General features: G+C 40.9%; 1 protein-coding gene across 3 annotated transcripts; it reads right to left on the reverse strand.

The window, feature by feature from the left end:
• Positions 1-6,288: 6,288 nt before the first annotated feature.
• Positions 6,289-52,127, reverse strand: CACUL1 (CDK2 associated cullin domain 1). Of its 3 annotated transcripts, XM_044439715.1 has the most exons (9): positions 51,612-52,127; positions 50,992-51,118; positions 45,662-45,764; positions 35,797-35,892; positions 26,389-26,491; positions 15,146-15,235; positions 13,190-13,328; positions 11,120-11,163; positions 6,289-10,601 (listed from the first exon to the last, which is right to left on the reverse strand). In XM_044439715.1, exons 1-9 carry the CDS (start codon positions 51,973-51,975, stop codon positions 10,561-10,563), a joined length of 1,107 nt encoding a protein of 368 aa, XP_044295650.1. In that variant the 5' UTR covers positions 51,976-52,127; the 3' UTR covers positions 6,289-10,560. The 3 variants fall into 3 exon arrangements, with proteins under 3 accessions (XP_044295650.1, XP_044295658.1, XP_044295667.1); XM_044439723.1 differs by lacking the exon at positions 15,146-15,235; XM_044439732.1 differs by lacking the exons at positions 6,289-10,601; positions 11,120-11,163 and adding an exon at positions 13,526-13,570 and having other exon boundaries at positions 13,244-13,328.
• Positions 52,128-144,179: the final 92,052 nt, after the last annotated feature.

The raw sequence follows: 144,179 nt of genomic DNA on the forward strand, positions 1-144,179 counted from the left end.
CTATTTAATATTTAGCGCTCTTCGTGTTGCATCAGCCGTTTGTCAGTCTGGCATCAAACTGTACTGATCTGTGTGGGTATAATTCACTAGGAATCTGTTCAATCTTTGAGCCAAAATGGAAGAAAACAAATTGAGCCTGCTTTTGTAATGTAATTGGTATGTTTGCTAAGGGAAGGGTAGCAAATTTACAAGATTGCTAGCTAATTTACAAGATTGTAGTATTTTCCTCCATCTAATACTGAGTTACACAATTTTGACAAGTGTATGGATATACCCTCCTCCCAAATTTTGTAATAATGAATGCTAGTACTGTACTCTTCTCTTAGAACAGCAGTAATGATTTCCACTACTGTTATTGGGGAGTTAAGCTGTTGTTTATGCTCTTCAGAAATTGGTATATCGGTAATATATTCACAAGTTCTTTAACATTTCTCTCAATGAATTCTGTTTTGTATAACTCCTCCTAATAGCAGCTCCTCTTTAAGTACCTCATGGCTGCATATGTTTTAATGTGTCTAATGTTTCCAATTCTGATTCGGTCCCCATAAGTTGTATAATGGTTTTCTTTCAACCCATTTTCTCATGTTCTTCTGTCAGTCTCTTTCTTTTAACTTCAAGTTATTACTGGACTTCGTTTCTCTCTTTGTTTTAATCTAGCCCCCGCCCCTATAAAATACCCTCTGAAGAATGCTTGTTGAATATCCCATAACAGGGCAGGCTCTATTTGCTCTTTCTCATTAGTCTCATAAAAAACATAATTTCTCTTCTACTTCTTTGAACACTTTGGGGGTTTGTAAGTGTACTTGAACGTAACTTCCAAATGTTAGGTTTATTCTCAAGAATTGTAGTAGACCATGTTATGCCAGTCTGTTTCAGTCAGTGGCAAAGGCAAGCTGACCAAATGTTGCTGAGGAGCAGAGGCACCGGGAGGGAAAGTGTCAGAGCCAGAAAACACCTGTGGGTGGCTGGCGGGCCTTTGCACAGAGGAGTTCCCAGGAACGGTTGGCAACTCAGGACTGTGACACAGCAGGAGTCGCAAAGCAGCCAAACTAGGTCTCTAGGAAGGCGGTGGGGGAGGGACAGTGACCCCGGCTTCAGGGATCCCGTGTCCCCACCGAGGGCCCCCTCCAAAATAAGTTGGGATGCTTTGAGCCCCTGAGTTCCCCCCCACCCCATGACACCTTCAGCTAATCTCATTGTTAGCAGTGGAATCCCTTTGTGGTAACTTGCAGTGGGTAAAAAAGACTAGGTAAGGTTCTACAGACATTTCATTTACTAGACTGCTACCCTATTATTTCCCAATGGACTCAAAGTGGCCTCCACCATTAATCTTATCAGCACAGCAAGACCCCTGTGAGGTAGGCTGGAGAGTCACCCAGTTGGCCCCACGGTTGAGTGGGAACTAGAACCCAGATCACCAGAGTCCCAGTCCTGCCTTGTTAAGCACTAAACCACACTGGCACTGAGTTTTGGCAAGTGAGCAGTATAACCATGTATTAAAATACCAACCAACCAAACAAGAATAAGGGTACTACAAGAATACAGAGTTTGGTATTGTTATTTAAATGAATAAGAAGGCAAATGTATTTATTTTATTGGATCAAAAAATATAATATTTTATTCTTGCTCGCAGTCTTCAGCTGTGCTGGCTGTCGGATTTGATCTGCACACTTCACCCAGATCTCGGGCCAGAATAAGGACTCTGTCTGACACCATCCTCACAGGGCTGGGGCTTCGCTTCCCCCATTGCCGCTGCCTCCTCTGCAGGTGCTTTCCTGTCTGCCAGTGAGGCTGACGGAATTCCCCAGGGCATCTCATGGAGAGCTTGTCCTCAGTGGCATCTCCTCCTGTGCGTCTCCCCTTCCACACTTTGCTCTTCGCTCACCTGCCTGGATTCCAGGCTCGGAACCAGCACTTGGCAACAATTGCCAAGCATTCACATCCACAAGAGAGCTCAGCTCATGAGAGGGCTGGATTTCAGGCTCAGGACCAGTACTTGGACTCAGAAACTCCTGGCTTTTATCAGGGGTCGGTTTATGACCCATGAGCACCGGCAGCTCTGTGAGGGCACAGAGAGCTGGTGGGAGCCAGCCTGCTCGCATTATGAAGGTCCTGATCCCCACTGGGGCAGCTGGGGGATGCCAGGCCACATCCTTTGATTGAGCATATCCATATTAGGACTGATTGGTGCCCAGAGCATTTGCCGGGAAACTTCTGTGGCTTTAAGCCTGCTTCTATGTGCTAACCTTTGTATTACTGCAAAGGGTTTTTTTGGGCTTGATTGATATTTTTACTGTGGTTTTAAGCTTCCATGTTGCACTCCATCTATTCAACTTAATGGCTTTCATTATTGTGAACAGTCTCAAGAGCTTTGGGGCAGTAGAAACTCAACAGAGTCATGGAAAAATAAATGTCTCCTTCTCTTCCACCTAAGCTCAGCTAGAGGCAGGCTGATGTCTGAATTTAAAAACTTATCAACAGCTTCTCAAACGTGCACCATCCATAGAATCCTCCCCAGTTCAGAGAAGGAGCAAATTGCACCTCAGGAGTGGGTTTTAACACTGAAACTGGAACTCCTGTAAGAAGGGTAATGACAGCTACAGAAGCAAAACTTAGGAGGGACCAGTGTGACTTTCAAGCAAAGATAGCCACAGCCCACTTGTTCTTTATAAAATGGAAAGACTACTAAAAGCCCAAAGACAGCAGCCTAACTCTTCCAAACATGCCTAGGATCCCCTATACATCTTTTTGTTCTATCATTTCCTTTTTTAAAAATTGACAATCCTTAACAATAACAAGAACATACAATCAACTTATGGCATATACATTTTTGTATAACAATAACTACATCTCCATTCCAAGTCTATTCCAGAAATTGATAGTAAAAAATACACACACACGCACTTACTAAACAGCAGACCAATATACTATAGGGTTATCCAGCATATTTATCTCAATATTTGATTCCATATTCAAGGTCAGTAAGGGGTGCCAAAGTTTAATGAAATTATCCATTTTCATGTCCCTTCTCAGGATTCCAGTCCATCTAGTCAATTTCTCCATTAGTGCAATTTCCCATACCCTTCCTAAACATCTCTGAAAGGGGAAGCCCTTCTTTCCAATTGTGCCCAATTTCTAATCTTGTTGCTCCCATAAGGATCTCACCCGCTCTTTATTATTTAAATTCTCATTCCCATCCACAAAGAGGGACAATAATAGGAGAGTTTCATTACAAATCTTCTTGGTTGTTGTTTTTTAAATGCATTAACTTTTCTAACCATTTATTTACTTATTTAAAACATTTCTATGCCGCCCCCATCGCAACAAAGCCTTGGGGCGGCTCACAACAAAAACAAACAAAAGCACATAAAAAATATACAATAAAAATATTAAAACCCGGTGCATCTCGGCTTAATTTAAAAAAAAAAAAACCTACATCCATATATGCCCAGCCGCCCCCTGAGATCGGCGGGAGAGGCCCTTCTTCCGGAGCCCTCTGTGAAAGAAATTAGGAGGGTGGTTACTCGGAGGAGGGCTTTCTCAGCGGTGGCGCCTAAGTTATGGAATGCGCTCCCCAGAGAGGTCCGCCTGGCGCCGTCGTTATTTGTTTTTCGGCGCCAGGCGAAGACCTTTTTATTTAAGCAGCATTTTAAATGTTACTATTATTGAATTTTATCTGGCCAGGGCGGCTTATTTTATATTGTATTTTTTTTTCTAATGTATATATTTTATTTATGTGGATCTAATTTATTGTTGTAAGCCGCCCCAAGGCTTCGGCGAATGGTGCGGCATAAAAATGTTTTAATAAAAAAATAAATAATAAATAATAAACTAACAATTAACATGAGTTTTAAATAAAAAGGTCTTAGCCTGGTGCCAAAAAACAAATAATGACGGCACCAGGTGGACCTCTCTGGGGAGCGCATTCCATAGGTGGGGCGCCACCGCAGAGAAGGCCCTCCTCCGGGTACTCACCCTCCTAATATCATTCACAGAGGGTTCCCGGAGAAGGTCATCTGTTGCTGATCTCTCTAATTGCTTCTTTCCTGAATAATTCCACTTTTGGACAAGATATCCACATACGTTCAAGCAAGCCTTTTACCCCACAATGTTGCCAACACATGTCTGATATTTGTTTTTTTATTTCATGAAGTTCTGTGGGGAATAAGTGCCATCTATGAATTCTCTTCCATACCATTTCCTCAGATTTTGCTGATACTGATTCGCATAGTTGATTTTCATATTCCTGTCCACAGTCTTTGTGGTATATTAATAAATTCCTTTCCCATACTGTTTTCGTTCCTTTGTAACTGGTGCTCTCATCTTTTACAATACTTTTATACAAAATTGAGACTAAAGCTTTTTTTTTACTATTAGTGTCCCCCATACAATAATTTTCTAACACTGGGGATGTTCTAATAGGTCCTGAAGTTACCTATATCTTATTTGAGTCAGTTGCAACGCATTACTTTTTGAGTAGTCTTTTCTTCTAAGTGACTAATTGAAATTGGTTTTCCATGAACAAATCCATCTCTAATTCTATAAATACTTCTTTCTTTCCAGCTTCTAAATTGTGCATATTCTTCTTGAGATTTCAATTTAGGATGCTCCAAAAAGGGACAGAATGGAGATACAGGTGGTGTCAGAGTTTTCATATATGTATGCCATATTCGTATATTTTCCTTGAAAAAAGGCTTTTGAATTGTTCTTTATGCTCGAACAATTTGGGTATGTATAAATAAGAATTAATCATGTGGTCTACCTGTACTCCCTGTGTTTGAATTCATTCGGGGATCTTGTTCACTTGTATAAGCTTACAGTTCAGGACACTTGGAAGGCTTCCTAAGATTTTATTATATGTGGGATTGCCAATCCTCCTTTCACAGCAGTGGCAGCTCTTTATCTTGCACTATTTCAAAATCTTAGATTATTTCGATATGCTGAGATTTTTTCTTTTTTTTTTTTTTTTGCCCCAGCTTTAACTTATTCATTTCCAGTTGCAACGGTAGGTTTTGGAACAAAAATAAATGCTCTTCCCCATCTCATATTGGGCTTCTGCTGCAGCCTGAGGGAGTGGAGCAAACATTTTTAAATTGTTTTTTAAGTAATTTTTTAATTATTGTAATTTTAATTAATTTGTTAATGTGCAGTGTGCATAGGAATTCATTCATATTTTTTTCAAACTATAGTCCGGCCTCCAACAGTTTGAGGGACAGTGAACTGGCCCCATTTAAAAAGTTTGAGGACCCATTTTAGCCTATGAAGACCCTACATGACTTGGGACCAGAATGCCTCTCCACAGTCCATCAGACACTCCAATCAACCTCTGTGACCTGCCACTGATCGCCATCTCTGGGAGAGGCTCAGTTGGTGTCAGTAAGCAGGACTTTTACAGTGTCCCCCCCGCCCCTTTACGGAACAAGCTCCTCACCGAGATGCGCTTGGCAGCAACCTTACTTTTTGGTGCCAAAACCTCCTTCACCCACCCATTGGTTAGGGTGTTGTTAGTTGTTTAAGCAAGATAAAACCTGATGGAACCTGATTAATCTATTCAAATTGTGTTTTAAATGTGGTTTTATTTTTTTGTATGGCAATTTTCCTGATTTTGTCCTGTTGTGCATTTTATATTGTGTTTTAATGGATTTTTGTGAACCACTCAGAGTTTCATCTTTTGGGCAGTATAGAAGTTAAATAATTTTGAGGGCTCTTATAGAGGAAGAAAAATATACAAGTCAGGATTGGCAGTACAGTGACTTAAAACTTTGTGTAATGTTTTAAGTATGATATGCTAATGTAAACTAGCATTAATCTTATCAAATAGACTAAAAAGGAGGGGGGACATCTAGAAATGCAAATCAAAAGATCATATTTGCAAAGCCCTCTTCTTGGCTGTCATTTATCCTTAAACCATAGTAGGTGATTTATGTCCCCATTGTTTTAGTAGGAGAGTCATATGCTGACAATTTGCTTACACCAGAACCATGTTTGAACAAGCTACAACTCTCACACTGACTCTACAAAAAAGGTGCAACTCAGCATAATTTTCTTTGTGTGTACAAGCACAACAGATCTGGGACTGAGGATTCAAATTAACCCAGTAAGTGCCTTAGATTATTATGGAATCATCCTCCAAAAAGGCTAGTGCCTTAAAAACCTCCGTGCCTGGTGCAGGACTCCCAGCATTTAAAATTTACCATGTGCCCTTGCAACAATACTATACTTTGTCTCTCAATCATGTGGGCTAGGATGGTCAGTGGATGCAACTTAAAGAATACTCAGAGCCAAAACTTTTGTCTAAAAATACTTTATTAGAGCAAGTTTCCCAGGAAACAAATTGGATACATAAGATGATACCCAATGCATAAACTCTGCTACTTAGATCTCATGTGGAAAAAACAAATACAGACAAGTGGCGAATCACCTGATTCACAGAAGCACCATAGCCAAGACCATGCTGCTTTGGTTAAAGTCATGGCATTAGGGGCCTGACCCACCATTTCACCAAGTTTTGAAGAAAAATGTTTACAGAGTAACCATTGTTTCATATGTTTTGTTGTGTTCTTTCATGCTCAGTTCACAAAGATAAAACCCTTTGAAGATAGGAGAACAAATGATTTCAGCATTAAATGCCAAAACATACAGAAATATTAATACTAATTTACAACATAATACAACATTGTTTAATTTTTATTGTTTACAAAAGTTCTCAGGCTTCCTATTCAGGCAGGATGCTACATAGGGCTAAAACATTTTAAAGTATGTGTAGAACATTGACCACATTAAAGGAATGCTTTTGTCCTAACTGCAAAGGACAAGAGTTTCAGAGGTTATGTCCTATGGCTCAACATTCAAAGACACCAATAAAATTGGATATAGACACTATGTGTTCAATAGATTATTTACAGACTTCAAACCAGTAAAAACAAAGTAGGAAAAAGAAGCCCAACACAATGAAAGTTGCACAAAAATAAAAATGAAAGGAACGTTTAATTTTTAATTTCCATTCTATCCCATCTGTTTGATTCTGGTAGTTCTGATTACAACGAAACATGAACTGGAATTTGATTCTAAACTGTAACAGCATAACCAGAAGCCAACCCAAATACAAATTCTTCCCAAATACAGTCAAGCTCACGAGAAGAAAACTCAATTGCTATGGGCCAGCCGCCAGGAATACTCACGCATGTTCTTGTTGCCTGGACATACCACATGGATACACTCAAGAGGGCAAAATGATTAACTATATAGTCTTTATGAGCAGACAACTATTATATCACTCAGAGACAAACTTACACAAGACCCCTGGACCTTTCAACTACAGTGAAACTTCTCTTGTGAATGCTAGCCAACTGAAGCACATTTTTTTTGCTGTTGGCCCATCTCTGAACCACAGGACAAAGGCAAGCCAAGAAGCAGAGCTCTTGGAAGCAAGGGTATCACTGGTCATCATTATCAACCTATTATTCTGTAGTCTCCAAAACAGGTTTCAGAACCCTTGCACTATGCATAGGAACATTCTGAAAGTAACCAGAGGAGGGACGATCTGATCTTTTACCGTCCAAGCAAGTGATCTGTACAAGGTAAGGGTTTCTGACCAAGTACTGGGTGCATTAACAGGGGCAAGCAGCGTAATAGGCTTCCTACTTCCAGGTCTCCCTGCCTGCAAAAGTGTTCTGGTGTCCATGAAGTGAATGAAGACATGGTGTTCCATGCACCCAAGCTGTATTCCTTCTCACTCCCAAGCAAATTCAAATATGCTGCAATAGTTGTAAGTTTAGCCATCCTGTGCCATGTACCTAAAGCTTGCAAGGGAGAAAACTGGAGAGAATGTTACTTCAGGAGTTCCATGGATGTAGCAAGTTCTAATCATTAATCTCCCCAACAAATAAATAAAAAGAAAAATACTTTAACTATCTTTTATATCAAAAGATAATCAGAGCTTTGCTTCCTTTGATTTCTTTTAATGGCCCTTACTAAACAGTGCACACATTTTTCTAACCCAGCTTCCCCTATCCAGAAGCATATACATGAATTGGTGTTAATAGCAATCATACAAATACATCCACACTAACGCAGGGATACATTGTGCATCTGTTTATGTGTCCATATGTAAAAGTTTTTGTAATGTATTTTAAAGTGTTAACCTCTATGAACTGCTCAGAATATTGCAGGTCCTGGAGGGTATAAAAATATAATAATAATGAACAGGCTGGTGATTCTTATGTCAGTGGGGCTCTTTATCCATTTATTCTGACATGGACAGCTCAAAACAAAAACTACAATGGACAGGGAACCCCATTAACACAGCAGGCACCAGCCTCCCCATCTTATCACTAATACTCAACACAGTAATTTCATGAGGATGGCTCCATGTGAACACTGACTGCAAAGGCAAATCAGGTGTTTGGATGGACTGCCTTCTAAGAGCCAGTAAATTGTGTTGATACAAATCTAATAGTCAGACTATTCCTGTTCATCACAACTGTGAACTGAGAACTCAATTTACAAATACCTATTTATGGACACTGAAAGGGATTACACCACCCACTGCTTACATTATCCATTGTCATGGGGATGAAACCATTAACTATTATACTACAAGTGGTCCTGTTTCTGAAGCAAATCAGAAGTTTCCTTAACAGAATCTACTCAAAAGTTATACTTCCCATCACATATTTTGTCATATTTTATTCAAAGCACAAATCAAGGACATTCAAAGCATTATAAAAGTTATGAAGCATCATAGTAGACTTTTCCACTTCTGCAGAGAATTGTAAACTAATTTAGTAAAGCAGAACTAGGGCTTCATTTATACTGCAATAGAGAAAAAGGACAACCTATATAAAAATAGACAGAATAGCTTTTTAGTGCCTTGCCTATATGTATCTTTTTGTTGAAGTGATTCATCAGTTTCTAACCAAACCAAAGATTCAGATCTTGACACTGCAAAGGTTTTGTATGTTTTGTTTAATCAATAGGCTTTCAAGTATACATTTTATTATTTAATATAGTGCTTTCACTTTCACACCATAGATACAACTAAGTCCTTTGCAACATTTTAAAACTGTGTACAGTTCTCTGTGGACCACATAACTAAGCAGGGCCCAGTGACCAACAGTGGGGAACACATGCAAGTGTTTCCCCTCCCCAGCATTGCTTGGTCATAAGACTTACATTAAATACTTATTCAAGCTGGGCTTCTCCTGAGTACTAACATCTCACCACAGCTGCATACAGTTTGGCTTTATTAACTCAGTGGCAAAGTTATCCACAGAAGAAAGAAAATCCCCTATATATTTTCCACATGCCTGGTGCTTCTTCACAGAGAACACATGAAAAATAGCACCTTGTGATTAGCTTCTGATCCAAGACCAGAAAGAGGAAGCTGGGATCCAGATTCATCCCTTATGAGGTACATATTGCTGGAGATAAACTGATACACACAATGCAGTGCAGACTACTGCACATTGCTAAGAACTTATATTCAAGCTATAGCAGAGTTGAGATTTCTTTAAAGAAAAGTTGAATCAAATATGCAATTCTACTTGCCTTCTGAAATGCTGTAAGCAAAAAGTGTATTAACAGTGACTTCAAGTACCTTGATGCCCAGAGGTAAGCTCCAAGTACAAAGATTCAGCCAAATTCTTAAATCTTTCATATCGGTCCAAAGTATTCCAGTAACTGATTACCTAAGATCAGAGCAAATCTCTCTCTATACTCCACAGACTCAGACAGCAGACCACAGACTGGTCTCCCATCTCTTGCCAAATCCTTCAACTGTTGCATATTAGCCTGTCAACTCTCAATAGGCATCACATGTTGGAATGGCATTCTGTTTCTCTCCAATCATGACCAGAGCCAAAAAACAGTATCAATGTTTAGACTTGTATTAATACTTCTTATATGGAAAAGGGAACAAAGTATTGTTTTCATACACTTATTTTCCTAAATGTAATTAAGAATAGTAGGAAGATCTTGTAACTTTGCAGCATGTGTAAACAAATCACAGTTTAAGAGACTTTTTGGAGTCTGTAAAGCAGAAAGAGCTTAACAGATGAACCATATCTGGAATGTACAGGGTCTGTTGTATTAAACTGACTCTTGGGAGCAAACGGCTTTTAAAAAGAAAACACTGCCATGTGATCAATATTTATTGAATGTTTTGGACAAAACCTAATGGGAACAGACTTTTAACTCAGCAATATCCACACATTTTTTTAAAAAGTGCAAAAGTTTCTTTCAGAGGAAGCTGCTCTTTTTGGCTATCAAGATTCAGTAAGTATCTTTTTTTTTCCCCAAACAGAGAAGGTATATTCCTTACAGAATTGCCAAAGAAGAACTTGTCAAGACCAATCACACTGTTCCAACTTAGCCCCAAAATAGCAGCAAACAGATATTTTATTACATGGCAAGAAATAAGTCCAAACTCCTCTTCTAGGTATAGTTTGCATCAAAGAACCTGAGTATCAGTAGAGCTGAACCAAGCCTCAGGATATTCTCCCTTCCAACACTGCTTCAGTGTCTCCTCCTATTGGGAATAAAATACTTCTAATATAGTCACTATCTGCATCCTCTTGAGCTTGCACATGATGATGAACCATCTGAAAAAGTCAAGAGAAAACTATTTAAAGCATCCTCTCCTTTGGGGTCCTATATTTCTCAAAACAAAACATCCATTACCCTACCATGTGTAAAAATGACCCAAGAAATTGAAAACATATTTCTTATAAGCTAGACAAGGTATGTTGATTGCAGCTGAATCATACATCCCGAAAGCCATATTGCATAACATATAGGAATGCTTGCATAAGCCAGAAGCATCAAAGATGGCTCATCTAGCTGCTCTGTACAATGGACCTGCAAGTTCACTTGGTCCCTTAGGCAGTCTGGGTGGACCTTGTTGGCAGGGTATCTATTCAATTGTGGTACACTGAAAACAGGTTTGTCTCTCACTAAATGGATCATTTCAACCGTCCCACACTAAGTTAACAACTCCCTGAATAATAACATGTTTGTACATTCTACTAAGGAGAGTCCTACCGCATCCTAAAGTTGAATACCTCACTGTAAAGCAGGATGTATTATTATTAAAATAACTCTAACACTTTAAGTTACTTACTGTAAGTTAATTCTTCTCCAGCTCTTTTACGTGACTGGTCACCTCTAAAACAACAAAGGTGCAGGGAAGGAATTACCAAAAGCTAACATGAAGCCTGATGTCAGCCTAGACTTTAAAATCCAAGACTTTAAAACAGCTTAGAATACCTGTTTAAGAATATCTGTACAGACCTTCAAGAGTAGCAATACAGGTGATCCAAAGGTAAAATGTATGAAATAAATGAAACCTGCAAAAAGGACAAGCCTTGTTTCTAATATTTACAGCCATTTTTTGCATTACCTGAGAGGCAGAATACCATTTCTGCATCAATATTGCCACACACTAGTAAGGTCTGAAGCAAGGAACACAGAATGGACAAGCAATATATTTACTTCCTATACTAGCTCATCTCCTCCACTTTAAGTAACACTGGGGGGTGGGGGCGCAAGGGGAATGACATAATCCATCCATTCCATGCAATGTGCTCAGTATCAATGTAGTATGAGACATAACTACAAAGTAGCAGGAATTCCACCGAAAATCTAACACGATGTTGGAAAATATGGTAGCTTCATTTCAGAGGGAGATAGCAGCTTCATCCCAGCATGGATGGAAAACATGTAATGACATAGTCCAAAATCATGCTATTAGGTACAGAAGGATAGCCTTCAACAGCAAATTTTAAGATACTGTTTAAAGGATAGCAAATGTTGTAAACCACACAGAAAGCTTGGCTACTGGACAATTCAGAAATGAAATAAATAGTAAGTATTAAAGAATGGCCATCTAGTTTATTAGCTACATTTTTGCTATCATGAGAACTCCATTTGGTATTTCTGCCTTGAACAAAAAGTAGCCTGATAACTGTCAAAACAAATGTCCTCTTCCATTCTGTGCATCATCACTGGATGGCAAAATAAAAGTTCTTTTAATAAATTTATGAATCATAGTTAAACTATTTTCTACTATAAGTGACCTATCTGTAGATAATTTATCCCCTGGAAAGTTGCCAGTGCTAAATCTTGGCTTAATTTACCAAAGGTCACCAGGGAAAAGCAATTTAGAATTCTAAACTAAAATGAAACAAAAAGCTTAATCAAATTTCAAGATTTAAGTGATTAGATGTAATTTCACATGTTTTCTACTGGCAGGCAAGAAACATACAGTCATCCTGCACAGCTGAAAGCGTTCAAATAATACCATTTATGGTGTACATTGGAAGAGAAACAGTTTGAGAACACAAAAAAGTTACGGTTTTCAATCACTCCTCCATTTCAACATTCAAAAGGAATACTGAAAACCATCCTCACTAATTTTCTCTGTACAAAAACTGTTGGTCATATTTAGATTATCTAGTAAATTGCTGTTTCCTAACTAATATAAACAGATAGCACTGTGACAGAGAAATTGGCTAGTAGTAACATGAAACAAATACCATCTCTTTGTACAAAAAGTATTTTTTAATCAGGAATTATAGACTTCTGACAAACAGGGACAATATATATATCTCAAAAATACTCGTATCTTGGATGCGCTGTGCCATGTAAAAACCCTGTAGCATAGTATCCAACTGGGTAATTATTTGATTAGCACACAAACAGAACCATAAACTTTCTTAAAGCAATTATAGACAGACACTTGCCACTTTCCTATGACGTGTGCTGTAGTAACTGCAGTGGTTCTTTGAATGCTATACCTGCTATACCTGTAGGAAAATTGTTCTGTATTTGCAATATTTTGTAATATGCTCAAGTTTGTGGTTTTAGGCACTATATAAACCAAGGTCATGAGGGTACCAAACTTCATAAAGACAATTTAACAAATGTTAGGGGAAAAACCCCTATTGCTTAATTTTTCTGCTTTGCTGAGAGTAGGCATGGTTGCGCATGCAGCCCATCAGCTTCTTCCCCTGCCCATTACCTCTCTTCTAGGAGAATGCTCTCACCCCTGGAGATAAGAGGTTTTTTCCTGCTGAGCACTTTAAGAGATTTGTGATATCGAGTGCCGAATATATAGATACCCAAAAAACAATTTGAGTAGTGAGATATAATAAGCCCTAGGCCCAAAATTTTAAGACACAAGGGCTATTACCTGGAAAATCCCTCCTGAATAAGTTCTTGTTGAAGTTTCTGGTCTTGTGCAGCATATTCCTCAAGCTGAGCTTCTACAGCAGGAGGGAGGATGTTCGGGATAAATTTGGAAAACAAAGCTGGTGCCATCTGTACCCATTCTGTGTGGAAATGGAAAGCAAATGCAATGAAATAAACTAAACTGAAGTGGTTTCGCAGATGTTACGAAGTTTGTGTGTGCCTTCCCTCCCCTCATGCACATATATATGTGCAGCTATTAGATCATATGGCAGCTCTATGAAATCCCAGTAACAAGCTTTATATTTAAATATGAGTAAAATGTAATATTGCTACATACTAAATGAGAATCTTCATAGAAGACCACCTTGAATGCTCCAGGTCACTAGATTTAATGAAATATATATTAAATATGCAAGGAAAAATGGCAGTTGGGTAGCACCCTGGTAGGTTACAAATGTTTGGAACGTAAGTGTAAAAAGTTTAATCTTTGTATCTTGAAATTAATGGACTGATCTAATGTCTGGCATCTGCCTCAAATATAGTGTGTAGAGAGACCTGAACACAAAATGAGGCACATTTACCAGCAGACTGTGTTATGGAAACATACTCCAAAGATACCACTCTAGGTATCAAATGAAAGCCCACATATTGTGGCACACATATACCCTGGATAAAGGTATACACAAGACATAAGATCATAAGAAAAGCCATGCTGGATTAGATCAAGGGTTTTTCTAGTCAAACACCCTTTCACACAGCGGCCAACCAGCAAACAAAAAAACAAACTGTACTGCCAGATTTTGCCTGGACTTTCTCATGCCACAAATTACAAAGCAACCAATGATATACCCTATGCATAAATTCAATGACCTAATTAAGGTTGTCTCAGATGCAGAACTAGACACCTGCTCAAATTATTTTCTCTCTATTTGCTTACAAATATATCAGCATTTCATATGACTCAACTGAAGATCTTTTTTATTAAAAGCCTACTCAGTGCAGGGAGAAAAATATACAAAATGGTATCATCCTGTTTGTTGTACATATGCCTTATTAAAAAAAACCACGTGCAAATCAAGTCAAGAAATTAATGCACTTAAGTCTCCCCCCCACCCCCGGCATTATAACCTCATACAATGACAGGAAACAACAGGGAAAATATATGGACTTTAACTAAAAATTCTTTATTATAAATCAACAAAACTCACTTTTACTATGGAAAAAGTTATTACATGTTCTACTTATCACATGTTCTGTCACCACTATTTCACCAGATGAAATTATTTGACAAATTGCACAAATAATATTCAAACAGTTGTATTTGCTCACTTTTTAAATTTACAGTGGGAGGCGAAGAGAGAGCAAATATAAAATTGATCATGTTGAATTTAGGAGATTTACCAGGTGGATTTTTTTTTTGCTCCAGACTGGCAAAAAAATAAAATTACCAGTTGCACATGTAAGTTTTAAGGAAGAATTAGAATAGAGTTTTACTGATTGGACAGAGTCTCGCTAAAAAACAACAAATTATATCCTCTTCAGGCAGCACAAATCCTTAATATCAAAGTCAACACACAACCTGACATGCTGAAGCCCAACGTTTAAATACTGATTTTACTCTTAAAATAATTTTAAATAAATTCCTAGTGTTCAATTGACCCTGTCACTCTCTTATAATAGCCACTGCTCAACTCCAACCTTAGAACTTAACTTAAAGAACATATCCTGGAGTTCGATCTTGAGATTTGTTGCATAAGTGTAAAACACATGGATTTGAAACCTGTATTTCACTGTTTTGAGGAATTAAGAGAAATTGAAAGGACTAGAAGACACCTTGTTACTATGTTCCACTATTTCATCACGGGGTGCACTCAAGTTCTCATACAAAGTATCAGGTTTCCAAGAATATATGGTACCACAAAATAAATGACAGACTATTCAGAAAAAGATGATTTACCTGGCCTAAGCATATACAGTCCTTTGACAATGTTTGCCATTGTGGAAGGGTTTATCCAAAAAGGCGTAGATTGGGCTTCTAAAAGTAAAGCTGAAATGAGAAGAGAAACTAATTTGCAAATTAATTTTATATCAAGTATTGATTTGTCTAGTATTTCATGTATTGTGGCATGTGTTAACATTACCAAAATCTGTTGTTTTTGTCTACCAAGTGGTTCTACACCAAGCGACTCAGTATATACTATTCTTAAAGACATGCACAACTTTTCAATGTATTTCTTCATATATTTGCCTTCCTGAATACCAGAGTGCTATTCTGATGATGCTGTTTAAGGCAGATTTTTCACATATCTGCAATTTTTACTGTTTCCAAAAAATTGTCATGCCCATTGGTCACTTGCATGTTGCTCTCCATTCAAAACAGACCTAAGCAATATAATTTTAGTCTGAATAATAGTAACTTATCACAACTTTCCTGCACCAGCAATTCATTAATACTATTAACAACCTTCCTATTTGTAACATTTAACTCCAAAAACTTTGGAGTAGGCAATAGAACAGCACTTATCCACTGTAATGTCATGGCGTATTCAGTTTCAGAGGCAAATGCCCATGTACACCAGTTGCTGGGGAACATGGGCAGGAAGGTGCTGCTATGCTTGTGTCCTGTTTGCAGGTTCCTACGGGCATCTTGTTAACTCATGGGAACCCACATTCTGTGTGAACAGAATGCTGGGCTAGATGGGCTCTTGTGGGGCAGCATGACTCTTTTTAGTTTCACCATGATAGCAAGAGAAGAAGCTGCATTTCCACTTTGAAACAATATGTGTAGCGAATATACCCCTTGCCTGAATGAAAATTTGCATTCTTCTGGGGATTCCACAACCATTAACACATGTCTTCCCCATGCTTCTTCACTTAAGAGGAGAAATAAGGCATGTGTCTCATCACTGAACTGTCACCAAAATTCAGCAGCAATGGAGGATATTGCCCCCAGTGGGTTCAAGGGATGGAAACTGGCCCCTACAAAGTTTGACACACCTGAATAAATAAATGCATCATTTTTTAATCTGTCCACAGCACTGCTACTATGCTGTGAAGATATGGTCATGTAGCTAATATAAAGAATTCCTTGGCAGGCTGCTTGTAGCAAGTTGGTTGGAGACAGTCTCTGATCTAAGCTGGGAGAAAAGATGGGCAGGGCAAGCTGCTCCCCACATGTGAAAGGGATAACATGGCGGTGATGGCCTTAAGCGGTTAGGTAGCCAACTTTCCACAAGATTGAACTGTGGAAGATTGCTTCAAAGAATCAGCTATGAATCGGACAGTGAGGAGCAGCATTACAGTAACGTGAAAGTTCCTTGGCCTATCAAAGATGTCCAGGCCCATTCCTCCAACACAGAATCAGGTGTGCAGATGCACTGAGCAAGGGAGGATAAAAACAAATGAAAAAAAAATTTGTAAAAATTTAAATTGAATTTCTAATTAATTAATTAAATGCTTTTTGCAGAAAAAAGATCTATCTAATTTTCTGTTTAAGATACATTGTAGTCCAAAGGTGACGCATCATAAAATAAGGACTGGTTTTATGTAGCTTGAGGCTGTATATTCATGCAATGTTTAAATTTTCTCGTAAATAAACTAGAGCAATTCATTCATAATGACATGCTCTTCCAGAGGTTTTTGTAACATCACTGGGCAATTTTTACAGTACTTCAAACTATGATTTTGTGTCTGCAGATATCACATGCCTGTTCTTCACAGAAAAAAAATGTTATAAAATAAACAGACTTGAGGAAAAAGACCTCAATCCTATTGTTCCTTTGCAAATCTATGTACACAGAATCAGCCCCATGCCTCTTAAGTGCCAAGTTTCAGAAAAGTTCAATGAATAGAAGAAGATTATTGGGAGCAGGATAGATCCACACAAGAAGCTAAGTGTGAGGAGGGAGGGGCAAACAGTAAAAGTGGAAAGTGAAATCTTCTGATCAGAATACTCTACAAGTCTTTGGATCTTTTTGCGTATCATATTGTTTTTTCCTGGAGAAATCCGATAATGGCAGCAGGACATGAAAAAAGACCCAATTAGGGAATATTTTCATGAAGCTTCTCTACCTCTGAGTAAGGCATACATGCATGCAAATTATATAGAAAACTATGATCTAAATCTAGTCTTATCGTCTAGTAATTTAAATCATGATTTAGATCAATTTGATTCAAATAAAATCCATCCTGGCACCGACCATGCTTGCTGGGCAGCAGAGACCCTGATCGAGCTGGTCTGATTTATTAAAGGTAGCAGTACACCTACTCCTGAGTGTAGTTTTTAATACTGTGCTAGAATGCAGTCACCAGAACCTGCAGAGCTCTCCTTGTACTCTTGAGGGGTCATAAACTACAGAAGGGCATCAGGTATCTGATTAACACTATTGCTTTGGTTTGTTGGAACAGTATCAGTAGCGGGAAAACCTTCTCCCAAGTTCTGGCTGACATTAATGGCAAATGAACAGACTAGTTTCATATGGACAAGCACCTAGGTAATTCCAATCTTTTATAAAACAACAACAAAAACATTTGTCCAAACCACAAACAAGTTCTCTCTTAACATACGCCAACTGGCCTAATTCTGGAATTCTCTTAACATACTCCAATTGGCTCTCCATGTCACAAGAACAGGAAATGCTATAATTATTAGTGCCCAGATATTACTACTGTGGCACTTCTTATTAATTTCCCTTTATTTAATCTCACAGCGTTTGTAGCTAAAATGATTGTGAGCTCAGAAAACCAACTCTGCCAACAAGTTAGTCCTGAAAATATTCACCAAATCATTTGAATTGGTGAATAAATTGTGAAATAAATGGGGTTAACTCCATAAAATTAAGAGAACTGATTCAGGCTGTGTCTTTCATATCATTTTGTTTCACTTTCATTTGATTATCATAACAAGTTTCACAAGCTATTACATTATTTCTAAATTCACATCAACATACCACTATGGGACACAGACACAAGCCTTGTTAGAATAAAAGAATATAAGAAGTTGCCTTATATTACTGAGACAGATCACTGATCCATCTTGCTGAATAATGCTTATTTTAACCGCGAACAGCTCTCCGATATCATTTACATCCCTACCCAGTAACTTTTACTACCACCTGCTACCCTGTAACTGAAAATACTGGAAATGAATCTGGATCTTCTGGTTACAATGTATGTATTCTATTGCTGAGCTTAGGCACAAGAACTAGGCAGCTTCATAGAAAACAGGTGGGAATACACTGGAAGTCAAATCTACAGTGGAATCTATGGAGACGCCTTTCAGGTCCAGATTATGTTAACCAGAGACAATACATGCTGAATTAGGTGTAATGGTGGCAAAGGCTTACATGCTTAAATTAGCCTTGGTCTTTTGACTAAAGCTTATTTTCAAATAGCACCTGAAATTACACTGGTTGCAGTCTGAGGTGGGTTTAACTTCATGAAAACAAAAGATCCTCATGAAGATGTTGAATATGGGCTTTTTAATATTCTTTCTATCCCTAAGCCATGATAAACCCAGCTGAGATACTGATGTGCAGTCTCAAATAACCAAACATTGCAAGCTACACTTCTATTAAGTTATATGTCTGTTTAACTCCTTGTCATCATGTACGAGATGTATTTCCAAAAGATTTGGTTGATTTACCAAATTCGAAAATGAGAAGAGTTGTCTCTTAGGCACATTTAAATGTTCCTCCCTTAGCAAATAGGGCATCCCTAAGAAAGGTGTGGTTTGTTTCAGAAATTATTTATCAAATAATGTTACTTATTTTGTCCTTGAATGCAATATCCTGAATAAGGTATATTGGATAGATTTAGTGAGGGAAATATCTTTCCTAGAAAAAATGTGTTTAAGTAATTGATGCCAATGCACAGGTAACATTTAGAAGAGCAAAACTCCTTGTGTTAGCCCTACAATAGACTGCAACGGCTAAAGAACAAATATGAAATACCGTATTTTTTGCTGTATAAGACACACTTTTCCCTCCTCAAAAGTAAGGGGAAATGTCTGTGTGTCTTATAGAGCAAATGTGTGTGTGCCCGACGCCCGGGACGCTGCCGGCCCGCCGGCACCACGTGGGGCCACCTGGCCGGCATGCGCTCAGCGCACGCTGCTCCACCCCCTCCCCTCCGGCATAGGTGAGAGCTCTGCCGCTCAGGGGGAGCAGTGCAGAGGAGGAGCCACGGGCTTTAACCCACTGGCCGCACGGAGAGACGGAGTGCTCACCCCCACCGCTCGGGAAGACCTGCCGCCACGCCACCCGGAAGACCACCGCCGGCATGCTGCCGGCCTGGCTGCACCACACCTGGCCGGCACGTGCTCAGCGTGCCCTGCTCCGCCCCCCTCCTCCAGTGCAGGTGAGAGCTGTTAATCACAGGTCAGTGTGTGTTTTCAAATGGCAACCCGTCCTTTAATGAAGCCCATGGGGAAGTGATGGGGAATGTGCCTGTGATTATCAGAAAGCTTTCCATGGATCCCTCCTCTAAAAACTAGGTGCGTCTTATGGTCAGGTGCAAAAAACAGAGCGATAAATACGGTATTACACTACCTTGCTCTTGCAGTATTACTGTATGTACCATGTTAGTATTAATGTCTGTTGCATACTGGCTAATTGTTACCTTACAATAAAACTATGACTTTAGAATACAATGGAAATGCAGAAAAGGATGAATACTGGCCACTACAGTGACAGGCCGGGGGAGGCGGGGAGACAATTTAACTCACCAGTCCTTTTTGGATCAGTAGGTCCATTTGAAACTACTGTGGCCACCACCACAAAATGCCTAATTATTGGGTGCTTAGGCTGTGGCTTCTATTTCATGCTACAGAAATATTCCTTTAACAAGAGACTGTCTAATTCAGTTGGTGGCACAATACAGTTAACACTTTAAAAATACATATTGCCCATGTCCATTTGGCTATTTTTTGCAGAGAGAGTATTTTATACAAATAAATTTTCTACTGGAACAGTTTTAATATTCATCACTGATGCACATGCTCTGGTAAATTATTTACAGTACCTGCTTCATGGAAATTAACAAACTGTCTGCATAAATAATCCTCTGTGCCCTTTCGGGAGCTAAAAAACTGATATAAAATTGGAAGGAAAAACACTCACCTAGTATAAGGCAACGGACTGAAGACATTATACATTAATATTTCAACAGATGGCATATAAATACAAGCTTCAAATGGATAGTTATATCGCTATTTAGTCTGCTTTTGTAATGGATTACTTTCGCAGTGGCAGCCAATCTCAGCCTTGTGAGTTAAAGCAGTTGTATGAATAAGGCCTCTTAGGAAAAACAAGTATGCATTCTTCTTTGCATTCTCCATCTTGTAAAGCAGAGGTGGGCAGAAAGTAACCGTCCAAAGAGTATGGACTACAACTTCACAACCCCCAACCAATGGCCATGCCATCAGGAGTTTCTGGGATCTGAAGTCCCAAACATCTGATATCTACTATCTTCCCACCCCTGTTAAAAAGTATATTCAGAACTGGTAACTGCTAAAGATAGTGCCTTGCTGCAACAGTCATGGGCCAAGTTCAGAAAAATAAAAGCTGCCCAGGCTTATATTAAGCAAGTTGGAGGCAAATCGGTTGGAAAAACTATTAAAACACATTGTTGGGATGAAGGTTCCTATTCACAGAGCTTATACAAGCATTATTTATATTCTCTTAATAAGTGAACATGTATGACACATATATGCCCATCTTATAATCCAGAACTAACATCGGGATTCAAAGAGCCTCACGTACAAGCAGAAAGAATCTCAGCTCATATACAGGTATGGGGGAGGCAAAGAAGGTACCAGTTACCTTTCCTGGATGTAGCTCCTCACAGTGCCTCAAATACTTGTGAGGAGTTCTGCAACACCCAGAAACAGCTTGGGGGACACCTACAAAGAGTCACAGTTGGGAGTCTAGAAAAGCATTGGAGATGTGTGTAACACTGCACATAGCATTCCTGCTGCAAGCACAACCCTTAAGCTCATTCTTTTGATACTTCTGTCCAATAAAATAGAATAAGGTTGCAGGATCCCAATGCTGACATCCCAACATTAGAGTTTATAGTATTTCAATTTCCTTGATGGGAGACACTGGGAAAATCCCAGCAAAGAAATCACTTGTTATCTTGCTTTTCTCAAATTTCATTAGTGAGGGAAATTAACACAGACCTTTCAAACAGCATTCAATGTGTGTGTTCACTGGAATCATGCCAGATGCACGCTATATCTGGGGTTTTATTAAATATGCCAACCTCAGGCAAAGAGCAATTTTATTCCTTCCTGCTCTCCATTTCTGACATGGCTAATCTCTTAAGTGGTTACTTTGGGATATCCAATCTTGGCGAAAGTAAGTTGAACTAGTTGAGTCAACTAAGGGGTTAAATTGTCATTAATATCACTGAGGAAATGCCAATATAGCTATTTCATAGTGAAAAGTAGTTTCAAATATGCATACTCCCTTCACAAGGGAATATGAAATATAAATTTAACCTCCTGACCTTCCAAATGGAGACTCCAGTGCACAAAAAAGATTAACTGAATTAGAGTTTAAAATGCAAAATAATATCCTCATATCCTGATCTACATTATGTAAGCACTGGGTAGAGCATAGATCTGGATCTATTGGCAGTTGACTGGCAACAGACCAGCAAGAATGTCTGACTCTTGACCTTTTAACAACAGCAACACAAAATTACTCCCCACACCTTCAACACCCTACTCTGAATTATATCGCAGAATCAAAGAAAGCTTAAAGTAAGAGTAGATTTTTACAAGGAAGGATGGTGAACTCCATCAAGTTCTGGCACTTAAAACAGGCATGAAATGTTTTTAATTCTAAGAATACATTTTCTGAACAATGCTTCAGCTAGATGTCAGGTTTCTAGGGGTGGGGGTGGGGGGGGAATACCTTTTATTCCAACAGATACTGGCTTGTTTTATTCACACCCATCTGCTTTAAAACTTGAAGTCTGGTGATTTGCTGAAAAAGTGTTGATATTTCAAGCTTGAAACTGCAAGTTTTAAAATGTAGATTTACACTGAAATTAAGCTACATTCCCTACGAGTTTTTCTGTGCTGTGGGTAACCTGTCAAGCATTATAAAGCTTTCTTTCTGCATCAATAGCAGATATACCTGCCATATGAACAACTTTCTTAGAAATCAGAACTGTATGAACGATGATCACTAGGTTCTGTATCGAAGAATGGTCTATTGTCCAACAACTTTCTCCAATATAACAGTAACTTGTCACCTTTAAAAGTTATTGTGTGAAGATACTACCCATGGTATAAAGGTATTGGCTCCTTCCAGTGGCTACTGACATCCTAATGTGGCATAGCAGGGTCCTTAAAGCTTGTCAAAAATTTTCCAAGATGCTAATTAAGATTAAGAAAAGATGTAAAACCTTCAAAAAAGCAAATCTGATGATAGCATAGTTGTATTGAAACTGAATTAGAGGAAAAAAGCATTTACAATGCATTCAACAAATTAAAAGTACAGTAGAAGGTCAGCCTGAAATCATATGCAGCAACTTGGTAGGCCTTTCACTTTCTGAAGTATATACTTATATCTTTTTCAATGTTTTCTTTTTATACAAATTCTGTAAGTTCTTTCCTATGCTGTGACAGAAAGAAGCAAAACTCCCCAGTCAGGTCTGTTGGATCAAACCAAGGGTCTTTGTTGAGGTTTTTACTCTGAGTAGCCAGTTGCTTACAAGAGGCAAGGCATGAAAGTAATAGCCTTCTCCTCTTTAGACTACAGAATCAGATGCTGGCAATTTCTAAATATGGAAATTTTACCTATTATTTATATACACCATTTGCCCAAAAGTTCTGCAACAGAAGCTCCCAGCATATATGAATACAGACAGTCCTGCCCTCAAGCTTACAAGAGAAAAACTACAATGCCAACATTAATAGAATTGGAGGAAGAAGGAAAAAGGGAAAAGCAGTTACCTGGTCATAATTTCAATGATTATGGGTGTTCCCAAGGGTGTTTTTTCTGGAAGGAAAGGTCTGTACTGTTCCTTCTCTAGCCAATGTATCATGGCATGGGGAAAACCAACCTACAACAGCTTGTGCAAGAGGAGCTGTAGGGAGCTCGCTTTCAGCCCTTCCCTGCTAAATAGGGCATGCAACTGACCATCCCCTAAAATGGCAGATTCTGGCCCCATCAATCAGCCAGAGTACAGGGGCCACTGTGAGGCTGCATTCCCTGTCTCCTAGGAAGACTGCGGCAAAGGCAAAAGCAACAAATGGGTTACGCATGCATTTGCTCTTCCTTAAAACAACTTCCTATTCATATGTCAGAATCATGAGTCAGTCTCACTAAAATAATACATCAGCAAAGGAGAAATAATTTAGATATGATTTTGTGTAAATGGTGAGACTATAAACCCCCAAGCAAAAGCAGAGCACACTGCCAAATCGTAATGTTGATGAAGTTGATTCAGTTACAAGTTTACAGAAGGACATTTTGAAAAGCTTGCCTTCCTTTTACTGGTGATAACCAGATTAAAATTTGTTTTTATCTTGATATAAGCACAGGCTATTATGCTATTTAAATAGTGGGGATGACTTTGATATAAATATTGGTTATTAGACTTAACAGAGCATCTTTCCTGACCAACCTAGATCTAGGATGCTCTGATTCTATAGGAGAAATACATTTCCTTCAATGGAAACAAGGCTGCAAATTCAGAAACAGCTCTTCTGAACAAGGTGAAGGAAAGCAAATGTTTAAGTCAATTCATTCAATGCAATACACATGTAGTATCATACTTTTAGACATATTCCTTATATGTAGAAACCCCACATGTAGGAAACAGCCATAGCTCTTCTTTTCGAAGTACCAGCTTACTACACAGGAGAGTACTCAAATATGGAGCACTCAGCTATGAAGCATTTGAAGAAATGCAAAGAACTGCATCACAGCATTCTTCACTCAACACAGTGTATGCAATCCAGTGCCATAAGATGTATTAAAGACTAGAATGTAATCAGAAATAGTTTGCCTGGATGAGACCTTGAAAACACCATGAAATGTCAAGGCTGACATGGAAACAGCTTTGTTAGTCTGTCAGGAAAAGGCAAGTGGGAATACCGATCACTCCCCTGTCCAGCTGCATTTTTTGGCCATCACAGGCATGAGAAGTGGCAGTCAATCAAAGAATCCCACAGGAGGGGCTAGCTTGTAGAAGTGTCACTCAGGTTAAAGACTCAACCCAGAATAGAAGGAAAACATCTGGGCTGGAAAAGAGGCTTAACTAAAACTTCCGTTACTAACTGCTTCTACTAACTGCTTCACAGCCACACCCCACTTCAAAAGCAGTTGTTCAGCCTTGGAAATGCTGGTAGCAGTATCATCTTCTTGGCCTGCTTTGTTATGTCTGAATCCATCACTGCCTACGCATAAGCTTTTTGTTTATATACTTCTTACCAATTTGGACCCTCCGTTCCTTTAGATTTTGTAAAGACCCTGCCATGAAAATCAAATCAAATCAGATAATAAATGAAAAGACTGTCATTCTTCTCATGAACTTTGATTTATGTGTTTGTCATGATGTGGACTCCTAGGCTTTGCATGGCCACAGATATCACAAAACTCAGGGCTTCGGGCATCAAAATATCTGCATGTGGGAACTTTCACAGACTTGTGACTGAACATGTTTTATCTCTTGGATTTGTTCAGTCAGATTAAATCACACGGGACTTACAACCACACAGAAGTTCCAACACAGAATGCAAGGTCTGTACTGCTTTGACTATCTTTGACTGCTTGAGACAGATAACCTCAGGAATCATTTTGGCCCTGCCATACTTCCCTGGGCCCCAAAAATTACAACTAAGAAACCACTGCCTGAGTCTCTGACTTGGCTGTAGTTACAGAATGTAAAATGTTGTTAGAATACTGTTAAAGCCTATAGCAACAGTCACCTGCTACACATAGTTAAGCTTCTGCCATAAGATCCCTTGCAATTAAAAAGCTTAGATGATTTAACATCTCTCAGATTGCCAGAACTATGGTCTGCAGGTCAAAAGATCCTGAAGGATGACTTTAAATGGGAATTAGATGTATGGTGGATAAATCTGGTCATGATGGTTTTAAGAATGTTTCAAGTTCATGAGTTCAGGAAGCCTTCCTGCCCTGATTTTGAGTGGCCCAGAAGCATCTGGTTAGCTATTCTAAGAAACAGGCTGCTATATATGACAAACCCCTCTGGTCTGATGGAATAGGACTCATCTTCAAAAGCTTTCTCAGTTTGAAAAACCAGTCTGTGCTATTCTATATGTTAGCAATCACATGGATAGTAACTACACCTTTACAAACAGAAGCATTATTTCAAGGAAATAGTTGAAGGATAGAATTTCCACTGTTAAGCCCAATTATTGAGACAAGTATTGCAGTAAAGACTTAATTCATTAAGAGAGGAAGCATGTGCATGCATTTGTGTTCTCTCTCATAAGTTCTCATGTGGATATTCTTGAATCTAGCCATCATCTTAATGTCAACATTGATATCTCTGAAGAGGACCACTGGGACTTCAAACAGAATCTGTGTAAATGAAAACAATACATTGGATGTTGTGCTAAGAACAGACAATGAAATCAGGCAGGTTTTATTAAATTCATATCCCACTTTTTCATTCAAGGAATTCAGGACAGCATACATAATTCTCTTCCTCCTTTCAATCTTATTCCCACAACAAACACCCTGCCAGGTAGATTGGGCTGGAAGTCTGTCTGGACCAAAGTCACCTAGTTAGTTCCATCAATGAGTGGAGACTAGAATCCAGAACTCGAGTCCCAGTCCCACACTCTTAACCACTACAACACACTTTTTTCCCCAATGATGCAAATTTGACAGTACTATATTAAACCTAGTACTGGCAAAAATATGATTTCATCTCTCTTCCTCAGCCAATTACTGAATTTAATGAAATATATATTCAAGTTACACTAAATCCCCCCAACCCACACACACAGACCAAGAATAACAAACAACCATCACATGGCCTTCAAACTCTACTTTGAACTTCTTTGAAAGGATATTTAGTCTTAGTATGCCTTTCTATCTGTTCAGTTTTCATCCTAACATTAGCACTATTTTAGTCTACAATACAAAAGAATCAAACCACTCTTGTATTTTGGAAAAGGTAAGTCCAACTATTTATTTAGATTTATTTACTTACGCATCAGGCTGTAAATGTGCTTTTCTGCAACATGTTCCGTAAACAGTTTTATAAGGTCATTTCTTAAGTCTCGGTTAAGCTTAGTTTCTATGTAAAACTTATTCTGAAAAAGAAAAAGACAGGTTAAGTGCTTTGAAATTACAGCAACGCAAGAAAAGACCTGTGAAAATTCTCAGAAAAACATCATTATGCGTCACTCTTATCCCTTCCTTTCTCACCACAGGAATACATGCATTCATTGTGTAAAAGCACAAGCAAATAATTAAATAAGCACAGAAAGAGAACAAAAGGTCAGAAGGGGGCAGCATTTCTAAAGAGATTGGAACTGAAGCTCAGCTAATACTCTACTCCTTAATCCAGATATGGATGGGATATACTTGAAAAGTGAGCCAAAATGCATTTTGTCATGTTCTTCATTATCCCATCACACATTACTAGATAAAGTTCTGGCATGGAAATCAGAGGCCCAACACTGCCCTCTTTTACCCTCCAACAGGGATGTACAACCTGCATGTGGCCCCTCAAGTCCTGTCAATATCCTCTGGCACAGCAAATAAAAAATAGAAAAATAAAAATGCAGCAGCTGAAAAAACTCAGCATGGATAATAGCAGCACTGGACAGAGGGATGCCTTTCCCTTCCCCATAAACCGAATGCAAGTCACTGCTTTATTCACACAAACTGTAGTGGCAAAGCAGTGATCAGAGGGGGCTTTAGCTTCCTTCCCTCCCCCAGAAACCTGGAGCACTGTCTGACCACCCTCGAGCACATGTCCATGCAGAGAACCTTAATGGGTTAACTAGGTATTCATGAATACGCTAACAGAAATACCTGTGGTTGCACTGGCATTTCATGCACACGCCTTCTTAGATTATGCAGACACTAATTTTTTTCCTATTGGATTGTATAAGCCATTTTGCCTCAATCCCCTTAAACTATATTCCCATTACTTAGGAGAGTGTCCATTCCTTCCCCTGGAGAGAAAAATAAGCCTCAGTCCTCCTCTAACACTTAGAACAGGCAAGAGGAACTATCCCTGCAGTCATGCTGTGCTTCTGAAAACTCTGAACAGTGTAGCTCCATATAACATCAAATACAGGATTGCTTCCCCTCCTTGCATTGTGGGATGGCAAGTTCTCACTATCAAACACATACCAAATTTGTCAATCTCAGGCCCCCTACACACAAACAATTCAGTGTTACTGCAATGCCTTATAGCTGTATTTTAAGCCACTGTATATAAAATATTTGATAAAGAATTTACATCTAACTTCTGGGATCCTGAGGGAACATTATTTTAAGTTGTTTACTTCAGACGGTGCAGTGCTGCTTCTGTCAACAACAGTTAAGGTTGAAACCTCTTTTGAATGTTCTACCCATTCTGGCTGACAGGAATTGCACACTGGATGATAAAATGGTTGCATTCTAATCTATGGAATTAAAGGATGCTTGAGCTCAGCCTATTAGTGTAGCAAGTGGCAGATTTTTCCTGCTGATACACATCACTGCTGTTCCCACTATCATGCATTTCATATACATTAATTGCCTTCTAGATGACTGATAACAATCAGACATCAGCATCACCTGTCTCTGCTACACAAGACCACAATGAATTACAACCAAACAGATGTTAGATGCGCCAGAGTTTCTAAGGCAATGATACGTTTCAAAAATACTAATCACAGTTCATATCTTCCAGGCAACACAAACCCTGCTAAGAAACCAACAGGGAGGCTGATATGTTTAAGTTGTTCAAAATTGAACTAGTATACGATACTTCAAAACACAGATTTTTGGATCTCTGTATGATGTAGCATAGCTTTGAATTGTGGTGATGGAGGAGACTCCTGCGAGTCCCTTGGACTGCAAGGCGATCAAACTGGTCAGTCCTAGAGGAGATCAACCCTGACTGCTCTTTAGAAGGCCAGTTCCTGAAGAAGAAACTCAAAGACTTTGGCCACCTAATGAGAAGGAAGGACTCCCTCGAGAAGAGCCTAATGCTGGAAACAATAGATGGCAAAAGAGGGGAATGGCAGAGAATGAGGTGGCTAGATAGAGTCACTGAAGCAGTCAATGTGAGCTTGAGTGGACTCCGGGGGATGGTGGAGGATAGGAAGGCCTGGAGGAAAGTTGTCCATGGGGTTGCGATGGGTCAGATACAACTTCATGACTAATAACAACAACAACATGATGTAGCATAGATGAGAAGATGTAGCATAGATGAGAAGAATAAGTAAATGATAAGTTTAAAAAAGCTTGTGTGTTCTGGAAAATACTACCCTTTGTTGCACTGTAAATTGTTTTTGCTCAGTGTTTCAGTCATTCACTCCTTTTATGTTATTCCCTTTCATTCACTTTTCTGCCCCACCCCCCCCACCCCCGCCCAAACAATTCCATAGAAGACAGCCTCTTCCCATTGGGCTGTTTTTGTCCCTCCTCTTTCATTTTTTGTATTTTGTCTAAAGGCCTTTATTGTATTTCTGAAAATATTGGAATTTCTTCAAACCTGCCAATAACCACCTTTCATGCATTGAACTGTGATGCCTGTTTTAACTAAACAATGATGCCAACTTCTGAGCTTCAGAAGAGAGGGAGCGATGGCAGGCTCCGCCATCAACTTTCTAGTAAAAGTGCCTTTGCCTCTTTTGTCACCCAAGAAGCAGCACTACTCACAGTGGACCTGTTCACATGACACTATATATAACCAAACCATATTTTTAAAATGTGTGGCTCTGTTATGGACATTTTTTGAACCTGAGCAAACTATGGATGTAGACAAGCTTCCTGGAGATTGGGGACTACAGCATGTGCTTTGGACTTTTGTCTATCAAAACACCTGAAAATCTGCCAGAGTTAGGCTGTCAGAGGTAATTAATGCTTCACCCATAAGAGGTACTTTCCAACACTTTTAAGAAGGCAACAAGGAGATTTTCTGTATAACCCAAATCTTGATAATACCAATTAAAAGTTAGTATCCCATCTTCCACTTTGAAGCAAGGTTTTAGAGCAGGTAGAGGTCTTCAAATCCAACCCGTCTTAGAAGAAAGTGATTATCTGGATCTATTCCAATCTGAATTAAAGTCTGTGTACTGGGATGGGTATACCTTGGTCACTGTAGGGAATGAATTATGCTACATAATGGAGGAAGGAAATGCAGACCTAGTAGTCGTTCTTGACCTCCCAGAGGATACTGACATCAGCTATATCAAGGTATCCTTCTGGGGTATTGGTTACACTTCTGTACAACACTGCTGTGGCTCCCTCTTTCTTAAAGGGATGGTTTCAAAAGGCAGTGCTGGGAGAGTTCTACTCAAATGTTGGCATTCATGGTATACCTAAAGAGAGTGCATCAAGCCTTACAAGCTTGCACTAAAACTACTATTATATCCAGACCAGACTAAAACAATGCACTTTTTTGTGGTGCACTTGCCTTTGCAGATAAGTTAGAAAATTCAGGGCTTATTCTGCATCACTTACACCGCTTATGCATGGATTTCTGAGCCAAATTTTTACTGCTGGTTTTGGCATTTAAAGACCTGAACAGCTTGCGGCCAGGTTAAAGGCCTACCTGCATCCATCCTGGTGTTCCAACACTGGCAGCTGAAAGCTATTTGCTGGTCTGACTTTAAGATAAGCTATACTAGGAGATACTATGACAGGTCTTCCATGGTGGTTCTAGTTCAATCCAAGAGATGTACATGGATTAGGCCTACTTCTTTCAAAATGCAGCCTTCTATATCTGGCTCAATGAGAAACTCAATTGAACAGGCATAGTCAGATATGATTGGTCCCACAGTCCAGTCGCTCAAGAGGGCAGACCAACTGAGTAGCATCCTACATGCCCACCCTCTGGTCCAAAAGCAGCAGGAACCACCTACTTGGGGTAGAACTAATTCTTTTCGGTTAGGAAAGGGGGAGGAAGATTCAGTCTGCAATCAACTACTTAGCATTATGTTCTTAGTATTTTCCTGGTAGCTAATATTCAAACTTCACTGATGTCTTTTCTTAATCACTTCTGCAATATGTTTTTTTTAAATCACAAAGCAAGCCTGGTTTGCCAGTTTAACATAACACCGACTACAATAAGAAGCTTGGAAAGTTGGAGGAGTAAGATTTGCTTGCTTGAAGAGTGGGAAGTGGTGGGGAAGACTAGCCTCTGAGTTTGACTACATAAGTTGCAGTATTTCAACAGGCTTCTAGAGTTATTTCAAGGGACTTTAATATATGCCTTATTTGGCATTTTGCTATTTTAATGAAGGAGCTCTTTTTATTTAAGATTGATTTAATTATATTTTAGCATAAAATAATAGGACAAGAAGCCCACAAGTAGGACTTGAGTGGAAAAAACATCCTCCCTGTCATGTTCCCCAACAAGCTGATTTGCACAGGTGTACAGTATCACATAGTGGCAATAATATATAGCCAATATAGCCTTCTCCATGAATCTGTCTAATCTCCATTTCTGTTGTTTAAAAGCATATTTTGGGAGATATGTTTCAACCTGAAAGCTCATGATATTATTTTATGTCATCTGTTGCCTTTGATAGACTATGCAAAAAGGTGGCAATCTATCTGCAGACTTCTGGTGCACCCACTCTGATCTCATTTCAGTACAAGGAAGGGATCCTTTTTATTTTCACTGTTAGGAGTCCTGGAACTTTTAACAGTCATAACCCCTGATGGCTGGCTTTATGCACCCTTTTTATCTGCTGCTTGTACTTTGTTTATTTGAGCATAGATTGCATTTTTGTGTTGTTGCTATTATGCAGTCCTGTGTAAGTATTTCTTATTTTGGGAACACAAATACTTAAAGTAATATAAAGTCACATAGCACAGATTACTAAATTGGGGGCTACTGGCATCAAGTACAAGAAAGGAATTATTGCCAGGAAAACTAAGTAATTCTACAATCAGTTCAAGAGTATGAGAGAACTTCATGTCCTGTTCATGTCCAGTACAAAGTTTTAAATGTGACTAGGATAAAGTTCACCTCTAATTCAAGCTAGAACCAATTATACGTCACAAGAACACGTAAACATGATTTGTGATTATTCAAATTGGGAGGAGAAAAACAACAGCCCACACAGACACCAGATAAATTAATAGACAGGAAAGACAAGGCAGGGTATTGTCTTCCAACAAATCTGCAATAATGAGCCCTTTACCTCCTTGCTCATTACTTCAGCTTTGTGGACAGACAAAAGGAATTGTCTTTTGGAAATGCTTTGAACTGAATAAATTTTTCAAAGCACTTTAAGAATTAGTCTTGTTTTTCTTCAGTATGACATGCCTTTACCTATTATTGATTTTTTTTTAACCCTCAGTACCCAATGTATGTTAACAATCAAGTATAATAGCCATGTACTTACTAACAAAATGCACTAGGACAACATGTTCCCATTTGCCTCACGTACAATAGTACTATGGTTATACTGCCATGGGCCTCTCTTCTTGGCATCACAGTTCATATCTAAAGAGTATAAATTTTTTCCTAGCTCACACAGGAAAGTCAGACAAAAATGTAACATCCATTACAGCAGTAATTTTGTAAACTGCTGCCAATAACAATTGTCAGCAACCACTTTGAAAAAAAAGGACACCAACAGTAAGCAATAAAAGCTTTAAAAAAAAACAAAAGCAAAACATATGAATAGAGCAACCAAATTACCAAGACAATGAATTCCCAAGGATGAATACCAAAACCCATCAGTCTTGGCCTCATGCCCTTGCAAATTTCAGTGCAGTAAATGACATTTGGAGAAGGGCTCAAGTTACAAGAAGCTATTAATGGGATCAGATACTCCTGAGGTTATGGGATGCCAAGCAGTTAAGGGCTTGAAGTGTCCTATACCGGCACCTACAACTGGCCCAGAAACAAATCAGAAAAGAGTGCTATGACATGCTTCCTCTAGATACAGATAGGAGTGTCTGAACAGTAATTAAAGAAAATTGGTCTCTAGGTAATATTAGGATTAGCCTGCTCACACACACTCACCCCCCACCAAGTATTAAAATGGAAGGATAAATGGGGCTGTTTTAAATATAGTGTTACAGGTGGAGGGTAAGAGAAATTAACCCCCCCCCCACAAAATTTAAAGTGTCCCACTGTCAAAACACAAGGGAAAGGGAGATAACTGGACATTTTTGGAGGTAGTTCATACTTCACGTGCCACTACCAAGAAGGCCCTTCGAGCTTACCTTTAAATAGACTTTTGAAGATGGCAAGGAGCAGAAAAGAACATCAGATATTGAGCATAGTGCATGACTCATCTTTATGGCAGTCACGTATAACAGATATCACTCAATTTTTACTAAAGGCCAACTAATGAGCTTCCCTCATGCAAATAATTGCATTCACTGCATTAGAGGTATTAACTTAGAAACCATCAGAACCATTTACATAGGCAGTTCCTTTCAGGAAAAAATAAACACTACTCCATTACTGCCTTGGCCTTTCAAATTTAAGTTTAGATAAAAGTAAACACTACTCCATTACTGCACTGGCCTTTCACATTTAGATTTAGAGCAAGTAAGAGTTAGCAAAATGAAAAAACTCATTATGTTTCTAAAAAAGGACCTACATATAAGGCTTCTATCAGTAATATCCCTATCAGCACTTAACATGTTCTAGCAAGACATTTCTGATATTTAATTGACCCCTTTCTTCCATAGCATTTTGCAAACTAAAAGCATTGTAATTCAGCTTTTCTTTTGAGGATACCAGGCAGTAGCTAATACTGGCAGTCCGTCAGAGCTAAACATGCTACACGGGGAGAAAATAAAATTAGTGCAACAGGGAAACATAACTCTGGAAATCAGCCCAAACTAATGCTTCTGGAATAGGAAAGTCAGTGGAATTCCCTTCCATAAGCATTATTGGCTTATTCCATTCCAAAAGAGTTTATTTAGGATAATGTCCAGTTGTGCTATGTCCCCTCTAGCCCTAGCATTAATTTCTGCTAGCACCACAGCAGCACTGAATAGTGCCCAATGTTTCCAAGAAAATATCCAAAAATACACTGGGTAGTTCCCACAGACTTCTGAGGAGGCAGGCATATTTTCTTCTGTCTAGATACTTTTCTTCAGTGGCTTTTGAGACCCACAGATGAGGACCATAGTAGAAGCAGCCTAACTACTGTACATGTACATCTTCCACAGGACCAGAGTACAAGCTTTCAGTCCCAAGACAAAGAAACTCTACCTAGCTTACACCATGTTTTAGCCAGTCAAGAGATAGTGTTTTCTAAACAAAAACCAAACATCAACACTCACTAGCAGAAGGGAGAAAAACCTATGATTTAAAAAATTAATATTGGATAAACAAATAATCACATTTTTATTTAAACTGGATCTTTTGATTTAAATAAAATTTTGGAAATAAAATGATTTTTGAGAGAAACCATATGTAAAGATAGTTGACTATTTAAGATCTGTTATACTCCAAAGGTGAATCATCATGAAATAGGATTCTTTTTTAATTATGTAGCATGAGACTGTGATATTCATGCAATTTTTAAATTATTTGGTAAATGAATTCCATTCACAATTTCATGCTCTTCTAGAGGTTACTGTAACATAAACATTGATTTATATTATAATTATTTTAACTTATTGTGTAAGCCGCCCCGAGGCTTCGGCGAATGGGGCGGCATAAAAATGTTTTAATAAATAAATAAAATTATTGGGCAGTTTTTCTATCTAGATGATATTATAGATGCTTGATTGTATAGTTCTCAGAACTGTGAATGTGTGTTTGCAGAGATCATATGCCTCCTATTCACAGCAAAGTTGTTATAAAACATACAGACTTGAGGGAAAATACCTTAATCCTATTGTTTCTTTGCAAATCTAAGTACACAGAATCAACCCCATGCCTCTTAAGTGCTAATTTTAAAAAATCAATGAGTAGAAGAAGCTTGTTGGGAATGGAATAGATCTGCACAAGATGCTAAGTGTAAGGAGGGGCAAGCAGTAAAAAGCCTTTTGAGAGAATACTCCACAAATCTTTGAATCTTCTTGTGTCTAGCCTGAGGCTTATCATAATATTATTTTCCTGGAGGAGAAAAACCTATAATGTCAGCAGGCCATAAAAGAAACCCAGTTTGGGAATATTTTAATGAAGTTCCTCTACCCACAGGTAAGGAAGGCATGCATTCAACTTATGTATAAAATCATAACTTAAATCAAATCCACCCTGCTTAAGAGAAACCAAGACAATAGCACCATCCTTGAAATACTTAGAAGTTTGGTACCTAGAAGACTATGACTTTTTTGCTTTGCTGACATAATTTTTCTTTGCATTAGAGAACAACCCAGTCTTATCTGATCATATTAAAAACTGTATATTGTACCAGTGGCAAAATATACATTTAATTTCAGATAAAAGTGTATATACAATTCATTATTTTTTCTGTGAACTTTCCTTCTCCTCTTTTTTTAAATGGAAGAGCTAAGTTTTTATTTCAGTTCTCCTAAACGACACCTGATACAAGAGATTTCCACATGCCCAAACATTTATCTAGATAAGTTGTAGAAAAATGGAGTACAGCGCAAACAGTCTGAACTGTTACAGCTGAAATTACTTATGAAAGCTTAGCAGTTCTCCTCTAGTTTCCAACTAGTGGTAGAGCAACACATTTAGTCTTTTCCCCTGCATAGAGGAAAGCAACAGGGTGGAACAGTGATATGGTGCAGAAATTTTTCATATATATGTATGACATGTTTCAGAGTGAAATGGAACTAAGAAAAATGGGCAGAGAAACTGAAGGTGGCGCAACGTGTTAGTGGAAGAGAGGTGTACTCTATTGAAATAGTGAGTGTTTGTCAGCATATTATGCACACGGTTCTTTGGATTGCTAAAAAATCAGTGTGTTAGCCATTTCAGTGACTAAGTTTATTTCCCCTGAACAACAGAAAGGAACTACATGCTATTTTTCATTTTTAAAATTATATTTTATAGAAATTTTCATTGAAATAACGGATCACATTGTGTGCTTTCCTTTTTTCTGTTCAGATGTTTTAGGTTAAATAACTCAATCCTATGCGAGTTTAGACAGAAAAAATGCCAATATTGGCTGGGGCATGCTGGAAGTGGAAAGTGTTTTTCCTAAATCAATTGGTATAGGGTTGTACCTTAATGAGTCAGCAGCTCTCCAGTCCTCAGCTGCCATTTAAAGCAGAAGGGCCAGAAGTACAAAGAAGGGAGGAGTTCAGGAGCAGAGCCAGCAGACTCCTGAAGGGAGCCTAGCAGATCTAGAAGCATTTGGATGTATCATGTCCTACTTCACTCATATCAGGAACTATATGAATATCCAGTTGCTAAGTCTGACCACTGCGACACCTTGTACCTAATTAGTTCCTTCCTTTCAAATTCTGCACTATTTTTAGAAAAGTTGTTCTAAGTACTTACCATATATATGAAAAGAGGCACAATGCTCTGTAACGCTCCCATATACTGCCCAAGTGCTATGTTAAACCTTTCAATGTAGAGATCTGGAGGGCTGGCCTGCAAGAGAAAAGCAGATACCTTACTTAAATGAAGAGAACTGTCTTGGAGTAACCAGGCTGGACTTGCAGATTTTAAGAAGTGGAAAAATGCAACTTAAATCGCTAAATAATGCAGAAGCCAATGTCACTTAGGATAGTGTCGTGCACACACAACAGATAGACAGCTTCTCGGGGCCACACTAGAACTCAGTGAAGTGTGGGGAAGCATCTTGTTCTGAAAGGAAAATGCATACTATGATTTGCTGCTGAAAGTCTGTGGTACAACACCAAAAGAAAGGGCCGTTTCTCCTTATTTTGCTGCTGTACCACCAACTTTTGGCAACAAATAACAAATGGATTCCATAAAACAAGGAAAAAAATCAGCCCTTCCCCTTGATCAAATTTCTGCAGCAAATTCAGTGGTCTGGGGGCTTCAAAAAAGGCCAGAGATGAACATAGCCAACACTTGATCTGTAGCATTTAGTCTGTAATTTTTCAAATTTCTCTTATCAAAGCCTTCCCAGCAAACCTAGATCAAGAGCAACTTTGCAAATACTACATAAAGATGCCAGACTTCCACAGTATCTGCTGGCATCCTAAGTACTAGTAATAGGAAACTCATTCCCTGAGTATAGGTCCTAAAGGCACCAGTATGACACCACCCATGTACAACAGGAAGGTATCAGCACGTTCGGTGTGGGCAAGGGGGTCCTGTGGGTTTGCAGTAATAAAAATCTTAAAGAAAAAATCTAACATGGAATGGCATATCCAAAGAAAGCCCATTAAAGATGGAACATGCTCAGCAATCTCAGAACACCAAGAGTCTGCTGGAAGAAAAAAAGAAAGAAAATGGGTAGGAGGAATGAAGCATTTTTAAAAAGCATATGCCTAGCTAGAACACTGAAGAGCACCTCAAACTACTTGATTTTGTTATAGAGTTTGCTTGTAACATTCAGAACAGGATATACATTTTATTAAACATTTTTTAAAATCTCAAGTACCTTAACATTTAACTGTAGCAAAAGAATCTGTAAATAACATATTGCTCTTCTGCAGAAGCTCCATTTAGAAATATGGGATTTCGTCTATATTCTATTCTACATTCACATTGCAATTCTGACCTACTTACTAGCTTAAACATGCATTTAGCAATTAGAACTTGGTCTTGCTGGATTCTTTCATGAGACAAGACATTTGGTCATAGTATTCTGACATTTGGTCAGAGTCAGCATAATGTAATTCTAAATTCTAAAGAGGTGCAGCTTTAACTTCTTCACTTGTCATTGAAATGACATCAAAATTTTCTAGTTATTCTTTTAAATAATGACAAATCTCAGGCATCAAAAAAGTCACATATACCACTCATGGAGCGAAGCTGGTCTAGAATAAGCTACTGTCAAGACCACTACAATTTGGTTTAACTGTGGCTTTGACAACATGATTTAATACTTGACACAGTAAGCCGCATCCACAAGGTAATGCAACATGAGATCACATGGTTGTTGCTGCACACAAACCACCATGATGTGGCATAAACTGTTGTCACACACACACCCAACTCCCTACCCAAGCAGCCATCTTTGTAGACTCTAGGATAGGAGTGAAAAACTTGCAGCCATACAGAAGTTGTGTCCTATCACCCCCTACCACTGGCTAAGCCAGCTTAGATTGCTAGAAGTAGTTTAACAACTGGAAGGCTACCACAAGCCCACCCCTGGAGGTAGGCAATTTGCCTACCATGCTCTCTATCTTTCCCCACAAAAGACAGGTTTGCTCCATAAGGAAGGTACCACTGGAAAGTAATGTTTCAAAACAAGCTGTACATTATCACTGGAAAGGGATTCTGAAACTTGGTGAATTCACATGACATGACAACCAGTCCTGGGAATAAGCTACAATGTGTTCAAGGAACAGCCCATGCCACCTGACAAACCACTACATTTTCTGTGCATTGTTATTCCCGATTTCCCCCACCGAGCCCTCCTGCCAGTATCCCAAGGAATCTGTCAAAGAATCCCTCTCCCACCTCTGAGAGCAACCACTTTTCAATAGTGGTATTTTCGGGGATTTGGGTTTTACCCACAGCCCCATACCCACAACAGCCACTCCAAGAATGCCCATACCATCACTGGTTCATTACTTTAAAAAAAATCGTGGCACAAATGGCAGCAATAGTGTAACTCATTTCCCTTGTTCCTGCTCTGCATTACATAAGCATGAGCCTCTCATTATGCTCATCTCCAAAGTACTGCATCCCCAGGTTTAATACATATAATGTACATTTCTATTCAGAGTGGTTTTTATTAATTTTTCTACTTTTCCAAAGATTCATTTAAAATGCTACTTTGATGATGCATATATAAGCAATACCTAGCTTTCTTGCATAAATAGATTCTTTGAATAGATTTGTATTAGTTGCTCGAAATAACAGAACAATTTCGTGACAAATCAGACTAAGAGGGTCATGTTTCCACCAGATGCTTAAACAAGCATAAATAATACCACTGGCAAGGTTTTCTGGTACAAATATTGGAACAGGTAAATATAGCTAATTTTCCAGCATGAAGAGCAACTTTGCTTAAAAAGTAGCACATCAAACATGCAGCTTGCAAGATAGATCTTTATGCAGGAGACAACATCTTTTGGATGGCCCTGGTGACCAAAAGCTTGGCACTGCCAAAAACTGACTATGTTGGAAAGGGTGCAGCCTTGATTCAAACCACATGCAAGGTCAGAAACAATAACCTGCACCTTTTCTGTTCTGACTCTGGCTTGACAAAAGAGCATAGTCAGCCATTGGTGAGGTCTGGGTTATCAGGTGCCCATTATGGACCTGTTTGTCCCCAGAATTCAACTCTATGTCAAAACCAGAAGACAGTCATGTTTGCTAGGAAGGCAGGAACAGAATGGAGCACTCAAAAGAAATGATAGCAACAGTGAATACTCTGAATGGTGCTGTGATTAGACTGCCTGTATGTTTCTCTAGTAAGCAGTGGATCATGGCTTTCTTTAGACTAGTTAGTTCCACCTTCACACAGATGGCGGCTCTCTCTCTTAAGGGGATGGGCTGCTTTGGCTGTCTCAGGCATACTATGACATGAGGATGTTCCACAGCTGGAGTCTGAAGACAGCTGGAGGAGGAGGGAAGGTCCCTGCAGTTTTCCAAGGGTATCAGGTCACGCTAAAGCCTCCTGATGACTTTCTGAAGCCCTCTGCCCCAACCACTAACACAGGAGTCTTTCCTGGTTAATGAGGGGGGAAAAAACATAACCCTCTGAAGATGGATCTTGGGATATTTGGGATCTTGTACTGTAACTGCTCCCAGTCCGGATTATGGAAGGATGATGCTATTCTACACAATAGCACAACAAGTCCCTGCCTTCCTCACCACTCCAGCTTGAAACTAAAGTGAGATCAACCCTGCCTGTCGCTTTGCACTGTACTCGCACAGTCCAGCGCCAGAACAAATCTCCCCAACTCTGGGGCTGAAGTGGGGTGCTGAGATTATCGTCATCTCCTGCACTGCACTGGTTGGGAAGAAGCCTTGGGCTCCAACTTGGCAGACACTGGCTGAGCAATTGCCATGGCAACCCAGGGTGAGCTCTGCGTTTATTTTGACAGGATTTATGTTCAGTTGGCTATATGCACATAACCAAGTGGAAGAAAATTATATTTTAATTTTGCCTTAGAGAAAATGTCCTCAAGAGGAAGCAAGAACAGTTTATACCACAGACATGTAATCAAATGCAAAATACATTCAAGCAAGTGTCATTTGTATGCTTTTTTTCCTATCAATGAAGTAGTTCCTAAGCTTAAAAAAATTGAGTAAATTGCTTTCTCTTAATGTGGGCCATTTGAGTGAAAAGTTATGCAAAGTTATTATTTATTAAGGGAGAGAAATAGATATTCTACAACAATTCTACATGAGGATAAACAACAACAAAATCAACTGCCAGTGGAAAGGTTTCACTCCAATACCTTTCTCATTAAACAGAAGGATCTACAAATATGACTGGTTCCCAAGCTGTATAGTATATTGTACCACAACGCACATATTTAGCAAGCCAATAATCTAATAATGTCCTGCTAAAATGTTTTTGAAATGCATAATACTTGTGTACAAAACCAGAAATCCAGGGAACCACAGAAATAAGATTTTCTCTACTGCTCGGCATTACAATACAATCAACCTGCCATGAGAATAAATACATTCTGTAAAGTTACCACTGAGTTGTAATGGTGACTTTATCTACCCTTTATCTACCCTTGGATTCAAACTAAAATCATACTAGCGCTTGACAAAATCCAATGCTTTTATAAAGTAAAGCTTTTTAAAAGACACTGCTTCAAATCAAAGCTCTGCAACTGTTGGAGAATTTAACTTACAAATTAAGTAATGTTACAAGCATGCTTATGAGTGTTCAACACGTTTAAGTGTGAAGTATTTCTATACAACAGCAAATAACTGAAATGCTTCAATTACTTTCAAATCTTAACAAGGCAATTCTGCCAAACTACAATTCATTTCACCTGGCTTCAAATTCATTAAGGCTAAGAATAAGACAAGAAGCTGTTTCTATACATTGTGACTTGTTAGGCTCTCCTCTACACAGTACACCCCCGTAAGCCTCTTATAATCCATTCATGAAGACCAGAGGGACTCTCCAAATGGAGTAGAGTAAGGGGTGAGCAAACCCATTCACATATGGTGGTGATTCAAGTTTCATCAATAATAAATAAATAAAATATTTTAATAAAAGCTTTTCTATCCCATCCCCTACAAACGTCTCGGGATGGCTTACAATAAATAATATGTAATCCCAATTGACTTCTATGTTACTCTTCTGAGACATGTAACTGATTGACAGCCCCATCTGAAAAACATCCTAGATCTGAAAAACATATGCCCATAATTAAACCCAATATTAGAGCTCTTAGAGGTGGCCTAAAAGTAACTCTGAACTTTAACTTTTCTTTTAAAAAAACTAGTTATAATTTGGTATATAAAAAGGTAATGTACACAAAGGCTACAGTTGTGCAGAGAATGCAGAAAAATGAGAGGAAGGAAGTAAACTATGTAACTAAGTGTCATAATGGGAATATGCCTTGGGATTGGTAAAGGCTATGAAGTCTGAGCACATCCTCCACCTCTGTCCAACAGTATGGACAGCTTGATTTTTGGAAAACATTACATTCTGTGAAAGCATTCTGCTGCCATCTACAGTACAAACAAGAAAATGCAGAACCGGAATTTTTATGAAGTGACAGAATACATAAACCACATAATGCAAGTGTTGGGCTAGGTTCAACTGGAACTCATGAGTTCTACAGATTCACAGCAGAAAACAAGTTAGTGCTTCATTGCTCAAGCCTGTAACTGCTAAAATGCTAAGTACTATTTCATATTCTGTTCATCATACGGTGGCCAACCAAAGCCTAGTGAGAAACCCACAAATAGAGCAAGAGTGCAATAGCATCTTCCTTGCATGCCTTTGCTGCTGGTATTTAAAGGTACAATGCCTCCAATACAGGATACATATAATATAATCATTCTTAATAGTAACAATGAATAGCTTTCTCCTTCATGAATTTCTCTAATACCCTTTAACAGCACTCCAGGATGTTTGTTGTCACTAAATCTTATAATAATGTTACTATATGCTTTGAGTATTACTTCCTTTTATCTGTCCTGAATCTTCTACCATTTGCCTTTACTGTGTGATCCCAGATTCCTAACATTGTGAGACAAAGGAAAAAAAACCTAAACTTCCCCCTTTCCATGTCCTCTACACCATGCATATCATTTTATGTACCTCTATCATGTCACCCTTTATATTTCTTCTAAGCTGTTTTTACTGTGTATTTTTATATATGGAAATTATGTCTTATCTAATGTGCTGCTATGGTTTTGGTCTTTGGTAAGCCATCCAGAGAGCTGTCTCAGATATAGATGGAATTAAAATGTTTTAAAGATAGTCCCAGACACTGTAGCCTTTCCTCATAAGATGCAGCAGCCTCTTGATCATTTTGGTTGCCCTTTCCTGCACCTTTTCTAGTACCATAATATCCTTTTTGAGGTGCAGCTAGGGATGAATAAGGGATTAATCTGAATCAAATTCAGATTTCTGTGAATCCCATAGGTAGATTCTAAAACACATTGCCTTTGTCCCAGTCACCTGGACTTAAGAAAACTTGCAGGGAGATCCACACTAGTGTGAAAAAAAAAATTATACACCCATAAAAGAAACTGCATTCCATCTGTGAGCATATAATGGAACAAATGGCAACTAACTATCTGCAAAACGCAAACAGAATGGATTTAATAAAATCCTTACATCCCTATGTCAGCAACCAGAACCATATTCCTTGTGATTGAAACAGACCTGTAGAAAGACAATGGGACATTGGCATTTGTTTTCTATTCCCTTCCTAATGAATCCCATTGTAACTTATTTTACCATAGAATATTTTCTGCTCTGGGCAGATTCTGAGGCAATTTATCTCACCCTAGCTTGCTTCCTTAGGTTTGCAAATTAAACAACTGATGGTGTATTTTAATCTTTATGAGGAGTTAGGAAAGCAGAGGCTGAGAGGGCAGAGAGGCAACTCAGTATCCCAATGAGATCTGCCAGAAGAACTATTTAAACTGCCATCAACTCAGTAGCAGCTGAGCTAACAACAATGGTTGACTCTTCTCATTTCTAAAGATATTTAGGGCAGCTTTAGCACTGATGATAAGCTGGGGCATCAAACCCCCATTTAAACAAGTTTGCAAGTATGCCCACAGAGTGCCAGGTTAAAAGAAAGCAGTAAGGACTCTCCCAAAGATCTCAAATTGCACAGCGATGATAGGAAAGGACATTGTTTTGCAACTCCAACAGATCCACACTTGACCCCACACTCATTCCCAGCAAATCCTTGCTACGAAGTTTCACCAGGCAATAATACATCAGTACTACAAGAACAACATCAACCCCATTTTAGATATCAAGGAGGTGGCTTCTGAAATCACTTAATACCCGCCTCTCCATCTTCAAGCAGGCCCGTGCTGATCTTTATCACAAGTTTTGGGTCTAGGTGTACAAAAAGGTAAAAGGAAGAGGAAGACCCTAAATACCAACAAGAAAGGATTAGCCATAAAAACCTTTCACTGGTTGATACCTCTGGCAATACTTTTGGAATTCTTCCCATACAGTGATTGGGTTCAAATGACATACCAAGTCACCATGGCTTCAAACCTGGGATGGTTTTGTCAGAGTGGCTTACATTTGGTTTATATGCCCCTTTTAAAGCCACGGCCTGATGTACTGATTGTTTGCCCCATCATGGCTTGCCATGTCTTCTGAACCTACTTCTCAGTCTCTTCCTGCTTCAAACTATTCCTATGCAGTTCCTGCACTGGACACCCAAGTTCAAATCGCACCTCAGTTTCACAGGTGAATGTTTGGGTGTCTTAGTTTAGCTATCATCAGTTCAAATCCATATATGTGCATGTTATGGTCAGCCTGCAGTAATCCACTCAATGAGACCATACTGATTCCATCTTGCCCAGGTGCCACAGACAGAAACCTCCCTTTTGCAATAATCTGCAGGTCTCTGCTTTAGCAAAAGGCCAGGCCCCCTGACACAGGAATGCAGATGACCTGGCTGAGATCCTCTACAGGCCAACCACTGCCACTTAACCAAAATATTCAAAAGTAAACTGTCCAGGTGCCTGAACAATAAGAATCTTCCAGCATCCATCTCAGAGCTGAGGATGAGGCATTACAGGATAATCAACAGACAAAACCCCAAGAGATTGTTCTGAAACTTCTATCCAGCTGAGGCAAAAGGCACTGTCTCACTGTAAAAGACATTTTGAACATAGAAACATGCTAAATAGTTTATTTGGTTACAGAATGTGAATTTATTATCTGCTTTAACGTTTTGGTAGGAGAACAAATTGACTATAAATGTGAAACATTCAACAAAAAGACAGTGACAGGATTTGTCTCTGTATTACTGTATTTTCCAATGCAATGAGCAGGTAGAATCCTATTGTAAAGTGATACTTTGACCTTTAAAGCCTTAGATGATTTGGGAATAAAGGACTAATTTCAGCCTGCCCACACTTTAAAAATCAGCAAACTAAATCCTTCTCATTTGCTAACTTTTGAGGTCAGTTAGATGAGTAAGACTATGGGAGAGGAACTTTTCTGCAGTGACCCCACACCTCTGGAGTAAGTGGACATCAAGAATCTATGAGGCCCCTCCATTGTCGGCCCTGAAAACTTACTATTTCGCTTTGGCCTTCCCCTGATTATGTTTTATCATACTGGATTATAGCTGTAATTGTGCTATAGCTTTTGTCTTTTGCTGCTGTTACTTTTAGAAAAGTTTGCCTTTATTACTAAATCAGTTTTTACTGCTATAAGCCATCTTGGGAGCAATTCTATCCTGAAAGGTGTCTAAGAAAATATGTGAAATAAATAAAAACAAGGGACATAGAAACAACTGGCTTTTGTCCCTATTAGTACAATTCCATGATGCAGAATTAACCCCTACCTTCCCAACGCCAGAGAGTGATGACATCTCAATTGTTAATTTAAAAAACTATAAAGCAAAGCCTTTCTTTACTGGGAAGCCTAAGCAACAATGTAGGAAATTTACCAACCACAGTTAAAACTGGAGCTCCATTAAAATGTTTTGGATCATGAAGAAAATAATATTCCATTAGTGTATCTTATATATACTAGAAAATTTTGAGTCTTATTTGAAAGTGCATAGTGTCAAGGATTTGAAAGTAAAAGTTGGATCTCTCTCTTGCCCCCTCCCTCGCTTTCCCCTCCCCCCCTCCCCCCACACACACACTGCATTGACAACTCACAAAAGCAGAACAGGACATGAAACTACATTGCCTCTGACATTCCAGGCTGAACAGGAAACTGACTAACAAGATTTCTATTACCCCTCACTTGTACACTTGTCTTAATTTACTTCCCACTTCCCTAATGTCATGTTGGCTAATATTTATCAAGGAATATCAACATCTGTACATGTAATTACTTGAAGCTCAGTGTTCAGATCAGGTTGTAAGTAAATGTTTACCCCATCACATATGGTAAGAAAACATTAAATTTAACTGAAGAGGAAAAGAAATTTCTGTGAACTAGAAGGGGGTGGTTTCTTCTTAAGCTGGTCATGTGGTCACAAACATGTTTGACCATGTAAAACTGTAATATCTAATTTGTACTGATAGCCTTGAATGCAAGCTAATTCAGAGAGTCACAATCAAAAGTTAGCAAATGGTTTTGGGGTCACTTTCAACAAAGAAAAATTGAGATGTACCCAGGCAAAATTCCAGTAACACCTGCTCCCTTTGAGAAAGTGTTGACAAAGTGACAAGAAATCATGCACTACACATTAAGCAAGGACAAGACACTCAGTGCCAGTGGATGTGTTTAAAAATATCCATGCAGAAAAACAAATCATTTTTTAAAAATTCAGACACATCAGTAATTGTCCAGGGTATTGTCCATTTTTACAGTATCCCAGGTTCATTCAGATATGCCTAGGTTTCAGAACCAGTCCTTTATATATATTAATTTTGGTTCATGACAGCATTTGAAATATATGACCTACACACACACACTTTATTTTCCTAGAATAATCCAAAAACTAATGTGCTGCACATCAAGTTTTACTATGTCCTAAATAAGTAACAGCTGTGAAAAGAGTATCAAATCAACATTGGTGTGCAACACCCAGGAAAATGCCAAATCTCAGGAAAACAAAATTGTGCAACTTACCTGCAGCTCCTTTGAGACTCTCTCTAAGTGGTTAGTTATCTTTTTTATTAGGTCACTATACATCTGTTCCGAATGCTGCTGGCACACACATTTATACACACAACTGCAGAAATAAATACAGGAACAGTGAATTGACAACAGTTTGCAGCAGGAACGGGGAACACATGAAATATTAAATTCAGCTTTAAAATCTTAAATGAAATTTCAGCAATATGTATCCTAAATAAAGATCTCATTGCGGCAGCAGATTCTCACAGATAACTCTAAAAGCCTTGAAAAATTAAGGCTGCCTTTACCTATAAGGATTTCAATTATTATAGGTTGGTTGTGAAATTGCTAAAAAGAACATAGATGACATTCCTTATTAACATAGGCCACTTTATGAATATGCACTTCAGCCATGGCCCACATCCAATTATGCAGCTCTTCCAGCTTTACTGCAATTCCAAAGGAGACTTCACATCTTTAATGACAGTCAATGCAAGGTAATGTTTACTCTACTCAACTGAAACTCAGGATTCTAGTACCCATTCAGCCATGAAGACCACTGGGTGACTTTGGGCCAAACACTGAACTTCAATCAAACCTACCTGACAAGGCTATCGTAAGGATAAGAGTACAGAAGAATCATATGCCAGGCAAAAAGTCAGGAAATAAATGTAATAAAAGAATAAAGAGACGGATATTTATGCCAAAAATGTACCATATTAACTATACAGCATTATTTTCCCCAAGGACAGGGTTATTATTAAAGACTAGATCCAAAGTCAGTCACCTGTTAGTCCCACTGAAATCACTGGGATGTTACTTATGACTATCTTAAATCCTACTGACATATGCTCAGTTACCTTAGCTAGCCAAATCTAGATCGTCTCCTATGTTTAACTAAAGGATTAACAACTAAAGGCAAACCAAAACCTAGCTGTCAGCTTTCCACTGAATGGTAGCTGCAAACCAGAAAGAAAATAGATTCCACAGAAGTATCTGTTATCACAAAGATCTGGAGACACCATCCCTGAATAACAGCTGATCATTTCCTACCTCCACCCTCTGAGATAAGCAATAACAGAAAGGATTCTATCTTGAGAACTGTACTCTGCTATATATGCATGGTGACATTTCAGTATTATGAACTGGCTGAAATTCCTTTAAAATCACAAAGCATAGGAAATATAAAACTGATCCTGTGCCCAGAACTAAAAAGTATAATGCAAACTGACTGGAATCAAACTGACCAAAACCAAAAGATAAATCTTTATTTCTAAATTAACAGTGTTAAATAAACCACAATATCTGAAGTCTTCATTACCAAATTTCAGCATTTTAATACTTTCCATAAACAAACAGCTGCAAACACTGCACAACAATGATATTTGACCAAATTATAATACATGCAAGCCTCACAACTCAACATAAAGCAATGGTAAATGGAAAACAAACTTATTTTTCCCAAATTTCTTACACGATTGTTTATTCATTTGAAAAAACTCATTTGAATGTTTAGGTATTTATGCAGAAAGACAATTATCCTAAGTCCAAGTACAAGGACACTGTCAAACACACATTTGACTGTTCAGTATAATATTCACTACAGGCAATATTATCAACATTATACATCATGTGAACAATCAGCAGGTTAGTCACCTCTAAGACCCAGTGAAAGTAATGCAATGGCCTCCAATGCTAGGCTTTCCAGTGCAACATAGGAGACTCAGATTAGTCCAGATAAAAAATGGCATGGAAATGTACAATTGCTAACCCCAGCAGATCTCCAATTCATGTCAAGGAAAGCAGAAAACAATGACAAGAATTTATTTATTTATTAAAACATTTCTATGCCGCCCCTTGCCGAGACCTCGGGGCGGCTTACAACATCAAATAAAAAACAAAAATTATAACACCGATACTGCAGCATCTGTTCCTGGAGTCCTTCAGAATCATACCATTTTACTGTGGCTTTCATCTTTTTCTATTAAAGGTTTAAGAAGTGAAAATGGAAAATTCTAAAGTACACATACTCAACCAGCCCCTGCTGGCAAAACTGCCAGCATGAAAACTGTATATGCTATTAGCACCAAAACTGAAAGGGCCAGGTAGTCAAATCCTGGCTTTTGACAAAATCACTGTGCATTCCATTAGCAGCAACTTTCCTCCTGCCTTCTCATTTCATTCGTCTTGATCCGTCATTGTTTTAACTCATGGGACTTAAGATGTTTCTCCCAGTCTTCTACAAAGAAGAACAATTCCGCAACCATCTTTTAAAAATTTGTTTGACTTGAAGATTGCTCTTGTTAAAGTAGTGTGGGTTGCAGCTTTTAAACATTCTTACCCAATTTTTAGACCATCTAAGATCACCAGGCAAGACCACTTCCAAGTTGACAGATACAGGCAGACAATCATTGTGATAAAATATCTAAAATACGTACAAATATTCCTCCTGTATAATTCCTCCTTTCTAACATGCTTCTGATTAACATCCACAAACTATACCAGATGTATCTAGGTATAGTTAACATCTATTTATGTTAAGTAGATGTTTACAGCAACACAACAGCCTTCTGCAAATTTAGTAATGCTGATTATTCCACTTGTAAATTAACTAATTCAACCACACCTTGTTAACAGAGTGTTCCTCAATCCATTATAACCTGCTTACCTGGTCCAAATCACATGATGCACCATTGTGGATTAATTAACCCTAAGGATGCCACAACACATGCTGCCCACTATTATAAGTATGCAAGTTTTAGCCAGGGTTTGCTGTGGCTTCTCATGTCAGGCAAACCCAGAGTCTACTTTAGGGTTATGCAAGTGTTGTTTAACCTGCACTGGTAAGGTTCATATAACAAAACTAGCTGTACCACACCATGAATGACATATTCATAATGATAGCTGCTGTACAGTGAGATCCTCACAGTTAAAATAACTCATAATGAGCTGTCACATCATGCAAACTAGTCCACTTTTGGGTGCAATCTAGCAGGGATTTCAATAGGCATCCAAACCCAGAGAATTACAAGCATCCATGCAAAGCAGGAAGAGCACGGAGATGATCTTTGCCTCCCTGCTTCTCCCACCCTGCAAGTACAATCAAATTTGAACATCTAGCTGTAGTGATTCCAACAGAGGAAAGGAAGCCACACCAGTGCCTGGATACATCATATTCTTCTCATCTCAGAGAAGCAGCCGACAAACAGGGATCTAGAAAAAAGATGCTGCCTAGAGGGACATTGGATCATTCTCTTAAAAGTTTAAGGATATACTAAGATTGACCTTTTACAAGTCAGGTGTCATGGGATAATGAACACAGTCAGCTTTTATTCCAACCAGCAAAACATATGAGCAAGCAGATCAAGATATAAAGGGGTCCCAACAGCCTGCCCTCAGTGCTTTCACTCTTGAGCAGCATGAGGCTGGAGTTATATCATAACCTATGCACATACCAGCAGAAAATTATGCAAAGCTCTGTAGAAAACAATCTTTGCTGGTTGACCATGCTCGGCTCTTTACTATTAACTGAGAAGCAGCTTTTGTAGATGCTCCTGAGCACATGCAGGAAGAATGCCTTGTGACCTATGCTCACCACTACTGGAAAGCTACTTCCTGTAGTTTTAAAGAAAAAGGGAAATTCAGCATTTCTAGAGTCTTTGCAACACAAGCTTTCAGTCCATAGACTGTTTTGATTACTGAGCAAATTTATCTTCAATATGGATTGATAGTACATTCCAGAAGCATGGTCTCCATGCTCAACCAATATGTTTTTATTCAATGCTTCCACTCAGACATACATATTTAGTAACAGCTAATATGTGTAGAAGTGGATGATTTTGCTCTCCTTTTTATAATTTTTTTCAAGCACAAATTCATTCAATCCAAATTCTGCATCAGTTTGTGATTTTTTTTTACATCCACATATTCATACATTTTTGAAAGCAAATTTCCCTAATGTACATATTTTTGCATAACTTTTCCCTAGTATGACCTGTTGTACACTATTTTCCTTTAAATATGAATTTCTGATACGCAACTGTCATTCATGCATGCATTTTAATGAGAGAACAAGCTGCAAAATTTGCAAAAAAAATCCAAAATAATATATGTTCAGGTTCATATATCAATTTAGAAAGTGTAAATTAAGAGTTTTTATTAAAATGTGAAACAAACAAAATTTGCTCCCATATGTAGGTGTGAGCAGCACCTTTCCCTGTATGAAGCTTACTAAAAGTGATGAAACTAACCACAAGAACATGGCTCCTCAGGTGCTGGTTACAGCAAGATGCTTGGACTATATTCCACCAATGCTATGTATAAACCACATGAGTGTTCCATAAAAACTGAAAGTGCTAGTTTTCAAAACCTAAACATTTTGGAGACAAGTTATTTGAAGGGTCACTTATGCCCATATAAATTGGACTAAAGCTTCAGAGGAACATCAAAGGCCCTGCTTCAGTGATATGCCTTTAAGACTGATTCAATTTGAAAATACTAGGTACAGGGCTTTTTCAATTGTGGCCTCTAATTTGCGGAACTCTCACCAAAGGGATACACAGCAGAAAGGCACTGCTAGTCTTGTCAGTTTCAAATAACTTGAAACTTAAGTGATTTTAGTGGGCATACTGCTGATTTATAACTGTGGTTTGTGAGAATTGTGCTAATTCATTTATTTTTAATGTAATATTAAATTAATGCATTTAAAGTTTTTTTTACTTTCTGTTCAGAGGACTTTATCTTGAAAAGCGGCCAAAATATATTAAAACCAACGGTATCAATTTGCTTTACTGTAATTCCTGGCTGGGGCATACGGAAGTTTATGGTACATTTTTCTAACTAAATATAAAAAGGCATGCACCCTAATAAAACTACAATAAGCTCTGAAAATACTTTATTTTGTTGGTGGAACTGCAGGGTTGCTTTCAACTGTATGCTCTGAAGGTGTGCAAAGAAGCCCTGTATGTTTCATGCTACAGCAGAATGAGAAGCAAGATTAGCTTAAAACATTTATGCACAATGATTGATTTGTTTGCCCAATAAGTGTGAAAACATATTAGTTCAAATTTATTGATCTTACTCTTCTGTAAATTAAGGACTTAAATCCTTCAGTGTAATGTCTTTAAAAATCCCATCTTCATTTATTATACTCATGCCCAGCCTCTCAACCTTAAATCTCCATAATCGAAGAACCAAACAATCTAATGCTTGAATTATTATGTAATACTAATAAATACTGGCTCATTAAAAACAGCCACAGACTATATTTATACAACTGTTATACAGCATGGTTTAGAAACAGAAACATCGAATGCTAAATTATAGAAAGCTTGTCAGCTTACCTGTATATTTGTTCATAGGAGATGGGGATGTAGTCACCAGGACTCTGAGTTAAAAGCTGATCTATGGCACTATCCAACTTTGGCCAGTATGTGCTCTTATAATCTTCTATAGTTATAACATTCATCACTACAAGAAAAAGCAAAAAAAATGTTCTTAGTGTACTAAGAATACAAATCAAGCTCTGGTCATCCTTCTGAAGATATGAAAAATATTGCCAAATCATTTCCTGATCCAAATAGAACTTTAGGCTGAAATTCCACGCTCACTTACATGAAAGTAAACCCCACATGCTATAGTTACTCCTAAACAAACATACACAAGGCTGTGCTGCATGTGAAGTTTTGGAGCTATGTGAGCAGGACAGAGGGCATGCGAAGTTTGCAAAGATTTCCCTTAAGACTGGCACCTCGACCCCTATTTTTTGTGGATTAAAAAAGGCTTACTGCACTTCCCTTCCGCTCAATCAAAACTTATTCCGACACACATTTTCCATTGATGACATTAGTAGCTAAAAGGATACCCTTGGAAAAAGGGGTGGATCGATGCAACAGATCTTAGCTCCCTGACCGCGGAGGAAGGGCGCATCCATGCATGCACGCGCGGATAGGATCTCACTCACAGAACTTGGAGGCCGAAGCGTTGATGTTGAGGTTGATGCTGGCCGCGGCCACCCCTTTGCTTGGTGTGTCGCAGCCCTTTCCTTGCCCGTTGGCGGCCTCGGACATCATGTGGATCTCCAGTTCCTCCTGGGCTGGCAGCGAACACGCACTGCGGAGCTCTCCGGGACAAGGGGAGGGGGGAGGCCGCGGCTGTCCGTAACTTCCCCCTCCTGCCGCCGCCGCCGCCGCCGCCTCCCAGTTGTTGTGGTTCTGGTCGTCCATTAAGGCCTCGTAGCTGCTGCTGCTGCTGCTGAGGCTTCCTCCGCCGCCTCCGCCGCCTCCGCCGCCGCCGCCCCCCTCCTCCTCCATGCTCTCCTCCTCCATCCCGACCACAGGCCTGCAGGGGCCCGCTCTGCCCGGGTAAGGGAGGAGGGGGCGGGCAGGGAGCAAGGGGAATGTCACAATCGGTTCCCTCCCATCGCAGAGCGAGAAGCGTCACGTCTCCGGGCTACAGAGAACTGCAACTGTCGACCGCTCCGGTGAGGGTTGCAGCCGGAAGCGGATGCGGCCCAGAGCCGTAAAGCGACAGCCGCGAGCACGACTTTTTAAAATGTCTTTTCGCACCGTTCTTTACGGCGTCTGCGAGGCCTGGCACCTTGGCCTTGCAGGGGGTTCTGGGAGTTGTAGTTTTATAGGCTTTCCCCAGTCGAGCAGGAGCTCTGTTGTCACGAAGCTACAGGTAGAAGTTGAGAGGGCTGCATGTGCAGCCACATGGCGGTTTCGCTTTAAATTTCTACTCAGCTTCATGTATTTTTCTTCATCTCCCTCTTGTAACGCCTAATACAGAAGCCTATAGTCATTTCAGATATACATTTTGACGGGAATTTTTCACAGTCTGTGCTGTGTCCCCACTCTTTTAAGAGAAGTGTTTCTGTTCAGGAGAAGTAGAGGACTTGTAGTGTTGTGAGGGTGGCCAATATATGCACACGCACACACATCACTTCCCCACTCAAAAAAAGGATAAAACATGCCCATTTGTAAGCAGGGATGCAAATTTAGGAATGATTAAAAGGTAAAAGTAAAGGTTTCCCCTTGACATTAAGTCCAGTCATGCCTGACTCTAGGGGGCGGTGCTCATCTCCGTTTCCTAGCCGAGGGAGCCAGCGTTTGTCCACAGACAGTCTCCGTGGTCATGTGGCCGGCATGACTAAACACCAAAGTGCACGGAATGCTGTTACCTGCCCACTGAAGTGGCACCTTTTTATCTACTTGCATTTGCACACTTTCGAGCTGCAAGGTTGGCAGGAGCTGGGACGGAGTAACGGGAACTCACTCCGTTGTGCAGTTTCAAACCGGCAAATTTTCAATCAACCAGCCCAGCAGCACAGCGGTTTAAACCACTGCGCCACCTGCATTCCCTAGGAATGATTATGATAACTTAAATAGAAATACAGAACATCTGAACAATGCACTTTTCCGAATATGACACCCTTCCCCCTTCCCCCGGTGGACATCCCTGCAGAGTGTATCGCATAAGGCAGTGAACCTGCTATGGCCATGTTAAACTTCCTGTCCTGGAGGGGAGAGGGGAGGTGGTAGTAGGGTGAACTCTGTATAACCTGTTTTTGAGAAATCAACATAATCCCAACCTAAGGGTCAAGAAAGGAGACAAGTGGCACATGGAACTGGTTTGAATCTCAGTAAAAGTAGCAAAATACATTATGAATCACAGTGGGCCCAGGAACATGGGAATGATATGAATTGATGGGAGATAATTGGCAATCTTTTGGTACTGTATGCGAGTTAAGAAGCAACAGTGAGAACTGGACATGGAACCACTGATTGGTTCAAAATTGAGAAAGAAGTTCGGCAAGGCTGTATACTGTTGCCCTGCCTATATAACTTATATGCAGAGCGCATCATGAGAAAGGCTGGCCTAGATGAATCACCAGTTGGAATTAAGATTGCTGGGAGAAATATCAACAACCTCAGATATGCAGATAAGACCACTCTCATGGCAGAAAGTGAAGAGGAACTAAAGAGCCTCTTGATGCGGGTGAAGGAGGAGAGCTAAGATCATGGCATCTGGTGCTCTCACTTCCTGGCAAATAGATGGGGAAGAAATGGAGGTAGTGAAAGATTTTATTTTCCTGGGCTCCAAGATCACTGCAGATGGGGACTGCAGCCAAGAAATTAAAAGACGCTTGCTCCTTGGGAGGAAAGCTATGGCAAATCTAGGCACCATACCAAAAAGCAGAGACATCACCCTCCTGACAAAAGTGTGTATAGTCAAGGCTATGGTTTTCCCAGTTGCAATGTAAGCCTGTGAAAGCTGGACCATAAGAAAGGCTGAGTGCCAAAGAACTGAGGCCTTTGAATTGCGGTGCTGGAGAAGACTCCTGTGAGTCCCTTGGACTGCAAGGCAATCAAACCAGTCAGTGCTAGAGGAGATCAACCCTGACTGCTCTTTAGAAGGCCAGATACTGAAGATGAAACTGAAATCCTTAATGAGTAGGAAGGACTCCCTGGAGAAGAGCCTAACGCTGGGAACAATTGATGGCAAAAGAAGACGGGGACGGCAGAGGATGCGGTGGCTGGATGGAGTCACTGAAGCAGTTGGTGAGAGCTTAAGTGGACTCTGGGGGATGGTTGGAGGGCAGGAAGGCCTGGAGGAATGTTGTCCATGGGGTTGCGATGGGTGGGACACGACTTCAGGACTAGCAACAATTGGCAATTATGAGAGGAAGAAAGTCCTTGGGGAAAATAAAGGATTATTTAAGCAACATGCCATGTGGGGAGATCTTTGCTGGATTGGTGCATCAAACATGTATTCACTGCTGTGCTAATATATCAAGATTCTAGCTTCTGGCCTAGGGTATATAATGTGTGCTTTTGAAAATGAAGACTGAGACTTTGTTTTGGGCATGCTTTAGAATAAGCTATCCCTGTTTATTCTAACGTGAACTAGAATAAAGCTTGATTTGGCCCATAGTCTCGTCTCCAGATTCTATTTGGCTTATGTCTGGGTGTGCGCTCGGACTGACCTCAGCCATTGGCCAGCTGAGTCCAGTAACAGCAGGATCAGACCAAGTGTCCAGTATTTTGTTCAAACCATGGCCAACTAGCTGCCCATGGGGAACTTACAAGCCAAAAGTGAGTGCAACAAACTCCTGCCCATGTTTCCTACCAAACGCTATACACAGGCATACTACCTCTAATACTGGAGGTAGCAAATAGCCACCAGGACTATAGGCACTGACACAGCCTTATCCTATGTAAATTTGCTAAATGCTCTTTTAAAGCCATCTAAATTGGTGGCCATCAATAGAACCCGTGGAAGTGAATTCCTCATTTCAATTTATTTATGCTGTAAGCCGTCCAGAGACATAAGTAATTGGACGGCATACAAATTTTATAAAAAAATAAAAATAAAATTTAACTGTAGGAAGAAGTACTTCATTTTTCCTGTCCACTAGCCAGCCTTATGGGATGATGCTGGATTATAGTTTTAGGAGAGAGGAAGAAAAAATGTCTCCCCATCCACTTTCTCCTCACCATGCATAAATGATCCCAGATGTTGTACTCTTTCCTCATACCAACAATGTTCTTGTTGGTTTAAGTCTTCCTTTTCTGCACTTTTCCCAGCTCTATGATATCCTGTTTTATGTGCAGTGAGCAGGACCACACATCTCACTATTGTGTGGAAATGTCGTGAGCGGAGCCGACCGGTGCCGGAGGTCAGACTAGATGGCCCGGGAGACCCCCTTCTGACTCTCTCTGTTTCTATGTTTCTATGAAATCTGTGACCTAGAAACCTGGCTGTTTGCTTGCTCGGTCTGTTGGTCAGGTGCTGTTGCCTGTTGATGGGCTGTCAAGGTTTGTGATCTTCCACCTGATGATTCTTGGACTGGACAGCCCTTCGAATGGAGGATGCCTTCAAAACGGAGGACCATCCTCCATAAAAGATGAAATAATCTCCCCACCAATGTTGCCTGGTACCAACATAGTCATCGTTCCAGTGGCAAGTTAAAACCACCCTGTGTTCTGAGGCATTTAATGGCATATAATGGGTAATTCAGATGTTTTAATTAGGTTTAGTTTTATTGAAATTGTTCTAGATATTTAAACTGTTTAACACTGTATATATTGGAATATTAGACTATTTTAAATTTGATGGAATTTTATACTGTACTTTATTCTATCTGTATTTTACTGTATGTCTTTTTATTGTACTTCAGGAAATTATTATGAGCTCCAACTCAGCTCTTGGGTGGTATAAAAGAATAAACAAAGGCATTGTCCATTCCTGCTTAATGTCTTTTCCCCCACACTCTTCCTCTATAAGCTCTACTACCACTACAAGCCTATAGTCTCGAAGAGCAAAGATTCTGATTACTCCACTTTGGGTTTGTTTTTAATGTCTTTTAATTTGTAAATGTATATTCTTCTAGTTAGCAGTGGATTCCTGCAAATATGTGGAATCCTCTACCTTGTTTTTTGTGTGGCCCATTTAGTGTCAGTATTTGAATTCTTGAAAAGTGCTTCCACCAGGTAAAGCTTTGAATATTCAATCTCTCTACCTCATTTATGGAATATTCCAAAAGCCCATCACCCACTGGCATCACCCTGCATTTTCTCACCATTTCCATCATTTTTTCTTATGCAGAAATCCATTAAAAAAGATGAAAGAGCTGCATGATGACTTCTCATAGTTAGCATGAAGACTTCTCCATTTGAAAGCACCTGGAATAATTCACAATGCTTTATGTTAGCTTACTGTTAATTTGGTTTGCAAGTCAAGCTGTATGGATCCATGTAATGGAATACACATGTAACAATAACAGAAGACAATTAAATTCAGTGCGAACTTATAAGGGCAGAGAGAGACTGTCTGATGTTTCTACTTGGGGTATTAGCTTTCTGGTCATTCAAAAGCAAAAAAAGAAAATACCTTGTTGGCTGAGATTTCATTTATCAAACCAATTTTTGAAATTCATTATTTATTTATTACACTTCTATACTGCCACATAGCTCATTGGGATCTCTAGGTGGTTTACATATTTAAACATAAAAACAATAAATAATCATATTTACATAAACAATAGAGAATAAAACCAATACAACAAAAATCAACTCACAATGACTATAATAAAATTAATATATGACATAGCAGCAACAAAACATGATTAAAACAAACTTATCTATTAAAATATCTGGAAAATAAAAAGGGTTTCACCTGGCACTGAAAAGAGAACAAAGATGGTGCCAGGCACACCTTCTTGGGAAGCATGTTCCAAAGACAGGGTGCTACTGCTGAAAAAGCTGTTCTCCTAGTCATCATCCTCCTAGCTTCTTTTGAGGAGGGGGGGGGGTGGTTCCCTGAGAAGGACCTTAGCAGATGATCTTAGGGGCTGTGTAGGAACAAACAAAGCAAGGGATAATGTGGCCCCAAGTCATTTAGGGCTTTAAATGTTAAGATCAGCACTTTGAATTGGGCTCAGACTTCAACTGGCATAATATGTGAGCCAGTCCTCATTAGGAGACACGCTGCCCTGTTCTGAATCAATTGGAGTATCCACATCATTTTCAAAGGCATCCCCACACAGAGTGCATTACAGTAATCCAAGCAAGTGGTTACCAGAGCGTGGATAACTGTGGCCAGATACGTTGGTAGTTGGTAAAGGTGCTCCTAGCCACTGAATGCACTTAAGACTCAAGCAACAATCTAGTGATAGATTCGAGACTCAGACTGCTCCATCTAGTGATAGATTTCAGTGAGTCAAATGAAATACCAAATTATCCCCATCTATGTAAAATCAACATAAACATTCTGAACTGCTAAGGGCACCATGCAGTGTGGCAGGCTGTAATCTACCTAACTCAGAAAATTACTGGCCTCCAAGCATGAGAGAAGTGTGGGAGGAGAGCAAAAGCAAAGATTGCCTTGTGCTTCTGCTTTCAGCCACCTAAGTCTTTCACCCCTGCTCTTGAGAGGCCTCACCCCCCCCCCCCCATGCTCTGGAATGTTTCTCCATGCTGTGCCAGTTCCTTTGTTACACTTGCAACTTTAGAGCCAAAGCCAACATGGAAAGAACAGTACTGTCTGCAAGGACAGACTGCAGTTCTGAAGCCAGAGATGAACCCTGACCTGTCCTATAGCTGTCTATACAGCCTATGTAAGATAGTGTCCTTACCAATGTAGAAAGGCAGTTTTAGAAACCTTTCAACATCTTGCTTCATGTGAAATCGCCCTTTAATATTCCTACTGCTCTGTGCAAGTAATGGCATGATGCAAGCAGAATTGGGAATTGCAAGAAGCAAGGACACTGGTTTCTAAGAAGTATAGGACTGTGCTGCACAAATGCTTGTATTTTATTCAGCCATGCCCAAGGAATTCTACCCCCATATACGATATGCAACCCTAAACCCCATTCTAAAAGATATTTGATTAGGCCATAAGTTTTTATTTTTAAATCTGACTTCTGAACTAGATATGACCTTGTTTGCACTGATGCAATAACATGCATGTATTATCTAATGCCAGCAGCAGTTTCTGTGTACAAATTGTTATCCAGAACATGACAGGAGAGAGGGTTAGGTCTCCCTTTCCACCAACAGGTGCCATTTAAATTACCAGGTGCTCTCAGAAGGATTAGAAGTGGTGAAACAGGGTTTACAAATAGTACAAAGTCGTTTAAAAACAAATAAATTACATTTCTCCGGTAGTGGTTTTTACAAGAATGTTAGCACAAGGATAAGACTTTTAGGAATATAATTAGAATAAGTGCAAGTGATGCCTACCAACTGCAGTTTGACATCTGCCCTATTCATGAAAATGATGGGCAAATTATGATAATTATATGCAAATCATTATATGGTTGCAGTGTGGTCCCTCAGTGTGATACCATTTGCCATCTCTATCAGCTGCAAGCCAAGAAATAAAAGGGCACATAAGCCTGAATTCCCTGTGGCCACTGCATTATCATTTTGCCATAATACCACTGATTTCAGCAGACCTATGAATACTAGTATACAATCATGGGATGGTGCAGGGAAGGCAGTAGAGTGATTAGTGCATCCATATGATCAGGAGCCCTTACAAAGTACACTATGTATGCATATTCATAAAAGCCATAACAGCACAATCTGCTTCCTCTTTTCATAGATCCACAAAGCATTTCATCAGCATGGCACATTAATTTGCTGCCTCTCCTGTGGCTAGCCTCTACTGATGTCCTGCTACCCCTGATTTGAGCAGAGGAAAAAGAAACAGAGGGTTAATTTATTGCCTTTGTCTAGAATTAGGTTCACATCACGGCTCTCTTGGTACACCAGGTGGTTTGCTGTTTTTAGCATCACTGGCGCCCATTAGGATGGATATAAAACTCCAGAACCACAACCGAGAAGCCATTTCTAACACAATTTCTAGTCCCTGCAAAGCCCCATATGTGAATCTGCACATCATCCTTGACAGCTATTGAAAAGCATTTTATGTTATTCACCTGCAGGGAAAGCAATCACACCACTATACTGCCAACCTGACTGTCAGTCTCAGTGCCTTGCTATTGTCAGGTGTTTAAAATAGGCAGACATAAAGAACACTGGGAAGCTATCTCTTCCGCCTCCTGCATCCCACTTTTTAGGAAAGTGTTTCATTTTCAGTCCTCATATCAATCTGTCAATCAGTCATCCATGAGCTTCTTAATTTCGCAAAACAGTAATATGGACATAAACCGCAAATATTTTTAACACATAATACATTGACCCTGTTTGCATGTAATAGTAGCCAACTGCATTTTTTTAATCCATTATTTGCCACAGCACATGTTAGATACATTTGGTGAGCATTTTAAATATTCTGCCACAACTGGGAATTGCTACTGGTACCTGAACTTGGACCCTACAGGTTAATTGTGGGTTAAACGACCCACAGTAAACTATTAATTGTGGGTAACCTGTGGGTTGCTAACGCTGTTAACAAACCCACAATTTCCTGCCATTATGTGCAAACTTGGTCAATTAATAGGTTAACTGTGGATTCCTTTATCCTTCTATTAACCTAAAGTGACCAGGATGAGACATCACACAGCAACCTCCAATCTGCCAGATCAGAAGCTGAATATTCAAAACACTACAGAATGCATCCTGCATTCCCTATGGCACATCTTGAATGAATGAATCCATGCTTTACTGCTGTTGCATGTAAACAGCCCTATTGTCTTTTTTAGCCAGCAATTCCAGACTTTTAGCTTGTGATCTCAGATGATGTTTTTATTCTAGAAACAGCAGATATCCATTCAACAACATTGAGAGTAAAGACCTTTTCTATGCTGGTGCCCATTCTCTTGAATATCCTGCCACTTCACAAACAAAACACATGCCCACCCTGGTATAGTCTGCATGTTGAGGCTTATAGTTACCTTGGTGTTTGAAGATTTGTGTTGCCTATCATTTTGATTTTTTGCTGATGCCCATTGTGTTTGTGTCATTGTGGTTGTGCTGCTGCTGATGATGAAATGAACAAATAAATAAAATTGCCATGCTTCAAACTCATAATTTTTAAAGTCTGTCTTCCATTTATATCTCTCTTACAACATTCTCTCTGTTTTCAGCAGCTTCTTCCAACTTTTTTTCTTGCAACTATGTAGTGCCTTTAGATTCACAGCAATAAGAGCCCTTGGTCTGGAAGCACCCTATATGTGTCATGCTTAGGACACATAGAATCACATCCTGTTATTCTTTTCTGCAAGAAAAGGAAAAGCTAGAGATTCACTGAAATAGAAATGGTACTTCTCAGGCCAATGAAACATGAAGTACTACCCAATCCTTTACTGGTTTGCTCAGAAGAAAACTCAATGTATCCAATGGGACTTATTTCCTAAATAAGTATGCCTGAAACTGTGCAAATCTGGACTGTATATTGTAGGTCTTTAAAAAGAAAAAAAGAAAACAAAAAATCCCTTTTCCACCCAGCTTCTTTATGGCAGAAGCATTTAAAATGGGGCAATTAAAGCAATACACATCAAAAAATAGCAGCAATCAAAGAAGATCAAGAATGAAATGAAGCAGATGACAGTGCCCATCAGACCAAGGCCTAAGAGCATTAATTAGCCTGTAACTGGCACTGAAATGGTAAAAACTAGAGTGTAGAGCTCTGGAAAGAGTGTTCCAAAAAGAGAGCACTACCACAGAAAGGGCCCCTTTCCCCCATAAGTTGCCACCACAGTTATTCCTGTAACCCCAGGCAAACAGTTTTCAAAAGACTGGAGGGTTGGATGAAAAAAATACAAATAACGAAAAAGGGGGGAATGGAAGCAAAGGAGCAAGGTTTGGAGGTTCTTGTCCCCTGTGTATTTAGTTCCACAATCACTCTCTCTTTCCCAGGATGGCAAGTTAAAAAAGTGGGGTGTGGAGAGAATGAGCTTGGTCAGGTCCATCCTTCAGAGCTGCCCCATTTCATTCCAACAAGTTGAGTTCTGAGTCAGTCATAGTGAAACTGGGGGGAATCAGGCTCAACCATCTTCCCAAGCACTCTGACTAAGCATCCCCTGGGATCAGAGGTGGGGGAGGCAGTTGGCTTACTTTTTGTTTTCCTGGAACTGGGATGAACTGTGCATGTGTGTGTCTGAATGCATTTAAACAGAAGATGTTAAGAACAGGCTAGGAGAAGAGAGCAGGAAAAGAGAGATGCATGTGCAACCAAGGCGGTAGGGAAGGGCTGGAGCTGGCTGAGGACAGACATGTTTTGGCACAAGGTCCTGGGCATTGAAAGAATGGACTTCATGAGAGGAAGAATAGACTCTGGCTGAAGATGGCAAGTTGGAGAGCATCACCCTGTCTGTGGTACACTGTGCACTCCACCTCATATGCACTTGCCCGCCATAAGGCCCCTTTTCCCCTCAAGTCCTCTCTTGCCTTCCCAAAGCTCACAAGTTCCTGGTTGGTCCTAGAGTAGCCTTCTCCATTCTGGTGGTCTCTAGATGTGTGCTGGACTGCATTTCCTATCATCCTCATTGCTGGCTGAGGAAGACAAGATTTGTTGTCCAACAGACCACTGCAGAGGACTGGTACTACCTCCCTCCCTCTCTTTTGCTCTCTCATAGTCTGTTTTAATTCTCTTCCCTTTCCCCTTCCCCTTCAAAGCTAAAAGCCATACCATGCACCACACCAAGGCATAAGGTATATGATCCTGTACAGTAATTATGTTATGGGTGGGAGGAGATTTGCCACCACTATGTTAATGGAATGGCCATTGCATCCTACATGCACCCAGCCTGAGATAGGAGGGAGAACCAGAAGACTTTGGAAATGGTGGTAAAAATGGCAGCCATGCTACTAGCATTCCAGAGGGGCAGAAGGAAAGAACACATAACACAGCACCTACATCAGTCATTGCCAGGATGCTTGCAAAGAGCATCCTCAGCCTTCCTGGGATAAGAGTTCAAGAGCAACCCAAGTTCCGTGTGACAATCCACAAAGGGGAAGGCTCAGACCACTCAAGAATGGCAGTCATAAACAAACAATGACCAGTGATGACCAGCAGTAACTATTACAGGGGTCAGGAAGCAGGAGATGAGGGTCTGAGGCTTACCTGGGGAATGGGCGAAGAACAAAACTGTCACTCAGATGCCTTGTCCCTCTTTTAAAAAAAGAGGTTGGTCAAAAGAGAGGAAGCAGCCAGGGCTCAAAAGCATGCTGCAAACAGAGCCACTCCCAATGGATTGATTAATTAATTGATTGTGGTATAAATGTGTGTCATGTATCTTGCAAGGGCATAGAGCAAATAGTTTAACAGCTGGGAGCATTCTGGTCATAGGATGGGCTTCCCCCATGGAATAGGATGTGGTAGAGCAGCTTGTGAAGGGACATTCAGGGGGTGGGGGGTGGATTGGCCCAAGGGCAGAATTCAGTTTTGGAGAAGCTTTCAGGGGCTACATCAGGGAATGCTGGACTAGACGGATTCCTTGCCTGAGGATTGTTCTTAATGTTACTTATCTGTGGGCTTGTCTTTCACTCCTATATCTGATTAGGAACTGACCTGATATCTGTTTGAAAACTTGTAATTAAACCTTTCAGGACACTTATCCTCATTGGTATACCCTCTATATATGTATCATAATCATACTCAGTCTAGCACTCTTGCTAATCTCTACAATAAAAACAGATTTTAAAAGATGTCATGTATATTGATATGAAAAAATGAGATATGTACATCTCCAATAAAAAGAGGTATTTATAATTGTCTGAACGTAGTAAATCTGTTCTCGCCAGGTGTGTTGGACACAATGACCACATTAGCTGGGAATGCCGTGAACTGCAATCCACTACACACAGGAGGCATCAGGAAAGCTGGAAGGCTGTCCTGCATTAGTCCTCACATATCTTCAGATAGGCCATTTTTTCTAAAGATTTGCTAACAGCTTCTTATTTCTTTTTCACCTGAAGAAGGACCAAATATCAAGTGTAAATGCACAGACTCTCTCAAGGTTGCTTTATAACCTTGTGGGCTGCTTCACATCCAAAGAGGCTTATAAATGGGTAAATGTATTCCATTTCCTGTTCTCTGCTGACAGTAGCATTCCCATTATTTTGCCCACTGTGTGGAAAACCTGACATATGATTTAGATAAAAAGCAAGCAGGGATGAAGATGAGATCGTCTATAGCCTCAAAATACATGTAGAAAATGTGAGCCATTTATGAATTTGTTAAATATAATGATTGACAAGGAAATTGTTCCTGAACACATAATAAAACTGAAAGTCTGGCTGTAAAGCAATATGAGTGATCTTGATTTGAAGTTAAGAGGATTAAAAGAGTGTAAATAATTCAAGTCCCCAGGGCTGCATTTAGAGATTATTTCTTCTTACAATTTATACATGCATCCACTCGGGGGAGTACTTTCAATTTGATATTCCTTTTCATGTGCATTTCCGCTTAGTGCTTCTTTCCCTCATCAGAATGTCAGCTTTCTATTCAGCAGAGAGAAAGAGGGAGATAAAGAATAGTCAGGGAAGGAAATGTAACCAATAAGAATTACTGAAGCAGCCCAGGGAGTGCTGATGCTGCCACAAGAATCACTATCAGCAAAAGTGTCTCTCCAGAAGCTGTGAGAAAAAATGAAACATGGTGTGAAGACGCACTAGCTGCTCAGCGCTAGATCTGAAAGTACATCATTGACGTTAAATATGTTTGCCACTTTTCTTTGCCAGTAGAACATTAGGAACCTGTACAAAAAGCAAAGCAATAAAAATAACAGTAGTGGAGGGGTAAATGCTGAACAGTAGATACGTATCTTTAGTCCTGACAGCCACAGCCACACCCACCAGAAAAGTCCAGAAATGCAGACAGCTGTATTGCTCCATATCAACAAATAGCTCTAGGAGTTTTTATCTCTTAGAAGCAGGCCTTTTGTAAAGCCAATAGGCCTTACTTTTAAATCCAAGCCACCCCCAGAAAATGTTTAATCAAAACAGGAGCATTTAAGTTTTGTTGGAAGAAATAATTCCCCTCTCCACTGTTACAATTCTTGGGTCACAACATTGCTAATAAGAAAGTGCCTAAACAGCATACCAGTGAGCCCTTGTTCCAGTATAGCACTGCATGCAACCTTACCATATAGGTATCCACATCCTAATACAATGCTCCTCATGTTTGTGAGATTCTTGGCATATTGCATAACTGCTAGCTACAGCTATAATTAAAAGAGAGAGAGATGGTGAACAGGTTTAGATGCTGAACATTGAACAGTTCCTATTTTTACTATTATTAAATGACTATATTACTGTCATTACTAATTACGTCTAGAGTGTCAGTGTGCTACATGATGGAATGAACAGAGAGCCCAGTTCAAAGCACCTCATAATGCAATTTAGACAGAAAGTGGAAAGTAACAGGAGAAACAAGAGCTGGATCAGAAGCCAGTAATCCATTATAGAACTTTCATTCCAACCTTTAGTGCCCCTTCAATTATTATGTTGTAGGTTCTATCACAGAAAAACAATTACGTTTGGGCAGGTCATAGGGGTGCTTAGTTACATCACTAAACTGGTCAGGACCCTGGACAGCTCCTGCCCCCTTGGAAACATGGAGGGCTCTCTCACATGAGGATTATCACTCCAAGAAGCTGTCTTGCAATGATTTCAAAAAGTTACAGAATGGCAGTGATTGGATTCACTTTAATAGGTATCAGTAATCAGTTGCACAATGGCATCATAGATGAGTTTCTTAGATACAAAGTTACAATTTCACTTTGAAAAGAAATTGCCATGTGCTTGTTTCTAAAGGATTCATAAGCTAAGATCTCGTTCTTGAAAGCCTATGTAACTGTGGCACAGAGTAACCACTCAGCCAAGCTGTGTTAGTCATATCCTGAAAATACAGCATTACTTTATATAAGTAAATATCAAAACAATTATCATCAGGGTCTCTTGTTCCATGCAGGGGTTCTCCGTGAACATATCTGACTGATTTCTAGTAGTTTTATGTTCCACTTACTGCTTCATCTTTGCTTCTGGCCCGTTTGCCACTTTGCTTCCTTAGTCACCTCTTTCCTGACTTTATCAATTTTCTTCCATGTTATCAAAAAACATCTAAAAGCCACAGCTGTAAACTCTACTAGTGTTCTCAATCCTCTGAGCCAATGTAAAGCATTAGAATGCAGTGTATAATTCTCTGTAGACAGGATCAGTTTATTCATTTTTTAAATGGAAGAAATATCATACCTGCATACCTAACAATGGTAAAGAATGGCACTCTTTATAAAGTACAACAGTGGCATGGAAGCCACCTTTCCATGGTTTCCATGTGCAATTGATCGAAGTGGTACGATTGTAATGTTTCAAGACCTGCAGGGCATGGCTGGGACCAATTGCAGAAGTCTTACATCAAAATATCACCCTTGATCCTGCTGGAGTAAGACCTGAAAAACCAGCCCTGCCCAAGTGGCTGTATACATTAAACAATACATTAAGGAGAAGAACCCACAGAAAAGTATCCCTAGCATTCCTTCCACAACATATGAAGCAAGATTGTAGAATTAATTTCAACTGAGAGACCAAACTCTCCCCTATAAGTCTTCCAGGAGCCTTATCTGAGAACAGAGGTAACAGTGAATGTTGTACCAGGAGGAAGAGGAACCCAAAAAGACTCTGCAGGGCAAATGTGGAACCATCCATGGGCCAGATGTGGCTGGTAGACCAGATGTTCCACTTCCTTGATATAAAGGGCACAAGAGACCACTGCAAGGGACACCATGATTTATTTGTTATATTCCTATACTGCTCAATAACCATCTTTTTCTTACCATTCTCAAAACACTTCGTTTAAAGCAGAGGTAGGAAATCCTTTTCCTGTTAGCATCACTCCAGTTGAAACTATCAAACTACATATATTGGCAAAGCCCAGGCAAAAGTTTTGTTTGTTTATTAAATTTGTACTCGCAGTAATTGTCCCATAGGACTCTCTGGGTGGATGGAGTTGGGGATGTGCAACTCTTGTCTTCTTCACTATGCAGTAGGCAGGTCGGAAGATATATTTCCATGTTTTGCCCTCAAAAAACACTTGAAGGAAAGCACTCAGAGCAGATAGCGTACCAATAGAACAATTCCAAGATACAAAAACTGAATCCATCCAAATCCTAACGTAAGTATACCCAAAAGTATGGAAAACAAAACAATGGCCAAAGATTAGAAATGTTCAAGATATAGCTAAGTCCCCAAGAAAGGAGATGCTAAGGAATGCAGCAACTACAGGACCATCGCACTAATTTCCAGGCAAGCAAAGTGATGCTCAAGGTGCAGCAGCAAAGAAGAAAGAAAGTGAAAAATGCCAGATGTTCAAAGCTGGATTCCATAAAGAAAGAGGCACTCCAGATCATATTGCAAATGTATGTTGCCCACTGGAGCACACTAAATAATTTCAAAAGAAGATAAGCCTATGCTTGATAGACTACAGCAACACCTTTTAGTCTGTGAATCATGAAAAGCTACAGGTGATTTTAGGAAGAAAAAAAAGGTCCTTCAGCACTTGATTGTCCTGGTGTATCATGGACAAGAAGCTACTGTTAGGACAGAATTTGGAGATGCAGAATGGTTTCCTAATGGCAAAGGCATCGGGCAAGGCTGTATTTTATTTCCATTATCTGTTCAATGTGTAAAGCTGAATTAAGATGAGAAGAAGCAGAAGTGAAATCTGGTGAAAAATGCATCAATAAATTAAGACATGCAGATGATGCTGTATTCCTGGCAGAAAGCAGCAGCAAATTGAATTGACTTCTGATGAAAGTGAAGAAAAAGCATTCAAAGCAGAACTACAGATAAACATGCAGAAAACAAAAATCGTGAGTACAGTAGAATTACACAACTTGAAGGTCAACAATGAAGAAACTTAAATTGTGGAAGGTTTTTGCATGCCTTGGCTTAAATATCAATGCAAAGGGAGACTGCAGCCAAGAAATTAGAAGAAGACTGAAACTTGAAAGGACAGCAATGAAGGAACCAGAAAAAAAAATCAAGTGTAAGGTCATTTCACTGGAGACCAAGTCCAAGATCATGAACACCACAAGGGTGGAGGATCAATTAGGATGATCTGTCCCCAGAGTCTGATGGATCCTGAAGGCTTCCAAAGGGCTCTGGGGGAATTATCTGGCTGATATGGTAGGCGCTCCTGCTTATGCCCAGGTTGCCCTATGGAATAGGAAAAGGGCTTGGGCAATCAACACGATCGCACCCAGGCACCCTCTCCCCTCCTGCTGAGCCCATGCAGCACCCTGGTATAGTAACAAGCTGAGGGCACTGAAGCGGGAAGGGAGATGGCTAGAGAGCAGTAGAGGAAGTCTCGTAATGAGTCTGATCGAACACGTATACGCATATGAGCTCACTGTCGGGCCTATTCTGTGGCAATAAAGTAGGCAAGGTGTGATTTCTTTGCCTCCTCTATTGCTTCTTCACAGTGCTGTCCAGCTGAGTTATTTTGGGTAGTCCGGGGCCTCCTACAAGCTGGTTCGCCAGATGAGACCCCAGAGCCCTTGATGGCTCACTGTGACAAATTTGCTCAGTACTTTGAAGGAAAAAGTACTGTTTGTGTAAATCAGTCTGTGGACATGTCCAGTGCACCATCTTATGTTTCATGATTGGATGAGTTTCAGTTGTTGTGACCCAAGGATGTGGACAAGGTGCTTGGCTCTATCCGATTAACAACATGCCTGCTTGATCTATGCCCGACTTGGTTGGTTGGAAGGTCTGTGGATATGGTTCAGCCCTGGGTCCAGGAGGCTGTCAACGCCTCATTGAGAGAGGGAGTGGTCCCTCTCCCATTGAAGGAGGCAGTAATTAGACCACTCCTAAAAAGGCCAGGCCTGGATCCAGGGATACTGGATAACTACTGTCGCATAACCAACCTTCCATTTTTGGGCAAGGTGTTGGAGTGGGTGGTGGCTCGACAGCTTCAGGCACTCTTAGAGGATCCAGATTGTTATTTATTTATTTAGAAGGCTCCTATGCCACCCCATTTGCGTAAGCCTCAAGGCGGCTCACAATAATAAATAAATAAACACAGTATAAAACAATATAATATAATTTGAGTTGACCTGGCCCGAAAAATAAAATAAATAAATAATATTAACAATTAAAATAACGTTTGCATAAAAAGGTCTTCGCCTGGCGCTGAAAAACAAATAACGACGGCACCAGGCGGACCTCTCTGGGGAGTGCATTCCATAGATTGGGCGCCACCGCAGAGAAAGCCCTCCTCCAGGTACTCACCATCCTAATTTCCTTCACGGAGGGTTCCCGGAGAAGGGCCTCTCCCGCTGATCTCAAGGGGCAGACGGGCATATATGGATGTAAGCGCTCCTTCAGATAACCAGGACCCAAGCCGTTAAGGGCTTTGTAGGTCATAAACAACACCTTGAATTGGGCCCGGACTTCAATGGGGAGCCAGTGAAGCTGACGGAGAACTGGAGTCATGTGAACATAACGCCCATTCCCCGTCAGCAGCCTGGCAGCTCTATTTTGAACCAATTGAAGTATCTGGACCATCTTCAAGGGCAGCCCCACATAGAGCACATTACAGAAATCAATTTGGGAAGTCACCAATGCATGTGTCACTGTCGCCAGGCAGTCGTACTCCAGGTAGGGACGCAGCTGATGGATCAGCTGAAGCTGAAAGAAAGCGCTCCTCGCCACCATTGTCACCTGAGCTTCCAGTGAAAGCTCTGGGTTGAGGAGCACTCCCAAGCTGTGGACCTTGTCCCTAAGAGGGAGCGCAACCCCATTTAGGACTAAGTTCAGGTCCCCTTCCCTGAAGCCCGGTCTGCCAACCAACAGGACCTCCGTCTTGTCTGAATTGAGCTTCAGTTTATTGACCCTCATCCAGCCCATTACCTCGGCCAGGCACCGGTTCAGTACAGCCACTGCCTCACCTGGATTGGTAGAGAACGAGAGGCAGAGCTGGGTATCATCAGCATACTGATGATTCCGCAGCCCACACCTCCTGATGACCTCCTCCAGCAGTTTCATGTAGATGTTAAATAGCATGGGGGACAAGATGGAACCCTACGGAACGCCATGGCATAGCTGCCATGGTGCAGAGCCATAGTCCCCCAGCACCACCTTCTGGAGTCGGCCATCGAGATAGGAGCGGAACCACTGCAAAGCAGTGCCTCCGACCCCCAATCCCACTAGTCTATCCAGAAGGATACCATGGTCGATGGTATCGAAAGCTGCTGAGAGGTCCAGGAGAACCAACAGGGATGCACTTACCCTGTCTTTCTCCCTGCACAGGTCATCATACAGGGCGACCAAGGCAGATTCAGTACCATACCCGGGTCTGAAGCCAGAATGAAATGGGTCCAGATAATCAGTTTCATCCAAGAGTGCTTGGAGTTGTTCCGCCACCACCCGCTCCAACACCTTGCCCAGAAACGGGATGTTGGCCACTGGTCTATAATTAGTGGCCATCTCTGGATCCAGGGATGCCTTCTTCAGGACTGGTCAGACTACCGCCTCCTTTAAAGAGGCAGGTACCCGGCCGTCCCTCAGAGAGGCATTAACCACTTCCAGGATCCAGGTCCCTATCCCATGCTTGGCGTTGTTAATTAGCCAAGATGGGCAAGGGTCCAATAGGCAGGTGGTGGGACATACTCATCCAAGCACCTTGTCCACATCATCAGGCCGCAGTAACTGAAACTCATCCATCAATTTTGGACCAGACGGTGACATTGGTATCACCCCAGAAGCCTCTGAATCACTAGTGCGGTCGAGCTCGTGACGAATCTGAGCGATTTTCTCGCTGAAATGCTTGGCAAAGTCATCACAGCAGGCCTTCGAGGGTGGAACCGGATCTTTCTTAGGGCCAGGACGAACTAGCCCCTGTACCACCCGAAAATGCTCCACCGGACGGCATTGTGAGGAGGCAATGGAAACGGAGAAGAATTTCTTTTTCGCCGTCCTCACCACCACAGCATAGGCCCGATAATGGCCTCTTAAGTGTGTTCAGTCAGATTCGTCCCGTGATTTCCTCCACCTACACTCTAGCCGTCTCCCAGCTTGCTTCATTGCCCACAATTTAGGTGTATACCAAGGGGAAGAGTGGGCTCTGCCCGGCGGGAGAGGATGCTTAGGAGCGATCGTGTCAATAGCCCTGGTCATTTCCCCATTCCATAGTTCAACCAGAGCCTCGACAGGAGCACCAGTCTTGTCAGCCGGAAACTCCCCCAGGGCCTTCAGGAATCCATCCGGATCCATCTGGCTCCGGGGGCGGTCCCACACAATTGGGTCCACACCCTTACAGAGGGAAAGGCCACTCTTGAGCACAAACCTCACGAGGAAGTGATCTGACCATGACAGGGGTGTCAGACATAAATTCCTCACCTTCAGACCACCCTCTTCCTGCCCTGTCAAGAAAACCGGGTCCAGAGTGTGTCCACATTCATGGGTCAGGCCTGTGACATGTTGAGACAGCCCCATGGCCGTCATGGAGGCCATGAAGTCCTGAACCGCCCCGGTCTGACCAGTCTCGGCGTGGAGATTGAAGTCCCCCAGGACCCACATCCTGGGGGTCCTCAACACCAGGTCTGAGACAATTTCCATCAGCTCAGGCAGGGAGACTGTTGGCAGAAGGGTGCACGGTACACCAACAGAATCCCCAATCTGTCTCGGTCACCCAACACTAAGTAGAGGCACTCCAGCCCTGGCCTCGAAGGGACTGGAAGCCCCGCGAGGGAGATGGAGGCTAGGTAAACCAAAGCAACACCCCCTCCCCTCCCCTCCCGGGGTGGACGGTGCTGAACCAGATACCCGGGCTGGCACATTTGACAGAGGGCAACATCCCCGCCATCTCCCGCCCAGGTCTCTGTTATGCAAGCCAGGTTGGCCCCCTCATTCACAATCAGGTCATGGATGAGGGACAATTTATTGTGGACCGACCTGGCATTAAGCAACAGTACTGTCAGGCCCGGGGGACGGTTGACAAGACTACCTGGAACCCTCTGGCTGGAGGTAGAACCAGAAGGAGGGACAAGTGTCAACCATCTGTCCCTCCTTCTTCTATGCGGACACGTTAAACCCCCACCACTGTAACATCCATTGCCCGTGACCACCCCAGTGGTGGCGCCCACACGCTCCCCAGGTAGCTCAACCGTCGATGTGACCAGGGACAACTTCATAAAAACAGGTTAAAATACAATAAAAATATTAAAACAATGTAAAACTCCCCTTCTACCCCCCACAATATAAAATTCCACCCACCGACAGAGTCCCTTACCAGCCCAGCCCCTGCACGGCCACGAACGGCCACAAACGGCGGCGGCCGCCCTTCGGCCGTTGCCCTTCGGCCGCCGGCCCCAGGCTGCATCTGGTGAGTTAAGCCGGCGCCCGCCCAGGCACCCCACCCCCCAATCCGGCATTGCTCTCACCAACACCGGTGGCGGGGGAGCAGAGACGGATGCGGAAACCCGCCAGCCGGCTGGCAAGATGGCAGCGCCCTCCTCCGTGATGTCGGTCGGCGGTCCTGGTGTCCTCCGTCCCCAGGGTCGTCCAGCGGTGGGCGCGAGAGCGGCATCTGCTGGCCCCTGGGCTCAGCGGCGTGCCTCAGGTCTAGTGTGGGCCTCGGCAGCAGCGGCAGCGCGGTGGGAGTTGTAGCTGCAGTGCGGCAGGTGTTGCAGGGAGGGAGGGGGGTCCGGTCTGGCTCCTGCCCCAGGCCGCGTCCAGCGAGTTAAGCCAGCACCCGCACGCACGCCCTGCCCCACAATCCAGCGTTGCTCTCACCAAATATTTGCAAATATCCTGGATGGACAGAAAGACAAACAAGTGAATCCTAGATCAAATCAAGCCAGAACATTCTCTGGAGGCACAAATGACAAAACTGAAGCTGTTGTCCTTTGGGCACATCCTGAAAAGGCAATGTCCACTGGAGAAGATAAGCATGTTAAGGAAAGTTCAAGGCAGAAGAGGAAGACCAACTGTAGGGACTGAGGCCATTTTATGAAGAAAGCCTCCATCTTGTCTAGCACTGCCGCAAAATCCTGGCTCAGCAGAGAAGATGCTCAAGCACGCTCCATAGCATCAACACCAATTAATGAGCAGGTGTTTGCTATCAGAGAGCATAACCCAGGCTGCATTCCAAGGCCTAACTAGCTTATGTGTCTATGAGACTCTGCCAGCCCTCCTTTTACTCCTGCTTATCCATAAGTTGCTTCACTACAACTAGATTTGCTAGAGTGAGAAACTTTCAGGTTGTTTTGATTGCAAAGCTCCATGCCATCAGCAAGAAAGAGTGCATAACATAGTTTGCAGCCCAACTCTGCCTTGTTCAGACACTGACATCTGATAGGCAACTTTTCAGACTGTCCATTCCTGCTGACTGAAGCTCACCTTGCAGTCCATGCTGTGTGTTGTAAGTAGCTTGCTGCTAAACTCTTTGAAAGCCAGCTAACTTGTATTTTGTGCACAATAAAGAACTTGTAAGTAAGTAAGTAAACCTGGATGTTGCATGTCATTTCTTGGAATCTCAAATAACTCTCTCAGCCCCCTGCAGGGGGCTAACAAGGGGCAAGACACCAACTATCAGATGGATCCATTCCATAAAGGAAGCCATGACCTTCAGTTTACTAGAAATGAGCACAACTGTCAAGGACAGGACTTTATTTTGGTGGGCGGGGGCTTCATTCATAGGGTTGCCATTAGTTGGAGATGACTTGATGGCACTTAACAACAATATTCTCCTTTCCCAACTTGAGCAAGGTTCTGCCCATAATTTTTGTACTGAGGGTAGACAGGATGGGGTAAATTATACATAGCACCTCACCAATATTGGAGCCACCAGCATCCACTGCCAGAGGAAGAAACATGGATGTCTGCATTTGGGCCACATGTTGGAGGTTCCCCATCTCTGCCATAAGCGATCAGAGCTGCAAAACAAAATCTTTGAAAGAAACACAGCTGCTGTTAATGTCGCCTTGCCTCACAAGTATCATGCCACACGATGGACCTTATCATGAGGCAATCATAGAATGCAGCTTTCAGTATATCTTAACATGCCAAAAATTATAAACATAATCAAAAAAATTTGTAATCAGAGAATTCTGATGCAGTGATACTCAAGAAGGAAAAACTCTTATGATAAATATTCCATTGTGCACCCTTGCCTCAGCACACAGTTCTGGTTTGGTTTGGTTTTTTTGCACTAGACCTTTATTTTTCAAATATTTTCATCCAGCATTAAAGCAGTCATTTTATGCTGCTTGCACTGATGCTCCATTGGAATCAGCAGCTCTAAACCCCAGCCTGCTGTAAGTTTCTCATTTAGATTTCCACTCTACCAGGCTAGCTATCTGCCTGTCAGATGCTTGGCTTAGACACACTCCTGCCTGAACAAAATGAGTTGGCTCCCTTTCCCTGCATAATGCACACCACCTGTGTTCTGGCGGAAAGGACTGGCACCCATTTGTTTTCATTGAGGCTTACCTACATATATATGTCATTTCATCCCTTCCATCACAAGTCATGAGAGCTTGGCAAGTTTGCTATGGTAATGTGCTGCTACTAAAGATGCTAATTCAAAAATCCCAAATGGTTTTGAATCATTGGAATTATATTAGACAAACATTCTTTGCTAGACCAGCAGGTAGTTGTGCAGTGACACAGAAACTAGGACTGTACTCAATATTTGCCATTTTTCCTTTTTGGCTTGGGTGGTAGCAGGCTGAATCAGAACTAGTGATTTGAATGCAGTAGGAATTTCCCCTACAATAGAATGGGTGGAAAATACACACACACACACACACACACACACACACACACTTAGAGTTGGACTCTCCAATCTGTTGCCAATGGACACATCTCTTGGCACTTATCAGGCTCTGTTTTCTTCTTAATTTTTAAAAAGGTTTTAAAATGTTGTTTTTTAAATTGAGAGGCTGGAAAGTTGTAAACATCCTCATTTTCAGAGCAGAAGATTTTTTAAAAAGTGGTTGGATGCAGCCCAGTATACACAGCCAAAAAAAAGCAAAAGCAAAATGTATGTTGGAGTGTGCAGACGGTAGGAAGTGTCCAGGAAGGGGCCACTGGGAATGGCACAGAGCATTCTGGGATTCCAGAAGGGAACAGAGAGCAAGGAGGGAGTATGTGGAGGGTGAATTTTGCCTGGAGTTTGTGTGTGTGTGATACATGCGCTCGGCATTTTACTTTGTGGAACATGGTTCAGTATTTATCCTGTGTATGTTTGTGTTTTTTCATCACCACTTCGCCTTCTATGAAATGCATAGTTTGCTGTGTTTTGTGGCAGCAAATATATGATTTGGCATTGGTGGTTTATTTCCTACTGCTTCATCATTCTCTATAATGTGACTTGCTCCATTATTTCCTGGTAGCCTTTCTCACCATTACTAATGTTGCATTTCTGAAGCCAGGTCATTGTGAGCTTTCTGGAGGTCCTCCATTTATCATTCAAGGCTTTCTTGATTACAAGCATAAAAGAAACTGAAGCCTTTTAATGGAAAGAAAAGTACCTTGCCCCTTTGTTCCTTTAAGTCCTTCATTTCTTTTTCACAGTTACTTTAAATAAAGACTATGAAAGCATGGAACTGTGCCAACCAGAAATGGTGATGCTGAAGAAATAATCTTTAATTATCTGAATACAGAATTTGGTATTTGTCATAACAATCTGCCAATGTGGCTGTTTCAAAGTACAATTGCTTTTTAGGAATAATATAGCAACTGAAATTATGTTCATATAAAGACATGAGCCTCAGCAATTTTTTAAAAGCTTCATTTATTTAATATGCATTTTAGATGCCTAGCACTGGTGACCAGGTCTAGAACAGTGAAGTCCAGTCACTGGGTTTTGTTTTGGAGACTGGCTGAAATGCTCCACTTTCAAAGTAAGCATGGAGATGACTCTGTGTATCCTGTGCCATCTGTAGGGTCTCCTCTTCCACAGACATTAACTGGGTGAACAAAGGGGTTTTCAACACAAATAGATCCTATTCTGTCAGCAATTTATTCAGAAGACACACTCACTTTTCAGATTATAGAGGAAAGATAGGTAATCGCTCTACCTTTCCCAGTTAAGAGGAAGGGGAAAGCGTGAGTAAGATGCAGAGCCCCATTCATAACTAGTGTGGTGTAATGGTTGGGCTAGAACTGGGGAGTCATCACACAGTCGTGAAGCTGGCTGGATAACTCTGAACAGTCACGCACTCATAGACTAGCCCCACATGGGTGTTCTGAGGATCAAGTAGAGAGGAGGAATATCGGGTATGCTGGTGCAGGCACTTTGGAGGAAACACAGGAAATAAAGGTAGTAAGTAAATGAACAGCTGATGTACACAATTTATACTAATGATGAAGAAGCAACAGGAGGGTCTGAAAAATACTCTGAAATGGTGATGCTGCCAAACATTTGAGTACACCTTAGAAGTTAGGTAATACAATGAGAAGGGATGCTGAAGCTTCATAGATCATTGTGGGAGGGATTAAACCTTGTAATTTCTTTCCCAATTGTGTGGGCATAATTTATTTTCTTCCTGCCTGTGCCTTTCTGAGATAACTTACAACTGAGAAATGGTTTGCTTGGCCTGGGTGTTTGTTTTGTTCTGTTTTCTTCTTGTTTTTGTTTTTAAGGGAAAAGATATTTAAAGGCACAATCCAATGTATCTTTAAACAGGAAGGAAGTCCTACAACTTCCAACATAGATTGCTGGGGAATGCTGGGAATTTCAGGACCTTTTTCTGTTTAAACATGCATAGGGGTGCACCCTAAAATGGCAAAAAAGAAAGTCATTCTGATCATACTTTGTTATTTCAGGAAAAATAAGAATATGTTGTTGTTGTTGATCTCCACTGAAACATTTTTCTCTGCCATGCTGAGCAAAACCATATTGCTAAGGATCCTGAGAGACAAGGAAATGAAATGGCCTAATCTAGTTTCATTTTCCAGGAGGAATGTAAATAAACAGCATAAATGGCATATTGCATTAAATTTGTCAAGCTGTGTGCCATTTCATTTTCCTCTGTAACTCAGTGCTGATCATAGTCATGAAATGAAGTTTTTAAAAAAATGTTCAGTGTGAGACTTCACAACTGTCTTCTGTTCTTAATCACAGGGCCATTCCCTTCAAGAGGCCTCTGTTCTCAATCACACCAACTCGATGACTTCAGCAGCAGAAATGATATTTTCTGCCAAATGCTACCAGTTCCTGAGTAGTGATGGATGGGTGAACCCTACTTGAGATGCACCGACACAGAATTGAGCTTGGGGAAATAAACTAAGTCCACCCAAATTGGGAAATAGCTTTCTAGAATAAATAAATAAATAAATAACTCCAATGCCAATCATATTATAGAGCCTGTTAAAACCACAATGTTGCCACTGGGGAAATGACAGGATCTGGTCCCAGCCACAATTCTCTACAAAGTTCCAAAACCCACCTCAATATATTGCCTGGCAAATACAGTTTATGAACTGTGCAGCATCATTATTTCAAACTCTGTTTTCCCAGCCATTCCTAACCCATCTTAACTTTCAATATTTATTTTGCTTGTTTTTCCTTCATTTTGCATGTCCAAATTCAGCCATGACTCCTAAGAGCTTTCAAGTGACTTTGAAAGCTCTGAATGGTACCTCTTTCCCTTCTTTACCTTTTCTAATGGTACAGTAGTGTCTACCCAAACCCAGACAGATTTCATCAGACTGCCATCAATAAAATTAAAAAGTGAGCTAGACATTAATATAAATATAAATAGTCATCACAAACAGAAATAATTTACTTTTCCAGCTAGCAAAAACATGTATACATTTCTTTCACACAGCCCTAACAAGACATAGCATTTAGTAAGTATGGAATATATGGGCCAAATCAATATTCTAGTGACAAGTATCTATAACAGGTTTCCTATCATTTGGGGGGCAGGGGATTCAGTGCACATATTTAGAATGCTGATAGAGTGTCATGGACATTTGCCTTGAATAGCTGTCAGAAGCGTGTTCATAAAATGCCTGCATGGCCAGTCACCAAGGATTTATTTCCCAGAAGGCAAACTGGTTAGTCTAGAAGAAAAATAATCCACCAAAGAACCTAAGTACAACACAAAGGTGGGATCTGGCCCCCAAAACACAAACTACTCTTTTAAATGCAAAAAAGATGGCAAAAATACACAGTGCCATTCATATAGACACATATACACACACAAATAACTATGTAAAACAGATTTCTAAGGAAAATGTAGAACTGCACAGTGGGGTTGTGATCTTTCCGCCAACACTGCAGTGCACCTCATTAGTTTCCTTGAGTCTGCAAAGCACTTTGTTACTTCGGGTCACATTTCGTGACATTTGGAAGCCTGCTCAGAGTGGAATAAAGTACAGACCTGGGCACATGACAAGACTTTAATGCAGAAGAGAAGCCAGTACCTTCCAGAGACTGCAGGCAGAATGTTAAACTGCACCAGAGGAAAGATCAAACCTTGCAGCACTCTGTGGAGTGCAGAGCGCAGAGGAGTGCCCCAGGAGCCCTTCAGCAGTCCATTCGGAGAGCTTCCCTCCGAAAAGTCCATGAAACACCACAAAAGGGTAGCCCTCCGTCCCACCTTGCCAAGCTGTTCCTAAGGGTTCATAGTATCAAATACTACTGATTTATCCAAGAGAAGTACCAGCAGGTTACACTCTTCCTATTGATCTTCTAGAACTAGTCATTCATCAGGGTGAACCTACTGTATAAAGTCACCATCCATTGATATATTGGCTCACATGACACAACTATCCATCATGTTGTCTGAACTCAGATAGCTTCCCACAGGGTGCTTATTTTGGGGCAAAAGCCAGCCTGACAACACATGGCTTGTTCTAGGAGTTCTTCGACCCCTGATGAGTTGGCAAATTTCATACAGACCTAGGAGACTGATTTCATTATGGGATGCAGGGAACCATGTGGCAAGAGTCACACACACACACCCTTGCTGCACTTGGCAATCTCACCTGTGTCATTTTGCAGCAACTGTCACTGGTTTGCCACTATTTAAAAAATAATAATTCAGCCCCAGAAACATGCACAAATGTCTTCATAGTTCTTTTAAAGTGTTGTGGTTGATGGTGTTGGTCTTTTGGAGGTGAACCAGTGCAGGACTGTGATTATCCTGCAGAATCCAGCTCTCTTCTGTTCACTGGACTTCTTCCTCAGTAAGCAAACCAAGCGAAACCAAGAGGAAGTCTGCAAATGCTTGGAAATGCTAGTAGAACTCCTCTTGTGCAGCCTGTGCAGCACATACAAAGCCCACAAGTCATGTACACAGAAGAGGAGCTTCACCTGAGCAGCATTCACATGGTCATGATTTCTGGTGGGCATCTATGGAAGACTTGGCTTGCTCAGTGCCAGGTTGGATTCAGAGCTGCAAGAAAGCAGGCCAGAGTTGGAAGCAAAGCTGGATTCTCAACACCAACAAAGATTCCTCACACATCCCTTTGCAAGTGTGCACTTATTGTTTTCAAAATTATATGTACCCTTGTCTAGCTTGTATCCTTGTTTCAGCTGTCAATAGGAGGGAAGTGCAATTCTTAACATGGGTGGAACTGCCAAGGTGAAACTGCTTATAGATTTGGGCACAGTTGGCAAGTTGTCCATTGAAAATCACCAATAACAGGGGAAAAGTAAGTCCACTGAATAGTGGCGGTGGTGACAAGAGCTCTGCCATAGCAATGTAATCCTCTCTGTTTTGAGTGCTGAACTGACATTTCTTAGAGTTCTCCACTTGTTTGACACTCTATGGGTCTCCAGCTACTCTAGAAAATGGGAATATTAACTCCCCACCCCCAGAGCAGTAGCTGCAGGTCTCTGCTAGCTTAAACAGCATCCCTGAAGAGGTGGCTGAATGGTATGGAATGAGTGGGGCCACATGAGAGGGCCTGTATGTCCCTTCGGTGCTGATATCCCATTTGTTCCATCCCCTTCTGCCACCTCTAAGGTGTCTGTAAAAGATGCATTTTAAAACTGGGAAATATAAGCAGATACATGCATAATGAATCAGAGAAAGGGTGCACTAGTGGGACTTACACACACAAATGCACCCATTCACTTCATTCCATCTAGCCACCTCCTCAGAGTGTTTTTAAAGATCTGTCGGGGATGCACAATGAGTACAATGAGTGCTCCGAAAAGTGGAAGGAGTTAACATCTTTATTGGAGTAGGTCTTGAAATGGTAGCAGGTAATGGAAATGTCAATTAAACTCTTAAAAACCAGAGGGGTTGCCACACATATTTGGTGTAGTAACTTTCTCCCCTTTACTTTTCAATTGACAGCTTGGCAGCTGTGTACAAATCAACCTATACACAGTTTTGCCTTGTCCATTTCGATCTGTAACAGCACTTAAATCCCTTTGACAGCTAAAACTTAAAAGACACCAAGCAGAAAAGTCGACATTTATCTGACAGCAATAAGTGTGCACTTGTGCATCCACAGACTGATTACTATGTGTGCAAATGTGTGAGAGTGTGTATGATTTTCCAGGGCTAAAATAATAAATAAAAATCACTCAAATGCTGCATTTTTGAGGCTCTTAAAAAGGTAAAATAAAAATGATGGCAAGCCAAAAGGGGTGGTGATTGCAGCAGCGATAGGAACACAAGAGGCCTTCTGCCTTGAAGGACACTGCGATACCAGAGGCCCAAGGAGGAAAGAGAGGCAGAATAACACAGTCTTCCCAGTCATCTGTTAGGCACACCGTAGGTTGTCCTGCAAACAACCAACCCATTGTGGCTTATTCACAATGCAGCTTCATGTGTCACGCAGACCAGCCCATTGTTGCATTTTAACTCTATAATTTAAGCAAAACATCTTTTAAAAGTAAGAGTGTTCCTTGACTTTAAAACTTTAATTGTCAAACATTTACAAACTAAGCGCCAAGGGGCACTTTGACATTCAAGTGTCATTTATTCTAAAAACAAGTTGCCCATTTATTTTGTGTACGATGTATGACAATCTATTCGCACAAAATCTTACACAGCAAATGAAGCAACTACAAAGATAAAACATGCCAATCAGCTACCATAGCAGCAGGAAATCTAAATCAAATCTAATTATCTTTAATATGTTTTTCTACATTGTTTTCTGCAGAGGTGAAATGTGAAGTATCATACAGTGTAAGTGAGCTTTACCTGCTGCTTTACAAGATAACTGTCACACACAAACTGCTATTATGGATTTGATTTGCATCACATAATTCAAACAAACTGTATAATTTGCCTCAACCTAAGCAAGAGAACAACTACTATCTGTTTTGTTTCTCCTTACAAAATGAGTAATACAGGCAGTTGTCGTCTGCTTTTCCTTCTTGTACACATGCACCACGTGTTCAGTTGGAAATGACGTCCGCCAAAACATATGCAAGAATGGATCCAGGTGCTCCTTGATATGAAAAACGTCAGTGAACATTATAGAGATTCCATGTGCAAAAGTGATTCTCCATTAACTCTAATAGTGGAGGTGCATTTTCTTCATCCCACAGAATGCTTGTCTTGAAACTGATGGGTGCTTTTTTCATATGAGCACTCTATGTATTCAAGAGGATGCACAAACAGAATGAAATCATGTCTGTTTTGCTTTGTGTCCACGTACAAATCCCAAGAGAGAGGAAACTAGTCCTCACCTCTTAATCCCATTTTATGAAAAAAAAAGCATTATCCTGTAACCTACAAAAAAAAATCAGTATTTATTTAATAATTACAAGGCATATGCAATCTTATCTGTATTTATATACAGGTAAGTGCATATAAAATCTAGATAATGTCTTAGTCCTCAAAATCATGGCATTTTAATATTTACAGCTGCTTCTTTAATTCATTGTTACCATCCAACTGGTTTCATTTTCCCAATTTGGTAAAAGAAAATCCTTCTTTGAAGACGTTGACTTCCAATCTGAAATGTATCAAGGCTAATCAGAAGAGCAGGAGTCAAATCAAAAGATCTGCTTCAGTGGTCAGTGGTCTACCAAGGAAAACAGGAAACTGTTCCCCTTTTCTTAGAGAAGGAGAAAAGAAAGTGTGTTTTTCCCCTGCCTGATCTAAATTTGATAAGGCATCAACCAGATCTAAAGAAGGAAAAAATGAAAAGTGGATATTCCAGAAACTAAGCCAGAGGCTAAAAATACTTCCAGTTTACTGAAAGCAAATGAAACAGAACAAAAAGTAAGAATTTGTTTTCATTCCAGTTTCTCCAAGAAGGGCCACATCATTCTATGTTCAAATATACTGGGAAGGGTGTGGAGGGTAGGGGGGATTTCTAACATAAACATTGCCAAAGTGAAAAGAAGAGATTGGACGGGAGGGGAGAAATAGGCATTTTCTACACCTCATGAAAGAAAAGAAAGGGTTTAGCAAAAGTTGACAAGCTACGAATCCTACAAACTGCTGTTAGGTATTGTAACAACATTCTGATTGTTAGAAAATTCTATGCATATCAATAATAATAAAAAGGTTATTCTATTTTCCTCAAAAGAGGAGTAGTATTTCAGAATCTACCTGATAAGGTTGCTGTGATAAAAACTAGAAGAAGCTTGGGTTCTATGCAAGAGGTCAGAATATAAAAATAATAAGAACATTTTCCAGTGCCGATTTCCATAGCAAGGGCCACAATAGGGCCCCTGCAGGGATCCTCCAATGGAGTCTGCAAGAAGGTCTCTACTGCAGGCACCTGCAAAATATATGTGCACAAACACACACACATTTTAAATATATGTACATGGATTTGTATAAATGCATACAAATTTCTGGCAGTTATAGATAAGCTACAATAAAAGCAGATGAAATATCCAAATAAATATCCATTTGAAGGTGGTATCGGCATGCCACAAATTCAAATACTGAGAGTATTGGAAATTCCCAAACCCATTGCATTATATGGGATGAATGTTTATTCATCTCTTGCTGTAATAGCAATCAACAGGGCTCAGAGAAATATTTCTGCTGAGCATTTGTTGATTTTCATGAAGCAGATAAATAATTTAAAAGACTGTGGACATCAGGAAATATAAAAGCTGTTCCAGTACAAACTGTATCTGTGTAATAGCCTCCACTCAAAAAGAAGCAACTACTGGTTAGCAAAGTACAGATTTAAAAAAAATACTAGCTGTATTGCACTGCCAGCAATTAGCTGAATTAGATAATCCCTTATTATAGAGATATTGTAAGTCCAATAGATACACAACAAAGATTTTTGTTGATCACTAACTGGAAGCCCCAAAGCCAATCCAGTCCAAGTAGGAGCATTCCCCAGAAGCAGCCCAGAGGTGAAAGGAATGGGAGGAAAAAGCCTAGCAGTGTCAGTTGAATTTGATGGCAATTCCCTTTTAAACCCCTATCAAACTTGTTGCTGAACAGGGATACAGGCATTGGCTTGGATGCAAAAACAGTGAACTTAAAGAAGTTCACAGAAGGAAATTTCCCATCCCCTCCCTCTCCCCTGCAACAAGCTGTGCTCCCCACAAATCCTGCCTGAAGGGATCTTCCCCAGATGGTGACGAACGGGATGTGGGGAATAGGCCAAAGCGGAGGGGAAGGAAAACATTCTTTCCCTGAATTTGCTTAAGGACATGATCGCAGTTCCCATGCTGGATAAGGAATGCTGCAAGGCTGGTGTGTGTGTGTGTCTGTGTGTGTCTAACCATGTATACGGTTATGCTGTAACTTCCACATTTTGGGGGGTCAGTTCCTTCCTTCCTTACCCACCATCCCCCATTCCACATTGCTGAGAAAGGCCCCCTGACTCTTGCACAGAGGTCTTTGGGGTGTTCTGGCAGGAAGCACAGGGATGGGAAACGTTGCTTTCGAGAACTTCCTTAAGTTAAACTTATCTTAAGAATCAGACCTATACAGGTGCAGGTGAGGGAAATGAGTCAGGGCTAGAAGCAGATCTTGCATGGTAGTGGCTTCCCCCATTGGCTATTTGTCACCTTTACAAACATAGCACAGAAGGGACATGAGGCACAGGTCACCTTGAAAAACCATACAGTCACCATGATGAAGAAAGATCCAGTACAATGGCATCTCCTTCCTTTTCCTCTCTGTATGTCCTCAACACATTTTGAACATAATTTCAATTAGAGTGCCTTGAGTTAGAAATTTATTTATTTATTTATTTATTAAAACATTTTTATGCCGCCCCATTCGCCGAAGCCTCGGGGCGGCTTACAACTTGAATATATGCAAGTCCAGAAAAGATCAATTGATGTTTTCTTCAAAATAGTAAATAAAAATTAGAATGTACAGACATGTGCACACACACTGAATATTTTATGAATGCACAAAAGCATTACCTGGCTGCCTGTAGGGTTCCTAGAAATTCATCATTGTTTCTATGTTTCTCATTGCTATGCATCCTCATTTCCATGGTATGCTGCAGCAACCTGTCATAGCCTTTATTTTCAGAGTCAGAGTCATTAGTCCTTTCAAAAACATCTCAGAAATCTGGAATGCTTCAGGACCTATTCACACACCCCTCATGACACACGCGGGGGTGTGCTAACTTCCAGCTGAAGTGATCACGGACTCAAAAAGCCATGTGGATGCCATCAGCACATGTTAAAATCACATGGATGAAGAACACTCAGGTTGACATGACAAGACATGAGGATGGCGGACTTCACCACATACATGACCAGCCCGGCTCAGAGCTGTGTAACCTGGCCAGAAAGCAGCACGCTTTCATGAAAAGCCTTGGTTGCCGTGTGCTCAAAGATGGTGAAAATACACTCTCATTTCCTTAAGGCAAATGTCTACAGGATTCTTCCTCCCAGCCCTCTCAGCAGTGCCACATTGGTGCCACCACTCTCCACCTCCATGTTTTCCTCAGATCCTTAGAGCAGTAAAAGGGATGGAGAGGAAAGCCTTGCGATGAGGAAAGCCACAGTGAGTTCCATGTTCCTCTGCTCCCTCACCCAAGGAAGCTGTTGCTGAGGAAAGAGGAGTAGTGGAAGCAGCGCTGGTAAGAGGAATGGGACAAGGCTATCTGGGACTCGTAGCTGATCGCTCCCGCGGCCAGCCAGGGATGTCTGTGCATGTGGGGACGGTACACCAGCTAAAGTGCTTTTCGACTTGAGTCATTTGTTGTCCACCCATCATTCCTTACTCAGAGTTGTTTACAGGCTGTTTAGAGGATGTTGTGACCCTGCACGTTCGCTTCTGTGTCTAATCAGCACTTTTAGGAAATATTTTTAGAGCAAGGAAAATGCAGTATTTAATCATGAAAGTGAATGAAAACACAAATTCTTCTTCTGCAGATGTGCTATACAATAGTACCACCTAGAAATAATGCCTTGAAAAGGTGATGCAGCTTTCCTGTTTCACTTTCTGGTTCTCAATCTCCCCTCTGAAGGATCACCTTATCCCCTCTGAAGGATAATTTGAGGGTACAGATGAGAGCAAAAACATTCACAGAAAGCTCCCTTAATTATTGCTTATTCCAAGTTTGAGAGATAAGAGGTTGTTCAATGCATTTCTCAAAGTATTTTTATGTAACATTTCTCCGAGATAAAATTATTCATTTCTCTCCAAGAATTTTGCCCAGCTTCCCCAGTGGCAGTAGCACAAGGCAGCCAACAAGGACCAGGAAACAGAATGTTCAGATATTCTCAAATTAAAATAAGGAATCTTTGCAGTGCCTTCAAATATATTTTTCTACATATAAATGTGGTAACTTTTCATCTACTTTAATAAAAGCATTATAAGTGTAAGCTGTGCTAAAATACTTGATAATTTTGACAGTTCCTGATGCTGAAAGATGAAAATATTGCTTCAGGAATAGCACCTTTAATTCAAGAACTATAGGCAAATATAGGTTTTTCTGGTACAAAAGAGGCCAACAGCTGGTAAACATTATTCGGAAATTCCACAAGTTGATAATTTCATCACTTTTAAAATTCTTGCAGCACTTCTATGCGAATGGAAGAATGTGATTGATAGAAAACATAAAGGAATAATAACTAAATATATTATGTTTAAGCCTTACAATATATTATATGTATATATACATGGGAAAATAAACTCCAAACTTTTCAAAATTTTCACAGGAGTTCATATTTAAAAAATGGAGGGGGGGGGAGGAGAGCAGGTTTCAGGCTCAACATAGCAGCAGAAGCCAAGTGTCTCTTCGTTTGGATGTGACAGTATTTGCATTAAGTAACTGAGAAATTGACAGCAACAATTAATCTTCTCACTATGTGGACCTGATTGATACCAAGCCAAATTCAAGGCTTGCAATCCATTTAGGCAGCTACAAGTATATAAAATACTACTGTGCATGATCAGTTACTCCCACACTGTACCCATTCCATCCTCAGAGCTTGAATAATAAAAACCATGCTAGCAAAACCACAGAGAGGCATTTTGTATGACATATGATTTGATTTCATTCTTCCATTCTTCCTGACAGCCACCCTTATCAAGGTGTCACCATACGCTAATACATGCTCTTGCTGAAATTGTCAGCAGGTGGGCAACTTCCTCTGGTGAGACACGTGCTGTGTTTAAACATACACACACAGTGCAAGATGTTAAATGCTCAAAAGCCACAGCTGCTGAGCATGTATAGTGAGAGTAAAATACAGGTCCAGTTAAATATGAAAAGTTGTTTCAAAGGAAAAGGGAAATTGAAATGCAAAAGAGTTTTCTAGGAGGACAATCAGCAGCCATACCAAATGGTTCTTGATCTGTGTCAGCTGCCATCACAATAGAAGTGGACTGTTAGATGAATATTTTATATTGGTGAAAAAAGGCAACGTAAAATGTCAGCAGGAACCTGGATTATACATTTCTCCTATAGGAGGCAGGCATTCTCTCTACAGTGGTTCTTGGTTCTTGTTTTTACAGCTTTAATCAAGCAGCATTATTAAAACATGTTTTGGAGAGGACCAAGTTGAGGAAGGCTGGACTACACTGACCAGTGCAGTCGCTTTTCAGCATTTCTAAGAGGAAAGTTTGGCAACTCTGTTGGTATAGCCAAAAGAATGGCCACAGACTTTGTTACTCATGTAGCCAAAAAGGACATATAGAGAAATGTGTCCACTTTTCAAGACAATGGAAAACTCCACCTCCCAAATTCATTAGGTTCCACAAATTTAGGACCTCTGCAGTTGCAGCAGATGTACCCCCTGGACTTAGAATATTCTTCTTATGCACATTGAACCTTAAAGGTTTCTCTCCAAATGCCTCAGAGGCTTGAACTCTGTGCCCCTGTACCTGTGGACAGTGGAGCAGTGGCAACTTCCATGGACCTAGATTTTGCCAAATGGTGGCTGGAATCAACCTATCCTTTCACGGTTGACTCCAACCACCAATGTCCCTCACAAGGCGCTAAATCTGTTTAAATTTTGTTTAAATCTGACCTTCTGATTTTCTACAATTGAGACCACACAGAGCAGCTTCAAATTCTACCTCATTAGTAACTTACAAAATCCACTGTTTGGGGCATGAATGGGTTGCCTAAACACAATCCTCAAATTTCCTGGGAGGATCACACTTTTTTTCCCCTCTTCTACCTTCTGTTCCCAGCATTGTATTTCTACTCCCAAGCACATGCTGGCTCACTCTGTGGAATCCAACCTTAGAATCACAGAAGAGTTGGAAGGGTCCATGAAGGCCATCGAGTCCAATCCCCTGCTGTTGCAGGACACCATGTTACACCATCCCACTCAGATGACTGTCCAGCTTCTTTTTGAATGTCTCCAGTGTGGGAGAGCCCACCATCTCTCTATGCAGTTGGTTCCACTGTTGTATTGCTCTGATTGTGAGGAAGCTTTTCCTAATGTCCAGCCTGACTCTGGGTTGCCACAACTTGAATAGATTATTCTGTGTCCTACATTCTGGCATTAACAAGAAGAAATCTTGACCTTCCTCTTTGTGACAGCCTTTGAGGTACTTATACAGGGATATCATGTCCTCCCTCAGTCTTCTCTTCTCAAGGATGAACATGCCTGGTTCCCTCAGTCTCTCCTCACAGAGCAGTGTTTCCAAACCCTGGATCATTTTTGTTGCCCGCTACTGGACCCCTTCTAATTTACCGGCATCTTTCTTAAATCTTGGTGGCCAAAACTGGACACAGTATTCCAGGTGAGATCTGACTAGTGAGGAGTATAGAGGAACTACTACTTCTCGTGATTTGGAAGTAATACTTATGATAATGCATCCCAAAATAGCATTTGCCCTTTTGCCGGCAGCATCACATTGTTGGCTCATGTTTAGCCTATTGTCCACAATTACTCCAAGATCTTTTTCTTGTTCAGTTCTGTTAAGCCACGTATTCCCCATCTTGTATCGATGCCTTTCATTTCTTTTTCCTAGGTGGAGGACTTGGCACTTGTCCTTGTTGAATTTCTTTCTGTTGGTTTCAGCCCAGTGTTCAGGTTTATCAAGATCGCCCTGGATCTTCGTTCTTATCTTCTAGGGTGTTTGCTATTCTGCCCAGTATTGTATCATCTGTGAATTTGATTATCTTTCCTTGTACTTCCTCATCTAAATCATTAACAAAGATGTTGAAGAGCACTGGGCCCAGGACTGAACCCTGTGGCACCCCACTAGTTACCTCCATCCAAATTGAGAAGGTGCCATTGATGAGCACTCTTTGTGACCGATTTAGCAGCCAATTTTGGATCCACCTAATAGTTTCTCCATCTAGTCCAGTTTTTACTAATTTGCTTATCAGAATGTCATGTGGCACTATGTTGAGCCCTGGAACCAGCTGCCTACAGAGGTGGTAGGCGCTCCCACACTGCAGACATTCCAAAAGAAACGGGACAGCCATCTGAGTGGGATGGTGTAACGTAGTGTTCTGCAACAGAAGGGGGTTGGACTCAATGGCCTTTATGGCACCTTCCAAATCTTCTATTCTATGATTCTATGAAAGCTTTGCTAAAGTCTAGGTAGATTATGTCCACAGTGTTCCCTTTGTCCATTTGGGAGGTTACCCAGTCAAAAAATGAGATTAGTCTGACAGGATTTATTTTTGATAACTTCATGCTGGCTTTTACGTATTAATCACTGTATCCTACAATTTGCTTGTAAATGAATTCTTTAATAATTTGCTCCAGAATTTTTCCAGGGGTTGATGTCAGACTAACTTGTCTTTAGTTCCCAGGTTCATCTCCCCCCCCCCCCCCCCCTTTTTAAAGATAGGGACAACATTAGCCCTTCTCCAGTCATCTGGCACTTCTCTTGTTTTCTAAGATTTATTGAAGATAATAGCCAGTGGTTCTGAGAGTTCCTCCGCTAGCTTTTTTATGACTGGAATGGAGTTCATCAGGCCCTGAAGATTTGGAAGTGTTTATTCCACCTAGGTATTCCTTGACCATTTGTCTGTCAATCTTGGGCTGCCATTTCTCACTTCCAGCTTGAACTTCCTCTTGATTGAAGATTTCCTTGTGGGAGAAGACTGAAGCAAAGTAGGAATTGAGCACCTCTGCCTTTTCTTAGTCATCTGTTATCACTCTGCCATCCATTTTAAGTAGCTGGACACCCTTCGCTTTCTCATGTCCTTTGTTCTGGATGCACCTGAAGAGGGCTTTCTTGTTGTGCCTCCCCCCTGACCTCCCCCTTCTCTTCCCCTTCCTGTCCTCCCACTTTTTGGGACATTTTTGACCCTAAAGAGGTAGACCACCTGTCTTCCCACCATTCCTGTAATTTCACCACCGATTTGTCCCCAGAGCCCCTGTCCCTGTGGGAAAGCAGTATCCTGTGTCCCTGAATTGAATTAGCAGCTTTTCACAAGTTCCCAACTTCCAACTTGAAAAAAGAATTTATTTGGCCATTTTCCTCCCCATGGCTGCCTCCCCTTTATTTGTTAAGGAAAAAAAGATAATTATTTTCACTTTGCATTAACTTTTAAAAAATAAATTCTGTTACTATTCCCAATCAACCCTCATTTCCTTTAGTCATGGAAATACTCCAGTGTCCAAGCCATATTTGCATTTTCACCATGCTGGAACTGAGGGATGCTTAAAACCTACTTCAAATAAGAGAGGCTGAATCGAAGACAGCTTTCCTCACAAGATATGGCTTCTTTGAATTTCTGGTAATGCTTTTTGGTTTGTTCAGTGGGGTGGCTGACTTTATGCATTTTTTCAATATTTTTCAGTATTTCCTGGATGAGTTTTTCAATATTTCCTGGATGAGTTCTTCATTGTTTACTTGGATGTTTTGCTGATCTAGTTGGAAGACCCTGCTTTACATGAACAGCATGTGAATAGCCTGTTTGCAATACCTGAAAAGTACACTTTTCATTTGCCTGCCTTGAACTTTTGGGGTATCAAAATTCGACTAGGGGCTTGAAGATGAATCCAGAGAAAGTCGACACTGTGTTGTCATGAGGATTTCCTCACACCAAGCCACACCTGCAGGTTTATACATTTCTAAACACAGGGCACATTGAGAAGGAAAATGAATGAAGAGAGAAGGGCCCTGGATTAGTGGCAGAGTACCTGCTTTACATGCAATAGATGCCCAGTTTAATTGCCAGCATGTCCAGGTAGGAATGGAAAAAATCCTGTCTGAAAACCTGAAGAACCACTGCCAGTCAGTGCTGACAATACTGGGCCGGATGGATCAGTGGTTTGTATAAAACAGCTTCTCGTGTACCTAAGAAAAGAAAAGCGTCACTCAAAGAAAGCTAGAGAGAAACAAGTGCATCTTGAGGATCCTGTAACAAAGGCAGTGGATGTCAGACAGGAGGATATTCCAGTAATAGTATGTGGAAGATGCTGGCAGGCAACAGAAACTGTAATCTCAGACTTAAAAGGGTGCTGTAAGTGCAGCCAAGGGCCTTGAAGAGAGCATATAAGGGAACAGTGATATAATTTAAAGGTAAGTACAAGAAGCTTATGATGAAGATAGAGTGAGAAGAGGCCAGTTGGAAGAATGAAACATGAAAGTAATGAGATATGAATGGCAAGCAAAGAATACCAGATAGCAGCATTTAAGGGAAAAAAAAGACATAAAGAGAGGGCAACTAATAGAAAAGTTACATTCTGTCCCTAGAAAAAGAAAAAAAAAAAAAAAGAATGAATCCAAGCATACAAATAAACTCAAGCCAAGAATAATTCCTAACATCATGGACTTACAGAAAAAAGGAAATGGATAAAGAGCAGTTGAGATGGGTGTGATGTTAGCAAAAGAGAAGCAGAAAATACAATCCACATTGCCAGGCAAGAATGCTATCAGATAGAGAGTTTCCATCTTTTATGAAGGGCTGGTAACTCTGACCAAGGGCTGCTGCATCAGAGTCTGCTGCACAAGCTAGCCGACACTGCTGGAGCAATTAATTCAGAGGCTGTGCTAAAATTTATTCATAGCATGTTTGTGTGGAAATGGTAGGAGTCCCTATTTGCTCTGCCAGCTGTGGCCTAAGGGACATGTTCCAACCAAACACAGGTAGTGCTCAGAATCTCACACAAGCCATTAGAATAAATGGAAACTTCAGGGAAATATCAGTACCAGAAGGAAGGAAGGGCAGACAGAGGGACACAAGCAGGCCACCCTGCCCGCCTTGTGCCTGTCAGGGCTTAACAACACTCTTCCACTTCCCAGTAATTCTTCATAGTTTAGCTGGCTGCTGAGCCACCAAATTACATGATTGGTTTTATATAAGATTGTGATGCTTTGTTTTATTTAAAAAATGGTCTGCAATCAGCATCCTTATTTTGTGAAAGCACTGGATCTTCACATAAGCCAACTCTTGACTTTTTCATGACACAAACCCAGGACAGTCTATTATCCTTGAGTCCAAGTACTATATTTATCTCAAGGATAAACTAACTCGCCTAACTCTGGTCTGGCTAAAAGGGAAACGAAATTGCTGTCATGAATAAAACACCACGAGGGAAGTCAAATTGTCCAAATGGCTTTTAAGCAAATTATATATACAGAGGCTGGTTTCGTAAAGATTCTTCAATATTGCAAAAGGGTTTCCATGCCATTGCCCTGTTCAGATATGAAGTACGAAACATTAACATGACATTAAGAATGGAGTGTAGAAAACTCAAGGGCATAGACCTTCCCCCTCAAGAGTTACACAGTTCGTTCGTTCGTTCGTCCGTTCATTCATTGCGTTTATATCAGGCGTACAGAACTATGCATGGGTGGCTGAACTGCCAGCCTCTAGGCTACTGCATGGGTGGATGATGTCGGTGGATTTTAACCTTTCTCTGTAGCAACAGGCACAGGAAAAAATGGCCACAGATCAGCCAAGTCTCGCCAACCACATTCCCTCTGTTACCACCAATGAGCAGGGATTTCAGTGCCCCCTGCTGGGACCAATGGCTCCACAGGCCATACTGGGAGCCTATAAGCCTGTATTAGGGAAGCTGGTAGACTGGGGGATCCACACCCTGATTGATACCCTGCCTTCCTAAGTTCCCTTACCTCTCATGGAACTCAAGACAGCATGCTTGCAACTCAGAGGCGGCCCCACATCCAGGCACTGACCATATATAGATCTACTTAGCTTCAGCATGTTGGCTGCATCATGCACCCCGAGACCATGCCATTTTCTATACTAGATCAGGGTTGCAATCCTGTGGGTAAACCCCATTGAACTCAATGGGATGAAAAGGATAACACAGTAAAGCTATATGGGTAAGAGGTTATACATGTGCCTAAGTCCACATGTAGCAACATGGTCAGCCATGGAAGATGGAATCCATTTGGTGAATACATACATTCAATTCCCTTCCATCAACCCAAGCAGTCTATATCTCAGGATGCCACAACATCTAACAAATACACCACAAGCAATAGCCCCAGATTAATAGCACTGAATCTGGTATATAGAACTAAGTGATACATAGCTTTGTTAAATGTGTTTTGAATTCAGCAAAGTGCCCCATGATAGTCTGATTAGCAAGCCAGTTAAAAGTGGGCTAGATGGAACAACTATCAGGAGGGTCCACAGTTGGATGCAGAATCAGAAAGTGCTCGTCAATGGTACCTTCTCAAAGTGGGGAGAGACAGCAAGTGGGGTATCACAGGGTTCAGTCCTGTGCCCAATGCTCTTCAACATTTTTATTAATAATTTTGATGAGGGAGTGCAGGGGACAATTATCACATTTGCAGATGATACAAAACTGGGTGGGATAGTTAATACCCTGGAACACAGAAATAGGATTCCAGATTATCTTGATAGGTTGCAGTGCTGGGCTGAAAACAACAGAATGAAATTCAGTAGGCACAAATGCCAAGTTCTGCACCTAGCAAAAGAAACCAAAGGCGTCATTACAAGATGGGAAATGCTTGACTCAACAAAACTGCAAGTGAGAAGGATTTTGGAATTATTGTAGAGCACAAGCTGAATATGAATCAACAAAGTCATGTGGCTGCAAAAATGGGCAAATGCTATTTTAGGTTCCATTAATAGAAACATGGAAACAGAGCAAGTCAGAAGGCCTCCCAGGCCATCTAGTCTGACCCCCAGCTCTAGCTGGCTCCACTCACGACATGCCCACCATGTGCATGTCCAGCTATCCTTGAACACCCTCACTGATGGGGCCTCATCCACCTCCCATGGAAGCCCATTCCATACCCTTGGGGTCCTAACTGTCAGGAAGTACTTACTGGCATCCAAATTGAACTTTGATTCCTTGAGCTTGGCTTCATTGGAACACGTCCTGCCTTCCTCTGCAGGGGAGAACAGGTCTCTACCAACATCCTTGTGACACCCCCTCACATACCTATATGATGCCAACAGATCCCCTCAGAGTCTCCTCTTCTCCAGGCTGAAAAGACCCAGTTCTCTCAGTCTTGCCTCACAGAAGTATCACTTCCAAATTCTGAGAAGTACTAGCTCCCCTTTACTCAGCACTGGTTAGGCCTCTTCTGGAATACTGTGTCCAGTTCTGGGCACCACAGTTTAAGAAAGATGCAAACAAGCTGGAAAGGGTTCAGAGAAAGGCAACTAGGATAATGTAGGGACTGGAAACAAAGCCCTGTGGTGCCTCATTTGCTACCTCTCCCCAGTTTGAAAAGGTGCTGTTGATGAACTCTCTGCAAGCCCAATTCTGTAGCCACCTGTGGACCCAGCTGATAGTTGTTCCATAGAGCTCACTTTTAGTTAGTTTGTTCATCGGGATACTATGAGTCACTTAGTCATTCCCACAGTCCACCAAGGAGGTTACTCAGTCAAAAAAACTGAAATCAGGTTAGTCTGGCAGGATATGTTCTTAAGAAATCCATGTTGAATTCCAGTTCTGCATTCTGCATTGTTTCCAAGGTGTTTGCAGACTATATAATCTGCTCCAGTATTTCCCTCAGGGATTGATGTCAGACTGACTGGTCTGTAGTTCCCAGGTACTACTTCTTGTCCCTTGATGATAGGGACAACATCTGCCCTTCTCCAGTCACCTGGCACTTCCCCGATCTTCCATGATTTCTCAGAGTTGGTTCTGTGAGTTCCTCCGCCAGCTCCTTTATAACTCTAGGATGGAGTTCACTGGTCCCTGGAGATTTGAACTCATTCGACCCAATTGGAGGACCCTTGACCATTTGCCTGTCAATCTTGAGCTGCCATCATGCTCCATCAGCTTGTATTTCCCATTCTTCAGGAAGCTCATGGGTCCTCATTTGAGAGAAGACTGAATCAAATTAGGAATTGAGCACTTTTACCTTTTCTCTGTTTCTGTTATCATTTTTCCATCCACATTGAATAGTTCAACCCAAATTTCTTTCCTCTGTCTTTTCTTTTAGATGTGCTTTTTTTGGGGGGGGGGATGTGTCTTTTTGTTGCTTTTAGCATCCTTCACCAGCCTCATTCCTAGTGTTAACCTTCCTGATGCCTTCCCTGCAATTCCGTGCTACCAGCTTGTATTCTTCCTTTGTAGCCTAGTCTTCCTTCCATTCCTATACATGGCCTTTTTTTGTTCTCAGATCATCTTTAAACTTTTTGTGAAGCCATGTGGACTTCTTATGTTATCTTCTAGCCTTTTCTCTTGATACAATTGTCTGTAATCAACATAATTATTAGTCTAGCAACAGTCAACATGTTTCCCCACACATCTCTTCCCTGTACCCTCAGACCTATCTTCACTTTTTTCTCCCATTCCTTCCTTATATATGCCACTTTTTACATGGCAAGCAGAATATAGTCCTGTTCAGGCATTCCCTCACTGTGTCAGGCAAACATGCAATGAAGGGGCATGTGCTAGCCCTACTACTTCCTCACATAGCCCCATCACCTTCCGCACATGAATATTTCTGGAAAAATCAGCATTCAGAACCGTGTGGAGAGCTGTCAGAAGAGGCCCTCCATTTCAGAATATGGCCCTGCACATGCAGGGGCAACAGAAATGCCTGAGAAGGGTGGCAAAGTTCACACATGCCCTCGTCACATGATTACCACACACAGCTGTGTGCACCTGAGTAGGACTTATAAGGAAGCAGCATGCCCCACTTTGCCAATTTATCTCTTAATGTAGCCCAAAATTGCCTGCTTAAGGGCTACATAAATGGGAAATACTATTTACAAAGACATGTCATTTATGTGCCAAAAAGCTTTAAAGTAACATAAATGTTTAGTAGGACAATATCCAACTGATACACGAACTCTTTCACAAAGGCATCTTTACTGTTAAAACTGCAAAAAGAAAAAAAAAAAGATTACCTCAGTTTGGACACCAGAAGATAAGTGCTGCCAGACACTTTGTCACTACAACAGATTCTTGTCAAAATATTTTAGCCTTACTGACAACTGAAGTGATTTTGATAAGAATGTGTGACCATAAAGTATTAGCAGCATATCAAAAGACTATTTATGCAGTTAAAATCATTCTCTTGCTTTTCTAAAGAGTTTGTCCCACATACTGCTGACAGGGTGTTATCCAATTGCTTATGGACCCTTTATCTCACCAAATGGATCTATGATTGGATCACTGCAACCTGAGGAAATTACACACAGTAGAACCAACACATTCAATGGGTACCTGATTGAGTCTGATCCAAAAGTGTCCACATGGGTCTGGAAGAGAATTGGTAGAAGTGGTACATGCTGCCAGTCCTATTGGCTTATCCCTCAGCAACAACAGGAAAAGCAATGGTGGTTGGAATCCTGTCCTCCATTAGGGCCCATGGAGGCAAGGTAGGTTTGGATGTAGCTATTGTATTTGTTTCATCTATTCAAACATTTATGTCTCATACCTCTGATGCAAAAGCACCACTCAGGGTGGCTTATGACATTAAAATAGCCCTCTGTTTTGTAAGAACAACAGTGCAAAACAACAAACGAAGAAGTTGGCAGGTAAAACTGAAAGATAAAACTATTATCTCAGAGAGAGAGAGAGAGAGAGAGAGAGAGAGAGAGAGGGGGGGAGAGGGAGAGAGGGAGAGAGAGAGACCCTGCTGGAATAAAAAGCCCACCAGCAACCAGTAAAAATAGTGAGGGACAGAGCTGATGGGACTTCTGGGGGCAAGACATTTCATAATCTGTGTACAGCCAGTGGGAAGGCCCTCCCTGCTGTACCACTCAAATGTGCTTCTTGCCACCCCAGATAGATGTAACTGTCCCTGTATATCACCCTGCCAGACAATCCAAACAGGCTCTCCTGAACCCTGCCTGCTACTTCTATGAAAGCCTTTCCCCATGAAAAGCCGGGGAGAACTCCACGGAAAGCCCCTTGTCCTTCCACTGGACTGAACTGCAGCTCTTCGCATGCTGACCCACTTGGGAGCCCATCCTGGAGGTCAGAGTAGTCAGAGTAGCAGAGCTGAACCAAGCCGACCTGATGTCGCTTGATGGAAAGGCAAAGATGCATGGACTAACAACACCTCGCTCTCACTACAGCTCTGGTGAGAGCATCCTTCATCACGCTGGAGGGCAGCAGACTAGCCCAGAGGACAGGGGGCCAACGTACAGCTCTGTCCTCCCTTTCCCTGCTGCTCCCTGCCCCTCAGCATCTGCTGCCTGAGACAGCTTCCTGACATTGTGTAATGGAAGGGTGACTGTGCAGCACAAGCCTTGCTCCAAACCAACTTGCTCTGTTTTCCATCCATCTCTGAAGCCTGGAAGCCAAATCCAGCCTTCCACATCCCTTTTCCTGGCTCCATCCCCTTTTCCCAAATGTTATTCATTTTCCCATCTTTTGCGCAGCCCCCCCCCCCATACTAAAAGGTTGAAATGTCTTACCTTAGGCTTAGTTCCTGGCAGTAAAGCCTGAAAATTACAATATGGTGGTATTTATTCTTACTCGTTATCATCATTAACCCTATTGCTGTTCTTTCGGTTCTGCCACCCTGTTCTTTCAGTTCTTTGGCCTCACCACCATTATAGCCCCCCTGAAAAAGGAATTCTACCTTTGGGCTGAAAGAGGTTGTCTGCCTCTGCTGGAGCTTTTTCAGGGCTCAGGGATGATGGTTTGGTTTTTAACACTAACATCTGGAAAGCCAAAGATAATAAATCTGGCCTCCTTCCTCTACCTCCTCCCTTCTCTACCCATCCTAATGGCTTTGTTAGTAAACACTCACATTACTAGCAGTGATTTTCTTGGAGTGGCACGTAGGGAAGATTATGAAAACATGCGCACAAGGGCTTATGATGAGCCAGCAATGATGGACTCTTCCATTGGATTTCCTAGCAGTGGCTACACAAAAAGCTTCTCAAGCTGACCTGAATGGCAAGGCCACTTTAAATGCCCCCCTCCCTTTGGCCACGCAGCACTCTAGTTCTCCTTTCACTGGATACATTAACATTTGAGGTGACTATGCAGAGTGCAAGGAGCCAAGCACCTCTGAGCCAGCAATCACATCTTTGCTGGGGAAAGGAAAAGGAAAGTCGCTGTGCTTCACTAACCTGTAGCTTAAGATAGCCAAACTGGCTATTCTCGTTCTGTCTGTCTGTCTGTTTAAAACCCATTTACAAACTCTTTATTTGGAACAGAGAGGGGAAGTGGGGCTGGGGTAAGGGCAAAGGATGAGGCAGAATATGTCCCCTTTTTGTTTCACCCGGCCCTGGTCTAAACCAGCATTTCCTTCTGTCTTAATGAAAGCAGCTTTATAATTTCCAAAGTTTTATCTGGAGGCTGTAATCGCAACCTCCGGTTCAATTTAAATAGCTCTTGTTTGGGCAGTGAGCTCTCTGGATCCCATCCCTTCTGCTCAATGCCAAAAAAGCAGAGATGGAAAGATTTTCACCCACTGTTAAAAGCCATCTGGTTGTGCAGCTCTGCAAAGTAAGATAGAGAAGGAGCTGTATGATACCCTTGTAAGGCAATTGCTGGCCTGTTCATCATACCTGACTCTGGGGTGCACACAGCTTTATTTCTGATTTGATCAAGAGAGGTGGGGTTGAGGGCAGGGGGAAAGAACAGCGTATGCTGCAGAAGCCTGCAGATGGGCATCAATGTAAGAAAGCCACATGGATTTGCTGTTGTGATCGTGGTTGTTGTTGTTGTTATGTTCAGCTCATTAGGTTTTATCTGCAATATGCTGCTGTATTGGCAGAAAAGCTGCCAATATCACAGCATTAGCCAAAGTTTGCCAACAGCTGTATAGAAGATTTCATTGCAGAACTGTATTTGCACAAGTGAAATTTGTTTGCATTTAAGGCCCTAAGTGCTGCTGTACCCACACCCAGTCCATTCTTCAAACTTCTGTTAAATCAGTCTCTATAACATGTTTCAAAATGGTAGCACTGACTTGCATATTAATTGGACTGCTATTCAGCCTTGACAAGTGCTGGTGCACTTTGGATTGTCAGCACACATACAAAGAAAAGGATTTTGCTCTCCAGAGAGAATGAGAGAGAGAGAGAGAGAGAGAGAGAGAGAGAGAGAGAGAGAGAGAGAGAACACATCTTGCATATCTAAGGTTACTATATGACCCTGTTTTAAAAGATTAAAAGAACATAATACCCCTCTAAAACATGGTTTTACTTCAAGGCTAGCAGAGTATTTGCATCTAAGGTCAAAAAGCTGCCTAGTTAATGATTTAGAGCTTTTCTACATGAGGCATTTATCATTCACTCATTATTCCCTACTTCTGATTGCTCACATAGCTTCTTTAAACTATTTTGTGATCCTCCAGTTTCTTGCCTGTGTCCAAAAGGCACTTTCAGTGAGTCATTTAGAAGGGGGAAATACGATATTATCAATGACTGGGGAAGAAAAAAAATCTTAATTTTGATATTTGCACTACATCCTGCTATTCCACAGTGCCACCTAGGTGTTATGTAGCAGAAAAGCAGGAAAGGAAACTGTTTCTGTCCTGCACAGATCTCAATCCTGTGAAAACACTGAAAGTAGATGCAGGGTATTAACAGGCTCATGTAGAAAAGCCCTTGGGGTGTTAAAACAGTAGGCAGGGGAAAATGCCACTTACTGGTTGCCTCAGAAAAGGATATGCCTCACCAAAGCAGAAGACAGAAGAGCACGCCTGTTTTAATACAAGTCATCCACCAGTCTTGCTCTGGGAGCCATCCACCAAAAAGTGAGGTGTAAGAAGAGAGCTTTTGTGCTGTGGAACTGTACAAGGAGCTTCCCAGAATAGCTCTGGGAGCTACAGTGTGCTCTTTTTGCTGCCAGGTGAAGACCATTTGATTTTTCCAGGCAATTTAAATCTGGCTTTGCATTTTAAATCTTTGAACGGTGGTTCAAAGTGGTTTAATGGTGGTTTAATTTTTATTTTTATTGTAATTTTAAACATTTACGCTGTATTTTCTCATCTCATATGTTAAGATTTTAATTACAGTGAATCACCCAGAGAGATTTGGCTATTGGATGTTATAGAAATGTCATAAATCATTAAATGAATAAATGCAAGCTTTTGTTTGGACCTCGCCAAACAGAAATCTAATCTAATAATGACTAGATGGTATGTTCCATCATATAAGCTTTGGATGAGAGTTGGGGGGAAAGGTACCTTTTTCACAAGTGATGGTCATTTTTTTATGAGTTACTACTGGAATTTGAAAACAGAGAATGTATTAATACTATCACACAATTAAGTATGAATATAAATCTTTCATTATCTCTACTTATATACACGTACAAAAGATATTGTAATAAAAGATAGAGAACTAATCTCATACATGGTCACTGCCATATGTGCAAAGGATTGCATATCTGTCGAAAAACATGATCATATGGCGGGTAGACGGTGTCCAACTGGCCATAGGAAGAGGCAGAGTCTTGCTGCCTTTCTTGCAAGTGAGGGCAGCTTAGAAGCAATCCTAGCCTCTGCAATTTCTGTCCTCCATTGGATGCCCATAATATTCTAAGTTAGGAGGTACAGGCAGCCACATAATATGGAATCCTAAAAATGCAAGAATTAAAGATAGTGTTGGGAGGGAATGGTCTGCCTAGGCCACAGTGGCAAAATATACATATGAACCAAAGATAGACAGCTACAAAACAGATTTATAGAAGGATGGCTTGCTTCCATTAACTGCTGGGAAATGATTTGCAACCAGCAAGGTGTATACTGCACGTTTCTAAAAGAATCTGATTTTATTCTAAATGTCTGAGTATCTATAGACAGCTGTAGGCAGGTACAATGCTGCACAAAAGAAAAACAACACTAGGGATGCCATCAATCTTAGGTGAAAATATATTTGAAACACAGACTAATGCAGAGTGGGTTCAAACTATATTTAAAGCTTTTACTTCTACCCTCATCAGTAGCTGTGGTGTTAAAACACACATGTTGCAGCTACTGATGAGGCAGAAGCAGAAATTTATAGCTCTAAATATATTTTGAAATTACTCTGTTGTTAGTCTGTTTTTCATATATATATTCAGCTCTATTAAACTATTTTTCTGTTAAGAATTTTAAATTTTTCAAGAGATATGAGCTACTGGGAATGCACCTGCTTTTGTGTACAGTCCTTCTAGCAAACTGAATTACTTGAGATCATCAATGTTTTTTAAATGCTGTGAGCTCTTTACCACTATCTTAATGAGAATAAAATGATCATATCAAACAGAAATGTCTGGAAAAGCTATGAAGCTGTATAGCTGCCTACTGGAAACTGCACTGTTCTACAAGCCAACACAGATCTATTCTCTGTATTCCTTAGCTGTGGATGAATCCACACGGGCATTTTCATTGCTTTATGCCTGCAGCATCACCTGACATTGGATAAAATATAATGCTTCTCAGTGGAAACCTCTCATTAATTCCTCACCATGTCATTAAACAATAAAGTATCACATAATATGTGAATGAGCATGAGGTGTTGTGTTATGCTGCACAAACTCAAGCAGATTTAATCAGAAATAAGACCCAGAAAGGAGTATACTGCCAGGTAACCATGGATATTGTATTTCAGGTCACTGAATCCCTACAAGCCACACATAGGAGCCTTAGTTAATTGAATGGGATTTAGACGGCAAAGTCCTCAAGAAGGTCTATGTCATGACTCTGGCCCTTGGACCTTCCCTTAGGCAGCAGAATGCTCGATGCTAGCAAAGGTACAGGATCTCTGTTTGTGGGTAGGACAGCTAGCAGTTAATTCAGGGCCCTCCTGGCTACAGCTCAGCCATCACCCCCAGCTCAGAAGTTGAATCCCCAGAAGAATCTTAATCTCCCAAGCACATGAGTCCCTTGTGAAACCTCACAGAAGTCTAAGCTGGTAAAATCAGGTGAAGAGCCTTTAACCATAAAGTTAGTTCTTCCAGGAGAGACAAAGTAGCCACATTGGAGGTCTTGTCAGTTTACATCAAGCTTTAGTTGGTTTTAGCTTCCTGCTGAGACAATATTTTCTTGTCTTAGTAAGAGATCAGTCTAGCCAGTAGTACCTGTGTGGAGCTAATCAAGGTCTTATCTTCATTTGAGCTCCACTTGAAAAGTAAGTTCAAGGTCTCTTGAGGGGAAACAAGAAACAAATCACTCACACACACACACACACCCCTCCTTGAAGCACTGCAGCAGATGATCATGTTGTAGATTTGCTCTCCTCATTCTTTGGATTTCTTGGAGGAGGGTTAAATTAGACTTCAACACCATTTCTAGATTGGAGGGGTGCTCATGCTACCAGTAAAAATATTGTGCAGCTTTCCCATTTTTTCCTCTTAAATGGATTGTCTGTCTGTCTGTCTGTCTGTCTGTCTGTCTGTCTGTCTGTCTTCAGGGAAGGGGAGAAAAGAAGGAAGCAGCAGTGGGAAATCAATGAGTGATAAGTAAGAGGATATAGTTTGGTTGCCCTACAAAATTTTATAAACAAGATAGGCTGATAGCATAATAAAAGCCTTGTCTGAAAGCATCAAGGATGAATGGAATCAGCCGCTCTGCAGACCAAATTTTGGTTTCATTGATAGAACAGTTTTCTTTTATCATTAGAGTTATCATTATGGCTATTTCAGTGTCAAAATGCCCAGACTAGATGTTTCCTAGTTAATGTCAGCCAATGCAAGGAAGATAATAAAAGAAGAGGAAAAAAAAGAAGAAAAGCCATGCTGGATCAGGCCAAGTGAGCAGACCGTCCAGTCCAGCACTCTGTTCACATGATGGCACACCAGCTGCCTATAAAATCCCTCAAGCAGGATAGGTACAAGATTTCTGCCTGCTCAAGCTCCTCAGCAACTGGTGCATGGCAGCAGACTGCCTCTGAGAACAGAGATGGCACATGGCCAGTGAGGCTAGTAGCCAATGGATAGCTACTCCTCCATGAACTTGTCCAATCTCCTTTCAAAGCCATGCAGTTTGGTGGCCATCACTACTTCCTGTGGCAGCGAATTCTATAGTTTATGTGCTGTGTGAAAGAAGCACTTTCTTTCATCTGCTGTGAAACATTTATCCCCTAGAAAATATCCCGACATTCTTTAATGTCAGTGTGGGAAAAATTAAAGCTAAAACTGTATAATAAATTACCAAGATGGCTTTCACCTATGGAAGCTTTTGTATATCCAAATGTATTGGACTTTGAAAAGAACATAAGATATGGTGATATCTTGGATAAGGATGATGGCCTGAAACTGGAGCAAGAAATACAGGAACAGGAACTTAGTATTTCCTGGTGGTATAAGGTGCAGATACAATCGAAATATGCTAAAGATTGTAAAACATGGGGGTTCTACAAAGACCTAACAGAATTTGATCAAGTAATGCTTAAAACAGATGAGAAAATTATTAAAAGATGTATGAGTTTTTACTTGACAGGAAAATGGAAGGGGAACAGGTTAAGAAAACTATGATAACATGGGCACAAAACTTTGGATTTAATGTTGAACTAGAAAAGTGGCAAAAACTAAGGGAAAGAAACATTAAAGTAACATTAGCAACTTCATATAAAGAAAATTTATATAAAATGTTCTATAGATGGTATTTGTCACCAAGTCGATTAGCTAAGATGTTTCCAAATATGTCAAATAGATGTTGGAAATGTAAACATCAAGTGGGTACATTTTATTATATGCGGTGGACTTGTGATAATGCAAAAAAGTACTGGATTAAAATACATTGATGAATGGAGGAAATATTACAAAAACCCTTTGTCTTTAAACCCGAAGTTTTCTTGTTAGGCATCATACTGGAAGACGTTAACAGACAGGAAATGTATCTGATACTGCATCTAATCACAGCGAGGCGAGGATTGCATTTGCTCAATATTGGAAAAATGAGGAGCTGCCCACCAATGGATTGATTGTAAGAAAGATCTTGGACTGTGCAGAAATGGATAGATTGTCTTTATCATTGAAGGAGAAAGAGGATACTGATTTCTATCAAACTTGGGACTCTTTCTATAATTAGCCGGAGAAATGGGACCTGGCATAAATTTAGAGATTTTTTTTAAACTATTATAAATTGATTTGAAATTTGACTTTAGAATGTTAAAAAAATATGTAGTAGGAGGTCGACCCAGTAAATCCAATGTCTGCCATGTTTTGATGTTTTTTAGTGTTAGTTTAAAATGTTAATAAAAATATATTAAAAGAAACAGAAAAAGAAAATATCCCGACATGCCCCCCACCTCCCGCACGCACACATACACACGGAAAAAACGCTTTTTGTGACTTGCACAAAACATTTCCCATTGCCCTATAAACAGACTTTTTGGTTCTGTCTCTTATCTTTTCCAGTCTGTCAGGCAACATGAAACTATATCTGGTCACACATGAAAAAAGAAGCTAAATTCCACAGTAATTGAACTTGGTGAACTTCTGCTACTGCCAACGTTCCGAAACATATAAAAACATTTCTATGAATGGTGCTGCACAGAGGCTTTCAAAGACACAGGAATTCCTCGTACAAAAGAGCATTGTATTTACAGATGCAAAACAGAAATAACAATCCTATACCATATGACATTGGTATGGGAAGGCTGGCAAGTTTTCTTCAGAAATGCCTTGGGATTCAGTATCTACTCTAGAGAAAACTCTGAAGGATCTTCTAGAATCCAACAGCCGTTGTTTTCAATAAAATTGGATGTGATTGGTGTACATCCCGGGATGGGCCTTTCTGATGGATATAATCAAAGGTCAGGTGGTACAAAATTCTGGGCAAAAGAGAGGATATTTTGGAAGAAAAATAGACTGCCATGCAGGAGAGAGAAGCAAAGAAGTGTAGGAAAATTAGGGAGAACATATTGCTGCATGCAGTGGATTTTGTACCCTAGCATTCATTCATTCATTCAATTTATATTCCACTATTCCAATCTGAAGACTCTCCAAGTGGATAAACTATGAAGCTATGTGGCAAATATGACTCTGAAAAGCCAGGCCATGACTACACAGTGAGAAAAAGGCACTTAACCTTTCATCCATCTGGTGCCTTTCTCTGCAACCCACTAGATTAAGGCTGTATTTCCCCATTTGATGTACCAAATATACACTGAAGTACCCTGCTGGGCCAGGGGGAAGAATGATGGAAGCAAATTGCAGAGGGAAATCACTATGTGAAGAAAAGGTTAACCCTACTGTTTATTGAGTGTTTTCCCCTGAAATTACCACCAGACCCTGACAGCACAGATGCAGTGGTCAAGTTTTCCAGCCTTGTATTTGCTGTTGATCATGTATATCCAGCTTATCCTAGATCCAGAGTGTTGCATTTCTTTCAGCCTGCAAATCCATTGCTCAAAAAGCTTTCTGGGGACAAATTCCAGTGCTGTGCAGTCCCAAAGGCAAAAGGGGAGGTAAAAATATAAAAAGCACTACCCTAGTTTTAACATAAATCTCTTACTGCTATTGACTAAGCTTCAGGAAAGGCATTTAAATGGAAGGATAACTGTGCAGAAGTCAAGACATGACCAAAAGATTAACAGTCAGAGGAAAGGGGATGGTAAAGAAGGGAAGGGGAAGGGTCATGGTTAGATACCCAGATGGCTAAATTTGGCTGATGGAGTTGAGTTTCAGCACTCCTGTCCTATAGGATGACTGAGCTCAGGCAAACTTGATAGCCCACATTCAAGGGTTGAGAGTGGGTTGACAATGCATTGTTAAACTGGTTTGTTACTGGAATTCAGGGAAAGTTATCTGAATACTACCTGGGTTCAGACAATATGATAGTCCATGTTGTAATAAGAATCCATCATTCAATGACAACCACATTCAACCATACACAATCCCTGAGTGTGGGTTGTCTGGACACTGCCATGGTAGGCTGAACTCCTTGTTTGGAGGAAAAATTCCCAGAGGAAACCATTTCTTGAAGCAACCACCACTAATTCTGTGGCACCTTACATTTTAATCAATGGATTCTGGCCATTTTTTTCCTGGGTAAAAATATTTCATCAGGTGCAAGAACTGGACAGTGGGAAACTGTATCTCCTTGCACAGTGGTAGAAACAAGCCATCAAAACCAATGCCACATAGCCTTTGCAGTCAAAGAATTTCTCAACAAAAAGGCATTAAGAAAAACAATAGTGCAGTGAAGTGAAAAAAGACCTGTGAGAAAGGGAGTCAGGGTGGGTGCTGCCAGTCCTGCCTGGCCTCATTCAGATTCTCAAGTTCAGCACTCATAGGGAAGGTGTACAAGAATAGTCCGGCACATCCTTATTAAGAACCAGACTAGCCACAGTTACACTATCAGGATCCTGTTAGAAATTTTAATGATGTGTCCAACTAACCTGAGAGAAGACAGATTTTCTGATCCCATCTATGAAATTCCAGCTCCTGGTAAGTGTCAAGGCCAAGAAGGGTTTGAGCTGGTATCATGAAAGTTAGTCATGAGAATACAAACCTACCACAACCATTGTCATATCATTGCAGATTGAGGCTGCTGAAACAGGCAAGGGACAAAGGCTTAGCCAGTGCAGAAGTGGGACCTACTGCTCTAAGGCCACCAAACTCTTACTTAAGGCTAACTTTTGCTCTGCTCCTTGTTGGAACAATGTGCAGACAAGCCTGTCTTTCTTAAAGTTCAGACTGAAACCTGGAGCAAATACACTGATCCACTGACAGCAGAGCCACCAGCCACTGCTGACCTTGATAAAACTAATTCTGAAAGCATTCTTCACATAACTTGAATGATGGCATGCTTGGCTGAACCAAGAATAATATATGAGTAAAAGAGGGCAGAGAGACACCTTGTGCCAGCCAATTTAATAGCTAATTTAGGATGAATGTGAGATCTCTGCCCAGAAGAATTTGTGGATGAGATTCCACTGGCATAATATGCAACATGATCAGTTCTCGTTCAGTGCACATTAAGTGTGGACTTCAACAGGGCATTTCATATCATGTCCCGCTGAAATATCAAATACAAATGTGAATGCTTCAAAATTTTCAACATCTTTAAAGTTTTGACATTCTGATTTTAAAATGTTCTAATTCAGTTCAGTATAGATATTATCCAAACTAATTCTAAAATTTCACAAATTCACAGTGTTTTGATTTCTTGTGGATCACATATTTACCAGTCTTGAATCATAGCACCACAGCATGAAATTTCACTAAAGCTACTTTTACTTTTTACTTTTACTGGAAAGTTAGGTATGTAGGTGGACTACTTATGATCAGATCTTTTAGGGGACTTGAAAGTTATGAACTAGGAAAGAAAAGGTATACATCTGAAAGTAAAGACCCAAATTAACAAAGACCAGATGGCAAAGGTTTTACCTATAGCATAAGAATTTCAACCCTTCTGGCTATCATATAATCATATAAACAAGTCAGTAATATTTACTTGAAGGACTGAAGACATATGTTTTATATACCATCTGAGTGTGATGGTATAAGCTGGTGTCCTGCAACAGCAGGGGGTTGGTCCTGATGGCTTCCATGGCTCCTTCTAACTCTACTATTCTATGATATCTTTGGGATCCAATCATATTCATATTTAGATAAGGTCCTATAGGCCCTATAGATAGATAAGGTCCTACAACTCTCAGCATTCACTGAACAGTATTGCTGGCTGGGTAATGCTGGGAACTGTAGTATTTCTTTCCTACCTAAATATGCACAGAATCACACCTTTAGCAGCTTTGTTGAGAGATGTGGTTCATAGGTAAGATACGGCTGTTCTATCCTAGTTTTTCCCAGACTGCCTCTCTCCAGATGCACTGAACTACAGCTCTCCTCTTCCATATTGCCTGAAGGGAGTTTTTGTTTAACACCTGAAGGGTGCCACTAGAAGTCTACATATTCTAATATAAATAAACCTGGACTGTTAGTCATACAGTTCAGTTGAATGTTGGCTTGGTTTCCCTTACAGTTCCAAAGTAAACACACAGAACATATCCCATTCTTACATAGATTGTATTTCAGATTTGTTACAGAAATTGTGTGTGTGTGTGTGTGTGTGTGTGTGTGTGTGTGTGTGAGAGAGAGAGAGAGAGAGAGAGAGAGAGAGAGAGAGAGAGAGAGAGAACACGAGAGAAACCATGTGAGTAACAACTACACTTTTTGCCCACTGGAGCCTCAAGCCCTTTTATTGTGCTGGCAGGTCAGTGAAAGGAATGCACAGGAAGGATTAAATGCCATTGAAATAATGATGGGAACTCAGCACCAAGCAGGAGATAGGCAAGTTCCCATCCGAATGGAACCCCTTCCATTGTTGCTTCAATAAAGGTTTCATTTGTACCACTAAGAAGTAGGTCGCAGATAACCTTTACGTATCTGCTTTTAAAAAGAACCATTCTGCAGTCGATGAGGACTAGCAGGAAGTATATTCCTTGTTTCACTGTGAAATAAAAATGATGCAAATTGTCATCCTCCTTATAATTAATTTCTTCAAGAGGAGAAAAAGGCCACATTTCTCCCTTTCCTTGTATATAATTTTCATTTGTAAATTCTCAGTGGGTTATTAACACCTCTGTGCCAAAAGCAGCATGTCAGGAAAGCATCCCTCTGTCATTAGGAAGTCAATCGACTTCCCCCACTGACACAAAATATCCTGGGAGAAAGCATTTTCTAACCTATTAAATAATTTCTGATCAGAAAAGAGCTGCCTTGTTGTCGTTGTAAAAGACTGCTACAATACATTGATAAGCTTCTCTTAGAAACTATATATTTTTAAGGGACTTTGCTTAAAGCATGGCATAAACCTTCTGAGACCCATTCTTTCTAAAGGATTATATGGGACAATATCTCCTTTTCCTGGGTTGTCTTTGTCTTTACTGTAGCATGCTTCAGATCCCACGTGGTGTACCTAGTTGCATGCACAGAGGGACTGCTGTTGGCCAAGCTCATCAAGACCAGATCAATTCCCCAGGCAGCCTTTTCTGTAGTTTAATTGACTTGTTCTGTCTCTGAGAATTTTATAGGCCAGTTTAGCTTATCTCCAAAGCAACACTACATGTGTGCAATAAGGCATTCACACTCAGCTCTGAGGACTGCTGTGCTAACTCGCACTCCTTTTTTAGGCATCTGTGGCTCTGTCATCACCATGGCGTTTTCTATGGTGGGAGGCTCCATGAGGTCTCTTGAGAGGCAAACTGCGATGTACTATTCCTTTCAACCTTTGGCTTTTATCCCAGACAAAGCTCTGTCTTCTGTTTCCTGATTCCCACAGTGTACTAAAGAAGTTATTGAGCCCCCATTGCGGTTACTCCAGCTGTCCTCTGTAAGGCCCATTTCACACATGTTCTCTGTGGCCTGATAGACATTGGCATGGAACTGAAGGGAGATGTGTCCTTGAGGTCAGTGGTATGAATCAAGCTTCCATTTCTCTTCTAAGCTCACAAACCAAACGCATCTACTTGAAAGGGCAACCCTCGATTGGGAAGTGCTCTGAAAGTAAAGGTTTGTTCAATCCAAGTCTGGTTTAAGGATAATGAACCATCAGAAGAGGGTGCAGTGACATTGTAGCTGCAAATTGACACCTGTACAGTGGAGTAAACAAGGCGCACTCGGTCAGTTCTGTCTTCTGATGCTTCTCAATCTTAATGCCAGACTCGGATTGAACAGCCCTTTAAAGGGAGGATGTGTCCAAACTGGAGGGCAGTCCTTTGGCGACCGTTCAAAGAAAGGACTGTTCTCTGTAAAAGAGGTTACCTGGCCATCCTAAAAGTGGACAAGAAGTGCCCCCTTTGCCACATGCACCCCTGACTACCTCCTGCTACCACCCTGGGCTTGGCATAGACATCTCAAACAGGACTTTTCCTAGTAGGAGGGGAGTTTACTACACATTTTAATTTAATCTGGGTTTGATTTTTTTCCTTCTGCACTTTAAAGTTTAGCCTTTTTAGTATAATTCATTTCTACATTTTAAATTTTGTTTTTAAACATTGTGACTCTGTGAATTTTATTGAAGTCTTTCTTTTAATGTTAAAGTTGTTTATATTGTTGCAAATTTGAACTGTAACTTGTTCAGGAGGCTCTGTTTAGACTGAGAGGCACTCATAAATTTACAAACAAACCTCATTAGTTATGAAAATTAGAAGAAAAGTACCCCTGGTAAGATATTTTACCTTTTAATCACCTTTTCAGATGACAATGAAGAATGCTGATTTACAACAGCATATGGTCTGACCCATCTTAACTAAAAGTCAGTATTTAACTTGTGCTTTAGAGGGCACCAGACTGACTATTACAGATGTGCATTAAAAAAGAGAGCAATAGAAAGGGTTGGAGGCTGGGCTAAGGTGAGGGGAAGCCCACCTTCCAATCCCCACAGGAGTCTCCTGCATGTACACACCACACAACCACAGTCCAAGGTTCACTGTCTCATGGTGCAAAGCCACACCAGTGTCACCATGAGGAGTGTGTGAATGAATCTTTGGGCAACTAGGTATTGTAAGAGAAATTAGTTGCAGTTCATTTGTGACCAGACTTTACCCCATTTGTGCCTCCCAAACCAGACTCAGTCTGAAGTCAAAGCTCACACATCTCTGAGCTTGCCGAGTTGCTTCTATAGGGATGGGGTGGGGAGAACAGAGATTCAGTCTAAACATGTGTAGATTAGAAGAATCCTTTTGAAAAAACATATTTTAAGTGTGCATAAACATCCTTTAACCAATGGGAGAAAATTGTGTTCATCAGAAGGTGCATCCAAGTATGGACCCAAGATTTGAACCTAGGCTGAGCTTCAGGTTGGAATTTGATGAACAGCAGTAAGATAGAACTTAGAGTAGAACTCTGAGAAGCTAAATTGGTTAAAATTCTGCAGATTTCCATATCCCTGCTTGTGACACCTTCACTTTAATAACAGCAATGAAAATAATGAGAGTAAGAGCCTGAAGTTCCCTCAAAAGGAATCTCTTTCATCAGCTCCCTCTCTTCCTCAACAGTTGACTGTCTCTCACTAGCTCCTGCCAGCACAAACAGATGAGTTCCCAAGTTTTCACAGTACTAGTTCCAGATGGCAGTGAAAAGTTGCTGATGTTTCTCCAGAGGATTTTGCTGGCCTCTGGTTTCCCCTGCTCTGCTTTGGCAAATGAAGTGCCTCCTTGAGCTTGGCAAGGCAGATGGCTCATGTGAAGGAAGAAACACCACACCTCCTTAGTCCATCTGATGTCCGTAACTGGCTCCATCTCCACCACATAAACTGCAGGGATCAAGTCAGCCCCACCACAATAACCCAGCAAGTTAATCTGTTATTGCTTGCCTTGGCAGCTTGTGTAGCACAGAGTGCCAAAGAGCCACAAAGAACAAAGCTGGGGTTCAAGGTATGACTGTGGACATCCTACCAGGCTGGGTAGCTTTTGATGAGTGGTGCCGGTTTCATTCCTCCAAAGCCAATGTTGACTTCTCCATAATTTCTCTCTATATACATCACTACCCTTATTCAGAAGAAACATCCCCATGTGAATCAACATATGAATGGAAAGCAGAGAAGACTCAAAATGTGAGTAAGAAGCAGGACCACACCAACTAGCCCAACTGTGCAGGGATCCATATTGCATGGATGTCTTTGGATGAGTAGTTCTACTCTCCACACATGCATTGATTTAATATCATTGTTTTGGTTTTGGTTTTGGTTTGGTTTGGGTTTCCTTGAATAGATCTGATGTCTGATATGCAATGGTGCTTCTTTGTACTGTTTTCTGTCTCATATCATTTTTTTTTTTTTTTTAGGAGCGTCTGAAAGATGCTAAGGAAACTGTTCTATAGCCACCTGGGCTGTAGAATAAGCATGCTCATTCTATTATAAATACATTTGTTTTTTTGTTTTCATATGCAATAAGGGAAAAGTTATTCAAAAGAAAATATTAAATAAAGGCCTCAGGGAAAATTCTTGTACGGAACATGTTTGATAGAAGCAATGTCAGAAAAAGAAGCAAATGGCTTTTCAAAAATGCTTCATACAAATTCAGAAAAAGCAAAAGTGTGCACATCCACATGTCATGCTAACCCAGCTGGAAAATAAGCCACAAAGGCTTAGTTGTCATGCAAATAACCCAAGAGTGAGTCCAACCAATGATTGAGTTTACCATGGGTTGTCCGCCCCCTGCCTCGCCTCCTCCCCACCCAGCTCTCCTAAAGATATCTCAGGAGACACCACAGGTTACCTACCCTCTCCCTGCTATGCTTGTGAGCTATTCTGGGATTTCTTTTGTGAAAGCCAGCTACCACACCAGCTTTCTGTTCCCCATTTTGACAGCTATGGTCAGCCCCTTCAAAGTGCCTCCCCACAAAAGCTCTCCAGTCAGTTTCACAAATATTACTGATGGGGAGGAGGAAATTGCACTGGTGCAGCTGTAAATGTTCATGATTGAGCAGGCACAGGAGCTGGGTGCCTTGGGTGGTCAGTGTGCCAGGTGGTGCCTGCTAGAAATGTCCTGCTGGCTGCCCTTATGTGTCCCAAGCGTTCCCCTTTTTTTTGCCCCTTTTCCCAAGATTTTGTCACCTCAAGAACATGCAAAAGAGCAAGAGACCCATTTATAAGAGTAGCTAACTTGGACAGCTATTAAAATGCAATTTGCAAAACGTAATGCTTTTGACAGGGAAACATATTGGTATGTAAATTCTATATTAGTATATGGACTCTATATAGTGTATATGTTGCTGTACATAGACTGCCCTCTCTCTCCACATGTAGGTTTATGTGTGTATGTATATGCATGTGTATAAACACACATATGTTTATATATAGAGACTCCCTCAAGCATTTAATGAAGATATTTAAAGATTTCAGTATAATCTGCTCAAGCAGGGGAAAACAAAAGGCCCTCTCTAGCTCAGGAAATATAAAGCGGTATGACATTTTGTTGTGGGTAGTTACAGCCCCTCTTTAAAACTGACAGGGATTTTAAATAGGACTAATAATGATGTCAATGAAACATCTTATATTGTTTCTAATGTGTTAATTTATAAACGAACAAGGGCCTGATCCAGCCTATGACTAGTGAGTAAGACCAGTGGCTTGCTCTGGAGCCCAGTCCAAGGTCTGGGTTGCTCTGTAGCCTGACTAGGATCCAAATAAAATCTGCCTGCCTCTCCCAATAACAGCCTTCCCCAGCCAGGGTGTCCTCCAGTAGAAGTGTTGGGCTACAGCTCCCACCATGCCCAGATTAGTATTAGTCCAACATGTATGCTAGAAGGCAGCAAGTATGTCGTTTATCAACAGAAATATCTCACAAGCTCCACCGTGTAAAATCAGCCCCTTTCCTCCTGCGAACAGGACCTCTTCAGCTGCAGCCAACAGACACTGCACCAGTTTCCTTTCTGTTCTGCCTTGCTTTCATTTCATTGTAAAAGCTCACTTTTTCCCTTGGCTTTTGGGGCTTCTCCCAAGCTGAATTATTTTTGGACTTCCTCTTGGGCATGTTTAAGTTTTGCTTTTCTATCATATCGTTTGTTTTGCTTCTCCTTCCTCCCTTTAAAGTTAAGTTAGGAAAGCAGCAGTTAAATGCAAATAATCATAAAACATGTAGGTATAGCCCTCAGGAAAGCCAGCTGCCTATGGTATGGATCAGCCATGGGGGAATCCCACTTGAGGAGGCAGAAGGGAAACTTTGTGGAAGTAGAGTCTCACCAAACATTATTTATGTGTTTATTTTGATTATAATTATACCGTACATATTTTATAGTAGATATCGTACCTCTCTAATAATATTTTTAACCTCATAAAATATAATTTTAAAAAATGTTAAAGTTAAGCATCTATCCCATATCATAAAAGGGCCAGATAAATTCCTAATGCCATGGACTGTGAATCTGTGAAATACTGATTTGCCTTTGAAGCTAGTTACATTTAAATGCGACTTACCATTCCCCCCCCCAGATTTATAAGATAATGAACAGCTTTAGTGGTTTCAATCTCTTCTTCTTTGGAGATCTAAACTGATTGCCTAAATCACAAAGATATACATTTTGCTGTGAATATGGAAGGATCGATTTATTGGGCCATTTGACTTGTTTCATTTCCTTCTCTTCACCTTTCTCATCTAAGAAACTTCAAGAGCAACATCTTACATCCAGCAAGGCAGGGGAGAGAAGGAGGAGGTGCCTTTGGAAACAATCCTTAATATTCTTCAGGTTCTGGAGAATGGATGCTAATAAGTGCAGGTACATGGACAGCATTTTGTACCTCTTTCAATAGAGTGACATGGAAATAAGAAATAAAGATCAGAGAGAGAGAAGCCTGAGAAGATCCAGCTCAGAGCTGTCATTGGGAGAAAAAATGAGTCATCCCAAATAAAAAGTTTACTTCCTTCTAACATCTATCTCTTTTTGTGAGCTTCAGTAGATGTGATTTTAGACACTGGACTTAATGGCCTATGGAGCTCTCACTCTTTGGATGATAATGTGTATTACTTCACTTAGGTCAAAATGTAATGAGGCTGCTTCATTGGGGTCTTCCTGCTTGTTCTGCTGAGTGCACCCCCAGACATCTCGCCAAAAGGCCAGACAGCACCACCATCAACGTACTGCTTAGAGCAGTCAGAGGAGTAATGAACACTTCTGAAATTAGGGGAATAAATCACATACCACCTCTGCCCATGATATTCACATGCTTTCCATTCCCTCGCATCGGTGTCTGCATTCAAACTCCAGATGTGTTGGGCTAGAACTCCCACTGGCCAGCATAGCCAGTTGCCTGGGGATAATGGGAGTTGCAAGCCAACACATCTGGAGAACACTAAGTTGGAGAAAGCTGCCTTAGACTCAGCAGAAAACATAGTTCATTGGATTCTAGCCTCTAAGTAAATATCTAGTGTGCAAATTAGTTTTTTATAGTTATTTTAACTAGGTTAGGGTTAGGGGTTTTTTCGTGCCAGGAAAAAGCAACTGTCAAGTTTAGCTTTTTGTAACATTTCAATGCAAATTTTTGGTAGCAAATTGTTGGGGCACACAAAAGGTCAGGGGGATTTTGCAGCACACAAATCACATGTTGCCCAACTCTGCCATAAATACATATTTAGAAAGGCAGCTACCCCTACCTCAAAATAAATTTGGCAGACCTTAACAAAATATTCAGCAATCAAATCCCACTGATTTAATTAGAACAGATGCCCCAATCCTGTTGTCATTTGAAATTAAACCCCATTCAGATCAGTGGGACCTGTTTTCCTTAGGGTTGCAGCTGTTATTTGAAAGTTAGTTCAATTGCTACTTACTTTCAAATCATGTGTTAGAACAGTGGTGTCTTCCTTTTTTAATGCAGATGATGAAACACTAAAGCTTTCTCAAAAAGTCTGTTCTACAGGACCATTTTGAAAGGTAAGGGCTTGCTTGTATTTGTTCCACAGTAGCTTAAGTAGGTCAAAATATTTTGTTCAGATGACAAAGCAGGCCTTTTATATTTTGTCCCTACTCTAAAATAGGTAGGCAAGACAGCTGAGCACAGTATGTAAGTACCTTCTAGAGAGGAATATAGAGTAGCTATGCTTTAACAAAACACCTGGGATTTAAACCTCTCATCTGTTGTATGCAGGCAGGAAGAAAGTGAGTGGCACCAAATATCCCCTTTTTAAAAGTTTGAACCAAAAATTCCCATGACTAATAAAGGAGTATAAACTCCTCATGCATTGTAGCAAAGTTGAACACAGACCAGGAATGTGAGGTAATCATGGAAAAAAATGCAGATGACATTTTGATATGCACTGGGGAAACTATGACCAGAAACCAAACCCTCATAAAGTAAGGATTTCATGTTCAGCAGAGGAACCTCAACTCCCACACTGGAAGCCTCAGTATGCTGCTGACAAAATCCCAAAACTCCTCGAGGAGTATTTATCTGGCTAGAATGGTAACCTGCTACTCTCTGACCCATCAGCCCCTATCAGCCTAAGTCGCCTGAGTTCCACAATGATCCAGAGACTTCCAGTTTCTAGGACATATTCCCCTGACTGCTAGAGGCATGACATGTTGGGTGCGGCTGGCTCTGATTCAAATAAAATTATTACATTCAGACTTTGCTTTAATTATTCATTTGTCATGAATTGAAAGATTTATATCCTGTCTTTCTAATGCATTCCTATCATAAGCATCTCCCAATAAAGCAACACTACAAAACCTGAACACTATCAAAAATGCTCCACAGATATGAAAGTATGACTCATCTCCTGGTGCCTCCATCACTATGTGGTTTCCTTCTTCACTCGATGATCTCCAAAAATCCCTCGCAGCAGGCTGGTGATGTCGGGGCCCAAAGAGCTCTGATGCCACAGAAGACAACCTAAAATGCTTTTCCCAACCAAGGCTCTCTTGATGTCATTGGACTATTAACCTCATCATCCCCAGCCAACATGGACAATAATCTGTGACTAAATCTGGGGCCACTTATGGAGAAAATCTGCCCTCGTGTATGTACATAATCGTGCCATGGGAATCAGGCACTGTACTTATGCAGATCTAGAATCCATTTTGAACCATCTGAAGAATATGAATCATGCAAATGCCGATGATACCAAAGTGGGCTTAAGTATGGTGCATCTGTTCACATGTTACATCATACAAAGCAAAGAGTCACACCTTCCTGTTCTCAGTTAGGTTCTGTTCCTAGCTGCCTAAACCCTCTTTCAACTTTTCCACAGGACAGAGTGTGCAACACTTTTGGTGTCAAGGGCTGCATGCAGGCATGGCCGGGAGCTGCGAGCTCGTGCGTGCACCCTTCCCCTCACATTTGTACATTCATCCACCCTGTCTGATGCATGCATGTGTGCATGAATGCGTGCCACACTTCCATGAGCAGAAATAGGGGCATTTAAATTTCCACTCCCTCCCCCTGAGATTGAAAGACGGCTGATGGACACTGGTGAGAGCTGTTTCTCACCACTGCAAGCAGTAGGAAAAGTTATTTGGAAGTGAGCTTAAGGAGGGTTGGGCTTTGCATTAGGGACTTCATCGGTTGCAGGCCAGGGCACCCATGGTGCCGCACCCCAGATCTTGGCGAGGTATCTACAACCACTAGGTTGTGAACCCATGCCATGGGGGCAAACTCTTCTGGGTTCCCTTTCTCCATGGAGGTGCCTTTCTCCTTGAGGACTATTATTGAACTCACTTTGCTTTGTCTCTCTCCTGCAATATCCCTGCTTCCACTGAACTAGCTCTAGCATCTTCATCCATCTCCCCTAACATGATGGCACTGTTCCTGCCCTGCTACCCTTTGCCCAAACTGCTCTCCAAAATGCCATTTTGATGCCACATATTTGACTTCTTCATTTCCCCACATTTACCATGAAGCCTTTGCCATTTCCTGACACACTCTGTAAATAAACCTAAATATGCAGGGCTGAAAAAAATGGAACATTCTGTGCCTCTTTATCTTGCTCCATCCCTTACTTTTATTGCCTCCCCTGTGCTTTTTTAGGAATGAATCTTCTCAGGGTACAGCTCTTGTGTGTGCGTTGTCTACTTTTACTTATTTTATTTATCTCTCAGTTGTGAGAAACATTTCTTCTGGCAGCTTAGGCTTTTAAGTATTGCCTATAAATAATGAATTGTAGTTTCATCCAGCGGTGATATGGATGATCCTCTCTAAGGAAGAGAGAAGAGTGGGTAGAATGCCTTTCTGCTTCCTTTCCATTTCTTGATCCTGAATTAAGCATGTGTATGCAAATAGTTGTGGATGCAGTGTCTTCTGAACTGATAGATTGTCCTAACTCCATAATTCTAGCTAAAACTCTGACTCAGCAGAGTACAGAACACCTCAGTGCACTACCTTCCATTTAACATTAATATGCTCAGCAGACATCTTGCTTTAAGAAGACTTGCTACAGAGCAGAGATTTTGGACACAATCTTGTAGCCTCCTGGCATTGTCTGGGAGGCCATAGGATTCCCCAGTGTCCCAGCTCCAAGATCCTATGATCCTTGGCCTTCAGCCAAGCTCCTACTCTGCCCTGCCCCATTACAACTGGAGCAGAAAGAACTGTGCTGACTGTCCTTCCACTTAAGGTCATAACTAAGCAGCAGAGAAGGAATGAATGGCTGAGCCAGAAGCACAGAAGGAAGGATTCTGGGGCCATGGAGCTATTCCAGTTCCAAACAGCACCCCAACCTCCATCCCTCCCTCTCCTCAGCATTACATCTAGAAGGCCAAAATCTAGATGGCACCAAATCTAGATGGTCGAAATGGCCGTCTAGTTCAAATGTAGGGTGTGAGATGAGCCATCCCACCTCACACCTTGTATTGGATGCTTGTAAGCTTCCACATTCTGAAGGGGGAAACCAGATCCACACACAGTTGTCCTGCTCAACCTTTAAAAAGCAGTATATGTAGTTCAACTGGAAATTATACATAACATTAAGGATCAAGGAGAGATATAGCAATTAATCATCGCGGTGAAGAGATTTTTCTTCTGTTTAGGTCAGTTGTTACATAATGCATTAGTATTAGAATACTAATTTATTATGCTCAACTTTTTGGCCTGGGTTACATGTAATGCTAACTCATGATATGGATGAACGATTCAAAAAGAAAGCCAATACTTTGTTGTTGGAGTATGAATGCTGGATCATTTAAAACATGAGTTGTCCTTACACTCAAACCTAGAGCCACAGGATATTTATCATTCTTTCACCAAATTTCATAGGTAGTGGATAAGAACAGTAAAAAGAAAGTTATTCTGCATGTCAATATTATAGCATTTCAGAGGCATTTGGAATAAAGGGGGATGCAGGCAAAGGAAGGAAGAAACAACTCAGGAGCTGAGAAAACAAACCATGGTTTATTCAATAATCTGAGACAAACCCTAGGATCAGCAACAACCCAGAAGTTAAATAAACCATGAGTTAGTTCTATGTGCAAACTAGGCCATTCTCTTGCATGTTATCCTTAGTACTGAACAAAATGTTTGACTAAAAGAATGCAACAACAGCAATAACAACAACCACAACAGTACATTGTGATAACAGAATCAAAATATGACTGCTCGGGGCACACAGATGCCTTTGGCAAGGACATCAGGCTCAAAACTGATCAAAAGCATTACAAAATTAGCAGAATACATCTTTTGAAAACAATGCATTTTCATTTTTGACCAGAGTTGGAATGGTCTTTTCCAGTTCTTCAGGAGCAAAATGAGACAGCTCATTATTCACCAGTCACATGGACCCATAGGCCGCGAACAGTTCTGAAAAGAAATCTTTAATCCATTATGCAGTCCTTTGGTTTTCCTGCAATGCTGCCGGACCATATTCCAGCATACAAAGGACAATTCATTCAACAAAGGAAGAATTATAGCTATTAGAGGATTGAACCCCAAACATACATTGAGTCTTTCTTGCTCTGCATGGGATGAGAACTATTTCCTTTTTTGTTCAGGTTTGTATTTTAAAGATAAGCTTTAACAACAGATTACATGATGAATCCTTTGTAGTCTCCCACTGTACAACACGGAGGAGTTTTTGGATATGGTACTGTGAGCCAGTTCTTGCTAGCTATGAAGATGGCTGGCTTAAGCATCATTAGCATATTTTTATTACTTGTCATTCTGATTAGCATTCTCACTGTAGCAACTTTCTCTGTTGCTAAAACAGATTTAACTGGCAAAGAGAAAAATCTGTAACAGCTGGAAAGACAAAAGGCAGTCAGGGCCATAATTATATGCACTTGGCAACATGATATACAGCCTGTAAGAGCCACCCAGTGAACCAGATGCCCCAAGAGACGCCGCATTGCCATGGGTCTCTGAAAAGCACAATAATTAAAGGGGCAGCTCACAAATATGACTAATGATGACTTGGTTCCTAGGTGGTTAGAGTCAACTTGCAGTACTAAAATGCCACAGGGGGAAAGAGAATTTAAGATGGTTAAAATGTACATTAGAATAAGATAAATTTGATGTTGACCAGGCATTGGACTGGTAGTGATGTTCATATCATGAATGGAGAGTAAATGCTACCAAGATCTGTCCTAGATGTACTCCATTTAATATGCATTTCTAATCCGGAATCTGTAGAAAGAAGTAGCAAAAGTCCTAAACCATGAGAAAAATATTGATATCAGAGGCTGAACTGCAAAGCTGAAGAAGAGAAGCACAATAGCAAGACATTGGGCAAGAAAAGACACTGGGCAAGAAAATTAGTTGCCTATATTACTGAATTCTAAAGTGGCTGTTTTTATTATTTTCACTCAACAAACTTATAGCCTACTTTTCTTAGCAGTTTTAAGCAGCACAGCACCACAAAATCTTCACACACACCACACACCACACTAGTAAAAATGAAAAGGTAAGAAACTAGTAAAAAATAAAAATAATTCAACTAATACAAGTAAAGCTTCAGGAATATCTTGTGGTCCGTTGCACCTAACTTGTCAAAAGAGTATATGTCCAAATGATATTTTGGAGTAAGATTAGGTTAGGCACTAGATACTGGGGTAAGGTAAGGTAAAGGTTTCCCCTTGACATTACGTCCAGTCATGCCTGACTCTAGGGGGCGGTGCTCATCTCTGTTTCCTAGCCGAGGGAGCCAGCGTTTTTCTGCAGACAGCTCCATGGTCATGTGGCCAGCATGACTAAACACCAAGGTGCACGGAACGCTGTTACCTTCCCACCGAAGTGGTACCTTATCTACTTGCATTTGCATGCTTTCAAACTGCAAGGTTGGCAGGAGCTGGGACAAAGCAACGGGAACTCACCCCGTTGTGCAGATTTGAACCAGCAACCTTTCGATCAACCAGCCCAGCAGCACAGCAGTTTAAATCACTGTGCCACCTGCATCCCTTAGATACTGGGGTAGATGAACAAAATAGTCAAGTGAATGTAATTGTAGAATTACAAGAAAGAGATGAGGAACTGCCAGGTCATGTTGGAGCTACTCCATTCTTCAGGGATGCCACTTGTTAGAATAAGTGATTTTACCTGCCAACATGAGGCTAGAAACTTTTTATGAGATATTTTTCTTTTATTAAAGAGGGAGAGAAAGAAAAAAATGTGGTGGCATGCTAAACTTAGATTTGAATAGCTGGTATGATACTCAAACAGCTTCTCTACTACAAACATCACAATGAAGGAAAAGAAAGAAAAGAACCAAAACTGCAGAGGAGAAAGGGCCAAATACAATCAGGTCAATTAAACTTTATGATATACACGAATATGTATTTGGAATAGGAATGGGAATGGAGGGTATAATCTCAACATCATTGTTGTTGTTGTTAGTCAGGAATCATGTTTGACCCATTGCGACTCCATGGACAACATTCCTCCAGGCCTTCCTGTCCCCCACCATCCCCCGGAGTCCACTAAAGCTCAACATCATGTCTACATATTAATAAAATAGGTTCTTCCTGTTTCTCGTTCAGAGTTGTACAAAATGCCCCAATAAATTTTTACTAAACTTAGAAGGAAAAAATAGCTTCCCTCAAGTTTTCTGCCCAGAGTTTGCTCAATGGAGACCATCAAATTTACTTGCCATTTTGCAGATGCTTCCTGAAGAAGGTCTCACGAATCCTATTAAAAATTCTTTTAACCACTCTCCAAATTTCTATATGAGCAGGACCTCTTCAAATTTGCTTCACACTTTGCTGGAGGTGAACTTATGTCTCAGTTCTCACATCATCCTTTTAGCCAGAGAGTGAGGCAAACTGCCAATCAGAACACAGATTCTGCTTGTGTCTAATAGGATGCACAACAATGATACTGGAAACAAATTCCTAGTGGCAGCAGAATCAAGGCATCTGCCACAACATCTCCTGGGCTTCTGGATTCAAACCAGGGAGATTCACACATGTAGGCAGAGTGCTACACTCTAGACTACAGACAGAGATGGTGTGACAAAGCTGTTTGTTAGGAAAGCCAATTTCTGCCTCTTCTCCCTTTGCAGACAGAGACTAGATTATGCTTCAAATATGCAAAATACTCTTCCTTATGGATAGATAGGTAGTCCACTTTTATGTTGGCTTTTATTATTCTAGCAAATGTATAATCCTTTCAAGGAACCTACTAAGCCCTGTACCATTGAAATTAATAGAGGTCGTTCCAGCTTATGTTAATCCTGAAATTATTTGTGAAGAAGGGTTTTTGAAGATCAAGGCCACCATACTCTTTAAGGCCAGTGACCTTGACAGCAGGTTCAGCTCAGAAGCAAAAAGAAGGGTGGGATTGCATGAGCTCCCATTTTCAGAATGGAAACAGAATCCAGGGAAGATTCTGCAAGTGACAGTATTCAGGGAAGTATATGGATCCCATCCAACCTGAACCCTAGAAAAACCTCTTCAGAGAAAGAGGTTTGGGATTCCATTGGGAACCCCTTTTCAGCAGAAGATGGCCATAGAAATGGAGGTGAGCACCACCCCCTGTAGCTGTTTCGGCTAGCAGAGTATTTATTTATTTAAAACGTTTGTATACAATCCACTACCAAATGGTCTCAGGATGGTCTTATAATAAAACAAAGTGAAATAAAGCACCCATTCTATACAATAAAAACCCACTTAAAATCTCAATCTAAACCTTAAAATGGGAAAATAAAAAGGTTTTGGCCTGCCACCGAAAAGAATAAAGTGTCAGCACCAGGGAAACCTCTCTGAGGAACCTATTCCACAACCAGGGCACCACCACAGAGAAGGCTCTTCTCTGAGTAGCCACCCTCCTAATAGCCTTCACAGAGGGCTCCCAGAGAAGGACCTCCACCCCAGTTCTTAAGGGGTGGGCAGACGCACAGGGAAGGAGACTCTCCTCCAGATATCCAGGTCCTAAGCCATTTAGGCCTTTATAGGTCATCACCAGCTCCTTAAACTTAATCAGGAAGTTACCAGAGAGTGGGTCACCATTGCTAGGCCCTGCTCATCCAGGTAAGGACACAGATGATGAATCAGCCAAAGCTGAAGAAAAGAGCTCCTTGCCACAGTGGCCACCTGGAACTCCAGGAACAGCTCTGGATCAAGGAGCACTCCCAAACTGCATACCCTGCCCTTTAGAGGGAATGCAATCCTGTTGAGAACAGAGCTAAAATCATTTACTTGGAAGGCTGAACCACCTACTACAGGACCTCTGTCTTGTCAGGATTAAGCCTCAATTTATTGGCCATCATCCAGCCCATCACCCCTGCCAGATACCAGTTAAGGACAGCTATTGCCTCACTTGGACTAGATGTAAAAGAAAGGTAGTGGTTCTGGTGACTTCACAGCTCCACAGACCCCTGGATGAGCTTTCCCAGTGGTTTCAGGTAGATGTTAAAGAGCATGGGGACCCTGCAGAACTCCATGGAAAAGCTGCCGTGGCAAAGCAGAGCCATAACTCCCCAGCACCACCTTCTGGAATTGGCCAGCCAAGTAGAAGTAGAACTGCAAAGCAGTTCCTCCAACCCTCAAATCAGTCAGAAGAGTAGAAGTTCACAGGGACTCCTTTCCTGCCTTTCAGCAGAAGATCTGGAGGCACCTGCAGAGACCCAAAGGCATCTTAAAGAACTGCATCTGAGGGATTCCTCTCCTGGAATACCCCCCAGAACTCCTCAGATCTCACCCCAGTTGCCATTTAGATCTTTGGTCCTTCCTTTTCCATTACTAGGCATTCAAGAGAAAAGGCAAGAGCAGCCCTGGTGGGAAGCCCAGAGCTGCTAGAGGGGCACCTGCCTAACTAACAGAGGGCTCTGATATCTCAAGCCTTCTGGAGGAAGGCGGAAAGATCTCATGAGAGGCACTCAACTGAATTCCTTTCTGTCATTCCTTGGAGGAAAGGTGAGGGTAAGAATCAGGATGATAGGGAAAAGATCCAGCAGGCAAGCAATGACCCAGCTGAGGACCAGAAAGAAAAGAGTTTGGAAATCAGGCTAGAAGACTCTCAGCATCGTCTGGATTTTTGTTGGGTTAACCATCTGTAGCTCCTACTCATGAACACAAAGGTAAGGAACAATTCCATGACTCAACTTCATACTGCTTCTGATTATTCCCAGGATCAGCCCCAGACGTTTTGCTGTTTGGGGCCATTTACAGAAGCCACAGGGACAGGCAGCAAAGACTTCTATGAATGCTAATGGTGTGTTCCACTGAAACCAAGGGCAGAAAGCTAGTTTAGGAAGCACAAGGCAAGCCATGTGGCACACAAAACTCTTTCCTACCACACTATGCCACCACCTGCCCACCATCTGATGTCGGAGCTGGCTGCCTCAGTCTGCCTAGTAGTAGGGCTGACCCTCAACTCTACAAAATAACCACATCAAACACTCTTACAATTCACCATCAAGGACATAGCAGCCTTGCTATTGGCAGGAGGAGTTGGCAAGTCTACCTAGAACTAACACAATTTATTATGGATGTTAACTTACTGTTCCCCTACCCCCGCATTTCACAACAGCCAGTGCATCTGTGTGTCTTGTCAGACATGTGTGCCATGTCATGATCCAGAAATGCTTTAAGGTTACCTTAACATAATGACTTGGTTTAATGCAGGTTCTTCAAATGACCGGATCTCATTTTCAGAAGGAATCGCAATATGCTGCTCTCTTCAAGCTCACACAGTTGTAATCAGAGTCCTTTAGCTACAGTCTGAAAGGAGCCTGATGTTGGGAGCAGCTAAAGGTGAAGATGAATCATACATTGCCACTGGATGCTGCAGATGGTTCATCACAGCGGCAAGCCAATTGGCTTTTTGGACAGGTGGCATTTCTTGGGAGTGAAGGCCCTTTTTCTGGCATTTGCTCAGACAAAGTACAAAATCTCAGCCATTTTATTCTACCTGAAATAGCTTCCAGATGAAATGTTTGTGCAACAATATATCACCCCCACAAAATAGAAAATACAATAGCCCACCAATACATTTGGTTTTTCTGTACTAAGCCATTGGCCATATACACAAAACAAGCTAAAGGTTATTTGCTTTACAGCCTTCTAGCCTCATTAAAGCCATTGTTCTGTTGACTGGGGAATAAAGGTATTTACAAAGCAAAATTCCAGTCACACTGAACACTTCTGCAATCTAAAAGTAACAGAATAGGGTGTGGCTCTATATGCAAAATTCTATCAAGCTCCAAGTAGGTGTTATCACTGGAAGTGCAATGCCTGGATCCTGAGCTGATATGCACCATGAGCCAAATTGTCATTTTTGGATTATATTAGTGTATAACAACTGGATTTGAAAAACAAAGGCTAGATTCTAGTATTATTTGTAGAACTATACATGGAGCAGCCAGAAGGAGATGGAAACATTCTTGGATTGACTTAGCTGGCTTCCAGGTAAAATGATTCTCATGGGGTTCACTAGGATGGGTCAAGTTAAAATAGCATCATTACTGGACTAGGGGTGCAAGTCTCTGCACTCTTACCAGTGGCTAAAGCTTGCTGAATGTGATGAGATTTATCTCTGAATAAACATAAAAGATGGACAGGTCATAAGTCTAATGCTCAGACAAATATGACTTTGTGCATGTTTTTACATGAGATATGAAAGCTTACATGACTCATCCCATGGTGGATCATTCCTGGCATTTTAATATTAAGGAACATAGCTTTGATCATATGGGGAACCTCCAAGTTTCCACTTCACAGGCTCAAGCTGATAACCAAGTGACATCCCCTCTGAGAGAAAACTGCTATGACATCACCTGTGCATTGTTCCTAAAATACAATGAACCACACACAAGTGCAGGAGTAGGTAAAGTATGGACCCTGCATTCATTAAAGTGTCTAAAGCTGTTTACATGGTTCACAAAAGGGGAACTGTTCCACTGATTTCTGGAAATAACCCATGATTTCATCCATTATTTTGCAAACAAACATCATGGCATTGCAAGATTTGAGGGGTGATGCTTAAATCCTTTGTATTTTTGGCCCCTAATGGATACCAAGTCACTTGAGATCTCTGGATCTTTTTGTTCCCTCACAGGTCTTTATTGTCCTTTAACTGCAAATGTTTCATAACTGCATTCACTGTCCTCATTTTACAATGGGCCCAACACCTGATAATGTACAGCAGTAGTTATCTCTGCTGAATCCATGGATAACCTGGTAAGATCTATTCATTGGGAATCAGAACTGCAAAATATGGCCCCAGGTGTGGGGAAAATAGCCATGTTTTTTCTCACTTGACAAAAGAAATCTTGGCAGAAGAAAAGCAGTTGATTTTTCCAATTTCCATGCCATGCTTCAAATCATGTCATGGTGAGCGGAACGAGTCTTTCTCTCTCTTTCTTTGCAAACAGCAGATACAATTAAATACAAGCAAGCACAAGTCATGTTCAAAAGCCATTCTTTTTAAAAGGAAAAATTAATCATTTTAAGAAAAAATGAAAGGAGAGGAATGTGAACAACATTAGCGTTTCCTGAGGCTTGTTTACTTATCTTGCATCCTAGCCTTTGAGTGGTTTGTCAGGCGGCCCATTACAAAAGGGATTCCTGGCATTTTTTGTCATCTTTCCTTCTTTTTTTTTTTAATCCTACCCCATCATGACACAGTTTTCCTATTTTGTTTTAGCAATTCAAGGACTTGGATATTTCAATCTTCACCCTTCGGACTTAATACATTTTCCAGGCAAAATTTCAAAGTAAATTCCAATGTGATTATGTCAACACATGCATGTTGTAGATTTCCCGAGTACAATACAATGCTTGTCTCTGTTGTTGTTGTTTTAATTTGCAACTGCTTCCGTGTGCTCAGTTTGCTTCCACCAAACAGTAACTTATTACACCCCGCTGTGGTAAGACGGGACTTTATTTAATCCCGTGGCAGTTGGGATTTTCATCAGTGGTGGTGTTTTGCTCTTATTCATGAAAGAAGATTCACAAAAGGGGAAGGATCAGGGGTGGGGGTTGAGAGGAATAAAAATTTAAAACATCATCTAAATCTTCCTGTTGATTAATGCATGCAATTAGTGGAGTAGAGAGAAAGCAGGTTGATATGTTCCAGTCCATCATGGCTGTAAAATTGAACTGTAAGTGGTACCTAGTGCACTCAAGTGAAACAGGCACCATGCAGCGAGTTAATGGAAACGCGGAGAGCTTTTCTTTTTAACAAAGTACTTCAGCAATTATCTCTGCATACCCATGGTAAAATGAGATAAAGTTGGTCTGAGCATTACAAAGGCCGTTAGTGGCAAAATAAATTTACTGCCTCAACCAGTCATTTGGAACCTGTAGTTCATTGTTCCATTCTCTGCACCTATTAGCAAAAATATGACAAGCCATGCATGTCAGAACAAACAGCCAGCATGCTTCAAAGACGGTATCACATTTATTAAGGGGCCTGTTCTAGGAAGCCTGTAAGAGGTCCCCAACGAGGCCCGTTTTTTAATCTTTAGTGATTATAAGGTAACTAATAAAAAGGATGTGATGTACTTGCAGTAAGGAAGTGTTGCAATGCTACTTCTCCAGGTGGAAGCAAATCCCAAAGTTGGTCTGCCTACAAGGAGAATCAAGTTGGCACTTGTCCATCACCCAAAAGGAGGAAATGCCTCACCCCAACAAGGGCAAAAGAGCTCAGTTATTTGCATAAACTTTGCATATTCTAATTGTATGTATGTGTATGTGCTAATTTAGAAATGCTTACTGTCATTTAAATAGAAAAACTCTTCCCACTCTAGCAAGGAAGACCCAGACCTCTCTGGTCTGCCACCTAGGTAATTGTTGCTGGACTGCCTAGAGCCCAGTGCTGCTTACCCACACTACTTTCTTATTAAGCCAGACTTGGATTCAAATACAAGACTGTCATTTGGCAGCATTTCATAAAGAAGACGGTATTCTGTAAAGCAGGACATATGACCACTCAGAAGAAAGCTGGATGTTGAGGTGGCTTGCTTACTTGCTTCTTTCCATCCTTTCTAGTAAAATCTGCTTTCAGTAAATTTTTGGAATATACGAGCAGAGCAGTGGGGCAAATGTTGGCAAACAGAAAAGTCCTGATTCCACCCAGGATTGAACAACAGACTCCAGGAATCCCCAAAGTTCCGCACACACAAGCCCTTTGGCTGCAGTTCACTGGATCAGATACACTTCAAAGCCAGTAAGCCCTTTTCCCTGCGTCCAAGTACCAGGCAGAGTGAGAGATAGCATACCCTCCACATTCCTTTCCAGCTGGCACTTGGCACCTCTTGTTCGCTGCCATGTTCTGCTGTGAAGGGGAGAGCCTTCTCCAGCAGGGCACACAGCTGCGAGATGGGTGGCCATGAACATGACAAGACAAGGGCACCAGCAGCACCAGGACAACAGAGCTCCAGAAAAGACAGGAAAGACCAAATCATCATCATGGTACAGGCCAAAATCAGGAACCAGGAGTACACATGACAGCAGAACACAGAGAAGGCCAGGAGCAAGCCAGGGATCTAGTACCAGGAGGACAAACTGAGGTGCAGCTACCTTGGGCAAGATAGCAGTGCAGGAGACACAGGAACCAGACGCAGGAAGGGTTAAGCAAGATTCAGGAGCTGAACCACAGCTGGCAGGAAGCCCTGCATCACTGATGCAACACAGCAAGTCACGATACAGGCCAGGCCTGGTGCAAGCACAGCGGCTACAGGAAGACCTGCGGCTGAGGGAACAAAGCATGGCTGGAGCCAGGACAGGAGCTGACACTGCAAAAAGACCTGTGTTGCAGAGACCAGTTCTGGAAGGAAGTGCTTGCTCTTATAATGCTCTTCCCCCAGGACTCCCAGCTGGCCCTCATCAGTAGAATGAGAGCTCCAGCCGGGCTTGGGACTGCTCCTGCAAAAACAGTGGAACTGGTTGTTCTGGTTCCAGCCACCAGAACAGCCCAGATCCTAACATCCTCTTCCCCACAGCCTTCTCCTTTCTTCTTATTTTTTATTTTTCCAAATCTTTTTATTTTCAGAAAGTACAATAAAAGGAAGAAAGTATATAGGAAAGAAGTCATTTCCCTTTCAAACATCTGCACAGTCTGCTTTCAAACTACCACTGGGAACCTTCTGCGTGCAAAGCATGGGCCCTACTACTGAACTATGACCCCTCACGGCTTCTTTTCACGCTTTTCCAATGGGACAAAATGAAACAAATCTAGGAAATCACCAATTCTTTGTGATGGCTTCCTGGGTTCCTTGTGGAGAATTCTCAGGGGGCTGGATTTAGTCTCTGGCCTGAGGTTCTGCACCCCTGCTGTACAAGAACATTGAAAAAGAAGGTTCTCACCTGGCTAAGTCAAACAGACTAGAAAAACTCACAAGCAGCCTCCCGTTTAACGTCTTTGCTGGGCTGCCTTCACCAACATGGAATCCCATGCAGGCAAGTGAGGGGTTGGCACTCCTTGAAAGCCTGCTTGCTTTCTGTACTAGCTACAAATGAAGGGTTTTCATCTTGCCTTGGAACAGTGTAGAAACACAGTGGGATGGACACATCAGCCTATTCCACTCACAGAGCTGCATAGAATTGTTCTGTAAAATCATGACGGTGTGTGCTGACTTAATGCTAATATCTCCAGAGAGAGAGAGAGAGAGAGAAATGAGTCACATTTTTGCCAATACTGAGATTAATTTTCCTTTGGGTGGAAAAGTATTTGTAAAGCAAGCATGAATTAAGATACCTCTAAGGGAAAGTTTGCCATATCCTTTTACAACCATAGTTAAAAAGGCATCCTAAAAACAAGAATGCTTGTCCATTTCACTGTAAATTCTGAAAAAACCACCCCAAGGCTTATTTATTTGTTTTGCTCTATATTTTCAGGGATAACAACTGCACAAAATCTGGGTTTCAGAATGAAAATTGCTCTTGGGAAGAAGGTCAGGAATTGGGCGAACTAAAGGATTTTTATTTATTTATTTAAAATATTTATATCCTGTCCTATACACACAGCATCTCAGGATGGCTTACAAGAACCAAAACAATCAATCCATAGTCAAAGCAGCAATTAGCAATACTTAAAAATTTGTCCCTGTCTTTACTGTTGTGGGTTTGGTTATCTTGATCACTATCCATGGTCAAATTACACTTGGCCTGAGCGACAAAATAAAGTGTCAAAATTCACCTTAACTTTCTTTAATTGGAATCTCTTACCAGCATTTTGAGGTACGCCCAGTGGATACCACATAGCTCTGTGATTCCTTGCATTCTTAGTGCACATGCGCATGCACAATCTAGTATATGGATATAATTAAAATCCATGGAAGAGCTGGGGTCTAGGGAATGCACTCTCCCTGCCACACAGTAAGGTACTCGGATACTCCGACTGGAGATGGGGGAAAGCCCTCCATGTGGTAGCTACCTTTCTAAGGAACTTCCTGCCTCAGGTAAGTCAGGCACCAATTTCATGTCATTGTCAAGACCTACTGAAATCATTATTTCAAGAAACCTTTCTTGATCGGGCAGCTACATTTTTAATGGGTATTTATTCTTTAAAAAGAAACAAGAAAAGTCCTTCTAATATGTTCTTTTATATATTTATTGTATGTGTTGATGTAGTTTTTTGTTCTTTTTACTTTATTGTTCACTGCTCTGGAATCATCTAGATGTGGAAAAGAATATAAATACTGTTGTAAATCAATACATGAAAGCTCCCCTCCTTCACCTTTCTCAGCACGTTACTGCAATTAGAACTTATTTACCTTGACACAGCCATTTAGCCCCTCTCACAGAGCCATCCTATGGGGGTGGAGAAGGAGAGATGTGTAGTGCTTCTCCTCCCATACCCCCAGCAGATTTATGCCAAATGGAGAGAGTACCTGAAGGTAGATTGTTTATGCCAGCTGGTATATTTTTCCCTCCCTTGCCAGCAGTTTCCTGGGAGAATATGAATGGATTTCCTCTCCCAATCCATCCCGAGACACACCACTTTCCTCCCTGCCACCACTGGAAGTTTCTACTGTCTCAAAAGGAGGCCTCCAGGCACAGAAAGGGAGGTCCATGATAGCCCATGGCCCTTGGAAGACCCTCCCAGCCAGGAACTGTAGGATGGAGCCTTTAGTGCTCTCCCTACATGCCAGATTATTTCACTCTTTTTATTGTTTGGTTGTAATTAGAAGATGGTTCTGTTTTATTTAAAATAACAACGACAAGAAGAAATGTGCATGAATTATTCAATGATTCAACATTCAAAAGAATAGGCACTGCAATGAAGTTGCATCTTCTTTTCTTTTACTGAAGGCATTTTTATACAGTTCTGCATAGCATTTATTCCAGTTTACAATGCAGTGTAAAAGCTGGAATAACAATAGCCATATACAATAAGACATTAAAAATGAAAAATGAAAAAAGTGATGAAACAGTAGAAAACTCCTTATAACATGGAGGTCCATGGAGCTGTTCTAACAGCTATGCACAGACCTTTCTTCCATGATCTATTTCCTTCCGACTCATATATAACAAATCAATTCATTCTGCAATATTAACCATTTTTTCCTGTATACCATGTGTTGATATTAATAGGAACACAATGCTCATATTACTCAGTCCCTTCAAACATTGCAATACAATTTCCCCTGTGGACTCCTGGCTGTCCTTATGTAAGGTTTTGTGATACAGTTCTGCTGAAGCTAAGCAGAATTGAATTAGTCCTGTAAGATGTCTGGAACCTCTTGGGGACTCCTATGTCAGTGACTTGAAAAAAGTGTGAGAGGCATGCATTAAAGGATGCTGCTTTCCATGTCCTTTTTGACTTGTCAGCATTATTCCACAGCTGTGGTGACTGCATGCATAGAAGTACCCAAACTACATTTCTCTTCCTTGATTCTGAGCCATCCTTACCTTTTCAATAGTAGTAGTGAGTAACCACAAGCCCTTGGACCAACTCTGCCCCTCGTAGGTCCCAGTAGGTTCCTTTCTACTAACTTTTGATTGACCCCAATTACTTGATAGGTTCCTGCTTTTTCACCGTCCCCCCCCCCATTCCAAAAAGTTACTAGCAGTAAGAGATCTGAAGTAAAATGTGCTGATATTTTTCATGCTCTGACCCTATCCCTTTTTGTCTTGGATCCCATTTACCAATGGACTATGATATCCAAGAGGTTTTCTGAAACTGAATTCCGCCCTTGGGCTGAAAGACCTTCCTCAGACCTGCTTTGCTCCTTCTCAGATCTGGTCACAAGTTCAGATTGATGTTGTTGTTGATCCATGACATTTTCAAGGTTTGTCTCAAGGTGAGCTAACTATTAGTGAAGCAATCTTACCTGTCATAATTAGAAACCCTCCTAAAAATAGATCATGGGCAATATTGAGTGAAAAGCACTATTGCTTGGTGTCCGCCCTCTTTCTCAGGTACTGGGAAGGTAGGTGTCACAATCTAGAATGGATGCATATGTATTTTATGAGTACAGCTGTACATCTCTATTTGGATATATCTTTATTTTAATGGAGCACATTTGAGCTTTTCTTTAGGTTGCCCCAGCCTTTATTATCCACAGATGGAATCTCAAATCTCACTACAGTTTCCACAGGGGTGGGGGACCCTTCCCTTTGCAAATACCTTGACCCATGCTATGATCTTTCAATTACTTGGAGAGAGGAAAGAACATATTTAGTTATGAATGACATAGAATTCACTAATGAGAGAATGTTTACCTTTAAATTTGCTAATATAGATAAAAGATTTGAATGCCTTTGATCTTCCCTTGTTTAATTACTAGCAAAATGAATCATGCTTGCAAGTGACATCTAGTTGAAGCAGCAAAATACAGTAGCGGGGAATTTGGTGGCCCAATGGAGAGTTCATCAGCCGTTCATCTGGGCTGATCAAAGTGATCTGCCTTGACCTAGATGATGTAGAGGATCAAGACGATGAAGGTTTTTCCTCTGTTTTTATTGTTGCCAGGACTTCAGGGAATGTCACAGCCGGACTATTGTTCACTACCTTTTACTAAGCTGGGAACAATCCATATCCTACTGAAAATGTCCCAAAACTGGCTAAGCTGGTGACATTCAGAATAGAGTTGGAAACAGTTTCAGAGAAGGATCACTGCTCTTTGAGTCTACATCCCATTTCCATGTTTGGTAAATTAGCTCTGCCTGTACTAAAACCTGCACAATCTGTTCAGCCAGAGACAACAAAGGGCCATAAGAAATGTTTCAGTGCATTTATCTGATGTGATGCCTTTCACAAATCACAGCTGGTAATCTCTTTAAAACAATTCCCTGTCTTCTTTGCTGTTTTCTTTTAGAACAGCCAGTACTTCCTTCCTGGATCCTACAGGCTTAGGTCTTTTCTTGATATAAGAAGCAGATTCCTGAAGCAGATTTCAGAAGAGAATGACCAGGCAACACATTCCATGTTGTTGCTAGGTTTAAGCAAAAAGGGCTTAAACCTATGGGAAGCGTTTTTATGTGATGTGCAATTCAGCCCTCACAACCTGCCTGCTTCTTTGTCATTCCCTCATGCTGTATGCCCAGCTAACAGGTAGCCTAGCCGGGCACTACAGAATTCAGAGAGTGCAGCTTTTTGCTGTCAGCATAAGGAATGTTCCAGAGGTGGGACTGGCTTCTTCCAGTCAATGTACCGTACCTGGTTGGAAGTCACGGAACCCAGCTGGCAGCTCAGGCAGTTGCCGGGATTACAATTGCTGTGATCCCTTGTAATCACATCAGGAAAGGGGACATGGTTATTACAACAAGGGCAGATTTGTTATCATTTTGAAGCCACTGAAAAGTTCAGGGAAGGCAACTGACTCCCCAGCATTGCAACCGATTTGTAAGCCTGCTTAACCATTGAGAGGCCAGAGTGGTCCATCCCTGTAGGCCTTAAAGGTGTCTTGCTAGACCTGGTGAAAAATGCGGGAGATCAGGTTCACAAATCTTAACTCCCTAGTCCCATGTCCTGCTAAAAAGAGACATTGTGTCAGTGCTCTCATATCAGCTCACAATTTGATCATGGTATGGCACTAGCAAAGAGCTGGTACCTGAAGAACAAATCCAACCAAGATGAAAAATGAGAACAAAGCAGGGCAAGGTGAAAGCAGCTCAGATCAGGCATGACCATCCATTACTTTGCTTTCTGTATTTGCTGAAAACTGTATTTTCAGGCAAATATTTTTTGAGTAATGACTAAATTCTAGCCACTGTTTAAATGATAGTTTCTTTTAATAAAGGAGGTTGTGTTTGTGTATGTGTTCATTTTTGTTTAGTTGGTTGGTTGGTGGGTTTTTGTTTTTCTTTCATATTTTAATTCATGGTATGCTGACATCTTTTGATGTGGAGCACTTTACAAATTCTTTAATAAATAAATAAATAAATAGCCCATGACTGCATATTTAGCTGTTCTCCCTGGAAGAGAGATCATCAAAGGGAGCAACGTACAGTCTCAGTTAACCAAACAATCCACATTTGTGGAATGCTTTCAAGAATGAGAGAGGAAAGCTGTATTCACTTCAGCTCCAGCACTAATCTTTGCTTTCATATGCCCATAATTGCCACTGAGCTGGTTAAATGCCGTTTCCATAAAGAGCATCAGTGAAGCCAGTGGTTCTCATCATTAGGCAATTTCAGTAATTGTAGGTTTGGGGCTTCAGTTTGCTCACTATGTACAGACAGCCCCTTCCTGCAAAAGAACAATCTTATGAAACAAAAAGCAGGTACCTAAAGGATACATAGGTGTGTCTTTCACAGGTAAACAGCCTGCGCAACATCTACATTACTTCTAATAGCTCTCTAAGACTTATTTTAAACTGGTTCAGAGAGTGTACCACTCTAATCAGACTCTCACATTTTCCACAAAATGTCATGTGAGTTTATTATTAGATTAGACTTGAGAAGATTTAATTTTAGATCTTGTGATTTAAGTGGTGCAGTGAAGATTAAATGCTCGACATAATGAAAGATGTTGATGCAGCTTTGAGTAAATTATAAAGCTCATTAAGTGCAATGTCCTAAACAAGTCCAGGAGATAAGCTACAAAGGAGATTCCTTCCTTGATCCTGAAGTTATTCGTAAATCTAAGTATGAGGGAAAGGGCCAATCCTTTGTGTAATTGATTCTCAATTTATAGGTTATTAGATTTTCTATCAAAATGAAATAATTCCTCCCAGTTGTAGATGCACAGAAGAAGCCTACAATTCCCACCCCCCCCTTCACCATTGACAGGAATAGTAGGCTGAAAGGACTGGAAGGCCATAGCTGCCCAACCCTGCAACATCAGATCAGAAGCAACCTACAGCCCAGTGCAGCAACAACAGTTTTAGTAACTGCAGGGACATTTTGAGAGCAGGGTAGTAGAATCCAAAAAATATCTCCCCACTCCCTGCCACTACCACCATCTTCACAGAATAATAGCCTAAAGCTGCAGAAGTTTGATTTTCAGTTTGAATGGAGAAGTCAGTCCTCTCCCAGAGACTTAGAGCTTTTCTGCACCTGACTGTTAATCCATCATAACCACTTTCAACTTTGTTGCAGCATTGCAATTTGAGTGCTATCTATCTATTTATTAAAAGTTTTTCTGTCCTGTCCCCTACAGAATGTCTCAGGATGGCTTACAATAAATAAATAGAATAAAACATCCTCACAGCATCCAATCATTAATATACTAAAACCCCAATTAAAATCAATTAAACATTTAAATAATGGGAAAATAAAAAAGGTTTTGCCTGACGTCAAAAAGAATATAATGTTGCTACCCAATGCTTCCTTTCCAGCTTTTCCACTTCAGAACCTCTAGATGGTACAGTGGCATAACAGAATAGCACAAATACACAAGTAGGGAAAGTGTTTTCTTACATTTCTTACATAATATTGCTTTTTTTCTGCTCCAAAAGAATTTGCTGGAAGTGCTGTTTAAAAACAGAAGCAAACTGGAAATTCAGGTTGTTGTGTAAAGACTCTATAAATGACCATGAGTAGGAAATCTTGAGCATATAATAAATGCCTTATGTAGAAAAGCTCTCTGCTAATGTAAAAGGTCAATTGCATGATAAAAGCCCTGTTTAGAAGCACTGTCAGTGAGTGAGCAAGAGGAGAAGAATTGCACATTTTCTTCCTCCCGACACTTCCCATAGCAACTGCCCCTGACAGTTTTAGGCTTGAGAGCCATTTATAACATTTGCCCAGAAAAGCAGCTGCAGCCAGAAGACAATAGAGTTGAATCTCAAGCATATCACTTGTGCAGAACCAATTTTTGCTGCTACCACTGCCACTAAGGGGAAGTAGAGCTAGAATCTAAAGCAGGAGGACATCTGCCCAGATTTAATAAAAGTACAGAACGCACATTCTGAAGACAGATAAAGTGATGTGAGCACCTAATGAAATCTGATTGAATATGTAACATCATAACTTCACCTCAGCAATTCCCACTTGGATGTGACCAACCCAGCAAGAAATAGGTGATGGAATTAAAGCAAATAGAACACGATACCAAAGCGGGAGCTGATAATGGAAACAAAGAGGGCAAAGAGGTAGAAAAAAGTAAGCACTCTCACAATTAAGGGTTTTTCATGTTTTTCTCTCTCCCTGTCCAATTCACTCCAAATACACACACACAGACACAGACAAACCCCTGAAGAACTCTTTTCAGCTTGAAAATGAAAATGGCAGAATATTTAGTGTAGCTCTCCTTTCACAGGGTCAAAACCTGAATTGGAGGATAAGCTAAAAGTATTACCTAGATTTTAAAAGGAAACTCAGCTCTGAATGTGAATTGGAATATCTGCCTTATTGGAATTCACCTCAGCTGATTACAAGGTGGAACTTAAATGCTGAATTCATTTTAGCCTTCTTTCCACTCTTTCATAGCAGTTTACACCTGTGTTTTTATTCAGGGGTATTTTTACACTGGATCAGATTATATTTGAGCAAAATATATCTTCAGTCATGTGGTTTGTGCTAAGAATGCGTCTCTCTGGAATGTAGCCTTTAGTCTCTGGACTTTTCTGGCATACAGTCTGATTATCGTCACCTTGGTAACCCAGAATGAAACAGCAATCACTCCAATTGTTACCTCTCTGGTAGCTGTTGTGGCATAAATCATATGACTCAGTATTACACATATTAGATTGTGACTCTCCATTTGTATTTCTAAAATGCTAATTTGATTTCCATGCAACCCTTTTACTATTATCCCCTAGAGAGCAAAAGGGACCAGATTTCAGTGACCAAAGATGCAATGCTACACCTGTTTAGACTGAAAAAAGCCCAACAATTCCAGCCAGTCTGGCTGGGACATGCTGGAGGCTGTAGATTGTTTTTTATGTCTAAACACACAGGATAGCACCTTTAAAGTCTCAAAAGTTCACCCCAGAGATCTACTGATAGATAAGCTCCTTTAAGGGCCAGGCCTGAACCCTGGGACCAAAGTCTGAGGTCCCATGACCCAGGGAGGGGAGCAGGTGGCTACCCAGGCAGAGATTCAGTGCCCACTGCCTCCAGAAACCCACTCTCTGCATATGGAGACTCTCCCTATGAACCGAGTATCCAGAGCGGAAGAGAGTCTTTTAGGACAGGGGTGCTGAATCTCTTTCAGCCTATAAGCCAAATTTTGGAGAAGCTCTTTGAACCACATTCTGAGTGTTCACAAGTCCAAAGGCAAACAGAGTAGGGACAAAATTCTGCAAACCACCAACATAATTTATCTTAAATTTCTTCCTAATGGTAACTAAAACTTATGAGGGAGGCATATCAACATTTTAGAAGCGGGCTACAACCCCCATAAAATTTCCAAATGATTAGCAGCAGGGGAAGGTGGGTGGGGCCAGAGGTCGTGGCCATCTGGAGAAACTTGGAAAGCTAGATTTGGCTCTCAGGTAGGCTAGATTTGGCCCAGACACCTGAGGTTAAACACCCTTGTTTTAAATGGTGCCCACACATGTATGTCATGTCAACACAGGCATGGAAATTTTAAGATCAGCTGGCTGGTCCTCAGAGTAATGTCCCCACGGAAGTAAACCCAGCAAGGCAACTTCCATTCAAGCAGGTCATGGGAAAAGGATATGAAATTCTCACTGAAGAAAGCCTCTTTTCCCTTTTGTCAATTTGTGTTCCCAGTCCTCCAATCCATAACTTGTGACAGTCAGTACTACCAAGCAGTAGCCATGGGATACTTCTGAACAAAATCCTCTGTTTGCTTTGGGGGTAAATTTTGTCACATAATATAGCCCTTCTTCCATGTATAACTAAGGCATAAATACAAGGGTTTCATTGTATCTCAGGTTAACCTACTGAACTGTCCTCCATTTCTTAAATGTCTGGGGCTAAACATGCTACATTGATTATATGTGAAGGTATATCTAATTCTGCAGGAACTTGTTTGTACATCACTAGATGGCAGCACTTAGGATCTGTAATTTTTATTTATTCTATTTTGAAAGTTTGTAGTAATGTTTGATTGGAATAAGGATGCCATACATGGCACACCTTACCTTCGATGCAGGCAACAAAGGAAGAATTATAAGCCTGAACTGAAAGGGGGGAAAACAGTTTGTCCACTTGTATTATTTATATTCTGTCTTTCTGTTTCAAACTTAAGTATCAAAGACAGCTAACAAGAAGCATTAAATTCCCAGGAACATTAATTTTATATACCTTTAGATACACAGAAGCACCAAAACTGGATATAGTGACAATGAGTTGTATTCAATGTTGTTCTTACAATAAGAATAATTTAGTGTGAATCAACAAAACTTGAATTCATCAGACTTTTATTGGATTTATATCCTGCCCCAATAGCCAAAAAGGCTCTCTGGACACATTGCAGGAGTTCTTCAAATGCCATATCAAAGCTTGTTCTAACTCCAGGCTATATCTGCTTGTGAGCTTTGTTTTTTCCATGAAAATCCATGCACATTTTCAGGGGTATTTTTCCAAATGTATATTTCATTTGTGCACATCTTTGAAATGTATGTATTCTTTTCCCATTAAGCAAAGCGTATTTCTACATATTTTTCAAATATATTTTTCAAATGTATACCAAATACATATTTTTGTTTCTGTGGATCATATTGCAAACTCGGAAATGTACCAACTTTGACTGCAGATTGCTTTTGAGTCCGTTTTGCCCAGAAGTTGTGAACTTGGTAAATCCTAATGAAAAATGAACTGAAACAAATTTCCCATACATTCTTGGCCTTGCTTAGGCTAAACCTATTGAAATGAGTGTGACTTCAGTTAGATTAATATTAGCCACAACCAAATGGGCCACATCCTGTTATGTCTCCTGCCTGCTTACATGTCCAGCTCCTCATTTACACTCTCCAACAGAGGAATAATTTTGGCTCACAACAGGCAAGGGACATTGTTGTACCTTACAGAGGAGAAGTTATGAAAGAATGAATATTTGACCATTCCTTATCTTGAAAGAATATCAAATGCAACATGGATACAGTCAGGCAGAGTCAAGGCCTGCTGATTTCAGTGGAAACATATTTCAGTCTAAGAGCCTAGTCCTTTGCATTTTTCTTAGAAGTAGCCATGTGTCAACGCACAATAACTCATTTAAATCAGTAAGCTTAAGCACACTTAAATCTGTATCAAAATGTGGCCACTGAGTTTAAGGGAAATAGGCTGGAAGTAAATGCGCAAAAATGCATTTCTGAGCAAGAATCAAAAATTAATTTTTCTTTGGGCCATTCTACAGTAGAGTTGGCTCACATGTAATGCCAAAATATTTAGTACCACATCAGTGAGATTTGCATATTCATTCTGCTGTCACTTCAGTTCTTCTAGTTTATGCAAACCATAATTCACTCTTACTTCCAAACTTGCAACTATGGTTTGCAACTTGCCCATCAAACTAACTTTTGAAACTAAACATAGTGTTCAATTTTGGGTTGAAGGACAAACATAATCCTAATTTACTAACCCAGATGTAGCAGCAAGTTATGGTTGTTTGGAAGAAAGAAAATGAACCAATTTTGAGAAGAAAGAAGAGAGCACATGAGTCTTGTTCATAGAATCCCAAACATTACTTGGCATTCAAGTCATATGTGAACCAGGCCCTAATAAATGCAATTGCCTTGGAATACCTGGATTGTGCAGTGATGCCCCAGATACTTATGGGACTTGGGTTAGTTCTGAAATTACTGGCCTGTTGCTCCCTGTTACAATGACTTGTGCATTCATGTACGAAGCTGGGAGACCACATGCAAGGATTCTTGCATGCATGCAAGTCTAGTGTCGGGGTAGGCATGGCCATGCATGTAGTGAGGGTTCGTGCCCCATCTGAAGCTCACTAACAAGAGCGCCCTAGAGCTACTCCTCTTCTTGACCACTGCAACCTACTTGTTCACGTTCCTCTTCCCCTAGTCCAGGCAATGATAATGGGAAGACCACGAACCAGCAGATGCCACTGTCTACTCATTCAATGGCCTTCTGCCTGTCAAGCGAGCAAACGGTAGCAGTGATGAGCAGTGTTGAGAAAGAAAGGAGCAACAGCAGCTGATGGGAAGGTGGATTCAATGAGAAGGGAAGACATGATGACGTATCAACCAAGAGCTGAAGTGGGGAAGGGGCTCATTTTGTTAGGGTCCAAGTTAAGTTATCCCTCCATCCAAGCAGCTCTGAGGTTGTTCTTTGCTGCCTATGAATTTCAGATGCTCTAAAAGTTAAGGGAAGTAGGTGGTGCAGTGGTTTAAACTGCTGTGCTGCTGGGCTGGTTGATCGAAGGTCGCCAGTTTGAATCTGCACAACGGGGTGAGTTACCGTTGCTCCGTCCCAGCTCCACCATGCAAATACAAGTAGATAAAAAGGTACCACTTCGGTGGGAAGGTAAAACAGCATTCTGTGCACTTCGGAGTTTAGTCATGCCGGCCACATGACCATGGGGGCTGTCTGTGGACAAACGCTGGCTCCCTCGCTAGGGAACGGAGATGAGCACTGCCCCCTAGACACAGGCATGACTGGACTTTAATGTCAAGGGGAAACCTTCACCTTTTAAAGTTAAGGTACAAAATCAATAATGAAACAATATCAGAATCAATAATACAACAATATCAAGAACAATAAAATAAGCATAAGAAGCCCACAATAGCCCTAATAGAAAAACCCAACACCAAATCACCATCGCCCTGTGTGCCAGCTGGCTATGACAGTGCAGCTGGTGTATCCACCTCTGTTCTGCAGCAGCAGCAGGTGTTATGGTTCACCCCTTACCTCCTCTCCCCAGCACCAGTCTTCCTACCATACAAACTTTGGGGGACCCCCAGGTGACAAGAGTTGGGTGCAGCATTGAAGGCAATCGTGCAAGCAAACAGGCATAGACGTTGGCTATCTCTTGATGGCTACTTTAGGTAATTGCAAGATGTATTCAACAGGAGTTGTCATTCATGTCCACAGAAAATATTACCAAGACTATGGTAAATGCTGGGGGCAATCACCAGGCATGTACCTAAACACAAGCTTATTATTAACAGTATGATTATCTTATTCACAAGCTCCTGCTTGCTGATGCAGAAACTCCCATCTTCATTGCTGCCCCAGTGGCACTTCAGTAGCAGAACCAGGTATAGGGAAAAGTCTTTGGTGGACCTGGGCACTCTGAGGTTCTGCTAGATCCAAAGCCTTTCCAGTTCCTTCAGTACCTTTGATTTTACCTTCCTTGTGGGGGATGAGGAGTACGGGAAAGACTGCACTGCCTGATCCCACTAATGGATAGACCTCACCAGGAGACTCTACAACATGTCTTATCTAATTCTGCAAGCTATTCAGATACATTGCTCATTAATAGCAACACCCCAGCTGCCAGTAAGTTTCCAAACATTCAAAGGGGCTTCCATAAAATCTTGCATATGTTAAATGACACAAATCAGAGCAACCTTACTAGGCAGCATAGAGATTGCTTCATTGCAGAGGAAGGAAGGAAGGAAAGGGGAAAGAAAGAAGGAAAGTAAGCAAGTCAGGGTTTTTAATTAGCATCACCATCACCAAGTCATGTGAAAAATAATGCAGTGAGGCTCAACTTCCTGCCAAGTTTCCCAGACTTCGCCTTTCTCTTGTCATTACAACACAGTACTGCTTTAAGCAAACCTAATGAACTTGCATTCCTCTGCTGGGCCGTTCCCAGCATGGGAGCAATGCTTGGGATTTTGCTGATGAGGTCCTTCCTAAAAAAGCTGATTTTATGAACAATGAACAGACTAAGTGCTCCCACCCATCTCGTGTGTGTGTGTGTGTGTGTGTGTGTGTGTTTATCACCACTGCTGTACCATTTTATGGGTATGTTTTTGTGCCTTCCATTCAAAGAGAACATAGTTTTTGCCTCACAAGGAAATGAAAGCTTGTGTTATGTCCCTCGTTTCCAAGAGTGGAAAACTGAGTCATATTCTCCAGGCTGCATCACAATCACATCAAAGCTGGACACACCCATAGGTGATGATCCAGATTTGATACAAGATTAAGGCAAGGCACAAATCTGATGTCATTTAGTGGATAAAACAAATGCAGCCACAAACAGCTGCAAGACTGGAGTGACTGACAAGGAGGTGAGTGAGCTGTCGTTGCCTAGAGCAAGAGTGGGCAACTTCTGGGATTAGAGTCTGTATTGCCCTCCCAGAGCCCATCAGGGCCACAATTGTACTGCCAAATTTGTCACTGAAATGTGGTGACACAGCAGCAGCAAAGAAGTGGCAACTTTGCTCTAACAGGCGGTGTGCAGGCAGTACACAACTGGTTGGATGCAAATTGTGTTCCCAGAAGGTTCTGCTTCCAGATGAAGTGTGTGCTCCACACATTCCTCGGTTTAAAGCGACTGCCATTTCCCTGCCATGGCAGATATGGCAATGGGAGGAATTCCATGCCGGCTGCATGGAGCCAACAGGTCATGCATCGCCCATCCAGCGATAGATTAGAACACAGAGTAACAGATAAGCAAGATACCGAGCAAACCCAGGGTTAGACTACAGTTGCAGACCTAATAGGAAGAGAAGCCATAAAATACAACAGATGGAATATACAAAGGTATACAAAGGTAAAAGCATAGCACATAAGATACAAATGCAAATCAAGGAATGAAAGCCACAGCTCCACGTGGACTTCACGATCCCAGAGTTTGGCCTGTAGAATACGTGGGTGATTCTCTTCTTATTTGCTAAGCAATCAACAAACCAACAAATAAAGCAAGGAGGATCAAATGTTTAGTTTAATGACATAAGTTATTATTTGTATTGTCTGGAACAAAATGATTGAAGATGACTTCAGCACAGACATTCATTAAGATGCATAAAATAAAATGTTGTTGATTATCATGATGGCAAGATATGCAATGAATTATCTTCCTGAGGGCAGACTATGCAGAAATGCACTTCGACATCTTTGCCTGTCCATGGCCTCATTAAGAAACTATGATGAAACCTTCTAATTTCTCAAACTGCATCATGCCCGCTAGGTCGTAATTCTGTTCTTCACTGAACTAGTTTTTCATTGAGCTAGCAATGCATGTATATTGCATTTTTCGAATTAGTTGGTGAATGCTCAGTATGGCAAACTGTGAACTCAGTCAACTAAAGCACAATATCTTTGAGAAGATATGCAAGTTCTGCCTGGGTTCATTCCTGGGTTATGTAATGATAGCAAAGGCTATATGGCACACAGGTGCAGTGGCCTCTTTTGATATGCAACCTCTGATCAGAGGTTGTTCCATGCCATGACCTAGACTCTTTAGGCTACTTGTGAGTTAAACAACCATAAACTAACCTACAAGTAGTTCTTAATGTTGGATTATTTAACCCTGAATAACCAATACTATCCAGGTTTGCACATCACAGAGCAACCTAGAGTTGGACCACGTAGACATTACATGTTTAAAGAGATAGCAACCCATGCATAGCACACAATCCATGCAAACTGGGTCTCTGTGTTATTTGGTATCTGAAAGCTCATTCACACAGAAACACCGTGTGATGCTGCACCCATCACAGATAGTATTTGCCATGAATGCAGAAACAGGATGTGATAAGGGCTTTTCAAAATGACTTAACCTAAATATATTTTGTGCATGTAATATACAACAAAAAAGCCCTAGGATATAACCTCTAACTGTAAGCAACAGTAGAATTAACAATGATTAGAAGCATGCTATGATTTAATTGGAGATTAATATGTAATAAAACATGTTCTTTCAAAAACAAATGGTAAGCAGGTGGTGAGCTGTGATTATAGTCATTACTGCTACTTATTAGCTATGAAATATACTAGGCTATTGGCTGTGAAAAGTGCCAAAATATCTCACTACTTGTGTTTCCGTCCCCCTTCCTATTCCACCACCTGCTTGTTTTACTGACCTCTTAAATTCTGTTCTTCTGTTAGAGTACCTGCTGAGCCAAAAACTGATGCATCGTTGTAACTCACTGGAAGATAATGACATGTATTAGTTGTTTCATTTTAATCTGCTGAAATCTAGGCCTAGTAGAACTATCCAATTTTGCTTTGTGAGAGTAGGTTTTTTTTCTTTCATTATCAACTGATATGTGACTCTCCCAGTGAATATATTTTACTTGTTTTGATGCTACAGAAACACTATACAGCAAATCTATATAGCTATATAGATGCTTTTGATTTACTCCACGTTTGGTATATAATAAGGTCAGTTGGGTAATTATTCCTGTCTGGAGAGTGCATGGTTGTATATGCACACTATAATAATGTGATAAATCCTCTCTATATAGGCTGGTACTATTTGTGTACCTGTGTGAAAATAAGGTGGGTAGTAATATATAAAACATTATTGTTTAATAATAATGGAAATAAATATAAGTCTTTCACATTCTAACTACATTGAAGAATGCAGCTATACAAGAATATGAACTGTAAAACTTAAAGTCCTTATCTTTATATTCCTACAAATCTTTTCATAGGTAATGAATTGTTTAGAAAAATCAGTTACAGCAGAAGTTTTGAAAGAGAGCTTGATAGTCTTTCAGCATTTTCATTAGAGTTATCACTGCAAGGCAGGTGGAAGAGCAAACAGATGAGCTTAACCCTGAAAGAATAATTATGATGTATTATGAGTAACTAATGGCAATCTAATGAATTCTTTTCAATAGACTCACAGAAACTGCAATCTTTCCCTGCCTGAGGCATGAAGAAAGATACCTGAAATGGAAGCTGTTTTCAGGGAATGTCTCAAATTAAATGGGGATTAGGGATGTAACTAAATTGAGATTAGGTGGGTGGATCTTGACTGAGCTGATTGAACTCATTTCCCATTGAAATCTATTGGACTTACTAATTACTAACCTGCCCCATTTATTTAATTGGAGCTTAAGTGCAACTAACTCCATATGGACACAATCCTATGGGTAATATTCAACTGTATCCCACCACTAGCATTAATGACTTCTGTAGTAGAAACCAATACTTATGCCATGTAAGTAGGAGTCATTAAGGCAATGGGGAAAGAGTGGTGAGTGACTCTGTAGGAGGTTTTTGCAAGGAATTGTGGAAGAGCTACATGTGAAATAAAGCAGGCCAAAATGAATGTTCTGTTGATTTCCTCTGCTCAGTGCTCCATGGTATTGGCAGCATAGGCAGACGCAGATGAATTCCAATGATAATGCACTGTCTGGTTCAGCTGTATGAGATCAGTGTTGGTTTTTGAGGC

The sequence above is a fragment of the Varanus komodoensis genome, unplaced genomic scaffold, assembly GCF_004798865.1.
Source record: "Varanus komodoensis strain SLA01 unplaced genomic scaffold, ASM479886v1 scaffold1, whole genome shotgun sequence".
NCBI lineage: Eukaryota > Metazoa > Chordata > Lepidosauria > Squamata > Varanidae > Varanus > Varanus komodoensis.

What these genes read in the sequence shown, in the direction of transcription:
- CACUL1 (XM_044439715.1), bottom strand. Translation starts at nt 51,975, where the DNA reads ATGGAGGAGGAGAGCATGGAGGAGGAGGGGGGCGGCGGCGGCGGAGGC. An exon ending in GAGTCTCAAAGGAGCTGCAG is followed by an intron (nt 35,893 to 45,661) that starts GTAAGTTGCACA and finishes TTTCTCTTGCAG; the next exon opens with GCCAGCCCTCCAGATCTCTA. An exon ending in TGGAGAAGAATTAACTTACA is followed by an intron (nt 10,602 to 11,119) that starts GTAAGTAACTTA and finishes TGACTTTTTCAG; the next exon opens with ATGGTTCATCATCATGTGCA.